Source organism: Orcinus orca, chromosome 15 (genome assembly GCF_937001465.1).
Source record: "Orcinus orca chromosome 15, mOrcOrc1.1, whole genome shotgun sequence".
NCBI classification, from domain to species: Eukaryota; Metazoa; Chordata; class Mammalia; order Artiodactyla; family Delphinidae; genus Orcinus; species Orcinus orca.
The window spans coordinates 5,355,625-5,499,803 of record NC_064573.1 but is presented as its reverse complement, the minus strand read 5'-3'; the positions used below and the strand labels follow the sequence as shown (position 1 = coordinate 5,499,803).

At 38.2% G+C, this 144,179-nt stretch overlaps 1 protein-coding gene across 3 annotated transcripts; it reads right to left on the bottom strand.

Moving 5' to 3' along the window:
• Positions 1 to 34,228: 34,228 nt before the first annotated feature.
• Positions 34,229 to 134,719, bottom strand: NETO1 (neuropilin and tolloid like 1). Of its 3 annotated transcripts, none has more exons than XM_004280005.3 (11): positions 134,165 to 134,719; positions 132,072 to 132,125; positions 131,701 to 131,835; positions 126,720 to 126,968; positions 82,087 to 82,128; positions 81,841 to 81,968; positions 72,895 to 73,123; positions 48,554 to 48,667; positions 45,943 to 46,501; positions 44,905 to 44,979; positions 34,229 to 44,033 (listed from the first exon to the last, which is right to left on the bottom strand). In XM_004280005.3, exons 1-10 carry the CDS (start codon positions 134,190 to 134,192, stop codon positions 44,919 to 44,921), a joined length of 1,599 nt encoding a protein of 532 aa, XP_004280053.1. In that variant the 5' UTR covers positions 134,193 to 134,719; the 3' UTR covers positions 34,229 to 44,033; positions 44,905 to 44,918. The 3 variants fall into 3 exon arrangements, with proteins under 3 accessions (XP_004280053.1, XP_004280054.1, XP_049553895.1); XM_004280006.3 differs by having other exon boundaries at positions 34,229 to 43,621; XM_049697938.1 differs by lacking the exons at positions 34,229 to 44,033; positions 44,905 to 44,979 and having other exon boundaries at positions 46,241 to 46,391; positions 134,165 to 134,491.
• Positions 134,720 to 144,179: the final 9,460 nt, after the last annotated feature.

Here is a 144,179-nt window from a genome sequence, read left to right as displayed (position 1 = left end):
TTGAACCCCTTTCAAGATATATTCCAAATATCATGGAGTGATCTATGGTATAAAATCATTTTTAATTCTCTACCCTATGACAATTTGATTAAATTATGTCAGGAAAAAACTTAGAAGACTTCAAAATGAAAAAAAAGATTACTTTGTGTTCTTTTCATGAAATCATGGAATGTCTAGTGGACCTCAGGGCTTATCCGATCCTTCTGTTTTTCAGTTGATCTATTTTATAATTCTTTAAGTTGTAAATAACTGATAGTAATGCTAATGATTATTTTTCATAGATATTCAAATGCATTTTATTAGGTAGAGATTCAATTAATATCCACTTTTGGGGAAAGATGGTCCCCAACAGTTTATGCCCTGTGGATGATGAGTAGTTTTGTATCAATTAGCAAATTCATTTCCGCATTCCTGATTGTTTATATGTGTGTGTCTACTTTGGGATTGTTCTTTGACATGGTTTTCCCATCTTATTGGTCTTGTCACTAATCAATGAGTTAAATAATCTTGGGGGTGTGTTTATTTTATACTTGTGTGAGAGTCACAATTTTACTTTCTTAAAAGTTAGCTTCTAATAATTCTGGAGATGCCCAGTGGATTCTCCGTCAGAGCTGGGTAGATTGCGTCACCAGAGGAGGGGTAACGGGCGTTCCTGGAGGCCACGTCACAGGCAGGTGAAGCCTGGCGCTTCTTGGCCCCAGAGTGATTTCTAAAGAGCAGTAGATCTGAATGTCTGTTTCTGTAGGTTTTGGTTTTTTTTTAAATGTAATGTGTTTGGTTTGTTTGATTGTTTCTGGTTTGCATGTGACCAATGGTTTTTTTTCTCTTGGTAGCCACAATGATGGGAGATTTGGTTTTATGCTGGACCATTTGAAGATAATCTGTAAATGGACGATAGAAATCTATTCTAAGTAAGATGACAAAGAATCCAGTTTCTTAGTTTTTCTGTCTATTTGTTATTTTGACCTCAAATCATGTAAGAGTTCAGAGCCCACTGGGAAGGAGAATATCTCTGAGATTTGAACTGTACTTTTTATTTTTGCTCTTCTGTGTTTACTTCTCACCTGTGGCCGCAGTTGTAGAACTAAAGCTATCCTCTCTTTATGCATCTACGTGGCCATACATGGGGAATTGCGGGGACGTAAGATGTTTTTCTATATACAGTGTTAAAAAATTAAATTTTTAACTCTCATAAAGGAGCTTTGTTTTGACTTATTCAAAGTGACAAATACATGCTTACATAAATTTAATATAAATTTAATTTAACTGATTTCTATTCCATGGAAGAGATGAATCTACTCATTACATAGGATACTGACAAGTTTTGCAACAATTAGCCATTAATTTCAGCATTTCTGATTGTCTATATATGTCTGTTTTTGAATTATCTTTTGAGCCAGTTTTAACTGTTTACTTTTTTAAATCTTTGACATGCATTCATTTTTCATTGTATGAGAGCTATTATCTTATCTTTAAAAATATTCTTTAGCAGTCCTCCTTCTATATTTTTAAAACATATAACTAGGACTCATTTTAGTGGTAAAATAATTTGCCCCGTAGTCATTAAGGCCACTCATTTTCTCAGGATCTACACCAATATTGTGACATGTTGATATTTAAGGCACAGATGCATTACATCCAATGCAAGCAATAATTCTAAGGCAAACCTTTCTTTTTAAAGTGGATAAAGAGCTACCGAAGGTGGTGTGGAGACAGGAGAACCAGCACGAAGTGGAAACACACACCGATGATAGGGTTGTTGTGAAGAGTAATTGAGTAAATACATGTAGAGCAATTAGGAAAGCACCCACAGAGAGCAGACACTCAACCTCAACAAATGGTCGCTTTTATTATTCACTTGTGCTCTTGGTCAAACAGAGGTCTGCCTTAAAACTGTTCAAAAATTCATCCTGCATTAGATTTATTGAAAAGTGATATGATACAGCAATTTATGGGAAATTTTATTTGATAGTAGACATTTAGTAAACATTTATTGAATAAATGGTATCTTCCAAGGGAAAAAATTACCTTTCCTTTGGACAACATTTTCAGAAAATACTTCTCTATTTTAAACTTGAATAATTCAGCCTATATATTCCATAATTTCTATTCCTATTCACATACAAAATAATCACTTATCGATGAGGCCCTGTGTTCCTAAGACTTCTGTCCTTCAGGCTAAACACCTACCATCCTTTCAAATTTTCTTTACACTGCACAGGATTTAGCTTCACCCTGATAATTAGCCTTCTGAATGGCCTCAGCTTATCTATCCACCAATATGTTCCAGATGCCATGTGGCTAGGACGGAGTATATCAACATTTTAGTTACTATTCTCTTTCCAGATTCTGTTCTTCAATTAATTTAGTCTAAGACGTAGCAGATGATCCTGGAACCACAGCATACCACTGTCACACACAGGGGTTACGTGCAACTTTTGCAACATGCACCGTTTTGGAGTTACATTTCCTCCTGTCTTCTCCTCAAACGATTAACATTTTACACCAAAATCTGAATGTTATTTTGTGGCTGTTAAATTTAATGTTTTAAAATTCACCCTATTGTTCAAAGTTGTTGAGTACATTTGCATTCGTATTCAGTTATGCTACGTATCTTCTCTCGTACTCAGCTTTGAGTTAGGTAAACAGACTCACAATATAATTTTCAAGTTATTAATAAATGAGAGGAAAAAGGCAAGGACTAGTCAGAGGTCTAGAATCATTTTTCCTCCACAGAGACATCCAACTGAAAGTGCACTACTCTGTTATCTACCTATCTATCATCTATTTATCTATCTATCCTATCTTTCCATCTATTTATTTGTAACTATCTATCCCAAGATAATTTACTGACTTGCAAGTAGGATAATATCTCAGATCTTCATGTTTTTAACATAACACTCGTATCATTTTATCGTCAAGCATTCCAGTGAAATTTTCAGAGAAGGAAATACATTTTATTTAAATTAGTTGTATTCCTTGTTGACTACTTAGTATTCCAAACACCTAAAGCCTCCTTTATCCTTCTGTTTTTAACAATCTTAACCAGTATCATGTTTTTATTGTTTTACTAAGGTTAAAATGGTTTATTAAAATGCCCCATACCTAAGGTTTATATTAATTTAATGAGTTTGGACATATGCATATCCCCATGAAACTATCATCACCACCAAGGTAATAAACACGTCTCTTGCCTACAAAAGCTTCCTTATGCTTTCCTTTGTGGTAACTTAACATGCGATCTGCTTCCTTGGCAAATGTTTAAGTGCACAATTCAGTGTTTTTAACTATAGGTACAGGCACAGTGTTGTACAGCCAAGCTCTGGAACTTATTCATTTGGTGTATCAATAACTGAAACTTTATACCCATTGAAAAACAACTCCCCAGTTTTCCCTCCCCCGAGTCCCTGACGACCACCCTTCTACTCTGTGTCTGTTTTATTTATTTCATATAAGCAGAATCATGCAGTATTTGTCCTTTGGCAAGATGAATGAATTAATGAATAAGCATTAATGAATGTTTGAAAATGGCAAATTGACTTATACATCCTCTATGATGGCTTTATTTGGTGTCAGAAATGATAGATTTATGAAACTACCTCTAATAAATTTGGGCAGATGTAATGAGTGTTTGTATACTTGTATACATACAGGTATAATTGGGAAAATCTGAATAACATTGGTTCACTAAGTAAATGTCAATATCCTGATTGTGAAATTCTATATAGTTTTGTAAAATTACATTTGGGAAGTCAGGCAAATTATTCAAGAGATTGTATCATTTCTTCTGATTTCATGTACTCTACAATTATCTTAATAAAAGTTTTAATTAAAAATGAATGAAACTACTTTAGGTGAGGCCAATGACTTTAAAGAAAGAACATGCTTTATTCCCCCAAGATTATCATCTTCCTCAGTCTTTACATAATTTCTACTTTAAAAATCCAGAAAATAGGATCTGTTAGCATAGTCCCAGAGATGTCGGTCTAAAAGGCATTTGTTCTGGCTCTAAAGATTTAAGTTCAGTATATACATGAACAAGGTTTGTCAGCATGAGTTAATGACAGCAAACAATGGGGGTAACGTCTGAATACTATGGCCCTAATGTTTGTTTCCCTGCCCACATTCACAGAGTGAAATCCTAACCCCCAAAGTGATAGTATTTGGAGGTAGAATCTTTGGGAGGTAATTATGGTTAGATCAAGTCATGAGGGTGAGGCCATCATGATGGGATTAATGTCCTTATAAGGAAGGAAGAGACACAAGGTATTTTCTCACCACCGTATGAGGATGCAGTGAGAAAGCTCTCTGCCTGAAAACCAGGAAGGGCATCCGTCCTCACCAGGGACTGAATCAGCTGGAAGCTTGATCTTCGACTTCCCAGTCTCCAAAATTGTGATCAAGCCCCCAGTCTATGGTATTCTGTTACAGTTTCCAAAGCTAACGAAATTGCAGCCAGAACTTGCTAGAATGCGGGCTCCTCGAGATTAATAGTGCCCTCAGCAAATATCCAGGTTAAGCTAAATGGGGAATTATTCCAAATTTATACTGAGTAGGACTTGCTGTGTCATTGGTGCAGCTGAGCTCCAGTAAGTTTTATGTGACTTTCAATCACTTAGAATTATTCATCCCCAGCTACTCTAGTGAATGCGGGAGCAGGACCAAAACTCACATCTTGTTCTGCTATGGACCATTCAGTCGTTAGTTGTGTATCCTTGTTGGATTTAGCTAAGTGGTTTCTGTATTCTTTTTTTTTTTTTTTTTTTGCGGTACGCGGGCCTCTCACTGTTGCGGCCTCTCCCGTTGCGGAGCACAGGCTCCGGATGCGCAGGCTCAGCGGCCATGGCTCACGGGCCCAGCTGCTCCGCGGCAAGTGGGATCTTCTCGGACCGGGGCACGAACCGGTGTCCCCTGCATCGGCAGGTGGACTCTCCACCACTGCGCCACCAGGGAAGCCCTGTATTCTGCTTTGGAATCAAACTTAGCCTTCTTCTGACAACTGCCCATATGGTGTCCACACATTTTTATAAATGAATCTTTATAACTATGGTAACATGTTGATCTCTAAAGAATATGGTATAAAATCTTAGGGCAATGGAAATTGTGTTATTTCTTTGAAACAGAGAACTCATCTGATAACAGGGTATGTCTTATTCTCTCCAGTAGAGGTCTCTCTTATACTTTCTCAAGAATCTAGAAAATACAACAGGCAATGGTCTTTTAAAGATTTTCCTGGAGATGTTCAGTGATGCTTTCCACTCTCTCAGCTTTGAGTGTTTTTGGAAAATCAATTTCAAGTCATTTCATCATTAGAGAAATATTTTCCTGCCGCTTATACATAATTTTAAGTAAAACTGGAGAGTGATTCTGACAATTAAAAAGGCTGGAGGAGCTTCCAGTTATTATTGATGCTGACCAAAAGCTTAGGAAAGAGATGCTCTACATGCCTGGATATTTATAATCTCGATACTTCACTGAAGATACAAGAGTAGATCCATCACTATTCTGGAAATGCAGAATACACTGTTTACTCCAGCAGCAAGACTCAGCCTATCAGGTCTTAGTTTAACTTCCGGAGGCTGCTTTACTTGGCCGAGGGCATGGGGCAGCGGCTGCAGGATAACAGCTATGATATTCTTTTAACTGAGTAAAATGAGTCTTGAACAGGGTAGGAATTTGTTCTCTTGAAATACTGTTCCCTTTACATTTGTTTCCATTCAATGTTGAACAAGACTATGTGGGGGGCAGGGGAGCGGAGGGGGAGAGTAGGGTTTTGAAATACTCTTCCCCAAAGGAAGGTTATTTCGCATCACTCAAATATGTAAAATTAATAATCCCCCCCCCATTTTGCAGGAGAAGCAACAAACTTGATGAAAGTTTAGTAAGAGAACTGAAATTAAACAGCTGTGACTAGAAATTCAGAATCAAGTCTGTATCACTCCCAAGTCAAACTCTTTCTGTTATGGAAAGAAACTCTGCTCTCAAACCTAAATGTAGCTCGTTGCCATATCTGAGTTTTTTACAGCTTTCGTATCAGTATTCATCATGTCTAGATGGGCTCAGAGATCAAATAATAAACTATATGACAATCACTGAAATACCTTGAGTTTAATAAACTTTTCTTTTTACTGCTAACTTTTTGAACTAATCTCAGGAAGTGAATATAAAAATAGGAATTGACAATCTACCTTATCTTAGAGAAAGAGCTTGGATCCCATAAGAGCCCCTCAGCTCTGAAAGATAAAAGGTTTTATGATTTTACTTACCAAATGTCTTTCAAGTCAGGTAAATAGGGTAACATTTCTTTGAAAGCCTTCTTCAGTTGTCAATTCTGCCCACTGAAATGCCTTTATAAACAGTGACAAAAAGAAGCAACAGGCAGCAAAGTGAACCACATGTCTCTAGATAATAGCTATTGAATGATAAGGAACAAAAGCTAAATATTCACTTACTTTGTATGGAACCAACTTTCCTCTAGTATAAAATAACATTGATGCTAGCTACTTCAATGTTGAAGATTCCAAATTATATTATACTTTCTTCAGTAAAGGAAGTGAGCTCAAATTTTTGTGGTAAACAAATTGTATATTTCTGCTTTAAAGTATGAAACAACATGTATTAAATCATTATCTCAATGAGAAAAGCACAACAGAGTGTGATTCGGAGCGACTGTGAAATTTGGATGGGTCATAGGTAGAGATACAATTTTTGTTTGGTGCTGATAGTTGAAGTTACTCGAAGCATTTTCAGAGACAAGCAGGAAATGGTCACAATGTAATAATCATGATCATGTCTTGGTCAAAAAAGAATTACCTTCTATGCACACTTTTAAATTTTACATCGGTCGTGTATGAAAGATTAGAGTGAGTATTTGCAGGGGTGATATGAGCTTATTATTCTACATGTAACAGGTCCCCAGCTCATTCCCTCTGTGACTTAATTCCTCTAAACCCTTGCTATCTCTTAGCAGCAACGAAACCCAGGCTCTGAAGGGCCTCATCACCCTTCTCCACTGCTGGCTATGGGAGGCTCCATGATGTTTCTTTGAATTGTCAATGGATAGGACACTTTATCTTTCTAATAAGTTAATGGGATGCCATACCTTGTAGACATACTTTTTAATGAATCATATAGAGCACTCCTGTTTTGGTAAAGATGGAGGAGAGGTACCTTTCCCCCCTTTTCTTCCTGCTACGCACCAATAAAACTCTGAACATTACATGTAAAGCAAACATAAGAGGATTCTTAAAGGTGGAAAGAAGAAGGCAACTAAATGAAACTCAAGAAGGGAATTGATGGCATTCCTGGGTTTTATTTTGTCTCATTCAGCCCAGACTTAGAGTTGAATAACTCTACCAGGAACCCAGAAACATGAATGAGCACAGACAAAAAAAAAACCCGGACAAAAGGCTGCTCTCTCTGGCTAAAAGACCTAGAAAGGGGCATCCTGGGAAAACAGAATATTTTAGACAATAATCTCTCTACTCCAGCAAATACCACAGGAAAACACTCAGCTCCATCCCACCACTGCCATCAAAGGGAGGAGGGAGCTTAGATTCCTGATCTTACCAGGCTCCAGGCTCCCCACTGGACAGTGTCATCCTGGTGGGGCAAGGTCGCCTGGAGAGCCTGGACTTCCAGCCCCACCACCAGTAATGAGATGTCCCCCTTCCTGCCTGTTGGGTTCTATCGTCACTGGACAACTGCCTGGCAGTAATGAGGCCAACTCTTCTACCCCATCAATGTCAGCAGAGACCAACTGGGGAGCAGTAACAAGGCACTCCTGCCCCTCCAAGCCACTGAGGGGCAAATAGGGAACCAGAGCAAGGAGCAGCCCTATGCCCCTTCCCGGTGTCAAGAGAGATTGAGTAGGGAACCTGGACCTCCAACCCCACCTGGCGGCAAGGAGGTGATGCTCCCTGCTCCTGTCTGAGGGGCGTAAGGGGAGGTCAGCCCAAAGAGAAGATTAAAATAAGCCCCAGAGTGTTTATAATACCCAGCACACCCTGGTCTAGTTGAAAGTCACCGATCATGCCAAGAACTAAGAAAAACCCAATTTAAATGAGAAAATTCAACCAACAGACTCCACACACCAAAATAATACAGACGCTAGAATTATCCGATAAGGGATTTAAAGAAGCCACAATAAAAATGCTTCAACATTACAAGCACAAATGAAAAAAAAAAAAGAAAGAAAGAAAGTTTCAGGAAAGAAAAAGAAGATACAAAGAACCAAATGGAAATTTTAGAACTATGAAATATCATAATTGAAATGAAAAACTCATTGGATGGGGTCAATAATAGAATGGAAAAAAGAGAAAGAAGAAAATCAGTGACCTTGAAGATAGAATATGTAACACCTAATGTGTAAAAGAGAGAAATGGACTGGAAAAGATGCATAGATTAACAGGGGCGTATGTGATTATAAGACAAAATCTAAAATATGTGCCCTCAGAGTCCTGGGTGGAGCTGAGAAAGAAAGCGAGACTGAAAAAGTAGTTAAAAAATAATGGTTAAGTAGTTCCCAAATTTGGCAAAAGACATGAATTCTTTTCAAGTGCTGGTGGCACGTTTACCAAGATAGACCATACGCTGGCTCAGTAAACAAACCTCTGTAAATTTAAAACAATTGAAGTCATATAGAATGTGTTCCTTGGCCGCAGTGGAATTGAACTAGAAATCAATAACAGAAAGATAGGAAAATTTCCAAGCACCTGGAGACGAAAAAATATACTTCCAAGTAATCCTTAGGTCAAAGAGGAAGTCTCAAGGGAAATAAAAGAAACGTTTTGAACTGAATGAAAATACACTGAACTGAATATATTCGTAGAATTTAGAGGATAATTCCTAGAGGATTAAACAAAAGCCAGTAAACTAAGATTTATAACAACAAACTAAGGTTGAATTAGCATCTCAGTCACAGGATATCAGTTTCTTAAAATTATGATGTGATCGCACAATGTTTTAAATAATATTTTTTTTAGTAATTAGTCATAATAATGCCATTAAGTACTAGTTTTTGTGGTGACATAAATTATTATCTGCATAAAGAGAATGTAAATGGAAAGTCAGTAAATATCGATTGTATTTAGAGAAGTAATTCAAACTAGAAAGTGCTTGTTAGACATTCTTGGTACCTAAGCTATTAAATGTGCTTACTCTCCTGTGACTTCAGAAATGGTTTGCTATTGTGAGGGGCTTTATTGTTTAGAGAAACAACAGCGATTTAATTCCACAGCCCTGATTTCAGTAAGGACAGTTTAGCTTCAAAGAGGAAAGCAAGACAGTTGATACATTTTCTCAACATCTGGCAAACCATTTTAAAGCACTGAGTTAACAGGTTGGGAGGGATTTATAGAAGGTGTCTTTTTTGCATTTTATATCAGAGGGAATTATGAGGTTGTCATTTTTTTTTTTTTGCGGTACGCGGGCCTCTCACTGTTGCGGCCTCTCCCGATGCGGAACACAGGCTCCGGACGCGCAGGCTCAGCGGCCATGGCTCACGGGCCCAGCCGCTCCGTGGCACGTGGGATCTTCCCGGACCAGGGCACGAACCCGTGTCCCCTGCATCAGCAGGCGAACTCTCAACCGCTGCGCCACCAGGGAAGCCCGAGGTTGTCATTTTAAAGACAAAGTTCTGGCAAATTGCTGTGATGGTATATGCTCCAAATAGCTGCCAATGACCCACTGTAATGTATTAGCTGGTACTTACGATGGGTACTAAAACCCGGCTAATAACTGTTAGTAAAGAAAATAGAAGTAAAATGCCATCTGCTATTTCAGATGGCAGGTGAACACCATGAGCTCTACTTAATGCTATGGATGTAAAATGCAAGGGAGATGTTATAAAACTCGCTGACAGGTATAAACACACTTCAAAATATGTCGAAGATCAATCAACGCAACGCACAGCTTTCACCAGCCAGCTGCTCCATGCAGATAAGACCACTGCAGAGGATCCCTCTGCAGGGAGGATGACAGCTGCTTCTCTTGCCTATATCCACAGTCCACCAGTGAAAGTGCACCTTAATTCAGGTGAGAAAATGGGGTATGCAGAGAACGATTTTGAGTTATGTGACCCATGAAGTCAGAAGTCAGTGCAAACAGATAGGATGATAAGTGTATACTTCATATATCATTCATCCAAAAAGAGGAAATGGGAGAGAGAAGGAAAGGAACAGACGGGGAGAGAAAGGGACTATTATTCAAATTGCCTTAGACAGTTTATTTATTGAAAAGCTGTTTATTGGAAAACTGTAAACAATGTGTTAATGCCTTCAGGCAGATATTTTCCATTTGAAATATAAACTGAGTTTTAGAGCTAGAAGGGGCCTTGGATATCATTTCGTTCTGTATTTTACACATGGGGAAATCACAGAATTCAGTGATTGACTCAAAGTCACATCAAGCCCGTAGCAGAGCTGATAATAGAACATGCTGTTACTAACCCTCAATTTATTTCTGATCAGATCGTTTATCATTCTCCCAAATTGCAAGTGTCAATCAGAGCTTCATTTTTTTTCCTCTCAATTTTTATGCACAAGGCTACACTTCCTGGGGCTGACACACAAGCCAGTTCAGGATGTGCTGAGAAGTGGATGCCGTAGGCCAGCCTGTGAGAAGGCTGGTTGCCTGACCGTAGACCCAGGAGTCCCCACATCCACAGAGAAAACACACTATTGTTTTGGAGACAGAAGGTGCACCGGGCCTTTACTTTTCCATCAGCAGGTGTGGCGAGAGACAAAAACTGCATCATGAAGTAGGCAGATACTAAAATATAAACATAAAAGTTCTGGCATCCCTTTTTTTTTCCTCTCTTTTTTGCATGTACCTTAATCTTCTGAAAACTAAGTTTTAGGCTTAGTATGGTCATGAATTAGGCAAGTCATAGTAATGGTAGATTCTTAGTTTCTTAGTCTTTAAAATGAGTTTGATAGATGTATTTATGTTTATGTATTTGATTTCTAAATTGGCAAAATCGGGACTCATTTACCTTTCTACAACTCTGGACAGGAAATGATACAGTACACAGAAAGTGTCTGACCCGATAGAACGATGGCAGAGAGTAGCAGAAAAAAACACAGCCTCCGTGGGGGGATGAGGGCCATGCGTTATTCATCCTGGTTTTTCAGAGACACGTAGTAGGGCTTCATGATTGTACGTCTAATGCCCTCGATCCAGATTAAAGTTAAAAACTTTAAAGTTGTACGTGATTATTTGACAGTTATTATTTGAGAGGCCATTCTGTGCCAGGCACTGTCTTCTCCCCTGGGAACAGAGTAGTGAGGGAGACAGAAAGCAGCCCTGCTGGGAAGGGGCGTCCTTCCTACTGGGGAGAGACAGACAAATCACAGGAACAAACCAGCCCATTCCAGGCAGGTAAAGAGCTACGAAAAGCAAAGGTCTTAGATGGAGACGGGGATGTGAAAAGTTTACTCTGAGAAGAAACTGTGATTGAGATCTGAATGTTAGGACGGAGACCAGGGGTAAGAAATTTCCAGGCAGCATGTACGTGTCAAACAAAGTTCCATTTATGGAGTTAAAATTATCTCCACAATCCATTATAAATAATTACTATACTAACATATTCATCTGTAGCGTAGGTATTTTGGGTTGAATTGTGTTCCCCAGCTTTGTGTTGAAGTCCTTCCTAACCCCCTTCCTCGGAGTGTGACCTGACCTGGAGACAGGGGTCTTTAAGAACTAATCCAATTAAAATGAGCTCACTAGGGTGGGCTCTGATGCAGTGTGCCTGGTGTGCTTATAAAAAGGTGCGATTTGGTCACAGAGACAGACACACATAGAGGGGAGACGATGAGAATGGACTTGGAAGACAGCCACCTGCAAACCCAAGAGAGGCGTGGAACAGATTCTGCCTCACAGCCCTCGGAAGGAACAACCCGGCCAAACCTTGATCTTGGGCTTCTAGCCTCCAGAACTGTGAGAAAATCAATTTCTGTTGTTAAACCACCCAGTGAGTGGTACTTTGTTACGGCAACACTTAGCAAACTGATATAATAGGTATGACATCTAGGAAAATTGAATGTCCCCCCCCAATATTTTTAAAACCAATAATAGTAAATTCCACAAGTGTCCAAATGTTTTGAACTAGAAACTGAAACGATGGAAAATGAACCTGAAAACGATTTTAGAAAAGTATGGCTCCCCATTTCCTTACATACACAGTTATTTCATTATTAAAAGTTGGCCCATTAGGATTATGGTCTTGAGGAAAGCCAAGGCAGAATACTCTACTTTATGAAACTAAAAAATGTGTAGGTTCTGTCTACAGACAGACGTGTGTGTACGTTGTATATATGCACACACACCTCAAGCTCTAACCAGCTAAGCTTAAAAGAAAGTTAGATTGCTACTTACCAGTTAAGTTCTTGTAAATGGGGTCATTCAGAACTGTCTTTAGCTATAAGCTCTCTCCAACTTCGCTTCCACATTCTGCCATCAAATCAAGTGGAAGTGCTCTGTAGGGTTTAGAGCTCTGTCACCCACTGTAGCAACAATTATCTAGCAGGAGAAACAAACTACTGAGTAGAATTTTGGGCTCTGATTCACAGGCCGGTATTCTAATACCAGAGCAGCCACTTACTAACTCTGCTGCCTCCTGTGTTTTAAACTTCTCTGGTCCTTTGTTTTCTCAGTGGTAAGATACTCTAAGGATTTAACTTTATATTATGTGAAAACGTATTCTAAATAACTAAGCATGAAAACTCAGAGTGGGTGTTATTCTCATAGCACTTTCCACTTGGTTCCCACACGCCCAGACTTTTCCAGTTCTGGACAATACAACAAATAGTTTGCAGAAACACCCTCATAGGTCCATAGCCCTGCTGCTCTGATGTCCTGTCCGCATTACTTCTCTTGCACAATCTTCCTTTATCTTCTCTTTGTCCACAAATAAAGTCTAAATCCCTTAGCAGGGCTGCCAAGACCCTCCCCCATCTGGCATATGACAGGTGTGGTGGCCGAAACACCCTTCCCACCTAATCAACTTCCTACACGTTCTTTCACTGATCAGATCCACTTCTCCATTCAGCTGCGAAAACCTCCACTTTTTAAAGTGTCAACCCAAATGTTTGTTCCCTGAAGCCTTGCTGGGCCTTATTGCAGAAGAAACATTGAACATGGACATAGAAGCATCATGGCAACATCACACCCAGGGATCACGTTTATGCAACTACTTTGTAATTAAAATACATTTAACACAGTGATTTTTCACCATTTAAAAAATAGTCTAATATAGTTTTCAATATGGTTTCATTGAATAAAATGAAACCAGTCTCCAGAATAATATCGTTAAGTGTTTTGAGTAACTGTGACAGGAAACTCAAGACTTAACAAAATCTAACTTTCACTGAAGACATAACTCAGAGAACAGGTTGGTCATATGAAAATTCATCCTTTTGTTCTTGCACAAACTATTTCCCTGAATACCTTTAAAATACTGTTTGATGTATATTGAATATTTCAGGAGCACGGCATTGCATAAAGCCGGGTACAGAGGGTTGATTTAACTTTTCGTCAGGAGAGGTTCAGTTTTTGAAGCTGTCATGACATAACTAAATTTCTTTGAAACTACAGTGATCATATTGAATGGATATTTCAGGGCAAAACTACACTTTTCCAAAACTTTGGTACAGCTTTTATCTTTGAAAGAGAAGGTCTTACTTTTGCCTTGTGGGTAGCTCAACTACGTTAACGTAAACCCAAGAATCCTCTTAAACGTTATAGTAGTATTTTACTTAACAAAATATTAAATTTAAAAGATTAGTAAATATATCTGGAATAATGAGAATTATGGCTCTAGCTCTCATGGATTATAAGGAATATATAGATATAGATAGATATATCCCAATGTCTTAAGTGTACAATATCATTCTAGTGAAAATATAAAGGACTGGAGAGCACCGGACATCATATATTATTGGTTATCAGCTGGAATTTCATGGAGTCAAGGCACAGTATCCTCATGCCCACTGGAGGCCAGTAATCAATTAATAAATCAATTGACTTGACTGTAGTCATAGTAACACACTGCATTTATAGCCTGGGTTACAGTAAATGTAGCAGTGCCGCTTTCTTAAATATTATTCAGCAGAATCTCCCAAATATTCTGTGCAATAGGTAAGAAGGACTCATATAAACAAAAGCAGGCTGAGACATGAGTAAACTAGAAAAGTACGTTAAGAATATGCCAGAGGCTAGATGGCCATACTTATATTTGAACTTGAGGGGCCACTATTATTATTGTTGTTGTTGTTGTTGTTTTGCGGTACGCGGGCCTCTCACTGTTGTGGCCTCTCCCGCTGCGGAGCACAGGCTCCGGACGCGCAGGCTCAGCGGCCATGGCTCACGGGCCCAGCCGCTCCGCGGCATGTGGGATCTTCCCGGACCGGGGCACCAACCCGTGTCCCCAGCATCGGCAGGTGGACTCTCAACCACTGCGCCACCAGGGAAGCCCCATAAAGTGTTTTTTTTCCCCCATTTTATTGAAGATGAAATGGGAATTCTTTTTTTTTTTTTTTTCTTTTTTGCGGTACGCGGGCCTCTCTCTGTTGCGGCCTCTCCCGTTGCGGAGCACAGGCTCCGGACGCGCAGGCTCAGCGGCCACGGCTCACGGGCCCAGCCGCTCCGCAGCATGTGGGATCCTCCTGGACCGGGGCACGAACCCGTGTCCCCTGCATCGGCAGGCGGACTCTCAACCACTGCGCCACCAGGGAAGCCCCTTACCTAAAGTTTTTATAGAATGTGGTTCAGGTTACACATCTTTGAAGCAAATATCACAAAAGTGATAGGCTGTTCTTTTCATTGCATCCTATCAAATTTGATTTGTCTCATCTTTGTGGATGTTAACTTTGATTCCTTGATTAAAGTAGCATCTGCCAGGCTTCTCCGGAAAGTTACACATCTGTGTAACCAATACCACACTTGAGGGTGAGGACTTTTCTGTCACCCTATTCTTTCCCTCAGTTGTTGCTACCATGTTATCTAGAAACCAGACATCTTGCCATCCAGTCATCAAAAAATACAGCAAGAAGAACAATTTCATTTGAGGGAAATGATAGTCTCCTCTTCAATATTATTAGAAGCACTGAATTGGAGCCAGCAGGGCACTGATTGAGTATAAGATCCTGAATCTTAGAGGACAGGGCTGGCTAGAGGGCCATTAGCATATAGGTCATAATAAAAAGAAGAGAATGAATAAAACCACTTGGGGGAAAGTTTATGGGATAAAGAGAGTGATGGGACAGGAACGGAATCCTTAGAAACACTAATACAGATGAGATTGTAGGAGGACAGGAAACTCAAGAGCAAATAAAGAAATTGTAAGTGAAGAGGTACAGAGGGAGGTGCAAGAGTGAGAAGGTAAGTAGAAGAAACATCCTTTCAGAGCCTGACCGACAGCAGATGTACCCGTGAAGCATCTAGAGGTGACTTAGCCAGTCTCTGAAAGGAGAAAAATTAGACACATACTCCTGGTTTCCTACATAAAGAAAAATTTATGTGTTTTGCTTTGATAAAAAAAGGAAAACTAGCACATATTGGATCCCCAACATACATCAGTCATTTTGCTAGATGTCTTCAAAGGATCTTATTTAATAAACTCGTGAGAAAAAATATAAATAGGTATTATTATCCCCCAATCTATAGTTCAAGCAACACTCAGTTGGCAAATGGCTCATTCAGATTGAAATCCAGTCTATCTGAACCTCAAATCTACACGAGACCATGTATGCCAAAGGGAGTTTAAAATAAGTTCAGAGGTATATGTATGTGATAAAACTCATACTAGATCAGAGACACATATTTCTCTTACCCTCTCTTCGGAGGTTTACACAGCAAATTAAAATTTGATTTTTGTGAGTTACAATTGTTTTGTAAGACTTTCTGAAGGACAAGACTTTTCTGTACCTTATTAATGCCAAAAATCGAATGTAGACCACATCCATGATAATTGGAAACAGACACTTAAGAAGGAAGGATGTATAATGCAGAAGTATTACATTTAGTCAGCATATGTTCAGTGAATGCCTAAATTGTTCTAAGCCCCTTTGGGTCCTGAGAATACAGCAACGAGTAAGATGTACAAACTCCCTGATCTCACAAAGCTTCCCTTTATAGAGTGGGATGATTGATAACAGACAACCAAACACCATGTGCTAACAGACAACCACACACCATGATCACTCTGGAAAAATAAAGCAGGATAAAGGGCTAAAGGGTGACAGTGTGGGCAGAAGAGGACAGAGCGCTGCTCCTTTACATGGAGAGGTGGTGGAAGTCGTCTCTGTTAGGATGACAACTGAGCGGAAACCTGAAATCTGTGAGCCAACCATGTGGACATAACAGGGAAGAGGTGACCAGGAAAAATAAAAGTGCTTTGCTCTTTGAGCAACAGCCAGAAGCCCATTCAGAGATGGATTGCTAGGAAGCTGGGGAAAGATTGAGTAGGAACTACTACAGTGATGACAACATATACGTAAATGATATTCAAGAGTGAATGGCCTCTTTTGAACCAATCAGCCCATTTTCTTTTGGTAATGTGTTTCACTCCACTTGATGTCCACTAGCAAGTTCACCTAAGTGAAGATGTTCAAACTCTGTAAAGATCATGTGCTTAGAATGGAAGAGAAGAGACTCATTAGCTCATGTCCTCTATCTCTCTGGCAGAGCAGAAGAGAGGTTAAAAGGATCCTTAGTAATTTTCTACGACTTCAGTAAGCTAAATCCATATAATTAATCATTCACAACCTCCCACTGCAGTACATCTAAGCATTATAATTTCCATTTTCTAGATGGAGAACTGGAATAATAAAGGAATAGTCAGTAATAAAGTGGAGGACTCCTGAGGAAGTTATTTTCAAGCCTAGTTTAAATTTTAGGCTCACTAACTTCACCATATGTTATTAGACTGGAAAACCCCAAATCATACCTTGGAAGAGATGCGAAACCCACATGCTTTTTATGCACCAAGGCACTTAACAGCTTTTAAGTCAGTGGAGGAGAGGTGCTACTGAGCCCCTCTCCTGAGATCTTCTAGTCAACCAGATATGCATGGATTTAAGGCAGAAAGGTCAGCCTCACCATGTCAAGAATTCTGCAGTGGCATTTCTACAAAGCATGTCATTTTGAACACAAAGTCAACGAGGTGTCTCTGTTAGGATTACATTATCCGACTCAAGGAGAAGTATTTTAAAATGTCATGCTCTTATCATATAAATTTCAGAAACCATTTGAAATATCATAAAGAAGAGTATTAGCCAGAAGCACTAAGATAAAAGTCTTGTATTACAAAAGAAATAAGGAAATAAAACATTGGCAGGATATTGCAGGAGAGCACCCATACTGTTAAGAATATGAGCTTTTCGGGGCTAAACAGATGTGAGTCTAATCCCAGCTGAGTAATCTTTGGCAAGATTCTCCATCTTTTTACGTCTCAGAACTCTTATGTTTAAAATGGGCAAAATAGTAATACTTATTTCATTGGGTTGCTGTGGGTGTTAGAGAGGATAACACCTATAACTTGTTGAGCACAATTCCTGGCATATAGTAGGCAGTTAATAAACAGTAGCTATTGGAAAAATATTTAAATGATTATATTATTTTGTACATATAAGGAATAAATTGTATTAGACTCAATTTCAACCCTATTTAAAATTCTAAGACCTATGAAAGTCTCACATCTAATTCTTTAACGAGATCAATAAAATCATTCAACCTATTTTTTATGGTAACATTCAATGTCAGTTTTATATACAATAAAAGTATTTTTAGTACAACTTCTTTTGTGAGGAATTCCTGGTTCCAAAAGTGGTCGATTATATCTGCACAATTCTGAATTATTTGCTTCCACCTAACATTTGACCATAAAGTATGCTTTTAAGAAATGTCATGAAATAAATGGTTTTCATATTTTAAGCAATTTTTTTCTGTGTGTCGTTTCACCATTTTTCACTGGGATGAGAAAAAGATATTCTGCACAGCGAGAGGACATTGATTTAACCACAGAGAGACGTGTTACACATAAAGGAATTTTAAATTCAAAATGGTTCCTAAGACATATATACCCTTCAAATAAAGGTAATTCTGTATTTCATGCCAAAATAATTGGGTAGTAAAGGAAAAAAATGAACTTACCTAATCAGAGGAATATATAAGGATTTCAGGATGAAATTGGAGTTTTCTTTCTTGCAAAAATTAAAAGGCATGAGAAACACCTATTTTTTCTATTTATGTGACTTTATTATTTCTGGAAATTAAACAGAATAAAGCAAATGCATTTCTCCCTTCTGGATTATAAACATAATCTTGATACTGATTCTAAAATATAAAAGCTCAGCTTTCCAGAGGGATCAAGTGACTGGTACTCACATCCCATGGTTGTATATGCTTTGAAATCTAAGTAGGAAACCTTCCTGGTTTTATTCTGCTCAGGTGTCTGTGGGCTGGTTGGTGCTAATTTGGGTTAATTGTTGTCAGCTCCATTCCAAACTCTATCCCTTACCACCTCTTTTCACTTGTTTTCTCTCACTTTACCTACAAATGGTTTCACTTGCCAAAAAAAAAAAAAAAAAAGGAGTATTTTCAAATGAGTCACCCTGAAGCCTCACTCTAGCAGGGGTGCTGGTGGCAGTGTATTAGATAAGGAGTTTCCCACATAAGAAAACACTGTGGAGTCTGTTTGGGAGTCCTCCTTGCCTTTTGTTTTATAGGTTAGCAGTAATCATCATATAGGAACGTGCTACTAAAGTGTGTAATTACCACTGCCTAGGGAAACAAGCACATTTCCTGAATTAATTCTCAATAGAGTACATACTGAGAGTTGAATTTAAGGCAAACCACAATTATCAAAAGTCAGATCTAGTTTGGGTTTGAAAAAAGGACGGACTCGACAAACCTAAAAACTAAGATTTATCATCATTCTCAAAAGAAAATCAACTCTAGCATTTTACGGCATTTCCTTGTTGTCTCAGGCAGCCTATGATTGAAGCCATAATGACTGGAGTGTTATTTCTGTTTAATAGATTACAAAGTCAGAGAGAGGCAGAGATGTCAAATGGTTACATAACAACGAAGAGCCTACGAGGGTGGTCCGATATCCCACTTGCTGCCTTTTCAAAATCTTCTGAGATTCTATTGACATTTTAGGAGCCATCTATAAAGACTATATCTGCCCTTTGAAGTAGAAATTTAACTACTAAGGCCCACAAAAATGGACATTTTTAGAAATGTAAAACTAGACATAAATCCATACTAATATGTGTACATAAATTGTTCCTTTACTTATAAAAAAGTGAAACAATCCTCATGTTTCAGTAACAATCCTTATGTTTTGATACCAACATTCTTCTTAGCAAAACAATAAAAAGTTTTCTAAAAAATATAAACAAAGAAACACATAATACTTTAAGACACAGTTGAGGTAGAAAGCCAGGTTTTGTGTTGGTAGGATGGCTTCAAAAAAGAAAGTCAAACTACTGATCATGAGATAAAGAGTAGGAATTGCTTTTCAAAGAGACACAAAAGTGAAAGTTGAGGGATGCAGAAAAGATCCAGAGTAGGATAGGACCCTGGTCATTATTTGGAAAAATTCTCAAAAAAATCTTCATTGTGTGGGATCCAAAAAGACAAAAACTAAAATCTCTGCTATGTGATTTTGAATGCATATTGGAGTTCAACAGTATGAAACACTTCCTGTGATCCTTAATTGACACGTCTTTGTTCAGTACATTCTGTCTTACTCACAAATGCTTTGTGTGAGTTGATCCTGGATGTGCTGATAGAAAAGTGAGAGGCTGATTTCTTCACCTGCGTTTTCACAACAATGGGCAAACTCATTATCACAGGCGAGAAAAAGTGACCAATAAAATATAAGACTTCTTTTTACTTAATTCACAAGAATATTCCAGGGAGAGCTTAGACGCCCATGGGATTCGGGGTAAAAATGAGTTAATTTGCCAAAAGGGGAATTTGGTCTTTAGACACAGTGCCAGCCCGGTGAGGGGCATGGACGCAGGAGGCCATCCTGTCTTGGACTCTGTCCATTTTTCTCCCCTGCCACTCTCTTCATAGGGATTTTTGTCCTTATGAAATCAAGATAACTACTTCAATTCATGCACCATGTCTACAATCCAAGTGGGAAGAGGATAAGGTAAAATGTATGGGTCACCTGAGTTCTATTCTTTTGGGTCAAAAAACAATCCATTTGCAGAATCCCCACTCAGAAGACTTTTACTTACATGTCACTGACTAGAACTGGTTCACATGGCCATGCCTGACTGGGGAGGCGACCACTGAAATGGGCACATCACTGCTCCAAACACTAAGGAACAGGGCAAGAAAGGGGTAACACTCCAGAGGCTGAGGAGCTCTAGATGGTATTGGGATATCAGCCCTCTCCTGAAGAACAATTCTTACAGAGCCAAAAGGTTCAGAGAACTGAGAACGTGACATTCTCGTCCCCGTTCTAACAACCCTCTAAACGCTCCCCCTATTTCTATCATAGAGTTAATTAATGCACATGGTAGTTTCCTGGAATAGACTCACTCGTTTAGGTAAATCCCAAATGGATCTCAGGCAGCCAGTTAGGAATAAAAAGAAGTGGGCTGTGTACAGCTCCTGCATTAATTAGAACCCATCTGGTTTCATGAACGGACTCCAAAATCTCCACAAGCCAAAAGGATGCATTTTATCTGTGGTGACAATAGCAACACCTAAGGCTCTGTGTCATCCGACCTGATAATTAGGAGGCCAGCCTGGCTGCAGGATCCATTTCCTGCGGGCCTCCCCAGGGTCCCCAATTCCTCCGTGTCTCAAGAAATCACTGAATTCCCTAACAAGACTACAGAGACCTAGTACATGTTTTTCCTTGTTTAAAGAGACAATGTTGGGGCTTCCCTAGTGGCGCAGTGGTTGAGAATCTGCCTGCTAATACAGGGGACACGGGTTCGAGCCCTGGTCTGGGAGGATCCCACATGCTGCGGAGCAACTTGGCCCGTGAGCCACAACTACTGACCCTGCGCATCTGGAGCCTGTGCTCCGCAACAAGAGAGGCCGCGATAGTGAGAGGCCCGCGCACCGCGATGAAGAGTGGCCCCCGCTTGCCACAACTAGAGAAAGCCCTCACACAGAAACGAAGACCCAACACAGCCAAAATAAATAAATAAAAATTAATAAACTCCTACCCCCAACATCTTCTTGAAAAAAAAAAAAAACCATCTCCTCTGTGAAGCCCTTCCTGACTCCTGACACTTACTACACCTTGTCTCGTGCTGTTTAAAAAAAAAAAAAAAGAGACAATGTTTTCCCTTTTGAGATTTTGTTAGCGTCGAATAAAAGATGGTCTTGGAAAATGGAGTCGGCTTTGCAGACGCCTCGGGATCTATCTTGTTTCTTCCTGACATAGTTTAACTCTTAGAAGGTGTGGGCGTCACGCTGGCAGCACCCACGGGCAGTGAGGACAGCGGGAATGTATTCTCTGAACTGTCGGGAGACCTCGGATAAGTCACTCGACCTCTCTGGTCCTCAGTTTATCGTCTGTGGAGCCAGCGGTTCACCCTGGATGACTCTGAGGCCTCTCGGCTCGCACCCTCTCCCCTCTCCCCTCCCCCCCTCCCCAAGGCCAGACCTCGACTATCTATTCTTCAGTGTATCTTTTAAAAACCTCACGTGTATGCTGTGTAGATCAGCTGATATAGTTTCCTTTTCTTAAAAAGGCAAAGTATCGCTTGCCCATCACTTTCTATCATTGTCATTCGCAAAGAAGACTGAGAAGGTAGAGAGACGGTCTCAGCAACGCCTGATAACAATTCCCAGCAAATGAAAACAGAACCTGGGTAAACAAAGTCTCAACTTTTTCTATTCCTTTGGGCTGAGTCTAGCTTCACGGCCTCACGCAGGGCCCTTCTACCCAGAGCTCCAGGCGTGAAATTGCTGCTGACACCCCAGCTCGCCACCCGTACACCTGTGCACGGACGCTGCGCCCTCCCCCCAGAACTCCGCCCCCTCCCCAATGACGGGATCCCTGCAAAGCAGCCCCGCCCACCGCCTGTGGGGAGGGCGTGTGCTCTAGAGCTCGAGCTCACCCCTCTCCACGCTCTGGTAGGAGCGTAAAGCTTTCCTCTGCTTTTGAAGCAAACTCGCTCTCCTTCTATTGGCTGGAGCAGCACCAGGGAGGAGGACCCTTGTTGGGAACAAACTGGGGAGGGTTGGCAACAAGATTTTGGCAAAGGCTAAAAGGCGAGAGTCATGTAAAAATGTTAGTTTATGTGTAGGCTGGATACTGAGGGCGATCTTGACGATAATTAATTAGAGTCACTCATCAGCAGTTTTATCTTTTCAGTTTTACCAATTAGTTCGTGACAATTATTTATAAATGCATATGAATAGTTAAATATTCCTCATAAGGGATGAAAATGCACTATATACAAAAATGCATTATATGCAAAATTTCTATATACAAAATATGTGTAATAGTAGATGTGGAAACCCTGATGGTGGTTCCTAGAGCACAGGAATCTTTCTTGGTGGGGGGGATAGAAATGAAAAGTATAAAAAGCAAATGATAAGCAATGATCAATATAAGTGCACTATACTTAGTAATATAAATTAACAGACTGATCACTGTCTTTCTTTTTTCTGAAAAGAAATACCCTTTATATCTATTACTGTTCCATTTGTTCCATGAACAAGTTGCTAAAAAAAAAATCAATGTTAATAATTTGAGTTGAAGAAAATAGAAATTAATATGAAAATGTGACTTAAATGTGCTAACTTCTATATTAAAATTTTACACTCTGCCCTATTTTGTCCCCTTAAATCTGAATTCTCTAAAGCCACATATTATTGCCTCCAAGACGCTAATCATCTTTATATAAGGAAATTTATAATTAAATTTATAATTATGTAACTTATAATTACGATAATTAATATTGCTTAACAATTTAGTTATTTAGGGAAGCATTTTTCATTTAAATTCACTCTGCTACTCCTCCTGAAGTGTCTGCTTCGGTCCCCAAATTCCAAAAGGGATAAAACCCTCAGGGCATCCACCTGAACCTTGGGGAACGCTGATGACAGAAAAAACAACAGTCCCCACCGCTTCCTCCCTCACAGTAATGCAGTTCAGGTGGGTTAATTGACTTTTTAAAAGTCTACTCATACAAAATGCACACTAATTATTAAAAAATGAAGAGTACTTTTTGAAGAAAAATATAGGAAATCATGACTAGAATATTTAGTAAAATTTTTTTTAAGACTGGAGTGAAGAGAGTTTTCTCCCCCGTAATATATCTCCATTCACTCGTGAATTCTATAAACGCTTGTAGGATATACTCTACATCAGAAGTTTTGCTGGGTTCTAGTGATAAAATATAAATAGGACCATCCCTCGTCTCAAATATTCAAATACAATGGCAAGAAATAATCAAGAAAATCCATCATTGCGAGGACAAGCCTATGCGAGAAGAATAGAGAGGCAACTGCACCAGGCTGAGAAAGCCAGGTGATTTCTGGAATGCAGGAAAGACACTGAATCTCTTCATGGTTGCCGAGGGTCAATCTGGAAGGAGAAGAAGGTAAGAGGACGCGGAAGCCCTCAGCTTAAAATAGAAGCTATTGTAATGCAGACGGGTTCTCCAAAATGCCAGTCTGGCACCAGAAGATACTTAGGCCAGAAAGTTCTTCATCAAAAGGAAGGTGAATTAATCTAGCATGTCCGATTGGAAAACTTAGATGTCTGAATGTCAGTAATGGTGATAGACGGGAAATAATATATGTGGTGACTGAGACAGGAAAGACCAGACTTCAAAGATACTTAAAGAGGAACTTATTCTGTTGAAAGTTGATCAACTGTAGTCTGAACTGATTGAAGCTCAAAGAAACATTAGGAAACCCTTGAAGCTTGCAGAACAAGAGATGGGAGGGTGGTGGTTAGCGTTAAGAGCAATGGGCGATTTTAAAGTGGATCCAGAAAACTCTGCCTAGCGAAAGTGACAGACATTTAGGTAATTTCCTGATTCACAGGCCAAGAGCATCGCTGATGTTCGATAGGTTCAGATTAATCAGACCTCTGCTTCCTGCTCTTACTGGATAATTTCTCTCACACCAACCTTCCAAGCAACTGATCCTGTCCTTCCCACGCCCTTGCGGTGGCTTGTGTGAATACTCGATGACTTTCTTCTCCTCAGCAAGTGACTATAAGCCTCTCAGAGTCAGAGAACCATAGTCTTTTTGTTCATCACTGTCTCTCTCGAGATCTGGCATGCTGTTCAGCAAAGGTTGAATTGCAAGAGTGAATGGTGAACTTCCCTGGCGGTCCAGTGGATAAGACTCCACGCTTCCAAGGTAGGGGGCGTGGGATCGATCCCTGGTCAGGGAACGAGGATCCCACATGCCATGCAGCATGGCCAAAAAAAAAAAAAGAGTGAATGGTGAGTGGTTCTATTCATTTACAAGAAGGTAAGCTGAGCAAGTCCACCACCGTGGAAATTAGACAACCTGGCTTCTGCTCAGGGGCTGGTCTCACCTCTCAGGCGCAGTATCTGGAACTCTGTTCTCTTTTTCAACCACCAGCAGCAGACCCTCCTTCTTGGAAAACCCTTGACAAGCCTGCTTACCTGGAAAACTAATTTTCCTTTGGCTGCCAGTTTAAGAGTCATTTAAGTGGCACAGGCCTCATGGCCAGGAAAACTGCATTTGATCCCTGCCTCTGCTGGAGAACAGGGTTGCCACTGCGAGTTCATAAGAAGGCGATGTATATAAAACAAACAGACCAATAACAGGGCATGTAGGAAATATCTTTAAAATTTTCTTACGGAATTAGCTGCTTTCGCGATACTCAATTATATTTATATTGTACAAGTATAAATACACTTTATATCTCTACATAGCTTGAATCTATGGTGCTGTAATTATCTATTTACTTGTCTTCCTCATGAGAACATGAATGTCCATATTTAAATTTCTAGGTCACAAGATAGGTGTCTGGCACAGAGTCTGCACTTTATAAATATTAATTTAATGTATGAAGCCATGATGGAAAGATTAAGTAGACATGTAAATATTTTTTTAAATATAAAACTGAGAAAATTTTTACATAAACACAATCAAATGACTTTACTGCAAAGCTTTATTATATATGTATAACATGTACATATATAATTACACATACATTATAATACTTCAGATATTTACCATATTTATTTTTTTGTTTCTAATCAAAAGTCAAACTAATAAACACTTAATTTTTACCAAGAGTCTGAGAAGCAGTACAGCAAAGTGTCAACCTGTCACAAAGCTGTGAAATCTATGGGTACAGCATTACTTCTATTTGTTAACGTTTTAGACTTTAAGTTTAGATTCATTTCAGAAGCAATATGTCAAATTATTTCAGGTTGGAACACAGTACAAACAGTCACTTTATTCTGCAATGCTTTGGAAGAATGTGGGCAGGAGAGAAGAGATTTTTCTTCAGGAACGAAATTGAAAAGTTGAGTTTCTTGCTGCCAGTGACTGTATTCTCATATGTTTCTGAATACCTTCCTTATGAAGGAGGATCCAGGAAAAGACGGAAGGAATGAGAGTGACCTAGCAGATCTCTAGAGTTAGAGGGAAAAAGCAAAACCACTGCTTGGTTTTCATCTAATAGTGTAGCTTGAGAGACTATATTGCCTGCAGGAAGATATGAAAATCAGCTGAAGCCTCGGGACCACGAGGTGGAGAACCAATCCCCACCTTTCAATGTCAAAGGTAGTTGGTGACAAGTAGCTGAGGGATTAAAGAATGTTAAGGGAAGACAGACTTCAGGAAGCCAAAAGTTACTGAACAAAGCAATGAAATTAAAACGAAGTGTTTCTCCCAGCCTAAAGATAATTTAGAGAAAGCAGGAAGGAGGAGGGAGCAAAAAAGATATTTTAGAGAAAGGAGAAGGGGCTGGAAAGAGGGAGAGAGACAGCGGAGGGTAGTATGTGCTACTCTAAGTCCGGAGCTGTCACTGGTACTTTTAAACATGTTATTATATAATTTGCACAAAAACTCTATAAGGTGGGTATTTTTGTTCATTTTTCTTTTTTTTTTACATATACTGACACTAAGATTCAGAGAGAGCAAGTAACCAGGAGACGTATAAAGTTCACAGATATTTTTATCGTAAAGCTCGAATTCAATGTGTTGGATGACAAAAACCTTTACGATTTCTATGATTTTTTTTTTTTTTTGCCATACGCGGGCCTCTCACTGCTGTGGCCTCTCCCGTTGCGGAGCACAGGCTCCGGACGCGCAGGCTCAGCGGCCATGGCTCACGGGCCCCGTCGCTCCGCGGCATGTGGGATCTTCCCGGACCAGGGCACGAACCCGTGTCCCCTGCATCAGCAGGCGGACTCCCAACCACTGCGCCACCAGGGAAGCCCCTATGATTTTAATTAACCTTTTGAATAACATATTCCGGTCCTTGAATGTCGTTCTTAAAATGGGGATAACTTTCTGAAACATTCCTCCTTTACAGGATCAATTTTATAGAGAGGAGAGGAGGATTATGTCATTATCTCCAGCTGTTTGCTCCCTCTTTCTTTGTGAGATGATTCTACATCCCTCCCCACTGATGCTGGGTCTGGCCATGTGACAGGCTCGGCTGGTGGAATGCAAGTGCATGTGGCCGAAGCCAAGACCAAGCAGAAGCGTCAGAAATAGCCTCCAGCTCTCTTGTTTTTTCCTCTCCCATGAGAATAGTGTATCTTCAAAAAGGGTTCCTCCCCCAGACTAGCTTCCAGGATGAGAGCGATGCGGAACAAAAGTGTAGGAGCCGACCCCCCGCCTCTGACATGAAAGGAGAGTGAAAAACAAGAGTTTGTTTGCATGAGCCATTGAGTTCATGGGTCATAACTTACTGCTGCTAAGCTATTGCAGAAGAAAAACGCCCCGGTGCTGGAAATCACACGGATAAAGTTAACCTTGATGTCAGTCTAGAATATTTTAAATGCTCATTGGCCCCTTGATATGAAAAGAGAGAAGAAATTAAAACTAAACATAGGGCTTCCCTGGTGGCACAGTGGTTGAGAGTCCCCCTGCCGATGCAGAGGACACGGGTTCGAGCCCCAGTCCGGCTGGGCCCGTGAGCCATGGCCGCTGAGCCTGCGCGTCTGGAGCCTGTGCTCCGCAACGGGAGAGGCCACAACAGTGAGAGGCCCGCGTACCCCAAAAAACAAACAAACAAACAAACAAAAAACTAAGCATAACTTCTTATTTAAAATATGTATCTATATCATTTGATGAATAATATAATGAATATATATTCATTCACCAAATATACGTTGTTAGCCCGCTATGTCCCTGGAGCTATGTTAGAGACTGTATGTATACAGAGAGGTAATCAAAACATACCATAAATAGTGCCTGCCTTCTACGTTGTTTTCAGTCTATAGGGATGACTGTTTTCTATACTAATTGTTGGCATATTGGAGCAATGTTTATCTCAGTAGGGAGGCGAGTCAAGGGATGTGGGCGTGAACACCACCAGATAGAAACACAAGGAACTGAGCACTGAAGACCAGTAACAGTGTTTTAGCCAAAATCAAGGTTAAACAACAGGGGTAAACAGGAAAAGTGGATCTTATAGAAGTTATAGCGTTAAGTAACCGAGATATAATTCTCCCAAGAACACAATAACAATTTCCTTTTTTTTCCTGAGATAATTGTTTTATTCTTTAGCTTTATACATTAACACTTGGCATGACCTTGTTGAACATATGTGAAGGCAAACACCACCAGGTAGGTTTCCTCTTGGGCATTCGTGCAATTCATCACAGTCATTGTGATGATTGCAAAGGATTCAGCATTTCAAGTAAAAGAGGCAGAAACTAGGTGTTTTTGGAGTCATTTTAAGTGATATTCTTAATTGCAAGCGTGCCCCTGATATGTTCTCCATGACACCGTGTGGGAAACGTTCACTACACATTTACCGTATTATAGACCCAGTTCTTTTTCATGCCATCTTTGGAAATACTGTACTCAATATGTTGTATTTTGAATTCACGAATCAGTATTCACTTACATGTAACAAAACATTGTCTATAATCTGTTTTAGTCACAAAGAGGCAGCATGGTATATAACTATTTGATTAGATTATTAAGAGTCAAATTATATATTTCTATATACATTGATAGTAACTCCATTCAATAATAACTTTGCAGCAGTATTATGGATAAAGATTCTTTTATTCCTCAGAGACACAGATAGAATGGGAATAAGTAACACCGGCAATAGAGAGAAGGCTGTTAATCTTTATTTAGTGGATACTGATAGATGGGCCTGAATCTCATAATGGTAACTGCATTGAGCATTTAATAGCAGGTTTTGATTTCAAAAAACTTCCTCTGCATTAATCTTTATGACAGCATCAGTGACAGTGCTATCATTTTATATGTTTAGGTTTGTATACTCTGCACACAAGAAGGTGTGTTTTTTTCCATCCTATATAGTTCAATATGCTTCTACTTGGTACATAGTAAGACCTTAGCTTTACAACCTATGACTTTAAAAATCCAGGCTTTTTAAATATGTGCTAACCTGAAAGTGTTATTTTCATGTTCTTGTACTGCATTACCTATCACAAAAATTATATGTAATTTCTTATAAACTCAGTGGGCTCAAATGTTGTATGTTCTCAATAAGTGGTAGCTGTGTTAATAATAAACAGTGAAATACATTCTCTAGAGTACAAACTTTAAAAATATAGTCATATGTAATATCCCAACGTTACTGTCAGCATATTTATAAATCCTTAGTCTCATTCCTAGATATTGATAAGAATATTCTTACTATTTCAGTTTTTATGACATCAAAATCCTTTTGCATATTTGTGCACAATTCCCCTCATGTCAAAGCCAAAGGCACTACTTGATCAGAAAAAGCAATTAGGGAAACTTGTTCATTTTAGATGCACAGGCTTCCTCGAACATGTTGAATATTTCTCTGATGCTTTCTATTTTTGTTTCCCTACAGTTAACTGGGTTGCATTAAGCAAACTTATTGGAATATATATAATTTTAAAAATTTCAAGTGTATTCCACCCAATGAACATTCTTTTTCTTTCAGAAAAGCATCACTGCCCCTCTACTGGCAATACCAGTACACAGGACAAATCTTCCACTTGTATTTAGTCTGGGTTGAGTCAGGAAAGTAGAATTTCTATAGCATTATGAGAATAAGGCGTTTACTATAGGAATTGGGGATTCCACAGATGTGAGAGGAGATGAGGAGTACGATCAGGAAGGCAGCAGCTGAAGGATTGAGGACATGTTCCGTGAGGACTTAGGACTGAAGCACAGGGGTCAGAGAGAAGGCAGAGCTCCGGTCACCACCGCGGAGAAGTGGGAGCTTGTAGACATGGCCCAGAAGCCGCTGCATCTGCCCACCGGGACCTCCTGAGACGAATGACGCCCACTCCATTCCTCCTTCCAAATCCTATGTGAGTTCCTCTCATTGACAAACTCTAACCCTGAGCCAAAGAGGGAAGGAGTACTGTGAAACCTAACTTCCAGTCCTAGTAGAGAGTGTTGGTGGTACTTCATGAAAAACAGACAATCCAACTTAATTCCTATAAAGAGAAACCAAATAACTAACTCACTGTTGATGGGACAGTTAGTTTTCATAGAGATGAAGATGCATGCATATTATTTTGTTTTGTTTTGTTATTCTTTTTAACCCTCCCAATGGTTTTAAATCCTTTCCTTGACATTAGTCATATAGTGTCAATGAGCATCAATTCCCCAAGGAAAAGCATGGGGGTTACTTATATCCACCTTAGAGTGAGGTTCTGAGAATTGAATTAGATAATGTATATCAAACAGTAGCACATCTCCGGGCCCGATACATGAAGTCATCATTTTGGTAGAAATGAGTTTGTCAGTGAGAAACGTCTGGGAGTCCCTGTATTTCTTGGCTCTGTGAACTGGATAAATCTGTTGACTTCTTTAAGACTCGGTTTGCTTACCTGTAAAATGGAGAATATAATAATATCTTCCTTCAGAATTACAGTCAGGATACCATTAAAGAAAACAGTGTGTGTCCAAGAATCACTTTATAGTTAACCTTATCTTATTTCATAGTAACTTGTCATTTTCAGGAAGAATGCTCACTCTGACATGAGAAAACTAGGTGTCTATTGTTGAGAAATCAGATGCACATGTGGTTTTGCCTTTGCTGTGACCAAGCTCCAGCTCCTGCCATAATCTAATCTGAGCACGGCCATCAGGTAAATTGAGAATACTCTATGGAAAGCAATGAATCCAGTCTGGCTCTAAAAGGGTTCTGTTGTCATTGCATTGTTGTTTTTTAAAAAGCACGATTTCTAAAATAACTTCTTAGATAATCTTTAGATACATCCTTTCAGAGCTTGACAAGATTGAGCCGTCTACTTGCAAAGAATTGCACCAAGAAATGTGATGGTATCTGAAAAAAAAATACAAGCATATGAATTCAATCATTCTTGGTAAACTTTGAGAAGAATGTAAATCTCTAATCTTTTTTTTTTCCAAGTCCATCATGAATAGTTGAAAGATTTCCCTGATTAAAAAAAAAAAACTAATAGAAAAAATGAAATGGTATACTCAAAATGTTTTGCAGCTCCTTTAAGCCTGACTGTGCCCTGCATGCACTTTTAAAATTCCTGCTTCTTATACATTTTTCTTTTCTTCACACTACACCCTTTTGGTCCAATACTTCCTTCACAAACTCACTCAAATTTGAATCATAATTGCATATGGATACTTTCTCTCAGTGTAGGTTGCTTTTTTCAAAATTTTTTAAATTAAGTTTTTCTCAGTGTAGATCACCCTAATATACACTCTCTACTTGTTCATCTTGATTCTCTTAGCCTACTAGCATTAGCTTGCCCTACGATTATTCCTCTTATTATGGAAAAGTTTTTCATTCCACCAAAAAGTGTTAATTATGCATCCAGCATATTCCAGGAATGATGCTATCTTCTGGGGTTACAAAAAGTGAAAAAAGTTTCTTCTTTCCCTCAAAAAGCTGGTACACCAGTAGGAAGAAGAAATATTAAAATAAGCAATTTAATTATATATGTTACGGCAGACTTCTACTTCCAGAGAGAGAGTAAGACCAAATATTTATCTTCCCTCTCTACCAATCCACTGAATAATGAATGGCATAGGAAAAGAAGTTTACACTGAAAGCAAGACTATAAACAGGTAACAATTCCTATTTAAGGAATATTAGAAAGTGTAAGTTAATGATAGGATTTGTCAGCGATGGGCACTCATGTGAGATTTGCCAAATGGGAGAGACTCCTCCAAAGACATATACAGCCGGAGGCGTGGGTGTGTAATGATATTCCACACGTGCAGGCATGTTTTTCAGAACTCCCCTCCTCAGTCTGCTTCTGTAGACGCCAATGGTTTTGCAGGGTTTTCCAGAGAGTCTTGAGAGTTGCAGAATCTTCTAGACATCAGAGCTCCTTTGGTGCTTCAGGCTGAGACCTTTGGTGAAACTTCTCTGAACTCTGCTCCTTCAGGTTTTTCCACAGCTTATTTAAGACCTTAATTCCTAGCGATGTCTTTCATGGCTTGGATATTTCAAGTGGCTTTGGTTCTCCTGACTCTCCCTGACAGGTCACCACACTCTGTCCTCTCTCACCTGCACTGTCGATGCACTAATGCCTTTGCCTCTCACTGACCTTAACACTGACGCTTGTATAAACTATTCTCAGCACGGCAACAGAGGAGACCAGGTAGAGCTTAGCCATATTCGGCTCTCTTAAAACCCTTCAGCCCCTTCCCATTTCTGTCCGAATAAACTTTAATTTCTTAAGGTTTGCTTGATCATCCCTATCTGATCTCATGCCCACCTGCTTCTCCCTTTATCTCTTACTGCTGTCACTCTCTCACTCCATTCCTACTGCACCGTCCTCTCAAACATATCAGGCAAACTTTTTCTGAACTCCAGGAAACATCCTCCCTCAGATATTCACAGCTCACTATTTTGCTTCTTTAAGACTTTGGTCAAACATTACACTACCAGAGATGCTCATGTCTTTTCCTCATAAAATACCAATTCTGTATCTCAACACTCTCTGTCCCCTCAGTATGCCTAATTCTTTGGGCAAGGCACATTCATACCATGACAAATGGTTTTTTATCATTATTGTTTGTCCTTTACTGTATGTTTCCTTTAACTAGATTGCATGACACAAAAGAGTGAATATTTTAATCTGTTTTGTGACTAAAACAGTTTCATGCACCTAGTTGCTTGCAATCCATATTTATTAAATGAGTTGCTATTGTTTACGTTATGTGTGTTGAATAAATTAACAATGCCGCTGATAACTGCCAAGACGAGCCAAAGGAGCATACAGCTTAGGCACTGAGCTTCTTGGAACTCCAAAAAGTTCCAAGAAGGAACTGCAGGAAACTCCTTGATAGAGCAAAAAGGGTCAGACTCTCAAATCAGACATACAAGAATCACGTGTTACACAGGATCAAAAGTCACTAATACTTCAAAGGATACAGGTAATTATGAGTCGAGGGTAAAGCGTGTGGAAGTACTGTGATGCAAACACAAGACTCTCGGTCCTTTATAGCTGCTGTGGGACCACCCAACAGAGTTTAAGCATAGGACCTCTCTAAGGGGGCCATGTAGGGCATTGCTTACTGAGAGAGAGATTTCAGTTAGGAAACATTGCCATTTATTACTTAGATAGTCACATGCTGACTCTGACAGTGTTTAGCAGGTTTTGTACCATAAATCCATAAACTGTAAATACATTTATCACAAGCAACCTAGACAGTCAATGCATCATGCTACAATCATTCCACAGATGAAGATGATTCCCCATTATTTTTCTGCAGTGATTCTCATCAGGAATTCCTAAAGCATGTTTTCAAGGAGAATTGGCTGTTATTTCTATCTTTTATTCCTTGTCTCTCCTCTGTCTGTGCTCACTAGGTTAGGAAGAGTGGTTTTAAGTTAGTGGCTAACATTTTATTTCCCATTTCTTAAAATTAAGAAGTGGGTAATCAATGAGAAGCAAAGTGATGCGTGGTTAAGCCTATAGTTTCTGTATCTAGACCTCCAAAGTTTAAATCCAGGCCTTACAATTTATTAGTTACATGAGATTGGGTATATTATGTAACTTCTTGGGATTGCATTTTCACATCTATAAAATAAAGCTAATAATAACTACTTTATAAGGTTGTTATGAGGATTGACTGGATAAATACCTGTAAAATATTTAGAACAGTGTTTCACACAAGGTGAACACTCAACCATGGTTTCTTATTTTTAGTACTTTAACACAGAGCTACACTTTCGCTGATCATTGCTCTTTTGAGACAAAGCTCTTTCTCTCTGTACCTTCAGAAATGGCTAAGTTGGCTAGACTCACTAAGAAAACCGGAATATGTACAGGTGGGTGTTCTGGGAAAAATCCAAATTTAAGTAGTATTGAGAATATTTTTTTGTATGAAGGGAGTTTATCATAACAAGCTCTAGTTTCATCCAATTAAGCCAGAAAAATGGATCTCTCCTTCTGTATAGTCACAAACTGCAGGGACTCAAAATTTAACAGACCCCAGACTGAGTCAAATTACTCAATGCACCTGTCAGCCACATTTATTTGTCTCTCTGTTTCCTTGAGATAAAAGTTTGATGGTGGTTGACTTTACAAAGATTAAAATTCTTATCACTAGGTGATTAGATTTGAAGTCACTCCCTGTGAAAAACTGAAGTTAGAAAATTTTAACTTTCTAAGTTCTGCGGCTGATTAGTTAGAATTTAAGTTATTAACCCTCCTAGAAAATGTTCTGAAACGTCTAACAGACCAGGGTAGGGTCTCCAGGCTCTCCTGAAGGCACTGGCCAACCATTTTAAAAAGGGCTTTACTCCCAGAGAATAAAGAAAAAATTTAAAGTCCATAGGAATTGATTTTGGTCCACATAAATAAATTAAGAAGAGTTGACTAGAGCTGTTTAGGTCAGGAATATAAATTAGAAAGAGGACCCATGATGCTTTTTCATCTCACTGTCATTTTAATATAGCTGTTGTTCTCCCTTTTAAATCCCCATGAGAACTGAGGAATACCCACCCCATGAAAGGGAACACTTGCTCATCATTAATATGTGTATCTGTTCTCATATAGAATTGAATGTCTCATGCTATAGAACTAATATTCCAGAAATAATTTAGCCAAACACTTCATTCTTGTGTGAAATTTAATTAGGCAAAGTTGTCATAAGTTAAGTAAAAAGAATCTCAGGGAAGAATTTTAAAAAGCCCTTAGCAAGGAAAAACATTCCAGTTAAAATCAATCATAATCCTCGGGTCAGGAAAACAGAAGACATGGTAGATACATCAACAGAGAGACTGTGATCCTGGGAATCTGTTACACAGGTTTGGAAGACTGGAAAAATGAAGAGGGAATAAGGAGGTGGCCGATATTAAGCCATACAGAGCCTGGCTTGCTCTAGGACTGAGGAAACAACGGAAATGAATGGAAGTTTTCAGAATCTAGAGTCCAGAAGGAGTCCTTCCATGGCAGGGCTCAGAGCTCTGAGGAGGACACGCCAAGCTGGTGCAGGTGCTTCTGAGGGGGAGCTTGGAGGCTTGGTCTCCAAGAGCTGAAGGAGGCTGGAGGCTGCCGGTGAATCCAAGTTCTGTTTCTTAGAGGATGCTGACAGGAACAGGAGGCAAACATAAAAGTGTTTCAGGTCCTCATCTGTCTTCGCATCTTCCTCTACTGCCCTCTGTTAGGAGACCTGAACAGGGATCAGCTGGCAGAGGGAATGATTCCTTTGCAGAGTCCCAGCCCTACCAATTCAGAGCAGAGTCGATTTGAAGATGAGATATAACTTCTTACCAACCAGCACAGTCCTTCAAAAAATGATGCCTGTTTACAAGTGACTAAAGGATGAGCACAGGCTCAGGAAATATCTATATGTATCGTATAAAAGTCTCAACATAGCTGGGAGAAAAACCTTAGCTATAAAAAAGGAGTACTTGGAGAGAGAGAAGGCGTTTTCTCACAAGTGCATTAATATTTTATAAAATACTTCAATATTATCAATTAACAAGAGTTCATTACTCTTTTTTTTTTAACACAAAAAGACTGTCCTTTCAGAAAGTTGGGCAAGTATATTGTATGAAACTATGTTCATAGTATCCATCTTAACCAGAATGATCTACTTGGAAAAGCTGCCACTTAAAGAGTGATTTTTAAAAAAGACAGTTTTATTCATAAAGTTAGCATATGTAAGAATATAAAAATCTAGAGAGACCCATGGTTTGTAAGTATACTGAATTGATATGTATGTCAAGCAATTCTGTTTAAATGTTATTCTAAATTTGTGTGTTCTAAAACTTACCATTCTTGTATTGTGTCTATGTTTATTTTGAAAACACAACCTGCAAATTAAACTTTTTTTAAAAAAGGAGAAAGATAATGTGCCCATAACAATGGTTATTAAACCACACTTCTTTAAGTTTACTTTTGAATCTGGCCTAATTCTGTAGTTTCTAGAAGGAACGTAATGAACGTAAGCCACGTGTCAGGTCAGGACAGCGCTTCTCTGCGAAGAATGTATTTATTTATTTAAATGTAACGTTTGTACTCATTTGCTCACCTAAGCAGAGCATGACTATGCACTTAACAGTTATTTTGAAGGATCCGCAAACTGCTCGTTCCTGATGCCTACTTTCAAATCCTTAAATTCTAGAAATTAGCAGTTCTCAATTACACATCATTAATAGCATATCTGTGTTGATGTCTTTTCCAGTGTCAACCTCATTTATGCCAGGTGATGGCACACTAAGAGCTAAGAGGCAAAGGCTAACCTCATTCTCTCCCACCTACTAACCCCTACGCTCCTTCCATCTGGTCCTGTCCTAAACTGATGTCACCTCTGAAAGGTGAGGGCTTTTCCCGAGTTGTCTAAACCCAGGGTTGATCACGGAGGTAGAGAAGTCCACTTTTGTCAGCAATGACTGGTTCACAGATGGACAAAAGTCAGGCATAGAGGAGACATTTTGCCCACTCTGGAGTACAAACTAGTAAGACACAAATGTGAAAACTAGAGCCCCTATATTGGTACCACCAATTTCATGTTGTTTGTTTATGGATGGTGTCATCTCTGATTTTCAGACCAACTTTCATTATTGGGTATAGACTCTCTATTTTAAGGATAGAGGAAGCGAAGCTCAAAGGAGTCCAACAACGTCCTTAAGAGCAAGTGAGAAGTATGAGGTGAAACTAAAATTTGAAATTGTCCTGTTGAAAAGCTATTTTCACTGCATTACACCACACTTTTATACCATAATTATGGTTATGAGACTGTAGTTATCTACCTACCTATCTATTTGCTTGCTCATCCCACTATTAGGCTATCATGCGAATGTATACCAAACTATTGTCTGGGATTGAAAAACAGAATTTTCTGTCAAGTGTTAGTATTTCTGTTTGACTAGGGCTTTTGGGATCACTTAGGAGCTCTGGAGTTCAATATTGTTCAATAAGATGTAGCAATAAAATAAGCACTGGGGAAGAATGTCATTCAAGTGAAATAAGAATCCGTGGACTCTGGAAGTCATACATTTCACTGTGGACAAGAGGAGGCTGGAAGTTATTTTTCATTACTGCTCCGTATAGGTGATACATTTGTCCCATGTCCATTATAAAATGAAGTTTACACATGACTTAGGAAAAACGATTTATTTATAATGTATCATAGGGTATAAAAAGTATCTTCCAATGCATTGTCATTTGGTCCTCAAAAGCTATAGGGTGGAGAGAAGTTGCTATAATACATATTTTTACAGATGAGAAAACACAGAAGTATGGGGTTTCTATGAATACATATCAACTTATTTCAGTGAAACATACTATATTGAATATTAAAGGGTTGTATTCATAGCAGTAGGATTGCTGGCTGATTCTGGGGTTAATCAGCTTGAGTTCAGACCTGGATGTATCATTTTTTATTGTGCAATCTTAGAAAAGCTACCAAAACTCTCTTCAGTTTCCTTATAGGTACAATGGAATAACAATAAAACAACCATAACAACAAGTATTATTATTATTCATAATAATAATAATTGCTAAGATGACTAAAGGAATACTTACATGAAAAACTCGCAGAATGGTGTTTAGCATACAACACTCAGTATTTTGGCTAGTTACCCAACCATGATCTTGAAATAATAAAAAAATGGTGGAAAATAAATAGAAAGACAGATATTTCTGGATATCTAACAATCCATCGGTTATTCTTTTTTAATATCTTGTGTCTGTATTGTTTTGATTTCCTTTATTTATTCCAGTTTCACTCAGTTTAGCAAATACACTGCTGTCAGAGGATTCTAATTATAGTTTTTCAGCCCAACTTTGCTAAGAGACATTAAAATGCTTTTTTGACTAAAACGTGAAGTCTTTTGGATGGCATTACCTGCACTCAGAGATCATGATGTAAACGCCAACCTGCTCTTCCAACTATATTGACTATTATTCCTTTTGTCTAATCCTATGCTCCAGCCATCTCAAATATTTACATGGCCTTGGGAGACTACTCTCTGCGCTAACTTCTCTAGGTGGAAATCTCTCCCTGCTCCACCACTGACAATGTTTCTCAATCTTTAAGACCTGCTTAGAAGAACAACTATTCATCAAGCATCTCTTGATCTCTCTGAGAATACATTTTACCCCCTTATCTATGCTACTGACTTCTTTATTATAAAACATTCTCAGTATTGTATTCTCTTGACAGTTGAATATATTTCATCTTCCATGCCAGATTAGCAGGAAGCAACTAATTAGCTTTTCAAGATGGAAAGCTTAGCAAATAATTTTGAGCTTCATTTTCGTTATTGAGCTCCGCTAAGAACCCTTCCTTCTATAAGGCTCCATAATTATGCTTCCCACTAGTTCGTCACCTTTTATTTTCATCCCCAAAGCACTTAGGAAGAATCCTGGTATATAGATTGTGCAGGCTCAAGAAAAACGCTGGCTCTATTGATATTAAACTTAACTCAGGAGAAAGCGAATAAAGAGCACAAATTTTACAATGTGATGTAATAAGGAAAATTTTATTTTAAATAATTTATATGCTATGTTTTTGACCACTTTTACATTTTGTGTCTAGATATGTGTCTATTAAGAAGAGGGCAAAAAAATTTTTTTTTTCCAAAGAATGAACCAATGTAAAACGACATGCTTCAGAGTTTGGAGAGGTGATAGAAGTTGGGGATAAACAGGAACATGTTGGCTGCACAATTATGGACGCAAAGAAGTGGTTTAACTTTATGATCATACTAGTGCAGGAGTAAGAACCTTCTGGAAACCAGCCCTAGTAAGTTTGAAGTCTGAGGAATTAAAGGCATACTAAGAAGGCATTTACTTCTTTAATAACACATAAGAAAGTACAGAACCAGAGGCCATAATAAAAAAAAAAAAGCTGAGATGTTACAAGTGCCTGACGTCAGTCACCTAGATTTGTTATTTCTATCACACTGTTGGGTTTATCTGAATAATAAAATTCAGTTAAGAAATCCGTAGTACAATTTAAACAAACTCATTAATAAAATTAATCAGGATAATTCTATATTAGCAAAGGGCTCTGATTTGTTGAACAAGATTATTTATAAAAACCCATCTCTGGCTATTTTAATAATATATTTTATTCTGCTACTTAATTCCACCTTTAAGAGAGCAACGGGAATTATTAATTAAATGGATAAGAAACTGATAATTCAAGTCTGATATTAAAAATTATTTTATCTATTTGACAATTTTTTGGATGGACCCTCTGGGCCATGAGTATGATCCCAAAAATGAGCCAAAGGAAGAAGAATGCACAGGTAGGCATGATACAGAAACTAACTCGCTTCAGCGAACTTGGACAAAACTGAGACTCAAATCATATGCATTTCGCATTCAAAATATTTTCATGATTTTATTTATTTAACCTCCCTCCAGAGTTGGAATCTGACAGGATTCATTTTCATCATTGAAATATACAAATTTCAAAAGAAGATAAAATGCTATTATTTATTTTACCACCAAAAGATAAATAATTTGTCATTTATGTAATTAAGGAATAGGAATCAGTATCATATTTTGTTATTTATTAAGATATGATTAGGTTGAGGAAAATCCATTTGTGGAATTTTTAAAATGCTATCAAATTTGAGAAAAAGCCAAATACCTAAATGAAAAATATAGAAAAAGTTGATTCAGTATTAAGTGAATATTTAAGAAATGTCAAAGACCTAACTTTATTAAATGCTAAGAATAATGGTTTATGGAGTCATTGAAATAATTTTGGTGAAAAAATAATGCAAAACAGAAAAGCCAGCATCTTCACAATGTGGACTGTTCTCCTTTAAAAGCTCAAAGACATTGATCTCCAATTAAGTTTACAGCCACATTTTAATTATCTAATCAAATGGAATTGAATTATGGTAAATCAAATATTACATATGTCTATCTTCCAATATGATGCATAAAAATGGCTTGTGTATATAATCGGGTACACAAAAATCATAATTCCAAATCAACATGCCAACCTCGAATTAGGCAACTAAAATGCACTTGGACGGAAGTAAAAAGCTTAATTCAGGGTTTCACAGGTGTTGCACATATCATGATATGCCTCCCAGATTTTGAAAGTGAATTCAAACATAGGGAATTAAACAAAAACAGCTATTTTCAAATTAACTAACATGGTGTGTAATTACGCTATCAGAAAGCATCTTATGAGATTAATAAAGCACTCGTGCAAGTAATATTTGAATTCACTTTATCAAAAAATATAACTATTTATTAAAATAACTTGATTTGAAACATCTTGAAAGCCTTGAAATGTCTCATGCCATATCTACATGTGTCTCTCCACTTGACTATAAACCAAAGTTTGATATGCAGGTGACAGGGTCTGATGTAGCCAGTAAACGGGAATTTTTAATGTGTTGGTAGATTTCAATACTGGCTTTTAAAGACCTTCCTTCAGGAAACCCCCAGGCAACACGGAGCCCCTACACATTCAAGATCCAGCATCTAGAGTTGAGGCAGGGGCAACAGGAGGCTTCCAGGCCTCAGAGCCATCACTATCTTGCTTTCTGATTAGGCAATGCCCAATTATACGTTGAGTTATACATTCTCAGTATTACCACTGAAGAGGCCTATTCTTCATTTCAATATTTTTGTTTTCCTATGGAGCTGCTGTGTATTAAATATGTGTAAGCAATCTATCTTTATCATTATACTTAATGTAGTTGGATTTATTTTTTAAGTCCTTGATTTCTGGTGCAAATAGCCTTTCAGCAGTGAACCAGCAGGTCAGAAGCATTCTGCTTCTTTAGGAAGAACTGGAAAGATGAAAGTCCTGTAGACAGCTGAAAGGACAGTGGATAGTAAGTGGTTCACATGTATATCATCCTTTCTGAGATTATTCATTCAAAGTGTACAGGGTCTTATGAAGATTTCTAAATAGAGACAGTAATATAAAACATGGCTAATCACTTTAAAAAGTCTCTGGATGCATCAACTTTGAAGTAAAAGGAGTGACAATAGGCATGATAATAAAAGAATTAGTCAAGTCAAACAAAAAAGGTTAAATTTCAACATAATGTATATAAAATATATAGCAAAACAACAGAAAATAATCTTTCTTTATAATGTTTGATATATTTTTTCTATTTACCAGTTTATCAGATTCTGTGGATGGACATTTTTTCAATACAGACGATTCAGAATTGCTATGATAATTAATTTTTCTATCAGAAAATTTTTTCTTTCCCATTTATTTGTTTCTGTAGCACATGTGAAGTTGGATGCCTAACAGGGATGTATGTGAATAGCTCATCTATTGGCTTTGTGGCGCTTGCTCGAGTTACCAGGTTGGCATTGTGATAGACCAGATGGCTTTGTGTTTGTAGGACAAAATTCTGTAGAATTCAGCCATTTGGGAAATGCTGGTAAGCAGATTTACAGTAATCCGAGTTTAGAAATTATTTTCTGAGAATACACATTCCGTATTTTAAAAGTACCCACTCACTAAATCAAACTTTATAGAGTATGTAATTCAACAGCAATTAATTATAATATTATTTTCCTTTATTTATATTAAACACACCATGATTAGTAAGCTTTCAGGAATCATATATGTGCCTGAGTATAAGGACAACTCAGAATTGTGTTATTTGGGTCATAAAAGGGCTTGTGATTTTAAAGCATTTAAAAAAGACTTTCCTCTTCTAAAAGGAGAGTATATTCCATAAAGTTTTTTTTTTCTGTTATACTCACAGTTATGGTTTATTACAGTCTGTACCACATTAACTGATTGCCTTTGGGGATGGAAGTAGGACAGAGAAGAGCTCCCCTGGCACGCTTAAAGGAATTTAGTTACTGGCTTCACAAGCTCACATTTTAAAGATGATCTTAGCTTTCTGGATCTGCTACTGTTTGCTTCCAATTGTGGATTTTTAGTTCTGAGGGGGAAAAAATAAAAACTCAATTTGTATGTTAGCTGGTTAATGGTCTCCTAAAGCATCCTTATAAAAAAAATAGAACATTGATTGATGATAAAATCATCTTGATTCCCTACCCCCATGCATCTGACATCTTGTGACTGTCTGTTTTACAGGAATGGCAGGTTTTGCAGCAATCGTTGCATATGGATTATATAAATTGAAGAGCAGGGGCAATACTAAAGTGTCTATTCACCCGATCCACATGCGCGTGGCAGCTCAAGGCTTTGTTGTGGGAGCAATGACTCTGGGTATGTTCCTACAGGATATCCCAAATTTGTGGTTCCCCATTAATGGATTTCTTTGTAAATAAAACAAGATAGATACTTTTAGCTGACTTTGAAGCAGTTTGCAAATATCACTTATATTCATTTTCACATAAAAACTGAATTAATAAAAATAGTTCAAGCAGTGACATAGTTTTACTGTCTATGGTAAAATCTTACTAAGGTTTTAAAGAAAGAAAGAAAAGAGAGTACTGCCTTTCACTGAGTTTATAATTTTGTTGAAGAGTCTAGATATGTAAGTAGGATTGGTAATAAGATCCAACATCTGGGAGAGACATGATTCCTGTTTTATTGAGTTTTTGAAGGTGGAAAAGATATTACATGCTTTTATGGGCTTTATAATTAATTGACTTTATCTGGTATTATACAGCAAGAGTCACTCCTTTTAAAGTTGCCAGATAAATATTGATATTTTAACAGTCTGAGCTAGTCATTCTGGCCTTGAGATACTTGGGAAATTGTGTAAAAAGAATTTTAGAAATTTGAATTGTTTAAGAAAGCAAGAGTGAGGGCCTTGGTCCCCTTGTAAGTATTGTACACCAGCAAGGGTGCTACTTTTAGCTACTTTATGAACTGTTTTTAATTTTCTAATACTGAAAAAAATATTTAAATGCTTAACTAGCATTCTTTTTCTTTAGGTGTGGGCTATTCCATGTATCGAGAATTCTGGGCAAAACCTAAACCTTAGAAGAGGAGATGCTGTCTTGGTCTCGGTGGCGCTTGCTTTAGTTAGACATCTCATATTGAGGTTATATGTTTATGTTGAAAATACATTCTGTGGGTCAGACAATAACATGGTAATTTGAATACTGGCTCCCTGCCTTGCAGGCTTGATTTGCCTGGTGACCAAGCTACTGGTGACTAGTTCACCAGCTACGTCATTCAGATTAGCACAAAAACATGGCACTTTTAAATGCGCTTGAGAGTGGTACAATGTCCACTTTCTTAAACTCTTCTGATAAAATTAGTTGTAAAGAGGACAGTATGCCAATCCTGAAAATGCTCCCAGTTGCTGTAGTATATCATATGCTTTTGATGTAATGTAGAAATCCTATTGACCCCAGGTAATTTAACTCTTTCTGACAGCCTTGTGGACGGAGTACTCCATAAAGTTTTAGAAATCAAGTTTTGAAGAAGTATGTCTTAATACTAAAGGACATCCTGTAGCCTAAAGTGTGGAAAGAGTAGATATAAAGTGTGTACTTATGTAAGTCAGTTTTTATCACTCTAATAGACGAAAGCATTTCTCTTAACTCAAGTTAGGAAATTATTATACATTTTTATATATCTTTATATAAAAAGTTACAAGTAGCAAGCGTATGACACAAGGAAATGGAAGAGTAACAGCAGTATTGGAGAATGCATGCTTTTTACAATGTGTCTAATAAAAATGATATTTTTCCAATTCAGATATCCAGTGCTGACATGCAGGGTATTTTCTCAAACTGTCAATCAATCATATTGCTAAGTGCTTAATCAAAAATCATTTCTACTGAAGGGTATGAACGGTAAAATACCTGATTTCAAAACTATCTCTGAAACTCGGTATCTTCCTTTGATTTTCTTTTAAAAAGAAAGGAAATGGGGGTATATAGGAAAGACGAAAAATGAGATTTTTCTTATTGCAATCCAGTAATTTTACTCGGTACTTTGGGCTGCATTTAATCTTAATACAACAACAGACGTTTATAGTCCATAAAACCTCTAGCTGGTGTTTCCATGGTCCACATTCTCACTTTTCACTGTAGCATGTTCAAAATCACTCAGGAACGCACTATTCTCAAGCAGTCTATATAATGAAAACAATGTACATGTAACACAAAGTTCATCCAAAGTCGTGTTTTTTCACATATCACACAATGTACAATTATCTAACAAAGACATAAAACAACATAGAAACAAAGCGAAACTGACAGTAAAAATAAAGGTGGGATAGTCTTAATCAGGAACTAATTTCTTCAAGTTTCCAGTAAATCTCAAAATGTATTTAAAAACTAAGGAGCACTTGGTGGCCAGCAACCAAATTACGAAATGAACATATCATTGTGCAGCGGGTATGTCTTGCTGAAGGGATAACAAATGTCTGTAATTCTTAAGTTTGGATAAAGGCAGTGGAATGAATTTAGAAATATGTCCACTTTTCACAATTCACTATAGAATTTTCTTTTCACAGTCCCCATGTTTGTATAAATAGTTCTTGTCTGAAAATAAAACACAGTTAAAACATTTTCTCCCGATGAAATATGCACACAACTACACCAACTTATCAAAGTAGTATAGAGCATGGAAATGCATTCACCTAATTCAAGAATAATTGATAGGTCTGAAGAGTTTTGAAGAGATTAACCATCAAGCAAATTTAATTGGAGACAAATTAGTCTAATAGAGATATAGACTCTAAGTGCTAAAAATAAAGCCATTATGGTACCCGATGACAAAATAGATGTACACATAGACAACTGCTATTTATGGAACATTTTACATTATCAAGCATTCAAATTTTATATTATAAAATTTGACATAACATGCTGTATTTAATTTTGATGAAATAAGCTGCATGTTCATGCAAAAATAAGAGGGCACAAACTGTACAAGTACCACAGAATGCTTAGTGTGTGAGTTTTGAGTAGAATGTTGCCAAATTCAATCAATACCATTGTTACCAGTTTTATATACTGACTTCAGTTATATTGAGACAGTATTCAATTTTTTTAAATTATGAAAACCTTGGGTTTCTTCTGGTATTTCTTTTAAGACTTCACCAATTTTGTATCTTTACCTTAAAATAGATAAAATTTAACTTATTAACTTAACCTCCTTTTCAATAGCATTGTGGTGCAATGCTTGATGGTAAGAATATTCACATTTATTTTAAAGGTACGTATACTAAGAATCATCCTTCCATCAGCATTGAATCCCGTATATTTCTAATTGTGAAATGCTATGAAACACATATCTCAAGAAAGAATGAATAAATAGCACATTCCCTAAAAAACTACAAGACAAGTTCAACAGAACAAAACAAAACAGAGTACAACAAAGTCGGAGAAGGAACCAAGGGCATTTGCTTACCTTGAATTTTCTTTTTAGACCCTAGTTGTGTTGTATTCAGATTCATGTTTGCTTAGAGACCCAATGAGGCAGAACCTGGAATGTTATGGCTATTTCATTCAACAAAGTAATATTTTCACAAAAAATAAATAAGCACACAAATATTTACTTAAAAGCATTCCTAAAAATTCATAAAACTGTGGAAATAAAATTTTTTCCATCAGCATGCAAAAATATTAAATCAACTAAAAGTAGTTTAGGTTTTGAGAATATATACTGAATTGAGGAATTACGTACATTTACAAAATAAACTAAATGCTAGTAAGCATGCAAAACAAAACATAGGAAGATTGGATTTGGGAATTGGAAATAATATTTTTCTCAATTTAAATCTTCTTTCCTCAAGACTTTTACTAATTTTAGGCCTAATAATACAATATAGATAATATTGTCTCCATATTAAAAGAAAACTGTTTCTACTAATCCTAGCTACATTTAAATATCAATGTTTACTTGTTTTAGCATACCATGCTATCATATGCAATTTGTAATGTATTATGTGATATGTGGAAAAAAGTGTTTTAACTTTCATACCAAAAATATAATACATTATATTGCAAAATATGTTATTTTTACATTAAAATTATTCAACAAGATGGGTTAACCATCTTGGTAAGGCAATTATTTCCAAATATCATCTCGTATCTTAAAATCTATAAATATTGATTGGAGCAACATTTATGACCATATGGAAGCAAATTAGCCATAAAAATTAGAGCCATAATTTTTATAGAAATAAATATTATATCTGTATAGAAATAAATGAAATCTCTTTGGTCTGTGTGTGCTCACACACATACACGTATGTACACAGACGGGATTTAGGAAAAGTACGCAGAGCACGGAAAAAGGAAAAGAAGAGGCAAAAGTTGAAATACTATGCTTTAAGTCATTAATAAAAAGAGAAACTGAAAAATGAAGACAAAATAGAACACAACATTCTGGAAGCATTTCAGTCTTCAGGTTATAGTTTTCATCAAAAAATCTAGAGATACTGACCGCTGGACGGCTTTATCGTGTCGAGACAGCCTGTGACTCGTGGTCGGCACCTCGTCAATCTCGTCGATGTCACAGGCATCTGCAGCATCTTGGGAGTAGTTGTGTTTCATGACGAGGATACTTCTTCTGTTCACAGGTGGGATGAGGGGTTTGACGGGCTGTGGGGACATCTCTGTCAAGACAGAAGCATCTCTTGTGCTGAGGTTGCTGCGGCTGCCTTTCGTACTGGACAGTTGTGATCCACAGTGATGGTCATGAATGCATTTGGAAGAGGACCTCCTCAGTTTATGGTAGTTTTCAAAGTCATCGGCCACATCTGCAAAGTCAGCTGTAGCTCCTGTCCCTCTGAGGGTGCATACCTCGTAATGAGGAGGTTCCAACACCTCCTGGAAAACTGTCTGGTCAAAGTCCGATTTCCTTTGGACATATTTTTTACGAGGCTGTTTGATCTGCACAATGACAGAAATGATAATAAGGATGATCACAATGCAGGAAGTCACGCCAATGACAGTCCCACTGGTGTTGGTCAGCTGGTCCAGCAGACTGGCTTTCCTCTTTTCTACACGTTGAGGAGAGTGAAAACAACAAACAAAACAAGAAACAACCCACCACGCGTTAATATGGTAGTCAGACGTACGTGGAGAACTTTAAATGAAACAGGCTGAGCATAAAACTTTCACTGTCTTAAACATAAACAAGTCTTTAAAAAGAAACAAAATGTTTCACTTTTCACAAGAACCCTATCTTCCAGCCTTAGAAACGCTCTCCCGTTGCACAGCATCCCTACTTTAAATGTAAATATGTTTTGAAGAACGTCTTATAAAACCTTTAGGATGTCATTTGCGAATCAATTGGTAATGGTAAAAACATTTCTCTTGGTATAAGAAACCTCACAAACTCTGCTAATGGGAACATGAATATACCTAAATTGTTTTGAACTTATTCTTGATGTGGATAACTGAAGTCTAAGTAACAGTATTCTGATACCAGAAGGTGATTACACTTTAAGACAGACACTTCCGGGATGTTGGCATGAGGGCTTCTGTGGGTCTTTCCCCATCATCGTAAAAGTTAAAAAAATAACATTTAAGGTTTCTGGAAATTGTCTTAAGGGAGGTACATTTATTCAAGAAACTCTACTGAATTTCTTTATGAACAGGGATGGTCTGTGGCCTTTGAGCTCCTCCACCCAATAGAAGCTTCTATCCCAGTAGAAGGTCTACTCAGGGTGGTTTCAGGCAACACAAGCCTCCTCTCCCTACAGGCCCCCAGTCTGGGGCTACAGTACCTCCCCAGGAAGGGCGAGCCACCTGCATTTCTCAATGCCCTTTCCACCCCCAGATCCATACTGCAGATGCTCGATTCCAGGCAGGAGTGGCTGGAATGTGGGGTCTCCCCTCCTCCTCCCAGGCCCCACTGGTAGGAAAGAAGGTCTACACCAGGCACAGCAGGTTGAGAATACAGGGCCCCGGTCACACTGGCTGCAGCTCACTCACAGTGTCGAGCTCCCTGAAGAGACAAGCAGAAGACCAGATGGCCCCTTTCTCCATCCTCACCGAGTGCCTTCTTCATAAAGCAGGGGTGTTCCTCTCAAAGAAGTGAGCCACTGTCCCTGCCCCACCCTACCATCCAGAGCAGTGGCGCAGAGGTTTTGTCCATGGAGAAAGGTGGGCCACCAAGAACCATGGGAACAGACCCACTTTAGGCAGGTAGAACGAATCCCTAACAGTGCTGTATAAGGTTCTTCACAAAATGCTTAATTTCCCATCCCTTCCAAAGTGGTCCCTTGGACACAACATGGATCATTGCCCATCTCCTCAAAATAGTTGATACTGGATCGGCTTCTCTTATTGACTCTGCACACCATGGGTACTGTGGCAATGTCTCTCTGCTTCTATCCACAGAGGACGTTTTAATAGAAGATATTGGACATCAAGCATGGAGCGTTATTTGCCCGTTTCTTTTCCTTTGCAAACTGGTTAATATTGGATCTGAACAAAAGAGGATATGTGGCACTTTGAGCTTAACCAAAACTTGCAACATTCATAACCAAGCCGAGGGATGCTCTCTATGTAAACAAACCTTTGCGTACAGGCTAGAGAAGGAAGCCGGAACATTGGAAGCGATTCTCATTGGAGAGGAAGAAGAGCGTTTTGGTAGGAAAATTGAAGTCGAGGTAAGTGGCTTTAGGTACCTGAAAGACCTAATGTTCCTTCAATACACTTTTATCTCTAGAGTATGTGCACTATGTCTGGTAAAGACGGACTGGATAAGTGAGAGGTGCAGCCACAGATGAAGGAGCTTCTGATAGGAAACGCTGCTTTGCATGAAAAGCTCCAATGCCCTGCTGCAGGCTCCAAAAAGGAGATTTGCCAATGAACATCAAGTGCTAAGGACAGTCCACTGCGCATTAGGGAATGTGAAAACTTCTGGTTACAGCACTAGTAAAAGCAAAGGAAAAGGCTAACAAATCAATTATAAAACCTACAGGAGTTCATAAAGCCAATGTACAATATATTTTTAAGGCTGTCTGATACATATAAACATTGGATAAACTTCTTCCCACGGTACAGGTAGAGGGATTTTGCAGATTCCAGGGACGAATGATTACCTTTACAATGATTTTCGTCCCAGGGGTACACACAGTTCTGGAGTCCATTGCAAACCAACGTATTGTTAATACACATGTTACTGTGGCAGAAGAATGTATTGCCTTCGCAGGGAGCTAAAAAGGAGAAGAAAAAGGCAAGAAAAAAGTTTTAACTGATGCTCAGTTGTAAATCACTCACGTTGCAAATCTAAAAACAAAAAGATTCGTGTGATAACATGCGGTCAAATTGAGAAAAATGGTAGAACTGACATTCCATTCTCAGAAGTGTTGCCATAGCGGTAATTATTCCTTGCGTTACTAACAGAGCTAGAGTTCTTCTAGATGTGCTCAGCTTATAAAACTGGCACGAGAAGTTTTCCATCATAAAAATGAAGTACATTATCCATATGGGTTCTTCTTTTTTTTATTTAACTTGGTGCATTCCTTTAGCAAAACTTAAGTGCCGACCACATGCATAACATTATGCTTTACACTGAAATTCTGTATGTATAAATTTGGTTGTCCTGTGCAAAAAAGATTTAGTTTAATGGAAATATTGAAATATTTTGGAAAGTATAGGCTTACAAAATACTAATTAAGAAAGTATAATATTATTTAAGCATATGAAAGAAGCAAAGAATATCACGGAGATTCAGAACAAGGGAAAATTTATTCTGAACAACATAAGAAAAATGTACATTATTCTCATCAACGTTTAAAATATATACGGTGATGCAATTAGCCTACTTTGCATATATATCACACGTTCTACTGACTTTAGGTACAATGGTCCATGCTCTCCAGATTACAATGCACATTGAGGGCATTGGGAGGTAAAATAAGAATTCCAAGAAGTATACAATTTGGCTATAAAAATAAGAGAATTAGTGACAAGTCTAATATAGCAAAGTCTAATGTTAGCTATGACTTCAATATTACAAAAAAATACACTTCTTTCATTGTCAGAGTAATTGGTCATTTATAATAATGCATCTCTAGAGTAATGCTACACTATGAATTATAGCTTAGATGCCATTATAGCTTGATGTAGACAGTCCTTTAAAGTAGTGTTTGTTTTTATCTTTGTAATCATCCCACATATCTCATAAAATGTAATTTTAGCCCTGATTTTTTTCGGTTATAGTTTTGTGGCCCTTTTAAGGATAGGTATTCTAGAAAAATATATTAGACACAAAACACATAATTTTCAGAGGTTCATCAGTCAGTAAAGTTTTATCAATGATCAATATTATCTAAACAGTGCAGCCATGTTATAATTAATTTTCACCTTCAAAACCGCTTATTGCAGGGTTGTTTTTTTTAAGGAAGTTGTCTCCCTTAAATGTATTTTCCATATTAATGAAAATTGTTAAGAAAATGCCTTGCGTAAGGTAATTTAATATATTTTAACATTCCTAGAGGAATCATTAAAAAAGAAATGATCAAGGGCTTCCCTGGTGGCGCAGTGGTTAAGAATCTGCCTGCCAATGCAGGGGACACGGGTTCGAGCCCTGGTCTGGGAAGATCCCACATGCCGCGGAGCAACTAAGCCCGTGAGCCACAACTATTGAGCCTGCGCGTCTAGAGCCTGGTGCTCCACAACAAGAGAAGCCACAACAATAAGCCCCAGCACCGCGATGAAGAATAGCCCCCACTCGCCGCAACTAGAGAAAGCCTGCGCGCAGAAACGAAGACCCAACACAGCCAAAAATAAATACATTTATTAAAATAAAAAAATGATCAAGTCTTGAAAATCAAAAGTGTGGCAAAGACAAAGGTAACTTGAGCCAAGCATTCCCCCGACTCTCCAAGCCCTTACCCCTACCCGCCCCCCCAGTTCCAATTCCCAGGAGAGCTTCTTCTTCCTTCTGCCTTGTTTGCCTTCAAGTCCCTGGTTAAAGAATAAAAAAGATGTAATAGTCGTTTTGAAAAACAAAGTATTAAAGAGTAGAAAAGATGCAGATGCAGTAGTCATTTTGAAAAGTATCATGCTGAACGTTTTATTGCGCTCCTGCTTTCAACATGGTATAAAGCTTTTATAGTGTGAAATGTAATGATCCAATCTATTACTGCAAAAATCCGATTTTCAGTCAGGAACTAAATTTGAATTTCTGTAGTCAACCATTTTGCAGAACTGATATGGTCTGTTTAGCAGGTAATGAATGTTGTCAAAACGTGTACACAGAACAAAAAAGTAGTTTTCCGCAAATAGATTAGAGCAGCTGCAAATTGCTTTAGTAGAAAATGTAAAAAAATCCACTTACTACCTGATAAATTGCAGTGGTTTTGAAAGTACAGTTAATCCATCAAGTAAAGAATACCTCGAAAAGAGCATATTTATTGACCTTCCAGAATGAGCTGGAAAATTTATTACAATTACTATTAAATAGGATGGGTTTGTTTTTATTTTTTTGTGTGTATGTGTGGTACCCGGGCCTCTCACTGTTGTGGCCTCTCCCGTTGCGGAGCACAGGTTCTGGACGCGCAGGCTCAGCGGCCACGGCTCACGGGCCCAGCCGTTCTGCGGCATGTGGGATCTTCCCGGACCGGGGCACGAACCCGCGTCCCCTGCATCAGCAGGCAGACTCTCAACCACTGCGCCACCAGGGAAGCCCTAAATTTTTAAATATATAGATAAAAATGGCATTGCATTCTGCAACAGTGAAGTATGTTAGTACTAACAGTATGTTAGTAAATACACTAGAGATTTGGCTTCCAAATTCTCCAAATGTAATTTTGGTTCTGTTTCTGCTGCTATTGCAAAAGTCTTACAAAACACCAATCAATGTGCCAGTATCAGTTATCATTAAATATTGGTGGTTTGACTGGGAATGGAACAGATCATCCAGTACCGTCAATGAATCCCATTCCTGACACACTACTTTACATCAAATAATTATACAAATGTGCCAGTTAACTGAAATCATCCTCCCTTAAAAAAATCACTATTATTCCAAGTACTACTCCATCTTTTCTTCCTTACTTTTGCTACATCTATAGAACTGCTGTGCAAACAATAAACAAACAAAAACAAACAAGGAAGTCTTAGCAGTGGCTAAGAAACCAATGTATCACAACATACCCCTTGAACAAAAATTAATTTTGTCTCATAGGCACCAAAAATAAAATCGATTGGATTCTGAATTTTCTTTATATTGCATATCTGAATATCTCTCTCATATAAAGGCAGACACACAATAGTTCAATAAAGATTCTTAGCTCTACCTCCTGCTGAAAGCATAAAACGGCAGCTTCCTGCCTCCCAAATCAAGCCATGTCCTCACTGCTCCTTCAAGGGTGTCTGAGTACATACACTCTGCACATAAGCATTTCCCACTGCTCCCCACACGTTCCTGAGATCTTTGGTTCATTGGCCATATAGTTCCCTCCCTCTCTCTGTCCTGGAATACCTATTCTCCACTCTACTATGCAAATCATATCAGAACTGTATGATCTTTACAGTTTGAAAATATCATTCCAATCTATCAGAAAATTATCTTTTCCTTAAATCCTATTCTACTTACAATTTTTAAAAGAGTTTAGCACTTAGTATATGCTTATCATCCTTCCCCATGAGTTCTTTGAGGCTAGGGACATGCTTTTAAAAAAATTACTTGTAATCTCTTATGTGGCTTAATATCTCTAGGCTTAGAGTAAATAGTCAACAGATATTTTTAATTGATTAATATCACTGAGCAAAAGTTTAGCTCTGGCCAGGCTGCCGACCTGAGTATCCCAGAGAACAGAAGATTCTCACAGGTGTGTTTACTGTGGAGAATTAGCCCTCAAATACAATACAAATTGTGATATTCTCAGAAACTAAATCCCATTCATTTATTTGGCTCTCTTACTATTGCTGGAAAAGCACATATTCTACCAATTTTTAGAGAACTTAGTCTACTTAGAAATTCAATATAATTGTCAAAAGCTATTGGCTCTTAAAAACCAGCCCCCTTATTCCCTAAAAGTATCTGGAAGAAACTCAAAATTAAGGTTTACCAATAATAAAGGGCAGCCAATAACGTAATCCTCAAAATTCAGAGTAACTCACACAGGCAGTTACCATGATCAGATGAATCTACTCATTTCTGGGACTAGGTCTTCTGTTGCTTTCAGAATAGCAAACACAGCCTCATATTGATGTTAAAAACTAAGTACACAGAAGAAAGTATTCGCATTGCTTTTTGCCTCTGAATTATTTAAAAGCACATTTAGACATAATGACTGCAGCTACTGCAAACTCACTTCTCTGGAAGGGTTTATTGAACATCACCATTTTATCATCCGCATCTAATGCTAAGTGTTTCTTTTTGAGAAAAGCCAGAAATGGAATGTAGTGAAATACGCTAGTCAGCCAAAAGAATGTCATATGTGTAAGCACAGCATTGTTATTGATTTAAATCATTCGGGTAACATAGAAAATGGATATTTTAACACTGCAAAGGAGTCTTTCCCAACTTTCCCCTCTTCTCTCATACGCCAGGACTTTCCTAAAACTATGACTTCCTGACTGAGATATTTTAACATCTTGGGGGTATATTTCTTTGCTACACTCATACCCAGTGTAAAATATCATTAAAGTTCAATTCTAAAGAAGAATTCCCCTCTTCTCTCATACACACATACACTTTGCACGATACGCAATTGTGCAAAGCGTCCCTGTTGGACCAGGTTAACTGTCCATGAACTTGAAGCTTAGAGAATGCTTCTCCAGGCACTTCATCCTGGGGTAGAGTCCTGACAACACTACAGCGGGTAGGGCTGCGTCTCAGGCTGTAGGGAGTGATAATTCCTAAGGAGAGATCTCGTCTTCCATGAGCACTTACTCAGTTACCACATCTATAAAATAGGGAGACAGATAATGCTTCCCTAAATGATTTAACTATGCAAAGAATGTAGGACAGTGCTGGCCATATGGACGCAAGCACTGTAGTTGTCATAGTAAGCTGTTCTAGAAGGCAAGTATTGTACAGAGGCTGTGAATTCAAAATGTCTGAGATTGAATCCTGGGTTCACCACTTCTAAGTTGTGTGATCTTGAGCAAATATTCCTTAAATTTTTCCACTTTTCAGTTTACATCTATATAATGGGATAAGTTTAAGGAGATACAGGATATAAAAGTTAAGTGATTTATATTCAATTTCCTAATTTGTAAAGTGACGATAGTTGTTCACAGACCTCTTGTTAAGACTAAATGAGAATATGCAAATTTGAAAGAACAGAGCACAGCCCTTTATGCAGAAGAGCACGCAATAAACGCTGTTTAAAAAGATGAGTTATACATAGAACTGTTGGTTTTCTCATGTGACAAAACAGCAGATAGTTATTCTTTAGGTAGTAAAATATTGTAATAAAATTAATATAATTAAATGGATTATGCTAGATCAATAAGATGTTATATTGGGAGTAATATTTAAAATATTTAACAATCATTACTTCATGGAAACTGACCAATCAGAGTTAAAGGGATGCTGCTGGACATACCACACCAGTGCCTTCCACCCTACCTGTGTGTACACGTTCTACAACACCCCAGTTTACAGTCACTTGTAAGAAACTGAAAAATAAACTAATGCATAATGAAGCATCTTTTTCTCAAAAACGACAGGGGAATGCTTATTTTAATAAGTTTCCTACTATATCTACTTCCAAGTCCTTATTCTAGCAAACTATGTATTTCACAAAAATTCAATCCCAAGGACTAAGTGGACAACTCCCTTCTATGATTCAAAAAGTGGTTTTAAATTAATTCTGATAGTACATGAAGTAGCACAATGACAGGTAATACAAACAATTAACTTTACAATTTGCAGAAGGTTCTTACCCTCTGGCTCTCCTAAAAGTCATTATATGAGCTTAGTAATATATTTGAATGTGAAAACAAAGTGAACAATACACCAGAGCCCTTCAGCTTCAAGGTCTTTGATTCTGTGTTACTGTACTATTTACATGTAAAAAGAAAAAAATAGTCTATAACCAGTCTCCATTTTTTATATCCAAGTACACAATAAACACACCTTTCTAAGACATGCCCAGGACTTTCCTAAAACTGTGACTTCCTGACTGAGATATTTTAACATCTTGGGGGTATATTTCTTTGCTACACTCATACCCAGTGTAAAATATCATTAAAGTTCAATTCTAAAAAAGAAGCAAAACAGAATCTACGCATGTGAAATATCGATACAATAGCAAATGGAGATTTTAAACGTTTGTACTACTTTATAGGAGGAAGGTTTCGCTATATAAGGTATTTGTGATATTCCATCATTCCCAGAATAACAAGACCATCAAGATAACATGCATTTTCTAACACCAAATTGTAAAGAGAGATATTCAGGTCCCATCCTGGGAAACCAAGGCAAGCAGTGTGTAAAAGAGACTAGATCTTGGTCTTTTGGGTCCAATATAAATCCAGGAGTGTTCTGAAATTTTTAGTGATCCTGTGAAACGGAGGCTTGGATAAAAGTGACATTTGTCCTACAATTGTATTAACAGAATTTTCAGTACAGAGAAACACAATACACAGATGCAGATTTTGAAATCATCTAAAGGTCCTTTAAGCCCAATTTTAAAATTCCAATTTAAAATACCTTAAGTGAACAGTTATGTAAATATTGCAAAACAAATTCTTTGGAAACATGAAATGTAACTCAACAGTTTGCTCTGGCAAGGAAGATGTGTACTGCAGAGTAGGAAGACTGAGAAATCCAGTGTGTTCCTGTGCGTCACCCTTCTGGTAATTCTCAGCACCTTGTTTAGAGAAGGCATACGCCCAAAAGCATATGTTTAATCTTGTTTAATCCAAATATCTCTATTTTACTTGTATACCACTTAACAGACAACACAAAAACAAAAGCTTGGCAAGTGTTGCCCCAGTGTTCAAAAATCATTATAGTGGTAGGATTCTTAATTCTTAAGGGGTCATAGAATAGTATGGAAATTACTGAGGTATAAAGTTGGGTGAAAAATAAGGATACAAATTGTTTCAAATTATAAAGCCTCACATGCAAACAAACATACGAAAAATTTTACTGGAAATACTAAGCTGAAATGTTAGCAATGACTATGTCTAGGATATTTACAAGTTATATTTAATTTTCGTTGGGAAATTTTTTCATATATGCACATACATATGTGTGTATATACACAAACATATACACATATAGTTACTTCTTATGATTGGGAAAAATCTGATAACTTTTCATGAAAAAAAAAGCCAAATATTAATCCAAACAAGTCTATTTTATCTTTCAAATTTTAACCAGTAAAAGAATAGATTTCAAATAATAGTTATACTTTATTATTTTTAAAGATACTTAATGAACTCAATATTTCACTGAATTCATTGTTTTCTTTTGGACGTTTTGTCTAGTTTTAAATCCTCATATGTTCCCATTCGTCCCACTAGGTGGGGAGCATTTACCATTCTTCAGTGAAATAGCATTTCAGTCCTTCAAGATGCTTAAATCATGACGGCATCTGAGACAAACAACCTTTATACCTACATATTGCTGATTCTTAAGGAGTAAAAACGTTATCAGGAGACAAACAAACGAATTTTGGGCATATTTTAATTAGGTTAAGGAGGACAAGAGGAAGAAGGGCAGCCACACACTCAAAATAAAGGAAATTTTATTTTAAAATATAATAAAGAATCACCAAACATATATTTTATAATGTTAAAGGTCTAATCATGGATATATCATCATTTTTCAGGATCATGTCACATGCTTATAAATACTGCTCCAATTCTGTAATTAAAAGCCACGTAATTCATAATTGCTATTTAATGCTACCAGCACTAATGCTCATTCTATTAGAGTCATTTCTTTCCTCACCCACTACCTTGCTTTTCAAGTCCAGAAATTCCACTCAGGGAAAATTAAAACAAAATGAAAATAAAAACTGTCAGATTTCTCTCTGAAACCTTGATATTTCAAATACCTCTGCTTTCTTATTAATGAAACTATCATTTGGTAGATCTGCTCAAAGTCAAGTTACATCATATTTCATCAAGAAAATTTGGAAATAGAAGAGATGCTCGATCCTATTTTTCTTTAAAAATCATTATATCATTTAAAAATTGCTTGGGGCTTCAGATCAGACGCTCCTGCCGCCCCCACCCCCACCCCGTCTCCCAGCCCCCAACCCATATCTTGTTTCATTCCACAGGTATTCTCCTTGCTTCTTGCTTCTCTCAAATTCTTATCTTTTAACCGCTTTAATTTGAGGTTTGTCAAAAGCTCACGCCTCTATGTGCTGGCCTGTGTGAGAATAGACCCCCCCCCCACACACACACACGCACACACACACACCCATGTCTTTGAGCTTTCTACTTCTGCTCTTTTTTATTCTTATTTTCCCAATCATAACTTGGAGTGGAAATGGTCACAAAAATGCATGGAGAAGCATCAGAACGAGGAAAGAGCTGGGAGTACGTTTACATGTCCTTGCTTCATTTCCTGAATTCAGCTTGTATCACCCTTGAAGATACTGATTTATTAAAATTTTCTGACAGTCTAGAGGCTCTACAGTCTATCACTTTCTTTGCCTGAGAGATGGGAACAAAGCTTAAAATTATTATAATTATGTAAATGTGATAGGTACCTGCATTATATATTCAGGTAATTAATTTTTACTAAATAGCAAAATCTGGCACACTGAAAAACTCAGTTACTTTTATTCAATAATCATTTTGATCTTTCAGGTGCAAAGGTGATTTTCCCTGCCCTCTGAGGCCTTTCGGCTGACCCCTGCAGTCAGGCTCCCGGTGATACCGAGCAGGACCCTCTGGGGCTCCTGGGCACAAAAGCCTTTCTGTGTCCCCCATTTCTGGATTACAGGAAATAGGCTTCATTCAGCCTCCATAACCTTCCCTGAGTTCCAAGGAGCAGGTTTAAATAGATGTTAATTAGGGAAGTGAGGACCAGTCAAAAGAAACAATAGAGCAGCCTAGAGGCAGGGTCTGGGTCCCCCCTCAAGGGATATACTTAATATTTCTGAGCTGTTTTACATATACTGAAACCGCCAGCAGGTGGGAGAAATTAAAGGTATGCTGCCCACGAGCATGTAGCCCCCCCGACTGGATGGAACCAGAAGGTTGATGATGCTGACTCCCCATTACCTCACCACCAACCAATCGGAAGAAAGTCCACGAGCCGATCACGCCCTCTTTGAACCATGACTATGAAACTTCTCACTACCCCCTCCAGGTCCACACACATTTTGAGGGCATTAGCCCACTGTGGTCCTCTTTGCCTGGCAAAGCAATAAAGTGATTCTTTTCTACTTCACCCAAGACTGTCTCTGAGATTTAATTTGGTGTCAGAGTACAGAGGCTGCATTTGGCTTCATTCTCATGGGCTCACACTTCCGGCTCTGACTCCTATCTGAGACCCAGATTCGTTCGGTCCATCCGAATCCCTAAGTAACATCCCCACTTGGCATTCTAATTACCATCTCAAATGGAATATGGCTGGATGGGTTTAGATAGCGGTGATCATCCTATAGTCCTCTTCCCTGCCTCAATTCCCCCCTCACACACTCTCCCGACATTATTATTATTATTATTATTATTTTTTGTGGTACGCGGGCCTCTCACTGTTGTGGCCTCTCCCGTTGCGGAGCACAGGCTCCAGACGCGCAGGCTCAGCGGCCATGGCTCACGGGCCCAGCCGCTCCGCGGCATGTGGGATCCTCCTGGACCGGGGCACGAACCCGTGTCCCCTGCATCGGCAGGCAGACTCTCAACCACTGCGCCACCTGGGAAGCCCCCTCCCGACATTATTAAGGTGCATCGCCTCGCTCCAGGCTAAAGGCTCAGGGTCATAATTGAGTCCTCTCTGCCCTGGCACCCACATCAAACTGTCCTGTAGGTCTGTCCGCTCTCTCTCAACTCCAGGCTCTTGGTAACGTCTCCACTGGTACTTCTGAGTGGTCTTTCACCAAATGGTCTCTTACACGGATCCACAGACACAGTGGCCAGAGAAGCCTTGGATATTTAAGTGTAAATCCGATGGAGTTTCATCCCCTTTTAAAACACTCCAAAAGCTTCCCAATAAAGTGAAATCAAATCTCAAACTCCTTGGTACCCCTTTGCTTACCCCAAATCTTTGCCCAACTTACTTCTGAGCACAAGGATCACCCAACACAACCCAGGGCACTCATGCCCACATCCTTCTCCAGCACATTACCCCGTGTTGTGTTTTTCCACAACACTTATTAGGATTTGAGTTCATCTTTTTAAAGTTACTCTCTTGTACATCATTAGCTTCCTTTAATAAGAATGAGGGGCAAAGGCATTGTTCTGTTCACTAATTTATCACTGCGCTCAGAACATCAGGTGCCGTATCGTAGGTCCTTAATAAATACTTGTCCACGAGACACTGGAACAAAACTTCTTTAAGCAGTAAAATGGATATGCCATATTCTCATTAAATTCTAACAATGCTTCTAATGTCTAAGGAATAGCTAAACTTTTCTTCATGAACTTGATGGAAGAAAATATCTAAAACATCAGAGATCCCAATTATGAGTGAGCCCCTGCGTCAGCTTTCAAAGACGTCAAAAACTGGATTAAAACAATGTAGAGCTTGCTGCTAAACACCATTTTTAACGGTGAGATTCTAATCACAGAAAAAGAAAATGTAAAAAAAATTTTAAATATATTTGGCCATTAGAATTGCCTCCCAAAACAATTGTTTTGTTTTGTTTTTCCCAAAATGAATGGAATAATTTCCCTGCCACCATACTTTAAACATGCAATGGCCCTTGGGCTATGCAATTAGAGGAGATGTCATTTTACTTGAAAAATGCTGACCAGATTTGAGGCCAGAAATAGGTTTGTGCATCTTCTCGTCATCTCTTTCATCAGCTTCATATTTTTTTTTTGAAAAATCAATATCTGCTTCCAAAACTCTATGTTCCAATGTGACTTAGTTATCAGTCAAGATATCCAGTGTTATTGTTAAGCTATAGCTTAATCTTTTTTCTAATACAAGAAATTCTATTCACAATCTAATCCCACTCACATTTATTAGATCCCCCCAATCTCTCTGCTAAAATTGCATATTCCTACTGTTCCAAAAGACACGCTATTATGAAAAGAGAAGCACCTTCAGGAGAAAATTATATTCCATAGATAGAGGCCATTTCATTCCTCACAGAGGGCAAGGACCACGTCACGATCTATCCATTCCATTTGATGCCAATTAATTATTATACATTTTTATACTATGATTATGTCTGCATTGGGTCAGCTACCCCATGATTTATTCATCGTGTGCAATTAGATGTGACTCTAGTTACAGTAACTAGGATATTATATTTCTTTGGGGTCTGCACTCTATTATTAGGACCTGGACATGGGGTCCAGGGTTTGTTTCCATAGCTGATGCACACATATATGCAACAGTTGTTAGGGTAGACTCATCATTTTGTTAAAGGTATTAATGTATATTTGGTCTCATTATGGAACATGCCAACTCCCTGAAGGAGGACTTGCAGTAAATAAGGATGAAAGCCAAGCATCGACAAAGCACCATAGCCTCAGCCTTGTGATTCTGTTAGTTCAAAGACTAACGATTTGGAGTAATAATTTCCTTTCTCCATAGCAAACATACATTGTTTATTGTCATTGACAGACGTAAACTATGTAGCTGTGAAGCCAGAATCAAAGAGATCAATAGATATTATCCCCAAGGATCCTACCAAAAATTACAAGGAATTTGCTGCCTTTATTCTTGTCCCAGGATCCCTGGCAGACACTTAACTAAAGACAATGTTGATCTAAAAAGTTCAATGAAAATTCTACAAAATTTTCTAAGTAATTCAACATATAAATACGGTAGCCAGAATTAGTTAATATTTTTAGTCTAAAAATTAGTTGAGGAAATTGATTTTAAATTTTAATTATATCACTAAACTATATATCTATATGTATAACTTTTCTTCAGTGATTTGAGTTAAATGACCAAATAATTTAATATCCAGTAATAAATGTCCATAGAGAATTAACTTCAAATAATAAGATATGCCTGACAGTTGTTGTTGTTGTTGTTGTTTTTTAATGGTACAATAGGACTCAACTAAACACTTAAAAAGAAAGAGAGAAGGGTGAGTCTCTGGCAGTTTATACAATTTTATGTCATTTTCCTTTGCTCAAAAGTCTCATTATATTTGAAAGTAAGAAACTACTGACCCTAAAAAGTTTCAGTATACTGTTATCCCATTAACAGACAGAATAGTAGAACCATCTATTGACTCTTTGCTCCGTTCTAGACACATATATTTAAAACTTACAGCTGTCCTGTAATGATTCCTCATTTTCTGGAGAATTCACATTTAATGTCAAGGTGTTACAGGTAGGAAAATAGAAAAATTAGTTGACCAGCACCAAATTCATCCTTTTATACATTTTCTCATCCTATTTCATATTTTTTAAACAACAAAAATTATTTTTTCAAATGACAGATTTGTGATTTTCTTTCTAAAATGTTAACATTAATCTTAAAATCTCCAAACACATGTATACTGGCCAAAAAGTACATATTGATATCTTCATGATACATTCCTTTTTTGTATTTTGCTGTAGTGAAAAGATATTTAATTTTTAAATAACTTCTTTATATAGAAGAAGATTTATTCAGTGGTTGGGAATGAAGGGAACACGTGTTTAGATATACAATTACCATTTGGCATTATGAACCGTTGTTCTTCAAGTCAACTAAGTTATGTTTTCATAGTCTCAGACTAGAGTTTGTCAGTTTAATAATAATAAAAAAAATCTAACCTATTGTGTTTAGTTGAATAATGGCTCCCAAGTTTGTCCATGCCCTAATTCCTAGAACTTGTGAATGTCACTTTTTATGGCAAAGGGATTTTGCAGATGTGATAAAGTTAAGGATTTCAAAATGGGGAGATTAGCCTGGATTATCCAGGAGGGGCCTGTGCAACCAAAGGCGTCCTCACGAGAGGAATTTAGAAGCTCCAAGGGACAGAACATGATTTAACAACGTAGCAAAAAGAGCCTTGCTGGCTTTGAAGAAGGAATAGAAGGAATCCAGAGACTGGGACAGGTGAGGGAATGTATTCTTCCCTAGAGCTCCCCTAGAAGGTGGCCTTGTTGACACCATGGTTTCAGCCCAGGGAAACCTATTTCAAATAATACGTTTGTGTGGTTTTAGGCACTAAGTTAGTGGTAATCTGTTACAGCAGCAATAGGAAAACTCGAAGCTGATTTCTCAGGGTAATCAGAGACCTGCCCCACTAGGTTCCACAGATGTAGCTATGGCTGCACAATATCAAAATGGGGAAGGAAAGGTCAGAAGTGGGAAAAGGGAGGAAAGAGATCTCTGAGGTGGAAGAGCAACAGTTTGGAACCAGGACACCCTGACAATTTGTGAGTCACAATTAGCTGGGAACTGTGTTAAGAGCAACATTTTCTAATTCTTTACATAGTTTAAAATATCAGAGCAAACATTTATTCATATCACCTGCGAGAGAAAGGGCTGATGCTACTCTACCTCTACTGTTCTAAGGACGCTGCAGAAATGTGGGCTTGGCCACCAGTATTTGCCATGCAGTAAATCAGCCCTCAGTTAAGTGTGTCTTTAAGGTAAATGGTGGAGAAATTCTGCCATAGGCTGTAGTGACGCTTAAGTCTAAAACAGTATGTTATGAGACAGAAATGTGGTATCCTCAGCTGTTGCATAATTATCACCCCTCCAACAAAACCTCCAATGATCAATTATTATTTTCTGAAATCATAAATGAATCTTAATTTTCCCAATAAAGAAAATAATGTATAACTTGATATCTTGTAATAACCTACAATGGAAAATAATCTGATAAAAAAATGTATATATATAACTGAATCACTTTGCTGTACACCTGAAACAAACACAATATTATAAATCAAATATATTTAAATTTAAAAAAAGAAAAAATTATATATCTTGTTTTCCTAGATTTAATAAATCCCTTCAGAAAGTCGTATCAAATTATATTTATTGCTTTTAAAATGTTTACTAAAACAACAACTTTTTGTTGGAGAAAAATCATAAAATACTGATAGTAAGCCTCATCCTAAAAATAATGTTAATTGCACTGCCTTCTACACATATGTATTACATATATAATACATACTGCATATTAAATATTTATCACACATGTTTACAAGAATATATTTGTAATGTACATGTGTTTTGCTTGTCACTTGTTTTTAGAATTTTATTTTTTAATATAGTTTATTGGCAGTATCCATCCAACACATCATCGTAGCAGTTACAAGAACATAGGCATGTTTCAAGAACCATGTAACCAAGCCATTTAGGAAGTTTTCATTTTTTAAATGATTCTAAACATTCTCATCACTAGTATCTATTCTTAGATTCATTTTTTAGATCAACAGGTAAGACCCTATTTTTGGTTTTTACCTGTTTTAGAATTTTGATATATAGTGCTAAATTAAGAAAACTTTTATTTTCCTGCCAGCATACATAAATTTTCATTTCACCACACCATCTCCAAAACTGGGTATTTCATCATTGCCAATTTTTTAAAACAATTTGATACCTGAAAATGATGTCTCATTCTTATTGAAATTTATGTCTTTTTGTTTACTAATATGAATAGGTGTTTATTTCCTATACCAGTAGGCCATTTACGCTTCTCTATGAATTAACTGTTTACTTTATTTGCCCCATTTTCTGTTGCTATATAACATTTTCTTATTGTCTTATATAATCTGTATTCTTTTTTTATTGTTGCTTATTTATTATTTATTTTTTTGAAGTATAGTTGACTTACAATATTGTATTAGTTATAGGTGTACAACATAGTGATTCAGTGGTTTTATAGATTACACACCATACAATCTGTACTCCTTTTTTTTTTTTGCGGTACGCGGGCCTCTCACTGTTGTGGCCTCTCCCGTTGCGGAGCACAGGCTCCGGATGCGCGGGCTCAGCAGCCATGGCTCACGGGCCCAGCCTCTCTGTGGCATGTGGGATCTTCCCGGACCGGGGCACGAACCCGTGTCCCCTGCATCGGCAGGCGGACTCTCAACCAGTGTGCCACCAGGGAAGCCCACAATCTGTACTCTTTACAGGATAATAATATTTGCCCACTGCCTATCCTTTATGTTGCTAATTGTCCTCCAGCTCAGCTTTTCCCTTTTATTTAAATTTAATTTAAATTACATGTAAAAATTTAAATAATAATACATCTTGAATTTTGTATATTTGTATATAGTGATATGTTCCCTTACCCATGGTGTGTTTTATGTCTACTTTATTGAGATATGCCCAAACCTGACTCATAGTCAGCAATTTCCCCATCATATTTTGTGTATTGTTGATATTTAAATCTATGCCATCTGGTATTTACACTGCTATAAGACATATATAAGTAAATCATTCCTGTATTAATAAAGTGGTCTTAATCTTTTAAAAATACAGCAATTCATAATGATGAGGCTTGGAGATCTATACCCATAAAATGTTAATTTACATTTAAATCTATGTTGTAATTGGTCACCTTGCTCCCTCTAGCACTTAACAATTTTCTTTCCTTGCTGAAAGACATACAGAATATAATGCCTTTTGATGTTAGCATTTACCCCAAACTTGTAAGTGTGTTTTGCCTAGATTTTTCTAGAGGGAAAATTAAATATTATTGTTGAGAGTTGATTATTATCCACGTTTTTTTTTGGTGTATTTTCTCAGAGTGTTACCGACCTCTGTGCACTTTTACAGTAATAATCAAATTAAAATTTATATATATTTTTTTCCCTCTAGGAGCCATTAAATTTAGTTTATTGAGGTGATATGGTAATTTTACTGGTGCATTACAAAATGGGGAATTTGCACTACCTAGGACAGAATGCAAATTGGCTATACAAGAGGCAGATGGCAGGCCAAACCGTGTTCCAGACAAGAAAGGATAAGATAATAAAACTGAAGAGTGAAATAATAAACAATTATGGTGACAGAAGAGTAAGGATCCTACTAGTATAAACAAATGATGGAGAAAAACAACTATACAGGGGGCTTCCCTGGTGGCGCAGTGGTTGAGAATCTGCCTGCCAATGCAGGGAACACGGGTTCGAGCCCTGGTCTGGGAAGATCCCACATGCCACGGAGCAACTAGGCCCGTGAGCCACAACTACTGAGTCTGTGCATCCGGAGCCTGTGCTCTGCAACAAGAGAGGCCGTGACAGTGAGAGGCCTGCGCACCGTGATGAAGAGTGGCCCCCGCTCGCCGCAACTAGAGAAAGCCCTCGCACAGAAACGAAGACCCAACACACCCAAAAATAAATAAATACATTTATAAAAAAAAACTATACAAGAAGAGAATTTGGCTTCTTAGAATACAGTGTTTTAGTGGGTAATTTACTGAAGTAAATGAGAAAGTGTGTGGCGGGAGGGACAGAGTACCAGATACAAGGGAACGTTTGCTGAAGTGAGTTACACACTTGAATTCAATTTGAATGAGTGCGGCTGCACCTCAAGAGGAGCAACCTTCTTATTCATCTTCATGCCATCAGTGCCCGGGCACTTCCTTGTTTACTGAAGGAATGACAGAATGAATGGAGGAACACAAAGAAGTATAAAAATGAAAACTTATCAATGACTAGGTAACACAGTAGTAGTTGCTCAACTTTAGGGTCAAGCTGATGTTGGAGTGATTATTTTTCTTATACTGCCTACAGTTCTATCTTGTCACATGTCTTGAACTACCAAATTTAGGAACAGTAATACATTACTAAATAATAATATATTTATTAATATATTTAATCAATATATTAAGTAACGTATAGAGATTGCATTTGGGTTATCCATTCTATTAAAAATTACCCATCATTACAACAAATATGCTTCAGCCTTCTATTGCTGAGTAATAAATTATTACAAACGTTTGGGCTTAAAACAATACCCACTTAATATCTCCAGCTATGCAGGTCAGAAGTCTGGGTTGGGTAAGGTCTCTCTTTATGATCTCACAAGGCTAAATCAAGGAGGCAGCTGTACTGGGTTCTCTGGAGCATGGAGGCCTCTTTCAAGCTCATTCAGGCTGTTGGAAGAATTCAGTCTCTTGTGGCTGCAGAACTGAGGTTCCTGCTTTCTTGCTGGCTGCCAACGGGGGGACATTTTTAGCCCCTAAAGGCCACCATCATTCTCTTGTCACATGGCCCTTTCTGTAACATGGCAGTGTGTTCCTTTAAGGCCAGGAGGAGTACTGGCTGCAGCTTATAATGTCTCTGACTTCTTCCATCCCTGACCTTTAGAATTTCTTTTAAAAGGGCATAAAGATTATTATCAAGATTTGTTGAGTATTGTCAGACCAACCAGGATATCTGGTACACTTCTATAGAGCAATAACAACCTATCCGAAAGAGAAATTAAGAAAACAATCCCATTTATAATTACATCAAAATGAATAAAGTACCTAGGAATGAATTTAACCAAGGAGGTGAAAGACCTGTACTTGGAAAACTAGAAGACAGTGGTGAAGGAAATTGAAGATGACACAAATGGAAAGCTACACCGTGCTCAAGGATTGAAAGAATTAGTATTGTTAAAATGTCCATCCTACCCAAAGCAATATACAGGTTCAATGCAATTCCTGTCAAAATACCCATGGCATTTTTCACAGAACTAGAACAAATGATTCTAAAATTTGTATGGAACCACAAAAGACCCCAAATAGTCGAAGCATTCTTGAAAAGAAGAATATACCTGGGGGTATCACATTCCCTGACTTCAGACTATACTACAAACTACAGTAATAGAAACAGTATGGCACAAAAACAGACACATAGATCAATGAAACAGAACAGAGAGCCCAGAAATGAACCCATACTTTCATACTTTCCCAAGCCTCCCAAGAGTATTGTTTTATTACAGCATCAACTCAAAGTCCTAAATCTCATCTAAATCTCACCAGCTCAAAGTCTGAAATCTCACCATCTAAGTCACCTAAATATTGTGCAGACAAGGCTCCTGGGGGCAGTCCTTGAAGGAGTCTGGACTTCAGTTCCTGAGGTACAGTTCCTCTCCATGTGGACCCATGAAACCAAAGAGACAAACCACCTTCCCCAAACTCCCAACACAATGGTTAGACAGGCATCAGAAAATAGTTACAGAGATTCTGGTTCAAAGGAGAATGAAGAGTAAATAGGAGTCACTGGTCCACAACAGTCTTGAAATCCAGCAGGGTAAATGCTGGATTTTTCTTGATTATATTTCCAGTTCTAGGACTATGCCTCTGTAGCTGTGGACTTTGCTCTCCAGGCTCTCAGTTCTGCTCCCTGAGTCATCCTTCTTTTCTCATGAAAAGTAACATGTATATGCAGCTGAGTGGTAGTATCAGATTGCTTCAGGCCACTAGAGCCTTAGGGTTCTGATAACTGTTTTCATTTGGTTCTCTCCTTTCCTTTCAGTCCAAGCCGACAGTGTTTCTGCTGAAATAATTTTCTCAAGAGGCTTGTGGGTCTTCCTTGAAATTCACTGGGCTTTGTTCTCTTAGACAAATATCCCCACCCATAAATCTATTTGAGAGAATCCTTTCGCTCCCTTGGTTACCACTGTAATGGCTGAGGGTCATTGCCCTTCCCCTCCTGGAGACCCTCTAGCTTGACTTAGAGGATCTATAAGGTCCGAATTTAACCTCTTCTTTGAAGGGCCTTTTAGTTACTAAACACTGAGATTTTTTGATGTTTCTGATGGTTGAGCAAAGGTTATACACTCATATTCAGCCTTTTCTCTCTGCCGTATTTTCAGCGTCATTTCTAACTTTTAACACCTTTGCCACCTGAAGAAGCTGGGGCTTTAAAAACCATCCAGTCCTAATTCCTTTTAGTTTAATAATTCTTTAGATTTATTTCTCCCCTTCCTCATGTTACTATAAGCAGCAAGAGAAACCAGGCTATACCTCCACCACTTTTCTCAGTAGTCTACTTAGTTATAGAGCCAATGTTTGTCACTTACAAGTCTGCCTTCTGACATCGCTGCAGGACACAATTTCGCTACACTTTCTGCCACTACAAAACAAGGATCGCCCTTCCTCCAGTTTCTAATAAATACTCCTCACTTCTATCTGAGCCCCACTGGCAGCCCTCCAAGTCCAGGTATATTTTAACCACCTGTCTGAGGCAATTTAGGCTTTTTCTATCATTATTCTCAAAATTCAACCAACCTATGATCACTGCTTGATTCCAAACCTGTCTCCACCTATTAGGTATTTGTTATAGCAGCATCTCACATACAGTACCAAAATCTGCAATAGTTTTCTATTGCTGTGTAATAATCACCCCAATTTTAATATCTTAAAACGACACCCAATTTTTATCACACAATTTCAGAAGCCCAAGTACTGGATCTTTTGCTAGAATATTACAAGGTGAAATCAAGGCATCGGTTGGGGCTGTGGTTTTCATCTGATTCTCAGGGTTGTCTTCCTAGCTTATTCGGGTTGTTGGTAGAATTCAGTTCCTTGCAGTTATACAACTGGGGTCCCCATTTACTTGCTAGTCAATGGCTAGGGATGTTCTCAGCTCCTAGAGTTCACCCCTGTAACAGGCAGGCAGTTCACAACATACCTGTTTGCTTTCTTCTTCCAGGCCAGCAGTCTTTCCGACTCATGCTTCACCTTATTTTGGGGAGCTCACCTGATGAGATAATCTCCCTTTTGATGAACTCAAAATCAATTGACTAAGACCTTATTTACATCTGCAAAATAACTTTTGCCATAGAATGTAATTTAATTACAATATGATATTGTAGGATTCTGTGCCTTCCACAGAATCCTTCAATTCAACTCCTCTTTAAAATTAAATATTACTGTATGTATATTTCTTTACTGTAAATAAATCTGTAGTTTAGGCTCTATGGCCTTTTGCCATAAATTGATATGAAATGAAATACAAAGTCTCATTTTAGCAAATTATTGTAAACATTATTCCCACATCTTTAAAATGAACAATTTTCTTTTCATCTCTTTTTACTTACATGTCTGTTTTTAACAGAAATAGGCTGCCCATTAATCAAGCATTAAGCGATTGAGATTTTATCATGGTGTAAGTAAGAGCCGAAGAGCAGCTGAAGGTAGAACCTCAGAAGTCACAATGAGATATCACTATTGTATTCATTCATTCTAGTTACTGCAGATTCACGGTGTGTTCAGGAAAAGGCAGGATCAGAAAATCTGGCTTGTGACTCAATGTGAAGAGGTACATTTCACGAATGTCTCCATTATACATATACAATACTTAAATATACAGTTCTATCATAGTTGATCATGCGTTTTCATGTATAAGTATGCTCAACATTGAAATTACACTAACCATAATCAATTCAAAAAATTTTAGATGATTTTTTAGAGCAAGACCAACGTCTTTATAAAAAGTGATGCAAATGTGTAAAACTCTATTCTTATAGGCAATCTTAAATTGAGTCACTAAAATAAAATATAGCATACTTTCAAGATCAATGTGAGAATTATTCAAACTATTCCGTCTTTATCTCAAGTTGGATTCATTCTTCTTTATCCTCAGCTGTGTTTCTAACCTGATTCTCATAATTGTTGATTTTTGACCCAAGAAAGCAAATTAGTCACAGTGGTTAATATGTTTTCCTCTTCATTTCAGAATATATTTAAAGTTTACATAAGTCATCTTTCGTAGAGAATACTATCCGAAATTAATACCTAAAAATTTGAGGTCTTTTCGGGTGCCCATATATGTGTTCATCTCCACTGTATAGGTTATTTAAGAGTGGACTGAACATTCTGAGTAATCTGAGTACAAGATGCCATTTGAAGTATTAAAAAGACTATAATCTAATGAAGTAAGACAGTGCCTATTTGGTGATATCACTGATTGTTTGTTCTCTAGTTGATAGGTTTCAAAGTTGTTCTAAACATTTTTTTAACAGCAGCCAACAGCACTGTGATACCATTAATCAGGGCAGCAATCTCAGGCAGAGCTGAGAAAAGGCTGAGGTGAAGAGTTAGCAAGACAGTAGGGGCAGGAGTATGATATTTATAGGACCTATCTAGGGAAGATGTTATTTCTCATGACACAGTTGAAGGTAAATACTTCTCAATTCAGTGATCTTATATTCCTCCCATTATATTAGAGGATAGTTTTCATTGTTGCAAATGTTGGCATTTAATCCAGACTTTTAAAATTCTTCTAAGGTGCCTGTGAAACCTCAAAGTGGGATGACTCACAGTAAGAATTTCTACGCCTCTCTCTTATACACTCATCCTTTCCCTTTACTGTAATTTATTCAGATACAAATGTAAAAATAAAATGAGTTGAAAATATATTCCCACTTGCATCCATTAGTCAGGTCTTACATTCTTGCCTCCGTGCTGTTTTCAAATCATTAAGCATGGTGTTGAGGGTATTCAGGGAAAGTCAGTTAACTTCCCTGGGTCTTTTCTTTTTCTGTTTGAATTCATAAAATGTTTGAGATAGAAATAGATGGCTTCTAAGCTCTTATCTAACTCCTAAAAATAGCCTATGGTCCTAATATAAGACGTTTTGACAGATATTAGAATAGTGTTGATTATGCCCTAAGCACTTTTCAACACTGCACTTGGGGATACCACCTAATAAACAGAGGAACCAAGAAAAATATCAAGGTGGTTTCTCATTATTTGAGTAAGAAAAAGCTGGTCATGGATTCACATCTCTAATCTCTATTCCATATGTGTGTGTACGTGGAATAAAGATTAGAATCACTCATTTCTGAATAAAAGAATTGATTGAAGTCTACTTCCTGTTGTTTTGAAACTTTTCATCTTTTATCGGGAATACCTTGATTTCAAAGCAAAAATACTTAGTCTATACCCATATACTCCATCCCATGCGGACTCGGATCGTAGGCATGTAATAGTAGAATTTTGCACAGGTTTAGTCAAGGCAGAAAAAACAAAATATCATAACAAAACGGCATAGGCAACATGACACAGAGGATAAATTTGTTTCAATCAAAGCTTCCTGTAAATTTATGAGATAATCATGGAAACTGCTGCGTAATACTCACTCAGATGAGCGTGATATCCATCCACTGTGTAGGAACATTAAGTGGCTTTCTTAGGGAGAATACCCTGTTTCTTCTGGATTAGTCACTGAAAGTTCACCCACTTGAATGACTTCCAGAGATCATTTAATTACAGAATGAAAACTCTGTCTTTTAGCTCAAAAATATCTCTAATGATATAATTCACCATTTCTTATATAAGCAGAATTTTACCAGTATGATAGAATTCACCATTTCTTATATAAGCAGAATTTCAAAGTCTCACAGGTCTTAATCTTCGAGATGAAAGGGACCTTAGACGTTAGCTAGTCTTCCTTTTCCCCTATCCAACCTAGACACTTCCCCTACACCATTCACGCCCGATGAGAACCCATTTGTCATATAGCCTTCTGTGGAATAGCCTCTGTGGGAACCCATTCAATTTTGGAATATTGCAGCTCCTATGATCTAGACGTTTCTTCTTCCTAAATTACACTCAAATAGTTTCCTATAATTAATTTAACAAACATTAATCTTACCTCTCAAACATTAATCTATATCACCCACCTAAGTCTAAGGTAGTTATCACATTTTGAAAAAAAGAAATCTGTAAGATAAACATTCCTTCTCCTTTGCCCTTTTCCCATGATTCTAGATGTTTCTGCATCATGGCCAGCCTCTTCTAACTGATGACTCTGCTCCTCAGTAATAACACCCAGAAGAGAACAGGTTATGCAATTTGCATTTTGACCAGTGCAGCTTCCTACAGGAGTATCTTCTTTGAGCTGTTTATTGCATTTTCCTTAATATAAGCCAATACTGCATTAGATATTTTTTGTCAATTATTTAAAAAATTATTGGCTTATGTTGAGTTTGAATGCAATAAAACCTTAGGAAGTCCTAGGAGCCAGAGTTTCTTTACTTGATATATGAAACGTAAGAATACATATTTTAATTTATCCTTACTACATTTTATGGCATAGCTTTGATAAAAATTGCATATTTTTGTGATAGTTTTAAAAACTTGATTATATCAACTAACATATTAACTAGAACTTCCATATGTGTTAAATTAGAAAGTTCTCAATCTGTGATTATCCAAGACAGACAAAAATATTGAATAAGGTACACTCTGAGCCTCACCAAAGGCACAATCGACCGGATATGGTAAAGCAATCATCGGTGAAAACACCAAATGTGCTATCTTACAGCCTGAATTTCTTCAAATTCCAAACAAGAAAATGATGAGGGTTTTTTTGGCCAGATACCTTGCTGAAATAAAGACGCACTCATTCTAACATTTTGATCAACTCCTGAAATGAAGACATAGATAGCAACGTGCTGTTGAAATCTGCAATAATCTTGGGTGGGAGATTTAACATACTCTGTGATGGTATCAAGATTTAGAAAGACTGAGTGACATTCAGTACTTCTGGGGCCCTAGAATTCTCCAACTGGGTAATTAAAGAGCAACTGAAAGCCCAAACTATTCGTTTATGATACAAAGTAATCGTCTAATACATTTAACATTTATGAATTGAAAAAACAGTGACTGCTCTATCACTGAGAAATCCTTGACATTTCAAAAACATTCTGTCTTTTCTGTTTTTAAAAAATGTATAGTTTCAAATGGTAAAGGACTGATTCCTTAAAGCTGAATTTCTTAGGTTTATTTTTCATTTGTATAAATTTATTAAACATGAATTATTCAAAGCTTCTAAAGAACAGTTCAAACATATATCTATTCATATAATTCATTATTTGTTAGAACAGGATTTTCTAAAATTTCTGTGCTTTGCCCATAACTCTGGGTGTCATCCATTGAGCCGTTTAAACTATTTTCTGGAACTTTTTCTATTTACTCTCTTCCCAAGCAATTCTCCCTCTTTGCCTACTTTAATAGGAGCCCTGTAGTCACAGACCTATTTGAAATCAATGGGACGGCAAGAGAAGCTTACTAAAGAGAACCTACCAAATATTTCTATGCAGGTTTTTAAGACTTAAACTTCATTGGAAGCTGCTGCCTCAGTTCCATAGCTTGGTAAGAGCTAAACAAAAGACAAACAAAGTTCATCATTTCCCAATTGAATAGTGTGAAGTGTCTTAAGCAAGGCTATGATGCATATGCCGATATAGGTAATCAAAAGGTAATATGTAACTCTCCTGTCCCTGGACCAAAGTGAAGAAAAGGGAATCTCAGCGATGTGAACAACTTACTAAGGCGCAGTCTGCTGTGCTCAAACTGCATGAAGAAAACACCATCAACCGTTTATGAGATTTGCATCATCTGACACATTCGAAGGATAAACAGTGAAGTGCAGAGATTCTTACGTTCTTGAAAGGATGTGAAGAGCATCTGAAACCGGCTGTTGCGACTGCCCTCGTCCGCCCACATGCGGACGACCCCGAGACCTGTACGGAGCATGACGTCATTGGCCACGGTGCTGCAGAACTTGGCTTTCAGATCCTCCACAGAGCTGCTTCCATCATACACCGCCACAAAATTCCTTTTGCATTCATTTGAATTCTGCATCTCATAGTCCAAGAATCGTAAGTAGATCTGTAAAACAACAAAGATAGGATAATTTCCCAGAATGAATATAGGAAAGTAGTTCACCAAGCACCAGAACTTCCTTTCTCTTTCTGTCTCACAAGACAGTCTTGATTGCAATCAATCTTATTATTTTTCCCCTGTGGAAAGTAAAGATGTATGACTCAGATCAACTTGTGTTTAAAATTGTTTTCAAATGTTATTGTCCTTTCTTTAGGTAAATGTACCATGTCCCATAGCTGAGTATTTTTACACAAATGATCCTTATTTCTTCTCGTAACTTATCTGGAATCAGTTATTAGTTTTCATACTTACACACTGTTTTATTTTAACCAGCACAAATGTGTTTTAAATATTCCTGATACATTTTCGTTACAGATCCGTGGCTTCAATCCACTTCCAAAAATTCAGGGAAATAAATAATTTGTACGAATATCAAACAAAACCAGAAATGGTTTCAAAAGACCGTCTCTGATTTTACTTTGTTTAGATTATTTCACATAACTATGCTGCTTCATTTTTGAGGTTCAGAATATTTTAAAAAGCACAGCTAATCTATGATCATTCTCACCGTAACAGGGTCAAGGCATTTTAAGTCCAAGTAAATAAAAATTAAATTAACACTTAATGAGTAAAAAGTACCGTATGTATAACCTAGTTTATAGATTACTGTTAAATACTCCCAACAACTCTATAAAGTGGCACATTTTATTGTCATGTTCAGGAAATGCAGACTCGGATGGTATAAACTGCAAATTAGACACAAGTTCCTTCCAACTCTCTAGTCCATAATCCTTCCACAATATTATACTGCTTCAGACATACTGTTTTAAGAGCATCAGATATTATTTGACTCTGCACAAATATGCATTAAAAACCACAAACAATTAATTCAACCAGTGATAAATATTTATGTATAATGGACTACTACTCAGCCATAAAAAAGAACAAAATCCTGCCAGTTGTGACAACATGGATGGACCTTGACGGTATTATGCCTACACGAAGTTAGTCAGGTGGAGAAAGACAAACGCTATGATTTCACACATATGTGGAATCTATAAAACACACAAACAAAATCAAACTCTTAGAAAAAACAGATTAGCTGTTACCAGAGGGGAAGTGAGTTGAGGGTGGGCAAAACAGGTGAAAGGGGTCAACTCTATGGGAATGGATGGTAACTAGACCTGTGGTGGTGACCACTCTGCAGAGTACACAGGTGGTAAATTATAAGGCTGTACACCTGTAACTTATAGAATAATAATATTAAAAAAAGAATGTTCAGCCCTCCCCCTCCCCAACCACGGCGGCATGATTCTCCCTTTGTGCTGAAGTATTTTGAACATATTTTAAGCTTCAGTTACAGGTTATATGTACTTTTTGCTAAACTGTGTGCTCCTGAAAAGCTGGGGTGGTGGTGTACTTATTTGATTCGCAGTGTTACACCATGTGCTGTGTATGTTAAGCACTCACTCCATAAAGTTTGCACAGATGTACGTTTAATGACCTACTGGTTGGAAATTCTGTTTTCTTTATTAACTTCATTTTTTCAGCATCTGTCTCACATTCATTGGGCACCTATACCCCAGACTTTGTTTTGAGTGCCATAAATCATGATAATTACATAGAATAATTGACATTTTATTATTTGCAGTAGAAAATGACATGCAATAATTTTCAAAACAAGGTATTTATAACTCTAAACTATGACATAAAAGCATATACGTCATATGTTGCAGACTTATAAGGAATTGAGTGTAAATAAAATGTGAGTCCCATGGCAGGGAATCGTCACATAACTCTCAGGAGGAAGAACAAAAAGAGAAAAATAGGGGGAAATGGACAAAACTAAGAAACAATGGAAAGCACTGTAGTTTCATTATGCTTTGCATGGTGAGCAGGTTTTCATGTATATGCAATCTGTAACATCTCAGTTGGAAGCTATCCCAAAATTCCCAAATACTTTGATACTGACTTTAAATTAACTGCCATTACTGCGATCTTATAAAACATACAGCCTAGGAAAGCCTGCCTGTTCTTCATTCCTCCGTCATTGCTTTGTTTTATTCTATGAAAAGTTCAAATATTACTCATGTAGCCCATCTTGGATGCACTCTTCTCAACCAAATGTTACATTCCTGAAAATTATCCAGAAAATTCCAAATTGTCCACCCTAGGAAGGCATATCTGAAAATGTTAAACCTTCCAAGTTTCTACTAACTGGTTTGTTTTTCAAATTTTCACAAGGATTTGTAAAAAGGAACTGGGTCTGTAGTTAGATGACCTTTACCAGGAAGCTGGAGCACAGGAGACAAAATAGCTTTTGCTCAAGGAAAATAAGTAAATCAACGTGAAAGCCTTAAGTAGTATTAAAATCCTAAACTTTTGTTTTAAAGAGCTCTTCACTAGCCCCATCCTGAATAAAAGTAAACAAATTGAAAACACTATAAAAATATAAAAAATGTAAATACCTATAAAATCTAGGTATTCTTAGAAAGTAAAAAAGTTGTTAAATGCAACAAAAATCAAATATATGTCTATATTCTCAAATACTATACAATGACTCCAACATAGTTTATTAGACCTCAAAAGAATATGCAATTACAATTGTAAACGTACATAGTTACTAACAGGAGAAAACACTGAGTAGGGTAACTGAAAACCCCTCCCTCCAATGCTCTTACAAAGCTATAAAAAGCAAACACCATCCCCACAGAAAGAAAAATAAAGTAATCATTTGACTAATTCAAGAAAGAAAGATATTTGATCCTGTGACATTTTCAGGTTGAGTGATTCAGTGGGCGAACATGTCTGAACAATTATTTCAGAAACACAACTTAACATACTAACTTAGTATTTGCGTCGTGTACTGGCAATAACTTAAGACATTGAGCTAACACATTATTTCACTCAAATCTCTCAACAGTAATACACACTATTATAATAACTATTTTAAAATGAAAAAACACACCAAGGTTTAGAAAAGCTAAGTAACTTTCTCAAAGTGACACAGGCCCTTTAGTAATAGATTGGTATTGAACTCAGATATGCCTGACACTTTTCTCCTTAGTATCAAACTTTGCAGCTGCATATAAATTTTTTGAAAATTTTCAAAGACTGATATTCCAGAAAGAATGTTATAGTCTTGAATAAAAACCAACTCCAACAAAATCGACAAACAAGCAAGCAAAGCAAAACCATTTCTAGTTTTCTAAAGGGGCTAAGAAACATATTGACGATTGAGATATGAATAACATTCACAGAAAATAAATGTGTCTCTCTGAAGTAAATGGCTGTCTTAACTTTTCTTTAAAAATAAGATTATCTTATAGAAGAATACTGCTGTAGTTAGAAAGACAATCTGCATATTCGGCCCATGTGTTCTCATTTGACAGTTCTAGAGAGTGTGAACTTCCACGGGAGGTGAATGGTTTGCATTCTTACATGAAGGGCAATGGCTGAAGTCGAAGAACCTTCTGTATCGAAAGACTATTCTTATTAGACAGAATACTATTCATAGAGGAAGTGAACGATTACAGTCACTAGATTTTATATATTCACTTCTGAAGCATTCAATCGTTGAAAATTTTTTTTAATAGTTTAAAAAAAATAAAATATTCCAGTGGGTATTAGCTTTACTGGGCACAGAGCTGTTGCTGCAAAAGCCAAATGCCATTAGCCAGAAAAGTGCTCAAGTTTTCCCACACTAGCTATAGTATATATCATATAAAAACCCTCCCTACATTAGGATTTAGATGACATCTCATCAGCTTAAACCTTGTGCCGTAATATCACTAAGGGGAAGAATGCCATATGACAATGTTTTCACTTAAGGTAGAAAACCACAGAAAGCGCGTTAGTCTCTCTGCTGAAGAAAAGAGAAAGTGATAAACAGAATCATATATAACTCCAGTAAAATAGTCAGATTACAATCTCCTCTCCGTGAATCATTTTGAGGCATTCTTCTTTCTAATCAATCACAAAGAGTTGGAGCTGACAAAATGATTTATTGAATAGGACGTGGGAGGCTTCAGAACACATAAACAATTTCTAGTGATATCTGTCTTCCAAATCACACTAATGTAGACAGCAGAATCCCTTTCGTATACTTAAAGCAAGTAAATCTAGCTAACAATTTACTAAGTTAATATACTTACAAACGTGTAATACCAACCATTCAACCGGCTCTCTCCTCTCATGTCACAATGATATGCAAAATACAAACAATGTTTGGCGCAATTATTTAAGATTTGCCAGAAACGTTTTCTCCATGATAAATACAAATTAAATACACCACAGTCTGAAAAACGTTAACCATGGTTTCCATATTGCTTTACACTTTGATAACTAAAGCTACATTCTAAAAAGCGTGTAACCCAGGATTTCTGTGGTTGCTTTTTATTTGTGGCTGGACTTGCCAGGCCTTATAATTTTAGATAGAATATCCCATGAATTTAGAGGGTAGCACTTTATTTGGAGGAAAAAACCAGAACATCATACTGTTGAAAAAACACACACCCCACACAACACACCCAGATACAGCCATATTAAAATGGTTTTCTGGCATGCACAGACAAGTATCAAAATATTTCAGGTCCATCTGAGTAACCCTCCAAAATCTGATGCTACAAAACTGAGATTTCATTTAAAAACAAAGTTGAACCATAACATTAGTAGTTATCTAATCAGTTAAGATTTTCAATCTGTTTACCCAATTTTTATTTTCATTTTGGAGATAATAAGAGCAGACTCAATCTTTAGAATCCCTAAACTTATCATTGTCAACAATTATTGTTGCTACCCTTTGCCTGTTGCATTAATTTTCTCCTTGATCCCATAACAAATTACCACAAACTGAGCAGCTTCAAACAATGCCCATATATTATCTATAGGTTAGAAATATTGGTGAGCTGGACTGTGTTTTTTTGCTAAGGTCATATGAGGCTGAAAACTCAACTTCACTATAAAAGATTGATTTATTGTATTTGTCAAGTTTTTCTGTTTTCTATCCTAATTTTAATCAAAGTATTTTGAATTAAGTAACATTTAAAAATTAATTTGAAGTTTTAAATGATGGGTAATTAATAAAAGCTAGTTTTATTCTCCCAAGACCTTAATCATTAAATTAATTATCTTCATGTATACACTTTTAAAAGTCTTTTGATTTATTTATTTTCTTGTCTGAACAAATTTGACAATTTCCCCAAATAGTGTGGTTTTGTGACATCACACTGGACTTCGAGTCAGGACACGGAGAACTGGCTTCAGCCCTTTTACTAACTAATCAAATATTTAAGCAGCTACTTATCATAGATTCATCAAGTTTGGGTCTTAAAAGGAGTTTAATATTATCTATGCCAAAAAATTACTTGACTTTTTAATTATTATATAAAATCCCTGCCAAATTTTACTTGGATTCCTCCCATGGAATCTCATTTGATCTTTGGGCATCTCCATTATTAAAATAAAAAACAAAAACCTTCTTTATATTGAATATTTCTCTAGATTCAAGCATACAAATAAATTGCAGTACTTGAAAACATGCAGATTAAGCCTTATCCTCTTATTTCTGTCTCCTAACAGTTCTTCATATGCTTGAAGATTGTCACCATGTCCATTTTTCTAGATATGTATACATCAGTTTATTTTTTCCACGAGTTTTAACTGAATGACAGATTTTTCTTGGTACTGGGTATCTAGAGAGAAATAAGTCGCAGCCTTCATGAAATTGACATTGTTACCACGATGGGCTCATCCAACATTCTTCTCTAATGATTCTTTCCTGGACCAGATCCAGAACTAGACACCATAATACTCTCCTACCACCCTTGCTCTAGAATCTGTATGAAAACCAAAGCGTTGCTTACAGAGGCATATTTCGACATCCCATCGTTAACCAACTTCACTATCCTGACTCAACGTATTCATCTGTTAAAGGACACATCAGTAACGTATTTCCAACTTTCTTTCTGGCTCTGGTATTCCAGTTTCTAAGAAATCTGGGTTAATCACATTCTAATTAAAGGCGATCATCCGTATTACAATTCTCAAACAAAGGAAATATCAGATATTGTATTTTCTGTTTGTGAAGAGGCTGAGAAGGAATACACACTTGATGTAAATTTTAATAGAACCCCAGTAAGCTATTTTGCACTTTCATTGTGTAATATGTTTCCGTCACTAGTTATCATTCAAATATTCACATGAGCCATTTCAGGTTTAACTTGCGCTTTGATAGTCTGTTCTCCGAGGCTGCTAGGAACTCCATATAAATAGAAAGCCCACATAGGCTGTCATCTCCAGTTCTTGCTTTTCTCGACAGTTATTCAAAGCCACTTCCTATCCCCTAACCTTTAATTTAACAGAGAAAGTCTGTCACAATAGAGCCAGCTCTGCAGGCGGCTTTGTCCAGCTCTGCAGGCGGTTTCCCCTTTGGGTCACAGAATGCCAAATTCTGTAACAGGCAGGTACACTGGGTATTGTTGTTCTGCAATTGTACAGAAGACAGTCTATTCACCAGCTGGAAGGAAATGGTTGTGTGTTTGCAATGCCATAGAAACTGTCTCTTTGACACTGAGGTGACAAAGGTGCTAGTTATGACCATGAGGTGGGACTCAAATATTCCCTGTTGGAAAAAAATCTATAAAATCTTTCACTCATAGAGTTTAAGGAAAATAAATAGCACATGTGAACCCACAGATTATGTAAGGGAGCATAATCAACTGCAATCTAGCTCTCACATTATCTTTGTAGTGGGTTGGGTTTTATGTCACCAGTAGCCTTGGATTTTTTTTGAAGGAGGAATCACTGTGTCTTTCTTCATAATGCAATTAACTTTTTAAAGACTTGTTCAGATGCAAAGAGACCTGCAGTGGCAAAGCTGGAACCTGGACCATGGTCTGAATCTCCATAACCAGAAGTTTGGGGAAAGTGTTCCACACTTCCAAATTATATGCGAACCCCAAAGACATATTCACGGGCAATCAAGTGAAGAAGGACAAAAATACTTCCTGAAATACCAACTCCCTCAGACATGAGTTTTATTTTTCCCTCATCCTAAATATCCAGCCACCAAATTCTTTTGTATCTATAGCTTGAGGTGTTAACATCTCTGTCTTTTCTAGACAGGGAAAATCTATCTGTTCTTCAAAACTGCAGATCTGATCACATCACTTTCCTGTTTCACACTCTTCCATGTATCACTAATGCACTCAGGATAAATCTGGGCTGTTTAGGGGAATGGACAGAGCCCTTCGGCGTAACCACTCACCTCCGTAGTTCTGCTTTCATTTGGTCACATGCAGTTCCTTTAATTCCTGAAAAAGCATGCTCTCTTATGATCCTATGACCTTCCAGATGCTATTCGCTCTACATGGAGAGTCTTTCCCACCTCGTCTACCTGACAGCACCATTTCTCATTAAGATTCAGAGGACGCCCTGCAATGCAATTTGATTCCACCCTTGATTCTCCTCACCAGCTATATGTGGTCCTTTCCCTCACTCTACTACACCTTATAAATGCCATAATGATCTTGTCATATTCCATGGATTATTTTGACACATAGTTGTCTACGGATTAAACTGGAAACAGGAAGACAGCGTCATTTTTCATTTCCTCAGCACAGTGCTTCAGAGTTTATAGCATCACTAAGTCAATTAATTAAATAACAAACTGTTTCAACCTCAATAAATGGGCAACTCCAAATCTAATAAATCAGTAAAGCTTGGTTGTAACTATATTCTATAAATGAAGGATGACAATAAAGGGAGAATAAGCAAATAATAGACACTCTAAACCTGTGACGGCTACTGGCACAAAATTACTCATCCCAATATTTCTTAAGATACATCCATAATAGAATGAATGGGGTTGTTCTAAACAAGTGTTTCCAAAACAGTGATCTGAGTCTGAATCTGGCCCACAATATATTTAGTTTAATGCGTCTAATGTTTCCCACTTTTAAAATTTATCGTCAACATTTAAAAATCAAGGTAATCAGGGACTTCCCTGGCAGTCCAGTGGTTAAGACGCCACGCTTCCACTGCAGGGGATGCGCGTTTGATCACTGGTCGGGGATCTAAGATCCCACACGTTGTGCAGCATGGCCAAAAAATAAAATTAAAAAAAATCAAGGTAATCAACATAAAATCTAGATTTTGGGCATATTATGAAGAAAATGGAGGACTTGGTGATGCTGGACCAACATTTTCTCATGAGGATCATCAAGGAGTTTAACAGGCAGTTAAGGACCTGCTGTCTCTTTTTCATGGTCCTGATCACCACTGTCTGTCCCTCAGCCCTATTGTAGGTTTATTTTATATTCCAGAGACACATGACTTTGTGAGCCCTGGACAATTTCTTCCATAGATATGATTTTAGGTTAAAAAGCAAGTAAACTACAGATACTGACAATAAGGACATAAGTTATGCTCAGAACCATAGCTTATATGTGACATTTCAATGCACTTTTCAGAGAGGTAGATTTACCGCAGAGTCTCTTATCCAGGTTATCCGATGAGCTCTCCAACATCCTCTCCATATTATTTATGACCTTGAAAGTTACATTAAAGAGAGGAAGGCGATTTGCAATTCAAAACTAAAAGAAAATGATAGCTTATGATTGCACTCTGAAATGAACGAAGCATGTCCAGTTGGTTCAAAGCAGTGCACGCTGGAGACACTTGGCAGGCCAACTGTCAAACCTGCATTTCATCTTGAGACTGACCTTGGATCGTGGAGGTGCTCGGATGTACCACTTGCAATCAACGGCCTCGCTAGCAGAAGCTTTGCCTTCCTTCATAATTTGTATAGACTCCACAATGCCTTCAGGGCCGCCCATCTCAAACTCACACACTAAATAACGAAATGCCAAACAAACATACAAAAATGGAGCTTGAGTAATAAACCGAAAGTATATATCATAGCAGAAAACAAAGGCCTCTGAACGGTATTAAATATCTCTTTTACCAACCTGGTAATGGTTTCAAAACTCCAAGGTCCTTAAAGTCAGGATCTTAAAAATTGAGAAAAAGACAATTAGTCTTATTCTGCATTTATGACTTAAAATGAGGTTGAGTAAGATACCATTAAATTATTCAGGAATGTGCCTTATAAAACATACGAGGGGAAATTAAATGATTAAATAGAAAGTGCATGATAATGTTAAGACTGAAATGTTAATTTACATAATGTAATATTATTACTACAGGCTTTTTATCAAGAAGCCATTTTAAAAAACCTCCCCATGTCATTACTTCATCTAATAACCAAGTAAAAATCTTACTCATTTTCTTTATAATCAGACAACAGATGTTTTTGTAAAATGTATCCATAGATAATTCAAGGTTTGGGTAAACTTCCATCTCTTCTAGATACAATTATTTTGTCTGATTACAGCCAGCGTAACATAAAAGTGAGCCTACTTGAGGGCTTCTGAGAACGTTTTCCTTGATAATAAATAGACATAAGGCATACAGTTTTCCCAGCTCAAGTTGTGGTCATGTTTGTGTTGGCGCCTTTGGGACCATGTGTGGTGGGCAACTTGTGATGTTGACAGATGCTAAGGTAAGAAAATGCTGACTCTTATGATGAGCAGAATAGAACCATGGAGAACCGTGAGTCCTTAAGAATATCACTGGGGCACTGTACTCACCTCGCCTGGAGTTGCACTTCTCTGGGCTTCTTGCTCTTTTGAAACAATACACATCCCTATAATCTCAGTTACTTTGAACTGATTTTCTCTTATTTATGGGTGAGAGCATCAGAGGCTATGATTTATCTTGGAGACACATGGTATTCAATATAAAAGATGATTGTGAATTTTAATTACTTTTTGCTACTAGGGTATTAGTGATAAATCAAAAATCTTACAAAGTTAGAAATGTTTCATAAGACACCACTCAATAATGGTCTAGGGCTGAAATATGAAAGGGTAGCACTCTTCCTGGATAGAATTAGTCCTGGATATTAAGACCATGGGTGCGTGTATGTCCGTGTGTACCTAAGTGTGCTTCCTAGTGCATCTGTGCGTGTGAACGCACCAAATCCATAACCGCAGGCTGATTTTACCAGGGTACTTATCGTCACTACAGGTTTTTTGTTTTTTCTACTAAAGAAAATATTTAATTTTTTGTGTGTTTGTTTTTAAACAGCAATGTGCGCTGATCTGTTGAATCTGAAAGTCCTGGATTGGCCCCCCTACAATTTAGTTACATCACCTACTTAGACTCACTTTATTGCAGGACACTAGTAGAATACCAGTGGTAATAAATTTTGAATCAAGATACAAATTCCTTTGTATAACTGTTTTGAAAACAGTTCTTTTGCTTTTTTGGAAAAGAAAGACAGAAAGAAATACCTGTATGCAACATCCATGAAAGAAACAGAAATGAGGACAACATAGTCTACTTGGGTCAGGCCTCCTCCTGGCAGAGATTTTTTTCCTTCATCTAAATCAATGGATATTTGGTTATTCTTTCAAGAAATGTATATGTAATACCTACTATGTACAAGAAAAGAACAGTTTTGTATAGAATTACTCAGATTGGCTGTCACGGTTAAGCACTTTTATTGGTATTGAAGAGACCCACCCACCAAGCTTGCCTACCTCAGTTATCTGGATTCTTTATTATATCCTTTTTACTGCTTTTCATAATGGTCAGCATTGCTACTCACTATCTCCTTTTTGATGAGAACGCTTCAGCCTTGCATGGCTGTTGCTATGATTCTTGTGGGAATGTAGTTAGTATTTTCTTCTCTAGCTTGAAGGCGAAGATTTGTCATTTTTATAACTCATGCTAGACAACGTTGAGAGAAATTCCAGTTCTGAGAATTGAAAATGTATTTTTGCCATTGTATTAATGGTGAGAGCACTGATTGTTTAAAAAAAAATCTTTAGGAAAAAATCATTTCTGCAATTCCATTTGAATTAGGCACCAGTAATGTCACAATCACGATAACACATGGCCCCTACGAGCTGTAAAATAAATGACAGAAAATAAACGACATAATTTTTAAAAACAGCCTACACTGAATTTAAGAATATTGAGATTGACTTATTGCTTCAGGGTGTCCAGGGCAATGACATACATTATTATGCAGAAGCACAATGACCTTGGACTTAATAGTCATCTACTACTCTACAGCTCCCCAAATCTATTCTCCACTAAGCAACCTGAATAAACTTTTAGAAATACAAATCAAATCATGAAATGCACCTGGCTTTCCATTGCCCTTAAGTTAAAGCCACAACTCTCTGTAATGGACTATAAAGTCCTGTGTGTTCTTGCCCCAGACCACCTGGGCCAACATACCCTAGGCTGCTAACCTCTGCTCTTTCCTCTCAAAACACATGGACCCTTTCTATTTCTACAACGTTCTAGGCTGTTCTCATCCTCCGCAATTTGACCTTGCTCTTTTCTCTGTCCTCAGTATCTCTCCCCAGGGCTCTGCACCTGTGAATCCTTCTCATCCTTCAGTTCTTGGCTCAAATATCTCTGAGGAAAGGTCTTCTGGATGACCCTCTCCAAGGGTCATTGACTCCCATTTTCTTTGACTCCCACTTTCTTTTCTCCCTTCATGGTTTCTTTTATCACAATTATTTTGCCAGTTGTTAGCTTTTTATTGACCACCTACTCCCATATAAGGAAGTACGCTCTACAAGGGCCTTTACGTCTATTCTTCCTCCCTTTATCCAGGACCAAGGGCACTGCTTGGACATAATGCATGCACAATAAATGTTATTGAATGTTATTGAAATTACATTACACCGACGTGATTTTCTTATATTGTTGACATATGTACAATGCTTTATACCTACACTTTTCCAATTCAGAGGCTCTCACAGGAAATCTATCAAATTAGGTGCTATATTCAAGACTGACCTCCTATTTACTAAACCTGCATCTTTTTCTTCCTGGCACACAGCTGACTATGTTTCCAGCCTCCCTTGCAACTGAGGATACCATGTCTAATGAAATGTGGACAAAGCGTTGAAGTTTACTTGAAGGCTGGGCTCATAAAAACTTCTTGAAAAAATTATCCACTCCCACTTTCTCCCCTGGTCAACCTCAGAAGGCAGACATTGACAACGTAGAACCCCATCTGCTCCAATTCCTAAATGAATGTGTGGAGTACAGCCTTTTCCTGATTAGGCTAAATGAGCAAGCAGTAGTAAACTTTAATAATGTGAAATTACTGAGGTTTTAGATTGTTTGTTGTTGTTATTACAGCTATTATTCCCCTAACCCAGCGTTGTTCAAGGCTGAAGTTATGGTCAAGGGCCCCTAGGGTCCATGAGACCCTTTCATGAGACCCAAAGGCTAAAGTATTTCATAATCCTACTAAAATGACATGTTATCTTTAATTTTCCCTGCTATAATCCCTGTAACCCCATTTTTGTCCAATACGTTCTAGTTTTGAAATCTTGAATTTTGTCTTGAGCCTACATGGAAGCACAGCTAGAATTAGTACATTTCTCTGTCCTATTTTATAAATACACACACATAGATAAAAGTGTAAGTATTATGAAATTTAACAGTATTTCCCACGAAATAAAATATATTTATAATATAGGTTTCTTACTGTGAAGGATGGACATTTGTCAGAGATGGAGGAGACTAAGCCTCACTTTCTCCATCACCATTACACTGTCTATATCCAAAGTTGGAGAAAAGAATGAAACTGATATTTCAAAGCGGTCTCTTATTTATGGAAAGGAGAAATCTACTCTGAATCAAATGAAAAAGCTTCGCATAAGAAATGAGAAGAAGACAAAAGCTATCTTTCCTTCAGTCTCATTGATGTCAATAATTTGCCCTATTGTGATTTAGGAAGAAAAATACTTTCTGGTAGTTTTATTGTGACAGTTTGATCGCAACATTATTTTGAGACAAATAATTGTTTGGGAAGTATTGAATATTTTAAATGTAGACATTAATATGCTCTTTAAAAGCTAAAATTCTCTCAGTATTGTGTGTCCTCTCCAGTCACTGTGACAATTTACCTTGTAAGATGCTTTGGTGGCTTTTGCATATCTAGTTTGAAAGCTATAACAGCTAATTTTCGGATTTTAAAGAGTTCATCACATTTATGGTTGAAAAATTCAGTTCTTTTTCCTTAATGATCGACCTCAAAATTATGCCACAACTGAACAGATGCAATAATACCATTCAAAAATGTCCTATTGCATAACAGTCAGTTAAATGTTAACATCTCTGAAGCCTGGGAAAGAACAGATTTCATTATACTTTTGTTTCTTATTTAGAGTTTAGTTCATTTTCTCTGGAGTAGATCCTTCACTTCCATGAGTCAGAGAACTCTGTTATTCCAATTTCATTTTCAGCATCATTAGATGTTAAACTGTGCAGTTGGGTTGAGAAAGCAAGTCTTCTAATTTTCCTAATAAAGGTCTACAATGAGTCTTTAAATATTAAAAAAATAATAATATTTTTTTATTTTATGGTGAAATAACACATGTTAATATAATAGTTGTAAAAGTATATGAGATAATGTTATATAATTAGATAGTTATTACATATAACTTTTTATCTGCGAAAATTTTGAATAAACAAAAAATAATATTGCAAAACAAAACAAAATCAAAAGGTAAAAGTCATTTGTTACACTTTTCAAATTAAAAATGACAGTCACTGAAACATGTTACAAAGTAGGTTATTGTATTGTATTGGCTGGAGAAGCACACATAAGACCTGAGAAACTAATAAAGCAATGCCTTTAGTCAGCTGCCATTGCTGAATGTCTACTGGTTGAAAAGTAGTTAAAAAAAAAAAAAGACAAACCCAGGACACCGTTGCTTTCCAACCATATAGTAACTTGCTGATAGAAAGTTTTAGCTTTAAACAAGGAAACAGAGTTAATATCTTTCTACAGAACCTCACTTTTGTCTAACAGATAGACAGATGTACAGACATGGCTAAGCTTGCTTATTTTCCTTGAATTCGTTCAGTGTCAGCATGGACCAATCATCACAGATCTTCTTTCATGCGAATGCTTGGCAACAAATGCAAGAAGTACTGAAATATCCAAATGTTGGATGACTTTTAAATCTTATGACATACTGAAACATCTGTGTTGACAGTTGCATTGATAGTGCAAAGGCAGTGGTGAATAAAACTGCTGATGCTTTATCCCGAATCAAGACAATGGCACCAAACCTCAGCTGTTAGTAGTCATTGTATAATTCATCTCCATGCATTCTCGGGGGTAAAAAAAACAATTTTCCTTTAAAGTCTCCTTGATGAGGCACTCAAAACTGCTAATTTTTAAAAATGTAACATTTTGAATACATATCTTTTCCGCAGGAAGAACGCAGTGAATCTGCTGACTTTTCTGCAGGAAGAACATAGTGAATCTTTTGACTTTAAGGGAAACAAATTGAAAATATTTGCTGCCAAAGATAAAATTCCACCTCCGATCAAACAAAAATGTATCCATCACTGTGTATCTGACAGTTCCTCATACTTAAATAATTTTTCAATGTGATTGTTGTTTATGTGAACAAGTGTGCTTTTTGACATCGAATAATGAAATATGTTCGTATTTGGAAGAGCAGCATATACCTGTGATCCAATAACTGTCATCTAGTGATGTTTGGTGTTAAATAACTATGCATGGGTAAAAGAGGCATTTGAAGAGCAAAATACATTAATAGATGTTAATGTTAACAGAATACAAAAACTCCATCGATATAGTTTCACATTCCCCATTGCAACTAACCTTTAAGAAACTATCACTTTTTGAGGTTTGCGCTAGTATCCATCTGAAAAGGCTATGAAAACACTCCTCCCTTTTCCAACTACATTTCTCTGTGAGGCTGAATTTTCTTCCTATACTTCAACCATAAGAACACACTGCAAAGATGTAATGCAGAGGCACATGTGAGAATCTAGCTGTCCCCTAATAAACTAGACATTAGATTTACAAAAATGTGAAACAATGTAATTCCCCTAATTATTATTTTAATGTTTATTAATAGATATGTTCACTTTAATCAGTTTTTTTAAGTATGCTTTATGTTAACACATAATTGGTTTTCAGGGTAATTTTTCTATGAATTAATAAATAGCTATTTAAAATTTTATCACTTTAAATGTCTAATATGATAAATATTGAATGATATAGCTAAATAAGCTGAAGCATTTTGAGGTCTTCAGTATTTTTTTAAAAGAAGATAGGGCTGGGCTTCCCTGGTGGCGCAGTGGTTGCGAGCCCGCCTGCCGACGCAGGGGACACGGGTTCGTGCCCCGGTCCGGGAAGATCCCACGTGCCGCGGAGCGGCTGGGCCTGTGAGCCATGGCTGCTGAACCTGCGCGTCCGGAGCCTGTGCTCTGCAATGGGAGAGGCCACAACAGTGAGAGGCCCGCGTACCGAAAAAAAAAAAAAAAAAAAAAAGAAGATAGGGCTTTTGAGACCAAAATATTTCAGAACTTCTGCCTGAATGAACGCCATCTTTGAATTATGGGTAAATGCCTTCTCCCAACAAAAATCTAACTTACAATTTATTAACTCAGGACTGTGCAATTCATTTATTTTCTATTCCAAGGAAATTTCCACAATGCTAGCCACATTGTAGTTGGACTTTCAGTAAATTATTGTTTATCTGATTAGATTATGACTAAATCAAAATCAGAGGCATCTTCATTTTACAAATGAACAAAACGGGGGTTCAACAACTTTAGGAAAATAAACTTGCTCTGATCCAAAACCTAAAACTTTGAGCAAATCACTAAGTAGTTCTGAAACATATTTTTCTTAGCTAAAATCAAGATGCTGGTTTTAGGCTTTTTTTTTTTTTTTTTTTGGTACGCGGGCCTCTCACTGTTGTGGCCTCTCCCGTTGCGGAGCACAGGCTCCGGACGCGCAGGCTCAGCGGCCATGGCTCACGGGCCCAGCCGCTCCGCGGCATGAACCCGTGACTCCTGCATCGGCAGGCGGACTCTCAACCACTGCGCCACCAGGGAAGCCCCCTGGTTTAGGCTTTTATAGCACAAGTGTGTCGTTATACCACAGAGCACAGTAGCGTTGCTAGAACAGTTATGGGAAAATGTAATTGCCTGATGTGGCCATGTAACTATACCTGCAAAACCCTCTGATTATAGAAATCAACTTTGATACTTTAATATGTTTGCAATGCACAGCTCAACCACCTGACGGGCTAGTCTTAGAGAAAGATAATCAATATTTTCATCAAATTTCCACCATCTCACACATCCTGAATTATGTCATGAGCTCCTAACGTCTCCACTTCTCATCTCTGCTTACTTTTGAAAGCCTGTAATGTCTGTACGCGTATCTTTATTAAATCAGCTTTTGCATCAAAACTAACTGTCCACTTCAATGGGTACTTTCCTGTCCTATTTTACCTGCCTTCAGTCCATCACTGTCGACACCTTGCTTCCTAGTCAAGATTGAAAAGCACTGTTTGTGGTTTTGGAAATCGGTTAACTGAATTTAAGATGCTGTTTGAAAAATCGATTGCAAAAAAACAAAAACAAAGACTTGACAGCGCAGTACTAAGATAGCTTGCATCATCATAGTATGTTACTAATCCAATTTATTTCACTCTTCTCTAGAAGAAACATCTTTCTAGTACAAAATTCATAGCACAATTATTTTAAGCCTCTTTTAAAGGATTACTGATATCTATGACAATTACAGCTTCATACTGAGTTTGCCTCCCTAAGGGTCTTAATGCTGGCATAGAGTTTACATACCATGACTTCTTTTTTCTAGTTTAACATAAAATTTATTCATATATGAGTTTTAGAAATCAAAACTTATGAGAATTTTAGGAGGGAAGCTTGCAAGCCCCATAAAATATTATTGACATTTGCATGGCCTGTAGAGATGTATTGCTTCCTTATTTTATTTACTTAGCTGAAATATATTATGTTTCCTCAAGATACTTGTATTCATAATTCTAAATATATTGAGAAAATATATTCTTTCTTATGAAATGAATGCACAGATGCTGGTGCTGGACTTTGCTTGTGTTCGTATTAAATAGGCTTTTACAATGTCTGTTCTTGATAGTCACAAGGCAATACTATTATTCTATGCAGAAAATACGTATCTACTATACAGAATAGAGAAAAACCTTGAGGGAAGGAGGGAAGAAGAAATCGTCAGAAGACCAAAAGAATAATAAAGACAATTTTTAAAAAACTAGATCATCCAAAACTGGTGTTTGTATATTTGAATTAGCTATCAGAGAATATATTAAATTTTCTGTTCAAAGGAAACCAGGGAAGTTCTTGACTGATTATTAGAAAACCGCTCCCCTGCCACCAAATTCTCTCAGAATGCCCTTATTCATTCATCCAGTAAGTGATACTGAGCGGGATCTCCTGGGCACAAAAGCCTTTCTGTGTCCCCCATTTCTGGATTACAGGAAATGGGCTTCATTCAGCCTCCCTGATCTTCCCTGAGTTCCAAGGAGCAGGTCCAAACAGTTGCTAATTAAGGAAGGGAGGGGATGCAGAGACCAGGGAGGAACAGTCAAAGAAAAAATAGTGCAGCCTTGGGGCAGGGTCCTGGTTCGCCCTAAAAAGGGATACACAGACCAATATCTTTGAGCTGTTTTGCAGATACAGAAACCCCTGCCACGTGGGAGGAGTTAACGGTATGCTGCCCGCAAGCCTGTAGACCCCAGAGAGTTGGAAGCACAAGGCTGATGATGCTGACTCCCCATTACCTCACCACCAACCAATCAGAACAATGTCCACAAGCTGACCACGCCCTCTTTGAACCATTCCTCTAAAGCTTCTCACTACCCCCTCCAGGTCGGGACACGCAGTTTGGAGGGCGTGAGCCTGCTGTGGCCCCCTGTGCCTTTCAAAGCAATAAAGCTATTCTTTTCTATTTCACCCAAAACTCTGTCTCCAAGATTTAATTCGGTGTCATGGTACAGAGGCCAGATCCAGCTTCATAAGGACTTCCTAAATCACGTGAAACCACAAATAAATGCGTCCATCTTCTGAACCACCTTCTTCACTAGAACTGACTTAATGGACATTTTTTGCCGGCACAGCTGCGGTGCCAGCACTGTTAGTGACTAAAACGCCTCCAATGTCCTCCTCTCTCTATCCATTACTTCCCATTTACTCCCTTCTCAATTACCTGTTCACGTTTTTTGACATGCACAGCAAGTATTGTCTGGCAATCAGGAGGAAGGGTGGAACATTGACCACAGAAGGGCTTAGGGTAAATATTTTGGCAGGTAGTATGATACTGGACCTGAGGTTTTATGCCTAGAAGAGTCAGAACAGGAAATTACTTCATGAGAGCAATTTGAGAGTCTGGGAATAACTAATTGTTTTGGAACCTGAGCCAGCACGTGTAGCACATGGCTGCAGAGGAACAGAATCCTCCTGGCTCTGATATGCCAAGAATTGAAAGCACGGGGGGCACCGCAAGTTGTATGTGTGCGTGGTGAGGAATGGCATTATCCTACATCAGTATCTTTCATCCCACTTAAGTCACTGTATGCTAAATAATTACATCACTGAAAATGAAAAAATTAAAATATTTTATTAAAATATTACATTCTCTCAATTTTATTTAAAAATATAAATGCAAATATCCTGAGAAAGCCTTATAAGTTACAGCTAAGTAAATATACGACGGACACATAACGTGGTACAAGCCAAGCAAATTTAGCTTCAAGGCAGGATTCTTTTGTGCTTCCAGTCAATTTGATGAGCCTCAGCCCCTTCTGCATAGAACTGGAAGAGCCTCTAACTGGAAACTTTGGGAGTGTCCTCTGTGGGTGCCCCTGGCAAGGACACTAGAGTGTTTACACCAGGCACTAGCAGTGCCCATGGGCAGGTAGAGCCATAACGGGACTAGAATAGAAGAGCAAATGCGAAAAGCCAAGAGCTGGCGTTGGCAATCGATTGGTGTGGGAGCACGCAGGAGGCGCCTCCTGATTAATCCCGGAGAAGCCCATGGAAAGACCTGAACAGGCTGAATTTCTGCCAGTCTGGACAAGGCGCTGAAGTTACCTCATTGTGTCTTTAAACGTAAGTGTGTTCTTATCTTTAAGTCACAACCTTCATCTCCTTTCACCAAGGTCAGTATCTTTGAGTTCTAGCTATCCTTCTGCTCTTCAAATCCCCAAACCCGGCCACACACTTTTATATAAAAGCCATGGGCAATGCGTGGTGATGTGGAAAGATTGAGATTAGAAGGGCACAAAATGATATGCCAGTCAAATAAAAAAATGGAAAACTATACTGATATCCTATTAAAATGGACTTAAAAGAAAACCCAAAATATAAAATCAAAAGGTAGGGTAAATATTAATTTCATCAAGAAGAATTCACCAGAAAGTTTGATGATGTTGAACTTGTATTATGTAACAACAATAAGGCTTCTTTCTAAGAGATTAGGATAAAAATATCAACTGGGCTTGGTCCAAAGCAGAGGACTCACAAATATCAACTAGATAATGTACAGGATACAGATTTCCTAAGTATAAGGTGATGTGTAAATATAAGCTATCTTGTCCATGTACAGTTCAGAATTTTAGCTCCTGGGTGAAAAATGGATGAGAAATACCTGAAATATTATTTTTCTATACCTAAAATATTATTGTGGTTCTAAAACCATTATTTACAAATTAAATACCATTGCTGTAGCTTCATTGTATATTCTTCACACTGCAATTATTTCTATTAGAAAGTATTTAACTTTGGGAAGCTCATCTCACTGTCTCAAATGCCTGAGATCAGCTGGAAAATTTCTGCAGAAAAGTCATAACATAATTCTTACTGAATTTTTATAAACATCCAAATAATGCTGGATACCTGGTAAATTTCCAGATATCCATTTTCCCCTTAATATATAACAACATAGACTAGGTACAAAAAGCCCTTGTATGTCAATTTAGCTCAAAAATTATATCCAAATTTTAGATAACAGTAAAATTGAGCTGATCTAAATATGTATGAAGCCATGTAAGAAAGCAGTGTGTCTAATATCGCAAGTGGCAGTTTCAGAGGTCTACTCCTAGGTGTATGCAGCTATCTGGAAACTGAAAAGATCATCACTTTTTGGCATTCTCCACTAGCAAGTAACATGGTCCATTTTAAGTCTGGGGGAATTAAACAGTTACAAAAAATTCATAATCTTTCCATCTCCATTTCTCACATCTCTTTTCATCCCCCTGGTACACATGTCCCCCATATCACAGTGATTCTGCAGGTTTCAATGAGTGTCCGAAACCAGTGTTTTTAATGAGTATTTCACTTGAGAATACAGGTGATCAGAGCTGGGTACTTAGTTTTGAACCACTTGTTAAGAAAGTTAGACTAGCGCTCCCTAAACCCCTCCCTCTCTGAGAAAGAGTTATTTCTCAAAAATGTAACCTCCATCTTGGGGAGAATTATAGATGCCAGAGCCCCAGACAGAGCTGGACTCTCAGGGTCCATTCGGCCCCCAAATCTATCATTTCCTAAAGATTGTAAGAATTAAGTTCATTTTCAGCCTATATCAAGCACAATTTGAAGTGTTCATTGAAATATGTCTTAGAATTTTTAATAATGCTATACGGATATTTCTTTCCACTGGTATTTTAAAAACGTTTGTGTCATTGTGAAAATAGTGTTGCATTATAAAAACTGAAATAGTTTGTTTGCCTTTAGACTACAGTTGAAGACCCAGCTCTTTATTGAGACAGTTGCTAACTCTGCATTCCCTTTGCTCCTGTTTCTTTCAAGCATAAGGGCACCTAAAGTTATTTCATGAGGAGGTGTGAAAATAATCCATGGTTTTCCCAAAGTAATGGTCTATAGCAATATAAATCAATATCATACATTTTAGGTTGGAAGGAGAGAATTAGGTCTCTCCTGTTTAGTCAGAGTACGACTGATGAGATCCCGTTAGCTTTATTCCCTTAGACTTTTCATTTTATCAGTCATTAGCCTTCTCATGATTCTCTGAGCTGAAAACTTCAAAAACAAAATTAACTTGTCTCTCTTTCACACTGTTCTTTCATCAGCAAGATACCAAGAGCTTTCAAGTATTTTTGTAAAATCTCTCACTACCAACCGCCTTTTCTAGCCTGCTATGATCTCAGTCCCAACCCTTATCACCTTAGCCCTAAGGCTTAGGGCATCAGAATCTCAGCCAGCCTCTGCCTTGGTCCCTCCTTTATGCAGTGCTTTGCATATAATTTTTGAGCTGAACTGATGTAAAATGCAGAAGTCAGTCCTCCCGTATGTGGTCAGATGATTTTTGACAAGAGTGCCAAGGCATTTGAAGGCGAAAGGACCATCTTTTCAACAAACAGTGCTGGGAAAACTGTATCTCCACATGCAAAATAATACAGTCTGACCCTTAACCTAACAACATATACAAAAATCAACTCAAAATGGATCAAAGACCTAATGTAAGACCTGAAATTAGCAGTGTATAGTACTCTTCAGGACAAACTGCCCACAATGAGTTAATCTGAAGAAAATCACTCCTGCTATAATTAATTCCCATTATTTGTTACAAACTTTATGGCCCAGGAGAACTTGAATTTAGAGGTGAACCAGCAGGTGAGGAGAATAAAATGAGAGTGGGCTAAGGGTCCACTTAACACGTGGCCCTCACCAGGAGGTCCTACACCAGGGGGTATGAAGTAAATGTAGGTTTACCACTCTGAGAAGACCCACTTCTCCCACAGAGCCCTAGAATTCCCATTCTACAATACCAGGAATCACCAGGAATGCCACCAATCGAGACTTATGAAGACTTCCTCCTCTGGGGGACCCATGCATAGCTAAGTCACTGCTGGCCACTTGGTTACCACAGCACAGGGACAAATGAAAGGCACTAGGAAAAAATTCAAAGAAAGTACAAAAAAGAGAAACAAATGAGCACGGGAAGATTTCTTTATGAAGATATACCCAAAAAAGGTTCGAGAAAAGTTTGAGAAAAATGATGAAGATGAAAGGATATCTTGCCAAAGTCTGTGGCAAAAGGAACAGCATACAGGTAGTAAGTATATTCTTCTTTAACAATTATCAGGATATAAGAACTAGAGCATGTCCCTGGAAAATAAGAGGCAGGAATATAGCTGGAGAATTTACCAATGTTCAATAAGAAGAAATTCAGGAAGTGTGTAGATAAAACCATGAAAATATATTGTAAAGAAATTATTAACAAGATTGAAAATACCTGCAGGGACTAGTTATCAAAAAGAGCCCAACATTTTTGAAAAACAACCAAATCAATTTAGAAAAGAAAATCACAATAACTGAAATTAAAAACCCCATAAACAAACTTACTAAGAACTACCCAATGGAGAAACGCACAGAGAAACCCACACGGCCAGTGAGGAGTGAGCGTTGTTAAGAGCTGTGTGGATGAGCTAGTGCATCCTCATCCAGGTGAGCCTTGAGATAACTGCGGTTATCTTGCACACAGACCTGTCGATTTTTTTTTTTTGTCTGAAATAATATTAGTCTTCGGTTGCCATAGAGTGGAAAACGTGTAGAAGCTTCTCGTGTAGTTCTTCCTCAAAGTAAGAATATATGGTTTTGCTTTCAGAACAAAATATTCCCTTTACCATTTTAAGACTATGCTTTAGAAAAGAAGACTGTAAGTAGCCTAGTATTCTCAGATTTTAGAATTAAACACGAGGCATTAAAATAAGTAAATACACACACACACACACACGCGCGCGCGCGCGCGCGCGCGCGCGTGCATGAGGCATTTTTTTATCCTAGAGGATCCATTGCTTATTGAGATATGACTGACTTGATAAAAATATATATTACAGTGTTACTATCTATATTACAATATTTCTTTGGGAAAATTTTATACCATAAAATATTATGCTAATTAGAACTTTATGAAAAGAGTTTCTCATGTATCTAATAGTCAAATAAAACCAACAAGTAATACATTCTCTTGAAACTCCCATGATAGTCATTGCAATTTTATTATGTGTATAAATTTCCAATATTAACAGCACAGGAAAGTTAAAATAAGCTAAAAATATAAGAATGGAAGGGCAGTTATGTATGTATACATAGTCTATTCCTAAAACACACACACATACACCTCTGGAATGAGTTCTGTTTTTCCACTGATTTGGATGGAATTTCTTTTGCATAAATTCCATAGAGTTCTCTTTTCTTTTTTTATCTGCCATTGACTTGTAAAGCCATGCAAATCTAAATCATGGCTCCCTTTACTCCCTTCTTCCTTCTCACTTTCTTCCTCCCTTTATTTTTGTCTCTCGACTTTCTTTTCAAATTATGTTGAGAATTGTTCTGGAGTGCTTAGATGTAAGGCCACAGCAATCATGTGGTAATCATGTCCAGTGCAACAAGGATAAGAGATGTCTGCCATATAAAATTGTGACATGGGAAGATTGTGACACATTTCATTCCAATGATGTATACGCATTTCTAACAAACCTTAGTTTATTTATATATTTGATACTGTTTGCTTTACAGAAAATGATAAGCTTCTAAAACATTGTATAATTGCTGAAATTTTGAGAATTGATTAACACTTCACGATTAAGTAGTGCTATGATTACAAAAATATTTGACCTCAATACAGGGTTTATTTCAAAATAAGATATTTTCATAACATTTCTAAGTTTTGTTCTAGCAATAAAGCCTTTAATCAATCTTAAGACTACCAACACTAAAATATATAAATCTGGATTTAAAAAACTAACTTGAAATATTAAAACATTCAAACTTTTGATATAATTATAATTTCACTTCTTAATTTGCATGTTTAAAATTTCTATCCTCATACATTGAAATTTCTGATAGTTGTCAACTATCATGAAACTTTCCTCATAGTGAAACAAACAACAGTAATAAAATAATATTAAGCATAAAAAGCAATGTTAAATGTAGGGAAATTTCTAAATAAAATATACTAAAAATAAAAAAGGTTATTTTTTAATTGAAGTATAGCTGACTTACAATATTATATTAATTTCAGTTGTACAACATAATGACTCAATATTTTTTATAGATTATACCCCATAATGGCTGTATTTCCCTATTCTGTACAATATATCCTTGTTGCTAATTTATTTTATACATAGTAGATTGCATCTCTTAATCCTATACCCCTATCTTGCCCCTCCCCCCTAATTTTTCTTTAAATACATAAAATTAATCTTGAATTATACTTGATATAAAAAAGACTGTAAGTTCAAGATACTGAATTTATATATCAGGGGTACTAATGCTCTCAGCTCATTCTATTTAATGAAACCATTCCCAGTCTCTATTTCAAAATTTATTTTGCTGATGTGAAATGCATGCAATAAAAACTCAAACATATAGATGCTACTCTTCTGGCACCAGAAAAATTAACAGGGTTCTGATTCTGCTTTTGTACCAGAAGGAAGTAAAGAATATGTTTCACGTTAAAGCTACATAAGTGAGAACATTCAAATTTATAAGCTACTCTAAACAATTCAGAAAGGCCTTTTGACATATGGACAGTCCACTGATGCTCATCTAATTTATACAGAGACAATGAGAGAAGGATAAGTGATTTTTACTTTTCATGTTTCAGGAAAGATCAACAATAAACGTGTGAGGATTAAATTTTATAAGCTCCTGTTTCTAAAATTTCAACTCGTTACAATGTACCTCCAGGTAGAGCAATTAAACGAACAGATTAACATGTTGGAAACCACCCAGATTGGAAAGCAAAATCAATGAAAGAATATGCAGGCTGCACTATCCCTTCCCATCTCTACCTAAGTAGGCAACAGAACTCTGTCCCTCTTCGTCCCAGCCCACTTGCTCTTACTAGTGGTCCCATTTGTTCAGTAGACTTCTGTCCTCCTTTGGAAACACATAGGATGTGGCAACGATTACTTGTCAACTTGACTGGGCCATGGGGTGTCCAGACATGGGGCCAAGCGTTATTCTGGGTGTGTCTGTGAGCATGTTTCTGGATGAGGTTAATCTTTGAATTGGTAAAGAGAGTAAAGAAGACTGCCCTCTCTGATGTGGATGGACCTTATCCATGGAATAGCTGAAGACCGGAACAGAACAAAAACGGAACTAGAGTGAGAGGAAAGACCTCCTGCCTGCCTGCTTGAACTAAAACATTAGTCTTTTCCTGCCTTTGGACTCAAACTGAAGAACTGGCTCTTGGCTCTGGAGCCTGTCCACGTATACTGTAACTACACCATTGGCTGTCCTGGTTCTCAGACTTTTGGATACAGACTGGAAATAACCCATCAGCTTTCCTGGGTCTCCAGCTGTAGAACTTTGGATTTCTAATCCTCCATAATCATATGAGACAATTCCTTATAATAAATCTCATATATATGCCTGTATCTTTGATTCCATTTTTCTGAAGAACCCTGACCAATACAGATGACACACAGGTCCCCATAACGTGCCCTGCATGTCTCTCCTGCCTGTCTCTTGCCTAGGAAACAGCCCTAAATCTAGCTGACACATTACATATTGTCTATTCCTTAGCACCTATGTTTTGTCTCCTGGAGCCGAGCTTTCTTTGCACTTTCTGTCTTTCTATTTATATAAATAAATAAAAGTATAGGAATCATCTCAGAAGAATCATGCTGTGGTTAGTGGGCCCTCACAATATGCCGGGCCCTGTGCATTGATGATCTCATTAATCTTCAAAGTAATCCTTATCTCACAGAGAGGTTATCATCCCAATTTTTAAAGTTGAAGAAAGTAAGACTTCAGGTGACTGAGAAAATTGGTGAAGGTTATGCCTCAAAAAAGTGGCAAAACTGGAATTTGAATGCAGGTAATCTTACCCTAGAGTCCACACTCTTCCCTGCTACAGGGTTAAAGTGCCCTTCTAAGATTTAATATAATGGAACTGCAAGGAGAAAGGTGTAGGGCTGGAATGGGACATGGGGCTCATGGCTCACCTAGGTTACATACTGGACCTTCACCTGCTGGCTTCCTGTGAGTTTTCTAAATTGTCCCAATGTCCTATAAATTGAAGAGCAGAGAAGCTGATTAATTTACTCCCCTGCTGGGGTCTGATGAGTGAGGGACGTTCCCTAGACACCTGGCTGATCACAGATACCTAATACCAGATCCAGCAGGGGAAGATTCTATGAGGAGAGCAGCAGAGGTCTTGTACCATCTCTGACTTCTCACAGGTAGACGGGAATGTGTGTGTAGCTCACAGATACAGAGGGGATGTCAGAAGTTCTGTGGGAGTTTGACTGGGGCTCAAGTCTCACGAGGCCCGAGGGGGCTGGGAGAGATGGGCCCCAGAGGGAGAGCTGATCATGAGGCAGGCAGGGGGACCGGGTAAGAGAGTCAGTCCACGTGGGCTCATGATGCCAGGTAGCTGCAGACTGACGAGTGGGCCACGTAGGAGTGTAAGCAGTGGCACAACCCAAGCCACAGATCAGACTGCAAGGATGGCAGCTACAGTGCCCTGACACCAGCAACAAAATGCCAACAGTGTCAGGAACACTGCCCCTCTTGTGTCTCTTTGCAGGCCTTGGGAAGTGGAGCAGAGAGCAAGAGCCAGTTGCAGAGGAGGCATCAGAAGAATTGAGGTGAATCTTGACTATGACTTTTAAAAAAAGAGAAAATTTATTGGATAAGATTAAGTTGTTTACTGCCAAGCAAAACTATGAGCTCAGAGTCAAGAACAGAATTTTAGTTATGAAATAGAGTGACACTTTTCTATCCCCGAGTTTTGTGCATCTTTTAAGTGTAAAATAGATAATAATTGTGCTACTATTATCAAAACAACATGGGTTGTCATAGGAATAAAAGCTGAAGACTTAACTCCTGGCAGACACTGTTCTCTAAGCTTTTTAAAAAGAAATTATTAAAACTGCATCTACAACCAAACTTCTGGAAAAACAAGAAAAACAAAAGCAGCAGTAGCAATAAATTCTTCAACCGCCCTCCTTCCTGCTCCCCCTCAAAAAAAGATATTCAAAGAAATCTTATTTTCCACAATAAGATTTATTGGAATACATGCACGCCCACTCTTTTATGCATTGTCTGGGGCTGCTTTCCCCCCACAATGGCAGAGCTGAGTAAATGCCACAGAAGCTGTGTAGACCCCAAATATTTACTTTCTAGCCCTTCACTAAAGGGCATCTTGGCAATGGAAGGACTCTGATGGAAAAGAAAAACTGTGGGTGTTTGCGTGGAGGAATGACTTTGACTATATTTTTAAGAGATCACGTTGGCTGCCATGTGGAAAATATTCTGTTGGGAATAAGGCTTGACTTTATTATACAATTTTATGTCTGTATTACAGCATTTTATTCTATGGCAATAATGTATACTCATCCAAAACTCCTAATGGAGTAGATACGTATTTTAAGAGTAGGTAGAGGTTTTTTTGCTTTGTTTTAATCTCAGTAAACATAGTTCTCAAAATTCCTAACATTTAGTGGGTACTCATGAAATAACTGTTAAAGAAGTAATGCACTCAAATCACATGCTGGGTCTTGTCTGAAGGTAACTTTATTTCTAATTATATTTCCACGGTGTTCTACTCTTAGTATGTTTCTCTTCTCATAAAATTTTTGTGAGACTCAATCTTAGAATTATGATCTCAAATTGAACTTACCATATCTGGCTCTGTACACTTGGTACAGATGAATTAGTGTCCCCTTTGAACAATGGGACATGTTGTCATGAGGACATCATTGCATGAGAATAGTTCCCAAATATTCATTTCATTTCTTGAGACTAGAAAAGTGACTTAAAGTCACTTTAAGTCTTTTTAAAGTCACTTTAAAGCCTTAAGAGAGATTTGGATTAAATACAAAATTACATCTTGCTTTTAGAATAATAGAACAAGAAAAGTTGTCACATATTCTTGTGAAAGTTCCAATAAATTAAGAAATCTCTAGCCATGAACTCTTAAGCTAATCATGGTAGATGTGGAAAGAGATCAGAAACCAGTGGCTTTCTTTTCATTAATGCCTCTCTATCTATCTTCTTTATATATTCCTTAATTTTCTATCTTCCTGTATGTGTGTATGTATATTTTAATTAATTTCAGGTGTGTTTCTTATAAGTATTATATAGCTGACATTTTCCTTAATCTAATCCACTTCTCAGTTTTTTTTTAATTGGTGAATTTACTCTGTTTACATTTGTATTGATTAGTAACATATGTGGCTTTATCTTTGCCACCAAATTTTGTGTTTTCTTAAACCTCCTTTTTCTTCACAGTTCCTTTTTCCAATCTTCCTGCCTTCCATTTGCTTTCTGTATTCCCTTCTAATTCTTTGCTGGCTTGGAAACCATAGACAGTATTTCTAAACACCTAGCGGCTGTTCTCAAATTTTCAAGCTACCTGCTTAATGGTAAACTTCCAACATTCGTAAAGGCTCAGAAGTGGGTTTGCAGAATTTTATATTTAGTCTATTTTTTCTTGATGTTCAATATATTCATAGTAAAATAACTGTTTGAAAATGACTCTGAGGACTTCTGTTTCTTGTTATATTAATTGAGTAGAAGTTCTGAGAAGCACCACACTCATACACCCACACTCTTCCCCAAAGATAGTCCCATGACAATCACGCTCATGGAGGTCTCACTGGTCCACTAGCCACAGGATGATTCTCGGGCTCAAACAATCCTACAAGCCTGAGCTGAGCCCTTGCTGCACTGATGGAGCCTGGGCTGAAGTGACCTGCAGTAGCTGACAGACAAACACCTGGAATCCAGGGCAAGTAGACAGGCCCATAGGAGAAGGGAATTTGGGGAGTAGAAGTTCAAACATAAATTGGTCTGAATGTTTGAGCATGCTGTAAAGGAGGGTTTTGCTGATGCGTGATTCCTCTATAGACACTTCTATGGGAGGTCTGAACTTTGGAAACCAACACTTTCGAGGGTGCTGAAGTGGTACTGGTCAGGTGTTACCATTTGCTACTGGCAGAAAAAAATCAGAAGCAGAACAAGCCATCTTAAGAGGAAAGTTTCCGTAAATTGGTCCACACATGGCAATAGATTAAAAGAGAATATAAAAAGCTCACAAAAGGAGAAGGGTCATCATTCTACATGGCAGCCAGCAGAAACAACATACAATAGATCTTAGAGTCTGGAATCATCAAATACAGAATATACTTTCTGTAGATATATATGTGATGATTTGAAAAGAGACAGTTGCAAAAAGAAGTATACAATAAGACATTATTTAAAAAGAAAACAAAGAGATTGAAAATGGAATTTCCATATATAAATTTGTTAAAGAACACAACTGAAAATTGTCAATATCTTAAAAAATAATAGCTGAACATTTTTCAGAGCTGATGAAAATATGAAGCCGCTGATCTAGAAGGTATAATATCTTCCAGGAAAATAAATAAATAAAAGGAAATCCATGTAGACACGTGTCAGTAGAATCACTAAACGGAAGATGAAGATAAAACCTTGAAGGAGCAGAAAGAAAGGCCATGTCAATTAAAGGCAATGACAGTTAGAGTGATGGCAGACATCTCAATAGCAGAAACACAAGCCAAGGGACCGTCAAATAATATCTAGCAAGAGCTGGCAGAAAATACCTGTCAACGTAGAATTGTCAGTCAGCCAAAGGATCCTTCAAGGATGAAGGGGCAATAAAGACATTTAGACAGCAAGTAAACATGGGAAGATTTTTACCTCCAAGAGACTGGTTCTAAAGGAAATTTTGAGGTTGTAATTCCCAAAGAAAAATGATCCGAGAACAGGAAAGGTCAGAAAACAAAGGAAATGGTAACGAGGAACACTCCACAATTTCTGATCACAACACAACTTAAATTAGAAGTTAATAACAAAAATAAATTAACTTCATTTAGAAATTGAAAACCACCATCATTGCAAAAAAAGAATGGACCAAGGAAGAAATTTTAAAAGACTTAGATCTGAATGGCAGTGAAAGAGATTAGATAAGACCTATATAGGAGGAGAGTTACACCAGGCACCATGGTCATGAAATACAAGACTCAACATATTAAAAATGCTGGCTTTCCTCGAGCTGATCTGCAGACCAACCAAAATCCCAACAGTGATCTTTTTCGGTGGAACGTGACAAGCTGATTCTCAGTTTCTCTGATGGAAGAATAAAGATGCAGAAATATCCAAGACACTCCGACTAGTTATTAAATCTTATTATAATACAATTTATTATTATTATCATTCTTGTATTCTCACAGTCCTAGCACTTTCCTGACACACCTGACATTATTCAAACCTGTGAAATTGAAATGCGTATTTTAACATCCAGCTTCTACTTTAGCTGTTAAAGTAAATTTATGTTTGTTTTACTCTAACATATGTTTACTTTTAGGAATTCAAGCAAATGATTTCCTCCTTTGCCAAAAGGAAGACTGAAAAATAAATGGAATAATAAGGGCAGAAAAACCCTAGGGAACAAAACAATGTTTGGCCAGCTTCTCTGAAACTGAGGGAGCACACGTACTGTTATTTAGTCAGGAGCATAAGATAGCCCTGCTCTTGGTGTACCATTCTGTCACATTTGTGTAGCTCTAAAGACAACATGCCCATGCGTAGGGATGAGCACTTCCTTATAGTTTGAGGCTAAAATGCATTACCCCAGGATTGAGCCAGGCAGGTTAAGATACATCTGAATATATTTGGAGTGTATCCACAGACGGGAAAGTTAACCTCAGCCCAAGAAAAGAGAGACTCCTGGTTGTACAAATAAAGAAGAAGGGGCAATTTGGAAGAGTTCATAGTGTACGTCTCTGAGGTGGTCTCAGTCCAGTCCCCAGAGCTACGTATGTGGCTGAAATCAAAGAGGAAGTACTAAAATATCTATTGCTTTATCATCCTATCGTATGGAGTATATAAGTCATCCACAGATTTGGGGAAGCAGCAGCATGGGTGAGGAAGCAGCCTCCACGTGAGAGAGGAACAGCAGGGCTGTATTGGCTCGGGCTTGAGAGAGTGGGAACGGTGCTGCTGAAATTGGCAAAAGCTGTGGCATCTGCGTCCACATGTTCAGCACCATGGACAGTATCCAAACACCGGAAACTGAGGCTGGCATCTAGGTGTGAACTTCAGCAAAGTCGGTAACACCACATATGTCTTCAGAAAACCATTGTCATATCACTTATATTGGGCACTGAAAGGGAATGGGATCTCTAAACAAGGATCCCAAGGAAGAAGTAGAAAAAGGACCCAAAAAACAAAGGCCATAGGGCTGTTGCTTGGCTTGAGATTCCCCAATGAGCAGATATAATAAAGAAGACTGCCAGAATTCTGGGGGAGCAGACTTCGTTTGGGGGGTAGGATGGGCAGAGAGGAGGTGGATTTCACCAGGTAGAAGAAAGGCATAAGAAAAACCTGTCTTAAAGCTAATTCTTAGTGATGCCAAGTTTTGCATAAAGAAGAAACAAAAGATGAACTTTCACCGCCCCCTTCCCTACCGCTGCATTGTGCCTCAGATTCAAACACCTACTCTTTCTTCACCCTCCCATCACATTATTCCTTTCACAGACTAGGTTCCTGAAGATTATTCTACACTTATAAACTCTGCTTGCCCAGATTTATTCACTGCTTAATCCTCTGCAGTCTGAATTCTACCTTAACCACTCAGGAAAACTGTATTTGATAGAAATATCAATTACTTCTTCTAAATGCAAAAAATTGGATTGATAATTGTATTCCATCTTATACATCACAAACCAGCTTACTTGAAAAGGTCTCTTTCCCTTGGTTTCTGGTAGCCCCACTCCACCACTTGAAGCTCTGACACTAGTTAGCCACCCATCAGAGTACTTATTTTAGGTGTCTCAAACAGCAACATGTCTGTTTTCTTGCCAACACGCCTACTCAAATGTTTTCTTTATCTTTCTTGATATATTTTTTGCCAAGCAATATGATCTACACCCATGATTTCCACTACCACCCCCATGTCAATGACTAACACAATTGACTCCACTGATCAGACCTCTCCTATAACTTAAAATTCCATTCAACAAGTGGAGCTATGACAACGAATTAAAAATGGTTCATTTCTGCATAGAATTACAGTCTGGTGCATCAGATAATTAAAAAAAACACTGGGTTACTTCACTTCTGTATTTCAAAGATACCTCAAACCAAAGATGTTCCCATGTAACTCACTGTCTTTTCTCCTAACATATAATCAGAGAACATACGCTATAAATTTTAACATCTCCATAACTCTTGAAGCTATATCTTCCTATCCATCTCTGGTGCTGCCACTAGAACTCATGTTAATTCACCTGGACATCTTTTACAGCTTCCCGATTCATAAACAAGTCCGCCTTCTCCCAATTTACTTTCTATCTATCTCGTGATCCAACAATATTTCTGTGTTTCAACTATGATCATCTCCATACATAAAATCTTTTGGTGGTTTCTACTGTTTCAAGACTAAACTCAAATACGCTAGCACAGCAAATACTGACTTTCAGCTTGGATAACTTTTCCAAACACATCATTCATTATACTTTTGTGCACAGCCTTTTTGTCAACCAAGCCAAATCGTTTGCAGTTTTTCTTTTTCTTTTTGCTTGTTTGTTTGTTTTGATGGAAAAGCAATAGCAATATTTCTGTCTTTGGGCATTGTGGCCTAAGAGTCTGGAAGGCCTGTTCTACCTTCCTCCTAGGGCTTCCTCTTCTAAGTGCTTCGAGATAGGATTTGGATTTACCCCTTGAGAAGGTTTCTCTGTTTCCTAGCCTTGTCTGAGTTCAGGCAGCTCTCTTCCTTAAACCATATGTTATCTTTATTATGACATATATCACATTGTACCTTCTATCTCCTAAGGTAGGATATAAGCACTATGAGTTTCATTTATTTGTTACCTCCAGTGCCTAGCACATGAATAAATAACTGATAGAAGAACTAGTTGATGTCTTTATGATTCCTGCTAGCTCTACCATGTGCTTACTCTTAAATTTTGGTGCAACATAAAATGTTTTATAATTGCTAGAAAATAAAATACAAATGTAGTCCCTGAACTTTACTTACAAAAGTATTTCATAACACCCTACACATTTCAGTAGGAATCAACATATTTTTAGAAAAACCATTATTGCTTGCAATAGTTAATGTCTCAGGTTTGAAATTAGAGTAGTTTGCATCACTCTCATAAAGATCAAATTTCTTTCAGGGAAATATAAACACTTTGGATTTTATTTACTTACATTTATTCTTTAGGAAGAGCCACTTCTAAATTATATTGCATACGAATTAAGAAAGCTCCAAGTCACCTTCTTTAGGCTTTGATTAACCCATATACTGCAAGGCTTATAATTCTGTCTCTTGAGCTCCTAGGTAACATCTGACAGTTGATGTTTATAATCTCTGTTACACAACATCTTCTGGTTTATTAGCATGATCCAAGGGACTGATATGTGACTAGACTAGCCTAATACACTCCACTGGCTGCCCTCATGTTTATATAGGCTGCTAGTACTGAACAGACTGAATATCATTTATTGTAATTTAGCTTTCTGTTTAAAATTTTATAGCTTTGGTGTTTATATGTATATTTCACTTATATAGGAGTGTAATAAAAAGCTGTTTTTAATAATGGTATATTTTTACTAGCAAGTGATACTATTCTATTCAACTTTTTAATGTGTGGTTTATTATGCCGATAACTTGAAACAAGTACAATGAGCAAAAGTTAGAAATACTTTTGGACAGTTTGAACATTGTTCATTTGAAACGTGTTGTTAATTTAAAGATTTTAAAAGTAGTTATTGTACTTTCTTTTCGCTGGTCATCAATCTATAATCATTATGTATACATTGATTTCAAAAGAACTACGGTAGGCCCTGAATAAGATACAGAATCAGATCAAGGGAAGTAAAACCTACCTAGGAATATTTAAATGTCAACACGAAACTTACAGAATAACACACAACAATAAAAAGTAACTACCCCAGATTACCGCCAAATCTGGGGATATAGTCTAGGAAGGATATGCTATAGGAATTGAAAGAAAAGTCAACAAGGTAGGAAGATTCAAGGGAGAAACATTTTATGAAAGAAGAACATTATCTCTCAACAGGGTAAAATGCAGGAAGAGCTGTACTTTTAATAATTAATGGTGGGTAATCTAAAAAGAACATGGCAAAGGGTGATAAAGAGCTTTTCAGAGAAAACAAAAAGTTACTATCTTATCACTTCCCTTCCCTAGTTTTTTCTCTTTGATGGCCCTGACAACCAGCAAGTAGATTTTGATACGTAAAAATAAAAGAGGGAAAAATAAGACAAAACAATCATTTAATTAAAGAGTCCATTCAGTCAAAACAGGGAATTTGCAGGTTGCATTTAGCATATGATTAAAAGTGTCCACTGGAAAATTTTTTTCCTGCCCTGGAGACAGATCTAACCATGTTTCTTGCTCAAATGTTCACCGAAGATTCAAGTGTTTATGTGTAATCTAGAGAAAAATAATAAATGCAATAAATGCTTATTATGCAATCTATTCAATATAGTGTACCCAATACTCGGCATGCCTTATATTTTAGATAGTCTCAGTAACCCGGTAAGTTCGGTGTTGTTGTTCCCACTTTATAGGTGAGAGATCTGAAGGGCACCAAAGGCCAAATGACTACAGAGTGATGCAGCGGGATTTTAATCAACCTCTCCAAAGTGAGTTACTTCCCTTTGAACCACAGGTTATATTTTGCTGTAGCAAAATCTTTAGAATGGCAGTTAAAAGGATCTGTAACTTTATGCCAGATCTCTAGTATTTAATGCAAACCATTCCCACAGAAATGCAGTCTATACTAGACAATATAACACAGAAAAAAACATTTGGGCCCCAGCTCCAATCCACTTTTAAGTTATATGACATTTTGAAAAGTTAATCAACTACTCTAAACAATATTAATTTCTTTATGAGAAACACAGAAGTAATGAAAATAATTTAGTGGTCAATTTCATAACATTTTTATTCAGATCATAATGAGGTTGGAGCTAGAGAAAATTCATGTTTTGTAATTCATTCATTTATTTCTGTATTTATTTTGGGCCTTGAAATCATCTCCAAATCTCTCATTGCTCGGAGAAATAAAATACTATCTTGAGTTTTTATTGGCACATTGTTTGGGCAAAAATAAGTTAAATATATGATAATTCCCCGGCACTGGTGATTTTTTAAATCCTAGGGCACAGTTTCTGGGCTGAAGAACTCACAGTATGCTAGTCAGGGAGGATGGAGTGACTACTAGGATTGTAATAGAAAGACCGTGAACGCCAGAGTAGGGATACGCACAAGAGGTACCTCACAGAGGAGGGTGGTCTTCATCTGACATTGGCTGAGAGGAGGAGCCATCTAGATGGACAGCGTTTGCAGTGGCACAGTGGTGCATTGGGTGCTCTGAGTGCGGTTCAAGATGCTTTAGATCAGAGTCCTGAGCACTGGAGCATCTAGACATCAGACTAGAGAAGCAAGATCACAAAATACCCTGTGTGTTCTGCTAAAGAGTTTAGAGTTTTTTCTGGAGGCAAAGAGCCACCACTAGAGGGGATTAATTAGGCCAGTATCATGAGCAGCTGTGAATTTTAGAAAGCCTGCTCTAGTAGATGTTTGGGTATTATGGGAGGGACAATTCTGAAGTAGGAACACAAGTTAAAACTCTGTTGTAGCAACTCAGATAAGAAACTAGGAGGGCCTGAAGTCAGTGCTGAGGCAGGAAGGTACGGCAAAGATTCAAGAAATAATTAGAAAGCATTTCTGAAGTATGTGGAGGTTAAATAAGGGGGAAGCATGGTGAATAACTGCACAGCTTGTTGTTTGGAGGACAAGGCACTGGGGACACCATTACCCCAAACATGAAATACGAAAGGAAAACATAATTTTCTGGGAAGGAAATATTGATATTCTTGAATTTGAAGAGGACACTGGGACATGCACGTAAAAATAGGAGTGGGTTGAGAAATAAATGGGTGAGAAGAAGGAAACACTCGAAGATATTCTTCCATATGTTGATACTATGGCTAATGTTTGGAACACAAGTATGACTCACAGTTACTTCCTTAGGAATCTCACAGTTCAGTGAGAGAAAAATTACTTAAATAGTTCATTACAATGCAATGCAAAAGAGCAATAAGAGAAGGATATACATAGAGTCATCCCTAGGTATCCATGGAGGACTGGTTCCAGGACTTGTTGTAACTAATCACTTAAAATACGTTATTTAAAATCTATAACCAGATATTTAGTATCTTTAAGACGAAGAAGTGTACTTGTCTGGATCATCAGTGGATCTCAGTGCCCAGTACGGTGGAAACTGACTCAGAACGAGTACACAATACATACTTGATTACTAAGTGCCACACATAAATGAATGAGTTGAGAAAGACATTCTAGGCAGGAGAAACGTGCAAAAGCACAGAAGACCGTAACTGCAAACAGTTTTTTGTGAATGGAGGACTTGAGTCACAAAGAATGGTGGAGGAAACCTGGACAGATTGTTAAGGCCCATGAATGTCATGATAAGAAATGGTATACTAAGCTGCTGAATGGTTTTCATCAGGAGATGGCTACAATTAGAATTCTCTCATATAACTCTGGCAAGAGTGGGTTAGAGAGACGGGGGAAATGTGTCTGAATAAAAGGACACAGGATATTACACTTGGCCAGATGAGGCATACTGAGGGCCAGAACAAACATAATGTGAGTGGGAATGGAGAAGATAAAAAGCATAGGAGAACCTTTAGGATATAGATTCATAAGAACTTGGTGAGTAATGAGAACTTAGGGAGTAGGAAAAAGAAAATTAAACATGGTTCATATAATTTGGATTTGAATTTCTGGGTGAACCACGGTACTCTTGAATAACAACCAATAGAACAAAGGAAAAGACATAAGCTTGGGAGAATTTTCAGTGTGTGGTGTTCATTTGGAGTGTGGAATTAATAAGTTCAAGTTTGAACATCATAAATCTAAGAGCTGGCGTACATCTGGGGGATCCCTAGTAAGTAGTTCTCTATGGAATTGGATTTCCAGAGAAAGTGCAGTAAGGTAAATGAAGGAATATCCATGGCTTGAGTTTAAGATTAAACAATCTTTGCATTAGTCAGCAAAGTAAAAATTGTCAAAATATTGTTCTTCCTTACTGTGAAGATATCTATGACTGCATTTAGTTTATCAATTTAGTTTTCTTAGGAAGTACAGCATTGGACTTGCAACCTCCAGAACTGTGAGAAATAAAGGTCTGTTGCTTATAAGCCACTCAGTCTATGATATTTTGTTACAGCAGCCCAAACTGACTAAGACATGCTCCAAAGTTCAAATTGCTCATCTATAAAACAGGGGAACATGGAAAACAACACAAGTTTGTTTTGAAAAATCAGGTGATCATTGTTCCTAAAACCACTTTTAACGAGATAGTGAATGATTCTACAATTTTAGCATGCTAGAGCTCCAACAGTACTGGATGACAGCAAGTTCTACACACCCCTTTTATGAATGAGCAGATGGAAACCTAAAGGGGTGAAGGACTTGCCCAAGGTCACATGGCCCCGTTCTAAATCCAGGGTCATGGAACACGGTGCTGTGTTTAAGTGCCTTGAAGGTGAAATAACTTTCTCTCAGTTTGGTAGAACACCCCAAATGCCTTTAAACTGCCTAGTTCTTTTAATTCTTGTCACAAAAAAGTATAGACTCTCCCTAAGATATAGAGACAGTGTACCTAGAGAGATCCTATCCACACTGAAAGAATACAAAAGAGGGAAGAGGCTAATTTTTGTCTGAGGCTCTAATAGTCAAGCAAGAAAAGTTATTATTAAGTTGCTCCTGCTTTTAATTCAGCCTTAGCCCTTTATATGTACCACAATTACATTTGTCTGTTAGTCTCCTGTCCCCGGAGGACGGGAACAGTCTCTGTGTCTGTATTTCCAGTGCCTACACACAGCAGGTGCTCGGTAAACACGTGGTTAATGAACGCGAGGAGTCCAGGGGTAAGGATTCTGCAATGCTCTCACAGTCAGAAGCTGTTTCTATCTCTCCATACTCTGTCCCATTGCCTAGAAGTATAATCTCCATGTTTCATTCCTTCGAGACCAACATATTTTTTCAGTCCTTGTAAGTCACCATTTAAAATGCAGATTGCTCTGACTGGAGTGAATAAAATTCCTCATCAGATACTATTCCTCATAAGTAGAGATTGGTTTATAGGGCCATTCTCCAGCCAGGACACTAACTCAGAATAAATATCTGCATGAAAGAGACAGCAAATAAGATTCTAAGGTGAACACTGAAAACAGATGAGGGGAAGGAAGCACTGTAAGAAGAAGTAGGAAAGTACAAAAAGGGAAGATATGAATGAGCGGCACACAATTCCCCGTCTCCACTTTAGCCTAGACCAATGCGACTTTCATTCCCACAGGAAGCTAGAATAACTCTGAAGTATGAATCTTTGGTTTAGTAACGTCCAATTACTACATGTAGCAGTTACTGGCCCTACATCTAGAAGCCATCATACATCTTATGAGAGTGCTAACTAAAAGAAAACAAACATCCCAACAAACAAACGTTGCATGCCAAACATTTCATATTTCAAGGATTATTCTTTCAGTGATACAAGCAATAGGCACACGATTATTGAAGATGATGTATAAAGACCTCAGAAAGTCTGTTAGTGGCCTAGAGAACATGTCCACAAGTATACATTATATAACTCCATAAAATAATTGAGTTTTCTCCAGCAGCATGTTCAGGGGTAAAGGAAAAAAAAAAGAGTTTTTTTGGAAATCATGCTCTGGGATTTAACAAATAATCTAGGTATAAGATTATGGCTCATGTAAATTTAAGGGAAGGTAAAATTTCTAGCGAGATCAGTGTTTGTTCTAGGGATTCAGGGTAGAATGATTGACAGTAGAAATGACCACAGCAAGAGACTAATGAAAAACTTGGTAGTCACTAAGTAGAGCAGATGAATGGTGACTAGCATAATAGTTGAATATAAAGCCATTAGCTACCTTTTGTGGAGTGCCCACGAACCCCTATAGTCCCGGGCACCGTACTAAATATCTTCCAAAGGAGGGAGCCCCTTCCTCACCACTACCAGCATCATAAATTTGGGGAAGAGTTCTTGGCAGGCTTCTCTTTTGGTGACAGCTCTTCTTCTAGCTGGTGCTTGGTCAAGGAGCTGGAGAAAAGGGATTTGGGAGCCCAAGGTTGAAGCCAGGCTTATGGAAAGACTGAGAAGCATCTGAGGTTAGGGGAGGAAGAGAATATTTGGAGGGAAAGCAAATACTTAAAATAAATACTTTAAAAATGTGCTTTTTTGATATTTGAAATAATTACCTAACCCAGCTCCACAAGAAACCTTCAGTAAAATCTGCACTATGGATCCATGACTTTGTTATTGTATTTGTGGTTCTAGTAGGTGGGACAAAATATTTTCTAACCGTCCATAAACAGGCCCAAGGTGGGAGAAGATGGTGCAAAGGATCCTACCAAACAGGTTACACACATTATGATCTTACTTAATCCTTGCAAAACTGGATCAAACAGTCAATGTCACAATCACTTGGCAGATGGCAAATGAGATCAGAAAGGCTGATTGTTATGTTTTAGTTAATAGCTGGACAGTATCCTAAGTGCAGCTTGACTAAGGTTCACCTTACTTCACAAATCTGTGTCTTTTTGGCCACTATGTTGCCAGAGTTCCCAGATGCAAAGTCTTGGCTTCAGCCTGGCTGACTCCAAAGCTGTGTTCTTTTTACTGTGTTGCATGACACTCTCACCTGTCACCACCAACTAAAACAAGGGGTTGTATCATGTTGACATTCATGGTCAAGAAAGTGTGGTGGAAATATATTAAGTTATTTCTGAAATTTAGTGAACAGGTAAGCTAATTGATACTATTTTTTAACTAAAACAAAATGCATTCTGAAAAGGTTTGTAAGAGGGTGGGAAGATATGTTCACTGTACTTGCAACTTTTCTTTAAGTTTGAAATTGTTTAAAAATTAGTTTTAAAAAAAAGGACACAGAACTATAAAGTAGTACACCTACGGGGGGAAATATTCAAAATGAAGTCGTCCATTATTATTTCAGCATCTGAAATTGTTATTCACCTTTTTAAAACTAGTTGACAACATATATTGAATGGACTAATTATTTTCTATGACAAGTGCATATTATAATGTACTTCACAAATGTAAATATCAGTTGTATGGGTTTAAAGTTGATTCATAAGATATAAATGATGTCATATTATTTTTATTATTGGTTACTAATACTGGTGATTTATATGATGGTGAAGCCAATGATAAAAGTAATATATTGTAATTATGGTTTTAAAAATCCAAGGAAATTTTTTTTTTTTTTTGCTTAATTATTACAGGGACAAATGTTGCTGTTGTCTGAAAGATGGTAAAATATACAGAAAGGATAAATTCTAGGATCACTGAAAACACCTCAATGCCCCACAGTAAAATCACAAAGGGTGAAAAATGGTCAATGTTTTGAGAAGTTTAGCCCTGAAGCAAATAGACATTTGTTGACAGCAGGGCATAATACCTAAATATATACATTTCTTGTGTTCAAATCTCAGCTTTGCTAGGGAGATGACGTTGAGCACAATATTTAAACATTTTAAATATTTCTTTTCAAAAATTCAAAACAAGAATTGCAATGATACAATACCTCATAGGTGGGCTATAAAAATCAAATGAATCCAGGGTCATGTAACAACCCCTGGCTTATAATAAGAACTCAACAATTGATTAGTTTTATTTCGATGAATATCTTATAATCAGACTGTAGAAAGCAAGAATCACTGCCTAATCATACTATTATTTCATTTAAATTAATTTTGAATGACTGCATTTATCACGTATTTTTCTGCTGGACAATTTCATTAAGAAAATTGGGAGATGTTTTATCTAATAAACAATCCAAATACTTTTGATAAGCAATTATTTTTTATAAATATGTAGGATATATTTAATTTTTATTTTCCAAAATTATTTCCCCTTTCGTATCCCTGCCATCTTAATTGTAGTCAAGAGTGAAGACCATTGCTGTTTTACAATATCATAGCTTGCAATTGCAATTAGCATAAATCCAAGCAACAGAGAAAGTAGTAAATACGGTCTGACTGACAAGGAAATAGTGAATAGAGAAAAGTAACTCTTTTCTTTTCTCCCTCCCACCCCTGGCCTATTCATTAAATTAAACCAAATGTATTTCTTCAAATCTTGCGGGACACTTGAAATCATCCTGATAATTGAGATATTATGTATTCAAAAGTAAGTATAAATAAATGACATCATTCCTAAAAGGGAGTATGGCAAAGTCCTACAGAAAGGAAATGAAAATACTATTAAGTGATCTGTCATTTAATATGCAGTACAGCTCACATCTACCCTTGCACCTTTCAAAATAGCCCAGGAAAGTTCATCCTTTGTAACCAGTCTCAGGGAAGTAGGTCTCTCCATAATTCAGGAAAAGGTCCCTAACCATTGGAAGACTCCAAGCATGAGACAGAAGAAATACTCTTCCCTTATTTCAAAGAACAAAATGCATTGCTTAAGTTCACCTGTACTCAAAGAAAAACTGAAGCCAATTGATTACTGGCTAAAATTGTCCAAAAAGAAGCAGTTAAGACCAAATAAAATGTAAAATTCCAAAATATATAATTTTGTATTCTAACTTACTTAGACAAGAGTATTAGCTCAAACTCATATAATTTCTATTTTAATTTTTGGATGTCATAATTAGTTGGGGTTTTGTGCTTCGTCCTCTAATTAGCTCACTTCTTAACCTTCCCGGGCTGCTCTTCTGTGCATCAGCTCTAAATTGCTAACAGCCTTTGCAATGTGCCCACAAAGATACCACACTGGTATTTCTCTTTCGACATCTTTAAAAACAAACATAGCATTTTCTATCCTTTTATTCTCCAACAGAAGTTATGACATAATCACCAAATCATTAAGGATGGAAACTTCAGTCATTTCTACTTTTCTTTCTCAACATGCACATCTAATGGGTCACTAAATCTCACTGATTCCAAATTTTTTCTCTCACTACATTGCTGCACACGCTACTCTCATCTTGGTTCTTACAGTTTCTTACCTGCATTGTTTTAACTGTTTATCTTTGTTTCCCGTGCTTCTATTCTCTCTTGACTCAATCCATCCTCCACATTCTGATAAATCACAGGCCTGCAATAAAGGTCTCAAAAATTGCAATTCAATTTAAAATATTAGTATATTTCCCACTTCACCTACAATTATGTATGTATCATCACCATGGCTTACAAAACCATTCATTATCTGAACCAGTCTCACCTCAACTTCTCTCCTTTCAAAGCCACACATGTACTTTCCAAATGGTCTCGACTACCTGCTATACATTTTACCAACTGCTCCATACCTGGTATCTCACTCGTTCTACCTTCTTTGGTTACTTAACTCCAGTCATTCATTCATTAACTCATTTAGATATTCATTCATATAAATTTCAGTAAATATCAGCTAATGCTAGACACTGAAGAAGCTCTAGAAATTTTAAAGGTATAAACCAAAGCTCCTTCCCCTTGAGAAGTTTGGTATGACGTGTTATAATGCATGTCACAAGGGCATGATGGAGCTATGGCTGGGTGAGCACAGGAGGACACATGATCCATCCAGAGGATGCGGTGAGGGGTGTGCAGGCAAATGCCACTGAGGTAAACATCTCGCGCCACATCTGGTGACGCCTCCACTTATCCTTTAGGTGCCAGCACTCTGTGTACTTGCCATGGCACTCACTATATCGGGTATAAGTATTCATGTCCTCAAATACATGATAAGTTCCTCAAGAGTAGATTCTGCGTCTCAATCATTTTCATATCTCAGCATTTAGTGTACAGTCTGGACCAATTATGGGTCAATAATCTTTTACTTGTTGTTGAATAAATCTATGAAATAATGAATCAGAGGCTTAGATGTGATCTCAGGGAATATCATGTCACATGGTAAGTAATGTTAACATTTTGACTTTATCGTTAGGTAGCAAAATCCGTAACGATAATGTGTCAAATGCTGGTCTCACGAGGAAACTGAAACTCTAAGACATTAAGGAAACTGCGGTTGCCACAAGTCACATAATGAGAAGGTTTCCAAGCCAAAACTTAGACAATTTAGCACTATGGACCATATTTGACCATGTTTAATAAAAGTATTTATATATATATGTATACATATATATGTACACGTACATATAATATGGAACTATTAGACAACCATGAAACTGAGAAAAATAGGTTTATGCAGAAATGAAAAACTGAAGACCCATACAGGTAGACTATAACAAAGATTTAGCGTACTGCCAATATTCTGTGAAAGGAAATGATCATTCTCCTATACATTTCAAAGGAAATACCAAAACTAAACTCTTTTCAGTTAATTATGTATGGTAAATTATGGCCTCAAATTATTAATTTTCTCCCTGATGGGGAAAGATAGGTTACATTGAAAATAACTTGAAAACATGAGGAACTTTTCTAGAACATGGGTACCTCACAGGCATAAAAGAACATTCCATCCATAGATAATGAGAAAACATACCAAATCACAACCTTAGAGCCAATTTGCCTTAAGTTAACAAAAAGTTGGGCTTTATTGTGGATTACTTTATGATCTAAAACGGAGCATGTAAGTATTGTTAGAAGAAAAACCGATATCCAATTCAAGCTAGACGTGAAAAGTGTAGCCCAAAGACCATAAATACCAACACTGACATTTTGAACAGGAAACGGAACACCCTATTTATTCATATAATCCCTACATTTCTCCTATATCAAGGGCTCAAAAATAGTTAAGATGGGAAATGATATCTGAATTTTTTTCTAGAAAATGTGGGAGCAGACCAAAAAAGTGGGGCTGGCAGAGTCAGGAGGCATAATGTAGGACCTAGGGACTCAGCAGCCTGTGAATAGAAGGTGGTAAGCAGTAGGTAGAAGCTAGTGGGAGACACATTGCCTATGAGCTGTCAAGGAAAGGGGTATGCAGCCACTGCTCAGGGTACCGAGAGGAGCTGAGAAGGGATGGGTGGCCACAGAAACACAAGAAGAGCCAAGAGGATAACAAGTGAAATGGACAGAATGGAAATGATACAAATGGTACAACAGCTGTCAACAAAAAATAAGCATGGTTGTATTATTTTTAAATGATCATCTTCTTGTAATTTAAAATTGAGATGTAAATATTATTTGGAAATGCTTATTAAAGGAAAGTAATTTACACATGAAAAATAGCTAAGAATAATTTTTTCACCAGTTAAACAATTATCTACGACAGCAGATCTCTGCAAGCCTGGTTCATTTTCATGCCCAGGGAAACCCTCTATTTCAGACTTTACCTACCATTCCCATACAACCCCCATCTCTGCTTTCCTAGTTCATCAGCACAGCCACTGACCATTCTACAAATTCTACTTTGTTTGCCTGCCAAATCTGCTACAGGAAATACACTTTCCTTTCAGACTGCACCAGCAAGCATAACAGAGTCTGGGAATGTTTTAAGGTAGTACTGATCTCTGTATCTCATTTCTCTTTGAATCACTTAGAGAAATTCCTTGGGGCTTTGAAGTGCAAATTTCAGAACAAAAGTTCCAAGGGGATAGAACCGTCTTCTGATTTGGGTTATGATCAATAGACAACAGAATATAAGTGACATATGTATGACTAGTAGGTCCTTCCACTTAAAAGAGTCAAGTTTAGTTCTTTTGTGGCACTCGCCTTGCTGATTGTGAATAGTCCTACTATATTATAATCACTCTGAAATTCTTGTGGTAGTCTGGTTGAAGTGAGGTGTCTGCAATTAGTTGGAAAGGGAAAATGCCATAAGGATGTACTGAGGCAGAATTTCAAGCAAGTCAGCATAGCTGTGGAACGGTGGGAAGCTAGCCAAGTGAGCAAGCAGGAACAGACAGCATAGCTCTTTTGAAGCAAAGGCATCAGGCAGATATGCCATGAAGAGGCAGAGGTTTGAAGAGTGCCAGGTTCTACAAATAGCTATTATTGCCACAAACAAAAATACCAGCATCCCATGCACATCTTTGGAAAGAATCGCAAGTTGCTATTTTGTTGGGGTTTCTGCCATATTTATGCATAAAGATGGCATTTACATAAAATCAAAAGATATATATATAGAGAGAGAGATACATACATACATATAGAAATAGAGTATCAATTTATGTATAGGAAAGTCCAGCTGAGAGCATTGGATATTTTATATCTGGAACAAAACTACTTTAAAATTTTGAATTGATAGACTCAAATTGTTATACTCTCTGTCTCAATGGTGAATTCTTACATCATTTGTTTACTTTTTACATCACTTCTCATATCTTAACACATATTTTAAACATGACTTACTTGCTATATTAATTTCCTTTTGCTCCTATAACAAATCATCACAAGTTGATGATCAAATCAATCATCAAAACAACACAAATATATTATCTTACAGTTCTGGATGTCAAATCTGAAATGGGTCTCGCTGAGTTAAAATCAAGGTGTCCGTAAGTGTTGTTCCTTTTCTGGAGGCCCCGGGAGAGCATCCGCTCCTCACCTTTCCAGCTTCTAGAGGCTCTGCCCACATCCCTTGGCTCGTGGGCCCTTCCATCTTCAAAGCTAACAATGGCCATATGAGTACTGGTCACATTGCATCACTCCAACACTGACTTTTTGGCCTCCCTCTTCCACACAGAAGGACTTTCGTGATTACCTTGGGCCCTCCCAGATAATCCAACGTTGTTGTCTTAAAGTAAGTTGATTAGCATCCTTAATCCAACGTACTATCTTCAATTCCCATTGCCGTGTAGCCAAATATATTCACAGATGCCAGGGATTAGATCATAGACATTGTTTTTTGAAGGAGGAAGGGCATTAGTCTGTCTACTACACGTGATTTTTCTCTTCTTACAGAAATTGAACTCATTGTAGGGAGGATAATGTCTTGTACATACTGTATTTTTACAGTATTAGCATAGTAAGTCAATAAATATTTGTTGAACACATGTAAGTGGCATATACAGCCTAGTGAAAATTAAGTTATCCTGTGAATTCACTTTAAGAATAGTTACATGAGCTATACTTAAATACCTATAATGGCATACAAGTTATAAAATATAAAAAAACATTTTTGGTCAAGAAACTAACATTGTGGGTTGTTTTCCTGATAATTGTTTGATTTATTTTGCACAGAAATAAAATAATAAGGCTCAAACTATCAGCAAATTATTGTGAAAAAATGTTAAAAAAGGAAAACCTAGATTATAATATTTTCTTAGGCAAAATACGTAGGATGTTATCATTTGAAAAACATACTTCTTGAATATGCAATAATAAGTTAAATGTTAAGAGTTTTCTAGGAGAAGATTTTACCAAAAAGGCTGATAACTACGGACACCTAGAAAAAACATGAGAATGCAAAATGGAGATAGAACATATGCATTATTTCTTCATTTTGTTTCTTGAATGTTTCTCTGGTTCAAATGATACCATTTCTCTTTAGGACAATTTTAGTGAAGGGCGGACGCTGGTCCTTGGATGTTGGCGCAACTGTGTGATTGGGTCCAGAGGTGATGTTATGATTGATCAGTGCGTGATCAGGGCTAGTCCGTAAGACCCCCTTGTGGCAATTAGTAAATGGTACCCATTTCTGGATATGGGTCTGCTCCTGGGCATCTGAATGTGAAAGGAATCAGCCCTTCTCTCTCCCTCAACCTAGTGTCCTTAACATGACAGCTGTACGCAACAGCCCTGGGGAGAGGGATGGTGTTGGTGACTGGAAGCAAGTGGCCGCAGAAGAAGTCAAAGAGACACGTGTGTTAGGAAGCAGGAATAATTGTGGGAGATCGAGGAGAAAGAAATTAGCTTTTCCCTTGAGTACTCAGCAAGTAAGTCACAGGTTCCAAGTCATGAGAGCATTCTACATACAACTGAGCAGGTCAGTAACAGCAGATATTTGAGAACAGGAAATGAATCATACACTTCCAGCTCAGGAGGACTGAAAAGGCAGATTTTTATAATAGAGGTAGAGGGAGGGAAGACAAATCATTGTCTTTTTCAGCACTGTGAATTAACAGGCATTTCAGGCAACATGGGAAAGGTGAATTTTAAAATTCATACACTAGTAATGGTGAAATATGGGTGATACAGTATTATCCCTTAATTAAATTTCTTAATATGACTAAACTGAAAGTACTTACAATATGTGATGTAATTAAAGTCATGATCTCTACCCTTTGTAGAAGGTGTATCAGCACAGTGGTTATGTAACTGATAAACAAGCAGTAACTTAACTTCTACACAGAGCTCATGAACCTGGGCAACACATTTCCTCTAGATCATTGGCTCCTTTATCTTTAAATAAAAAGGCTGAATGAGATGGACTTCAAGGTCTCTTTCAGATCAAAAGAAAATACACACCTACAATGGAAATATATTTGAGATTCCACGTGGTCCAGTCTCAAATGTACCATATTCAAAAACATGCAGTCCAACAATTAACCACTAAATAAATATAAACACACCTAAACACTTTGCTCCACCTTTCCAGGAAACAACAAGATAAGGAAGGCATTCTTTCCATACAGGAAACTTCTTTAAAAATCTTCCTTCTCCTTTGCCACTGCTTTCAATATTCTCTGTACAGATGGGAGCTAATCCTGGAAATTTTCTCTCCCACTCTCAACTTCTCTCCTGAACACCCACCTAGACCAAACAGCATTCTCTCCCTCCCTCCCTCCCTCCCTCCCTCCCTCTCTCTCTCTCTCTCTCTCTCTCTCTCTCTCTCTCTCTCTCTCTCTCTGTTCCTCAGCCCTCCCCTTGAGCCCTCTTTTCTACACATCAGATCAACCGAGTCACAGGCTGGGCAGAAGAGAGTAAGGATAGATAGATGAAATTGCTCTCACACGAATATCTTTGGTAACCATTACACGTTGATAATTTTGTCCCTACCGTGACTCTCAAGTTTTTAATTTCATTTCTTGAAAAATAAGCCTCAACGAGAAATGTGAATTTGTTTCATACATTTTCCATTTGACAGCCGTTAGAATATTTGGGGTCTACAGTGTAAATACAATAGAAAGACAATATGATACTATCTGACCTAAATGTATATTCAACCTTTTATTTCTATGTTAAAAATAAAGTAATCAGACAAAGTCCTTAATTTAACATTAACCTCTTTGACTTCTTTCATCTTTTAGTGCAAAATTCAAATTAAAGTTTAGTTGTTGAAGAACTGGTATCAACAGACAGGCGAAATATTTCTTTTCTTTCTCACCGAAGCATATATCTGAACTCTGATTTTCTAGACAAGAAAATTTAGGAATTTTCAACATGGTTAATACTCACACATGCATTCACGTTTCAGACAGAAAGAAAAGCACTGCATTAGATAATTAAAGTAACATCGAGTCCACGACAATATTTTACCTACATAATACATTTCATTTAATATGCATGGAAATCTTTTTAAAACACTCCATTTAAATCCCTGTACTGCAGTGTATCCTTTCCATTGCCTTTGAAGTCAATCAGCGTGGAGTTTCTCAGGAGGCTAGGAGTTGGGCAGAACGTCCCTAAAACACCTCGGGCTGCTCAGATGAAAGGTGCTAAGTACAAAGATCCTAATAATTTCAACAGAGTTAACAACTCCACTCACTCCCAAGCCAATACCTAACTCGACCTCCCCTATTTGGTACTTTGAGGCATAATCCTTAAATTAAATTTCTCCAGTAGGGTGTGTGTAACCTTGTTTCACAAAACTAGTTCAGAAAAAATAACATCAAAAGAGGAAGATTCCAAAAACATCACATTCTAGGTCTGTGAAGAGGAGAAAATCTCTTCATTAGGAAGGAAAGCACAAGACTAACAAGAGATATTTGTTCCTACAGAGATTGAAAGGGTTACTTTCCCCCAGAGTAGAACATCCTGGACGTTCTTCTTTCTTCATATCTAATAAAGTCCTTGATAATATGCCTCTGGACTGGGGATACAGCAAATACAGTTACATGTTTTCTCCTTAGTTCATATTTTCAATCAACAAAGAAAATTGAGGCATGGGGGCAGCTGGGTACGGGGAAGAGTTAATCTCTACTGAAAAGGCATTCGCAGTGTAAGTAAAAAAAAAAAAAAAAAGTAGATTGTGGAGAAATGGTATTCCCTCTTCTAAACTTCCATTCAAATTAAAAAATTCATTTAAAAATACATTTTAAATTCTAATAGCAATTCACTTAAAAATTACCAACTATGGTATGTTCTCTTTTTTTGATTTTATCTTAAATACTTTTATTTACATTAGTAGTAACAAAAACAATGTTGTATCCTTTTCAAAAATTTAAGCATTACTGATAACGCTGATAGAAGTTCACTGTATCTCTCTCTTGGTCCCTTCAGTTCCTTCTCATCCACCCACACCATCTAAAGTAATCATCGTTATGAGTGTGGTGGATGCTATGCCAGTATTATTAAGGTAATTTCATTATAAAGTATTTTCTCATGATTCATTTTTCTATAACACATTTGGTTTAAATGTTTTTAAGAAAAACATTATTAAGATGAGAAAACAGTATCAGTCTATTGCAATGAACACTTCTACATGTTTTCTCGTTAAATTATCTGTGGGTTATCAAATTTTGCATCATGTAACTTTTAACATTTTCAGTGATTCTGACATTTCTCTTCATGGAAGTAGGAGAGTGTATGTTGAGGAGACCTCACAACACAACTGTGCTTGCACAGGAAGAAGAGAGGTTTTCCCAACTGGCATCACCTGCAGGCTCCCACCAGGGCTCTGGGTTCCTTGGCCCTTTTTCGAACCTCACACTGTCCTTCATTTCTGCAGGCCCTGGGGGTTTGACAGGCTGACTTCTCTCTGACTGTTCCTCAGTCTCACGATCCTTCTTGTGCATGCTAGACTATACTCCTAGGTGATTCATCGTTGCACTGTGGACCCAGGTAATGGCACAGTATCTACAGACAACCACATCCATAACATAAAAACTGCGGAGTCATCAAAATGTGCCTGAAGATGGAAAACCCCTTTAAGTGTGTATCTGTGGCATCTTCTCTGGCTCTGCCTTCCTGCCCTCCAAGTCCACACATGATCTCCAGCTGGCTAGTTCTCAGCGACCACCAGTTCAGAAGTAGCTCCTAGGAACGCAGGAGCAAGGGATTAAAAGGCTATGTTTTAAAGTTGACTCAGAAAGGAAGTCAAAGATAGTCAGCTATTAAGAGATAGAAACAAGTTTTGAGATAAGAGTTGACACAAATTAGTGTCCCAGTCAGGCATGGCCGAAGCTGAAGGCTGGACAGGGGTACTGACCCATGGCAATTTGGGACCTAGAGCATCATTGGGAAAAATGGTCCATGTTATCAAGATGAATCATCATGTACCTTCGCTGGATGCTATTAAACATGCTTCAATATTTGGATTTCACACTCACTGTACAATGTTCTGATTCTAATCTGATGCCCATGTATGGTCGCTTACAAGAAATACTGAGCTGTGTGATTCTAAGAATTCTTACTAAAAATGTATGTAGGGGCTTCCCTGGTGGCGCAGTGGTTGAGAGTCCACCTGCCAATGCAGGGGACACGGGTTCGTGCCCCGGTCCGGGAGGATCCCACATGCCGCGGAGTGGCTGGGCCCGTGAACCATGGCTGCTGAGCCTGCGCGTCCGGGAACCTGTGCTCCGCAGCGGGAGAGGCCACAACAGTGAGAGGCCCGCGTACCGCAAAAAAAAAAAAAAAGTATGTATGTTTATATGCGTGTACATATATGTACATGTATATATGTATATGTATATTTGTGTACATTCACATGTATGTATATTGGTATATTGGTTAATGTGATTCATTCCTAAGAGTGGGTACACTCTCACTGTGCTGACATCAAGTTTCTGGGACTGTAAATTAAGATCCAGATCCCAGATTATGGTAAATTCTCAAAAATAATAAAGACCACCTAGCCTTCCTACTGCTATTTCTGCGCTAACATATTTTATGACTGCTATCAGAAATAACTATAAGCCTCATGTGGAGACTTAGGCCCACTTAAACCTAATAAGGAAAAGTGACATCGTGTGGTATTAGTTTTTCATATCCATCCCAAAAAATCAGGGAAAGAGAAGTTGTAATTTAAAAAGTCTGGGACACTTGCTCTCCCAATAAACTATGCCAAGCCTCCTTTACTTTTAAAGAACACGTGATCAAATTAATACAATAATAGCTATCAACCGTTGAGATCTTATAGGAAGTGAAGAAATCCATAAATACGCATTGGTCGATAATCAAACAATCTTCAAACAATCTTGTGAGTAATCCATATTATCCCTACTTTACAAATAAAAATATTGAAGCATAGAACATGAAGGATCATGTCCAGAGTTTACAGCAAGCAAGAAATAAGAAATCTAGAATTGGAAGCCCAATCTGCTTCCAAAACCAGTGTTCCTCACAGCTGTGCTGGAGTCCAGTTCTCGGGGTGACTGGGTGGGAAGATCTCTCCTCCAATGTGCATCCCACCCTGGGGCCCTCGAGATTTCAGCAATGCTTTATCATGTAAATGATTAAGTTGACTTGAGGCGCTCTCTCAGTTCCCACAGGTCACCGCTTGAAGCAAGTAAAAATGAAGCCCAAATTAAACTAAAGCCCGCCTGACTCCTTATTCCCTAAACGCTGTCTAAATGATCACTAATCCCTACCCAGTTCCTCCTACATTAACTAAGTGGCTTCCTCAATATTGCCTCTTTATGGAATGAGCTGTAGATTACTGCGCCACTCAGGCAACGTCCTTGGGCCATAGCGTGTCAACTTGTGCAGTCATGGAAGTTTTACACAACTCCTTTTTATGGTCCTACTTTCCCCTCAGATGCCAAGTGTAGGTTTCCCGGCACACTTCACTCAAGCTTCTCTGAGTGACAGCAGAAGCCTCAGTCTATCCTTAACTCATTCTTAATTACATGGAATCATCTCCTCACATTCCCCTCTGATTCAGATGTTCCTGGTAATAAAATCTTCTTCTACAGATGAAGCAAGGTGGATCTAAAGAAACAAGGAGCAAAGAACAATGCTCGGGAACAAAGAAGCTTTGGAAAACCTAGGATATCAGATTGAACGCCACCATTTATGTATCTCAAGGAGAGCTAGAAACGTGGATAGAATTGCTTAAGTCGATAAAGTATGTTAGTTGACCCTACATTTCTAATGAAACTACAGTTTTAGATCCTCTCACGTTGTTCCCATGATCACCAGTCTCAAGGTGAAAATATAACTTACAAAAGCCTAGATCATATATGTGCCATTATTTTTAGATCCTAGTTATACTCAAAATTAGCAGTTAAGAAAATATATATATATATTTCCATTGAAAACTCTAGCATTAATAAAGTAATCTCAGTGTTTACACCTTCCTGGAACACATCGAATCGGTTTGACTGCCACATGTGAAATACCCATGACTTTTGTGACCAATCCAATATTATTAGCAAAGCATAATAAAAACCACAATCTCTTAGAGATATTATAAAAATATTCCTAATGTTTAAGGCTAAGGCATATGGTAGGGTTAATATCTTACTTATTTTAATTATTATATTATTAAACCATAATATCACAATAAAAGTCATCATTAATCTTATATTAATTATTTCAAAAATGTTAGTGCTTGAACTGAGCATCATAGCCCTGCTCTGATGTTACCTCTGTAACATGGAATGGAAACTTGAACAAAGTTTACATATATTCCAATTTAATGTATTGTCTTTTATAACCTGAGTAAAACAATATGTACAAACTTAAAAAAATGTAATTATAAATAAATAATGTCCTTTATGTAAGTTGAGTCATTTTTCCATTAAAAAAAAGTGACTTCATCAAATCTCAAATTGCTTCAGCCTGATGTTCTTGCAGTTTAAAAATATAACCAATTTTTATTATATTAAATGATAACTCATCATAAAGTGAGCCAGTCAACATCACAGACCCTTTTTAATATCAACAGGTTAAAAGGAAAACTGACATAGAATAGATAATTATATATAACAGCTAATGCATGCCAGACCTTGCAAATGGGTGTTTGGCTGCAACGGGGCTCACTTTTCCTTTTACCACAACTCTTCGGAATTTGCATTTCTGAAAAGAGATTAGACTGACTGCTTTATACTAAGACCCATTTGCTTTAAAAATTATAATTTTCAAAAAAAATTATAATTTTCAGAACAAATGAATTTTTTATTTGAGTTCTCCAAAGATCATTTTGATGGATACATTTTACAATATTGCAATTGCCTTTTCAAGTTTACTGGGATTCAATGCATAATTAGTTTCTCTATTACAGACGGCCTCTCAAATCACACGTTTCAGCATAACGGAAGTCCAACGAATGAACTGTGCTGCTGATGACCATGTAGACCCCTGAGTCACTATGCTGTACCTCTAGTGTAGGCTAAATTTTAAAGAAAAATTATTTTCCTTTCGGAATTAATGAAATGCAAAGAGAAAGTATTGTAGGTTTGGTTTTAAATAGAACTGGGAAACTCTTTGGAAATTATAAAGTTGTCTTACAAAAGATCTTATAGTATGAAGACAGAAAATCAAGGAAGGAAAAGATACAGGGAAAAAAACAAGCCCCCACTTACCAGGTGTGAAATTGTATCGAGCTGAAAATCCCATAGATTCCAGCTCTCCATCAGCAAAAAATTTAATCCATAGAAATCTTCCACTGGATTTTATTACAGGCGGATTTTGTTGTCCACAAAAACGTCCAATTATTGGAGAAAATCCAAAAGGTCCATCTCGAACTTCAATATGATCAAATTTGCACTCCCAAGAAGGTTCGATAGAGTACTTCTCATCAAAATAAAGTTCAATGCACTGTCTTGGGGCAGCTGAAAAAAAAAAAAAAAAAGAAAGATTATGTCTAGAAGGTCCTTCTTGTTTTGTTTTTTTGCGGTACGCGGGCCTCTCACTGTCGTGGCCTCTCCCGTTGCAGAGCACAGGCTCCTGACGCGCAGGCTCTGAACGCGCAGGCTCCGGACGCGCAGGCTCAGAGGCCATGGCTCACGGGCCCAGCCCCTCGGCGGCATGTGGGATCTTCCCGGACCGGGGCACGAACCCGTGTCCACTGCATCGGCAGGCGGACTCTCAACCACTGCACCACTACGGAAGCCCTAGAAGGTTCTTTTTAAATCCGTAGTTTGGTTTCTCTGATTCTACTTCAGATTTTATCTGTATAACTCCTATCAAATTTTGACTGTGATATGCATAGAAACGCTAAGCAACTTTGTTATTCTTAGCATCCTAAGAGATAATACTTCCATAATAATGTCTAAGAGATGCTTCTTAAAACTGATGATGTTGCACAAAATATGATCTGATATAAAATGACCACTTCAATATCTAACACAGAATGAACAAATCACAGTAGTTTTGTGAAAACCTGCTGAGTCAGGTTTAAAAAGTAGAGAGGCATCTCTCTGTCACTTTTCCCACATCTTCAGGAGAATCCAGTTTTAAGGTCAGAAACTTGACAACTGTTCAGCATGGAGTTAACCCATTCAAATAGCCCCAATTAGATGTGTTGATTAGATTGAAGTGTGTGTGGAGGGATACTAAGAGTAATTTTCCTAGAACGCAAATATTATCATGTCATTCTCAGGTTTAAACTTATTCAGCAACTCTCTATCAGCTATAGGAAAATGATCAATTCACTTGACGTATAGGTTTCTTAGAAGTATCCAACAACTCACCCTGCCAGGGTCTTTTCACCTCACATACAGCCTAAGTTCAGGCCACTCCAGGCATATCATGTTTTCTAAGACAGCATGCTCTTTTAGGCTTTCGTGTGTTTTCCCACTTTCTTGAGTACATATATACCTCCAATCCAACTCCTGTTTATGTGGGAAAATCTTGCTTTAAAAAAAAAATCTCCTCTCTACATCTACTTACTAAAAACAAAACCCATATCTATTCACCTTCTTTTTTCAGCATTCATGCACAATACTTGTCATTGAGAATTTCTCAAAAAAAAAATCTTTGTTGGGTGAATTATAAATGAATTTATTTTCATAAACGTGTTTACAGCTCTTTAAATAACCACGGAAGAGCCTGATAGGGTGAGCAGCTCCATAAACCTCCACATGGATGCGTTCGCTAGTGCCCTTCCATTCTTCCCTTGTCATGGTCAAAACTGTTCAAGATTCTGGCATTCCAGGCTGATACTCAGCCAAGTACCCCCAGAACAGCCATTACAGCTGTTGACATAGCCACACGTTGATCCTAGTTAGTAAACTGCTGTCTTGAGTCCTTCAGTTGCTTTCTAGCCACTTGATGCTCTTTAAAGACCAGTCCCCTCCAGAAACTTGAAAGTTAAGTCCTGCCATGGGAGGGCCTGCTTCCCATGTGGTCAGCAATCATTCGGGATGACTACTGTCCCCCCACACCAGTTCTTAAATATATATTGAATATCACCCTTGAATGGCTTTGAAACTAAAGCCTTGCATGCGTGGGTATCAAAATGTATATAGAGTTGAGATACACGATTACTTGAAAATTAGAGACGTACAAAAACAATAGGATCCTGATATTCTCTGGCTTTTCCTTCACAGTCCGTGTTGACTTTCTCCTTACTCTGCCCTCCCTTACATGTCATTTTCCAGAAATCTATTCTATGTCTTCTTTCCTCTCTCTCTAGACCAGGGTTCTGGATGCCACTAGCATCCCAATGGAAAGAGATAATATAATAATGTCTGCAGCTCCGTCTAAGCCCAATTGAATCAGAATTCCTGGAGGCAGACCCAAGCATCTGGATTTTCCAAAAGAGTTATAGTGCTCCAAATACACTTTGGGTAATTTTATTCATACTCGCAGCCTCAACAGCAAGCACTATATTTATCACCTATAAATATATATTTTTATCCCAGAGCTATCCACTGAACTGAAGACCACACATCCAATCTCTTCATGAGACACCTCCATAAACACCAAATGGAACACATTATTTTTCCTTTAACCCCCTCTTTCTCCACCTCTATTCCTTATCTGACATGGCAATTCCATGTAAGACATCACCAAGCCAAAACTTTAGAATAGTCCTGAGATTGCCTCTTCTCTCATCCCTACATCCGGTCACGCAAGACTCGGTTTCCCAAATACCTCTCATTTGTTCCCTTGACTCCACCATCAATGTCACTTCTGTAGTTCAGGCTTCTCCTACGGTTTACTCCACCTTTCACAATAGTTTCAGCTTATGTTCTCTTCCTCTAGTTTCTTCATCGAAATCTCACCTTATTATTTTTCTCGAGTTATTTCAATGGCCCTCGCTTGTCTATAACATAAAGTCCAAACTTGCCTGGGTGGAAGATGGATGCCAAGTTCTCCTTTATCTGAGGTCACCTGCCCTTCAGACTCCTCACTTGCTGCTCTCCTCACCCTCTGCAGACACCCTATGATACTACACGTGTGTAACCAACCTCACTGCGGCTCTGAACCTCTGCACACGCTATTCTACACAGAGGATGATTATCTCCTGAATGTTCTTTAGAACTGAGTGTAAGCATCTCTTCCTCCTTATAGACTTCTTGTCTTTCTCTCTATTCCAAAACTGCTCATCTTGGGGTCACTTGAGATTGTTTACTGAAAAAAGCATAGTCCCCAGGCCACATCGTAAGTTCCATAAGACAAGTACCATGTCTATTTTGTCCAATACTCTCTAAACAAGAGTGGTTCAGCAAATATTTGTTAAATGAATGTATGAATGGAAAAAAAGACAAGTATGAAGTATTTCAAGATGGGTACAGAAGTATGATTAACAGTGACAGGAGGTTCTATTTATTTCCCAACTTTTAAGTTTTGTCCTTGACATGACTACGAATGAATGCAAATATGTGCATGATATTAGAATCAAATGGTAGCAATGCATTTAAATTATCAATAAGAATAAACATGAAAGCACAATTAACATGCAAAGATTTTCTTGTGAATTACAAGAGAATTAGTTGATGTTATTCTTTTTAATAATTTGTAGTTTTGAAATACTGTTGCTTCAAAACACAGATTATGTTATATGAAGTTAAGCAAGACATTTAACCCTTCTGTGCCTCAGTTTCCTTATATGTACAGCAGGGACAACAAAAATACCAAATTTCTATGATTAAATATCTATGTATATGTGTATATATATATATATATATATATGTATATGTACACAAGTCGTCCCTAGGTCCCTGCAGGCAGCAGGGGAGAGGGGAGGTGGATGGTTCCAGGACCCTCCTTGGACACCAAAATCCAGGGATGTTCAAGTCTCAAGTCCCTACCTTGGCCCTCTGTATTTGTATCTGTGGGTTTTCACATCCTCAAATTCAATCAGTCGAGGATCTTAAACTAGTACTACACGATACAATTACACAGTATATGTATTACTACATATAACAGATATGTAATATTAACTTGATAGAAAGAACAGCTAATTTTAACCCAGAATTTCCAAATTTCAGTCTCCTTTTCTATCTATCATAAGAGGAAGAAAAACTGCCGGAGCTCAGTTTCTCAACTTTATGCTTTTATTATCAGAGCTTATTTCTCTCTCTTCTTCTTGTAATATGGTGTATCTTTGCTAAAAGTTCAACTTGAAGCATGACAAGAAGAGAGGAAAGATCTCGGTCCAGAAATTACAAAAAAAATCATTTCTAAATGAAACTCTTGATATCAGTTAACCAGAACATCTTTTAATTTGAAAGATCTATCAAATTAACATGTTCCTTGCTTACAAGTAAACAGTGAGCATAAATACCATCTTTGTTAAGGTAACTCTGTGTGTGTGTGTGTGTGTGTGTGTGTGTGTGTGTGTGTGTTGGGGGAACACAGGGGTTGGGGAGGTTGAAAGTTTGGGGCTATTAAGTACTAACACATAATATTGAAAACTTCTATCACTAGATGAAATGTTCATGTATCAGTATCATCCTTAATAGAGAGATGTCTACAAGGGTAATGGAAATGGAAAATGTTCAAAGAGAACTGAATCCCTTTTTCAGCACTTTTTATCCTTCAAGCTGGGGAAAAAATGATGAAAAGAAGCATCATCATTTGGAATCCTGACTTTGGCATGAAAGTACGAAAATATCACTTGTGAGCACAAACTAAGACAACTGCTATTCAGATTGACATTTGGAAAATATGATCATAGATGTACTTCCGACGAGAGTATGTTTTTTGTGCTTCATATTATTTAAGAGAAAAATAACAAATGTATAGGTTATTCTACTAATTATTAAGCCAAAAAGATACCAGTTGCCAAAACGGTTACACATTAGGTACTATTATGCCAACCATGCATCCATTCCATTAATGTAGAATTCCAAATCAATTACATGAGCTGCGAAATAAACTGTTGTTGATTTCTTTTTAGTTCCCAGAATTTACCTGTTTATAAACCATTACTAATAATTTCAATAATTAACTGGACCCCAGATTTTACAGCTATTTGATTCACTCAGAGATATTTATGTGTATGGTCTCCAAAACCAATTTTTGTAATGTCTGTATGCATATTGTCCATCCAAAGCTTAGAGGTGGCCAGATTTAGCTGAATGTTTTCTCCAGCTCTGGCACTGGCTTCCTCACCTTCTATGATGTAGATGCACTCCCGGTCAGGGGGGTACTTGCTGGGATAGTTCGGAGAGGTGAAGACACCTCCGTCTGCGTGTTTTGTCCAACTTCCGCACTGCACAGACTTCGTTTCTGAGGTGCTTTGCTTTTCTGGAAAAAAAAAATTTTTTTAAGCCACTATCCAATTTTTTATAAAACTAAAAATAGAGAGGACATTCTTACAATATCCATTAGTAAATTAACTTCTAAATGGTGTCGTAGTCAAAACCAATCAATTATACACACTATAAAATGCTCAGATAGTCTGGAATATTAAGAATGTGGGGAAAATAGGAAAATGCAAGTGATTGGAGGTCTTCCACTTGCATTTTTCCAAAGAAACACACCTGTTCCTTGCTTGGTTGCCCCAGACAAATGGAGGATGATTAAACTTGCTACAACTGAAACAAAAAAAGAAAAATTAGAAAGCTTAATGTACACCGAAATGATCAAATTCTATAACAACATAACAATTTAAAGATAAAATGATATCAAAGAAGGTTACTTTATCACTTTTAACTATTCCGAGTAGACTCAGAACTTGCAAAAACTGATAAAATGTACAAATTTGTACTGATAAATTGTACAAATCAGGACAACTTAGGAATCTCCTCAGGAAGTAATGCCAGTTAGGAATGGCTGAGACCCAAACTCCTAAGGCAAATGCAGACTTCAAGACTAAAGAGTTAATAGTGTCACCTACTAATGTCCCATTACAGCAGGATTTCAGGAGTATGTCTGAGCTGCTCTTTGTGAATGACCTTGCTAGCATCTCTAAAGGAAGAAAGAGGGACAGCAGGTAAAAGGGTGAAAAGGAAAAGTTGTATTTTCATCAACCATGTTATTGTGTTTTAGAAAATAAATACTTAGGCAAAATCCTACGGCAGGTCGGGGGAGGGGAAAAGAAGAAAAACAGACTAATGTGGATTGACGGTGTTAAGCAGCATAATTAAAAATATTTCTTATAAAATGATGAACTACCAAGTAACCCCAGTCCTGAGCATTTTCTAAGCTCTGAAATTAATCTCTTCTAGCCTTAACTTTGATTTAATATTTAGTATTATCCAGAAATATTTTATAATTTTGAGAAAGGTTATTTCTATAAGCATTTTATTGAGTCAGTTTTTCCAGTATCAGAAAGAGCCTCTGATCTGTAACTTAACAGTAAATCTACGAAGACCACTGAAACTTGCCCTTCTGTTTTACTTCCATATCCTTGATTTACTTAATATTTTTGCAAAGCCTAAAACTGAGACAAGCATGAAAGTCATCTAGTCTTCATAATTTCTGATTTTTCATTCTCTATTTCTGTTTTTATTATTGACTTTGTTGCTCGATTCCCTAAAAGCCCTAAGTTCCATTAGGTGTATAATCATACGTCCACTTAAAAACGCATTTGGAAAAGGGAAGGTATAATTCATAATGCTTTCCTTAACTAAAGCTCACTACAGGATCTTACAAATTTATGCTTAAAGATTATTCCAGGAAAAGTCTGTGGGCCTTGCTATTAGTATTTGAGAAATGATGTCAATTATTGTACTTTGTACTCTAGCCTGGCTCTCTGCTTTTAGATGAAAATATCAGTCGTTGCTATTGTCTGTGCTCAGGTAGGAAAACAAAAGTCTTACTTTAACTTGCCGTGTTTCTACACCTACACACACGCACGCGCACACACCCGGGTGTACAGCCATCAGTATCAAGCTGGAGTTTGGGTGTTTTCACTCAGCTTTTCCTGTTCTGCTGGCATCACGTTGTGGAGCGTGTGCTGTGATTAACACAGCGGCAAAGCCGGTCCTTTGCGTGGCATAGCCACCCTAATCCTTGCTTTATAAAACTGTGAGATTTCCACCATATATTTTCTTACACTGCCGTTTACTCGATGACTTCTGACACTATTTTCCTCCAATCCTCCCCCCCCCCGCCCCAATTGCACGCGCACCACACACTCGTGAAGCAACACTAGAGGGCTATCTACTCTCCGGAAGAGTTGAGCTTGGCCCTCGCCCTCCCCTCGGGGGCTGCGTTCAGGTGAACCACAAACTACCCACGGGGGTGGGCAGGCGGGCCGGCCGAGCTCAGAAGCCCCCGAAAGGAACTATCAGGCCAGCTCTCTCCCTCTTTCCACAGGCCACCTCGCTCTTGCGCACGTGCCCACCCCCGAACTACTCGCCATGCTCTGCCCCGGGATGTTCCTGCCCACGGAAAGGCTGTTTTCCGCGGCAGATTCTGCGATCCAGTGACCACCGCCTTGCGCAGCCCGCACGCCGGTTCTATGATGCTGCGATACAGAAAGTTTACATCTGCCCCAGACTCGCGGGGCCTGCGCGGTCCGGCGGGAGCGCGGCGGTGGCCAGGCTTTCCCTGCGCGTTCGGCCACGAGGGAGGGCAGGCGGGGAGGACGGCACCCGGAGAGCCCCGGCGCGGCGGGAAAGGTACTCACTGTGAAACAAACTGCGTCCATAGATCATGTCTGTTCGTTACACCCGAGGCTCCGATCTCCACTAATTCCATTTAGAGACAGGGAGACTTCCAGTGGTCGGGGAGAGGTCGGAGTCGAGAGGTGTTTTGGATATGCAAACCAAGAGCAAATGAAGGGGGGTTGGGGTGGGGGGAAGTGAGAGAGGAAAGAAGGAGATCGGAGCCCACACGGCAGCAAGATCTGGACCCGTGCGTCCTCCGCCCCGGGCTCGCGCTCGCCCTCTCAGCGCCGCGAGGCCAGCAGCATCCTCGCCGTGACGCGCGCCTCACACCCGGGCGCCGGGCGCCACCATCAGCGCCGCCGGCGGCAGCACCCTCCTCCTTTGCATCACCGCCGCCGCCGCCGCCGCAGCCGTCAGGAGGGCGCGCGGGCAGTCGGCGCGCGGGCGAGCCCTGGGGTGTCCCGAGCCGGGGCCGGGCGGCGGGCGCGGCGAGAGGAGCGGGGCCCAGTCCGGACCGACGGCAGCCACGGAGCGGACGGCTGCGGCTGGGGCTCGCTCAGTCCCCAGTTTCATACACCACGAGCAGCAGGTCGGAGCAGCCTCCGAGGGAGGATGTCCAGCAGCCCTCCTCTCTCCAGCCCTTGGGGATCTTCCGCTGAGGCATTGAAGACCGGAGGAAGGGGTCGGTCATCGGCTCGCCGGGCTGCGCGCCACCTCTGCGATCTCGCGGAAAGAGGAGCGGGGGGTGGGCGTCTGGGAGGAGGGCCGGAGGGTGGTGGAGGGGAACCGAGGTGGCAAAGGGGGGCGGGGACGGGAGGGCGGTGGGGGTGGGGGGAGCGGGAAAATGACAGTTACCAGGTGGGCGCCTGAGTCATCGCCTGGGGCTGCGCGGCCCTCCAGGAAGCCCGGGGCCGGCGTGAAATCGGGCAGCTCCGCGCGGCCGGCGCCCCCGGGGCTGGTGCGCAGCGGAATGGGGCGGCGACGGCGGCAGCAGCAAGGACAGCACACCAGCTCCGATCCCGGCGCGGGGGAGGGGAGGGGGACGGGGAGAGGACCAGGCTGGGATCCGTCACTCGGTCAGCCTGGGCCGAGGGGGCCAGAAGCGCGCCGGCAAATCCCGAGCTGCATCCTCGTGCGGGATAAAAGGCGTGCAAGGGGGAGGGGCCGCCATGTGAAAATCCCTTTCGGGGTTCAAATTTTCACTTTTTAACGATTAGAATTTCCGGTAGATCTGTCCCCCACCCCTCATATTCCATCTGTCTAGAAGAAACGGGTTCTGTCTCCCTTCGGGGGTGAAGGCTTTGCCATTTACTCCGGTCTCGGGCTGGGAGACGAGGCAGGGGCGCGCCGGAGGCAAAGGCAGCATTAAAAGTTTCGCGTTTTATCACCTGGCCTGATGGGGAGGTCGCCCGCAACAAACTGCTCCTGCGAAGACACGGGCTTCTAGCAATTTTCCTTCACCCTCCCCAAAATATTTAAAACCCCCAAGGCAAACACAGATCACCTCCTACCCCACCCCTTCATGGACAGACGCGCGCGCGCGCGCAGCGCGTTCAACTCGGAGAGAAAGAGGAAATTAAAAAAAAAAAAGAAAGAAAGAAGAAAGAAAGGAAGAAAGAAAGAAGAGTTGCTAGGTAAACAGTTCAGAAAAAAAACCTAGTTTGTAAAATGCAAATAAATGAATATGAAGCACAGTAAACCCAGGGCGGCCCGAGGAGGGCTGGAGCGCGCGGAGCGGGGAGTCCCTCCTGGGCGCTGCAGCGCCACCTCCTAACCTCCCGGCTGCGTCCCGCCCTCCAGCCGCTACAGACTCCGCCCGCGCCCACCGGCCGCTAGCCGCACCTCCGGGTCAAGCAGAGGCCGGCGATGCCCAGCCCCCGCCTCGGCGGCGCGGGACCCCAGGGGCGCTCAGCCGCAGCCCCCGCGCCTCCCACTCCGCAGACCGGACTGGGACTCCTGTTGGGGATGATGGCGGTGAGGAGGTGGGCGTAGGGAGAATTAAAGGAGGTAGAAAGCGGACAGGCGCTTTGCTGCGAAGACTAGGGTCACCTCAAAAGGCAGGAGAGAGAGGCAAGGGCCGGGAGAGTGGCCCGGAGACTGGTGGCTGCCGGGCTGCTGCCGCCGCCGGGCTCCCGGCCTGACCTCCACCTTCTGGCACCTGCTGCTGCGGCTCGGGGCAGCCCGCGTGGGCGCGTGCGCGCGCGCGGGTGCGGGTGAACGCTCGTTGCTGTCCTGCCCTCGTTTTCCCAGCAGAGCCGCTGGGAGAGGGTAGAGGTCTACAGACCAATAACTTGCAAAGAGGTCACCCCCAAGGCCGGGGGGAATCCCCGAGCCCTGGAAGCAACCTCGAAGACTCCTTCCGTCAAGCTTTTGGCCCTTTGATTCCCGGAAGCTGCAGGCCCTCGACGGTGGGGTAAAGTGATCAAATAGAGAAGGGCGCGCGCGTGCTTGCGTGCGGGCGTGCGTGTGTGCGTGTGTGTGTGTGTGTGTGTGTGTTTCCGTCCATTTAATGAAAAGTGGGTAGATGGGGCAGGATGGAATGGAGAGCTAGAGCGAGAGAAGGAGAACGCCAGACCGCCGGACCAAGAGAAAAGGGGAGGGGAGAGAGGGAGAGAGAGAGAGAGAGACGCAGAGACAGAGAGAGAACACAGAGAGGGAGAGAGACTGCGCGCCCGCGGAACGCCAACTCCATCTGAACTTGGTGCCTGCAAGGGGAGCTACAGGCTCGAGAAAGGAGCAAGGGGTGAGCTGACGGATGGAGAGCCCGGAGGAGCGTCTCAGAAAATCCGGGTGTACCTGCCCACGTATGTACTTGTAGAAGGATCAAAGGGGAAAAAATAGCAGAAGGTCCCTAGGGAGTTGTGTGACCCACGTGCGATTCTTGTGCCAGCGTGGGGGTTGTGTGTGTGTGTGTGTGTGTGTGTGTGTTAGGGCGGGGGGATGAGTGGATGAGAGTGGAGTTGAGAAAGAGTGGCTAGTGCATGGTTAGAGCAGTTAGTAGATGGTGAATAGATGACAAAGGAAACAGGTCACCGATGGGGGAGGGAGGGTCATTGAAAACTGGTCAGCGACACAAGTTGGCAGTAGAATGTTGACATGTTTAAGAATGGATAGTAATTATTTTTTGCATCCAAAAATCTTATTTACAAAAATAATTTTTTGGAAAAAAAAATCCTTCAATGAAACAGTGGCGACGTTAAAATTTTTCTTAAGGGAAACCACTGTATTTCTCAATAGCAATTTGAAGGTAGAAGAAGGGAAAGTTGGTCTTTGCTAAATCCGTCCACTCAAGTATGTCTAACATGTTTTCCCTTCTCTTTGCTTTCCCAGGACACAGGTCGTTGTAATGTAGCCAAGGAAGTGGCCACTGAAATATTCCTAGACCAATGGGTGGTCCTTGCATCTGAAGGGGGATCCAGGAAATTCAGGAAGGAAATCCCAGGGGAAAAAAAAGAGGGGCACCCAAACCTTTTGTCCATGTCTTTATTCCTCCCATATCCCATTGGCCAGCATGTCTGTATTTGAGATCAAATTCTCATAAATAGGGGCCTGCCTCCTGGGCTGTGCCTGGGGCTGAAGGGTTGCACTTCTGCTCAAACCTCAGTGCTGATGGAATGAGAGTGCACATCCCCGACCTGGTCTGTGATAGAGGCTCTCAGGTCCTCTATTCATTTCTTCACTCACCAAGAGACAGAGTCAGGCAGATGCTAAGGCTTTTGCTCTGCTCCCCTAATCCTTCCAGGTTATGGCTGCAGCTTTTTCCTTGAAGAGTCCATTAATTTTCCTACACACACACATGCACAAGGACTTTTAACCATCCACCACATCCTGCTTGCTTGGCAAACTCTCTTCTCACTTTTGAGTTCTGAACTACCGCTTGCTGAGTAATGCTGCCTCCCTGACGGAGACCCACGAGTTTTTACTTTCTGAGAAAAGCCGACATATGGGAAAAGTTCAGCTTCTCCAAGGGAAGGTTTTGCTCACATATGGCCAAATTTCAAGATGTGATTTTGTTGAAAGAGAGAGCTTATAAACTGCTAGCTTTTATAAGTTCAACGTGCTGTCCTAGAAGAGGGTGCTTTGACACAGTTCTCCGAAGTTAGCATTGCGGTAGAGACTACTTATAGGATATAAGGCAGAATGAATGCCTCTTGAACCCAATTTACACTGTCACTGGTTTCCTTTGAGCCTGCACCCTATAACAATGAGTGATAAGGAGGATTTCCAAAACCCTGTAAAGAATCGGTGTAGGACACTTGCTCTTCTGATTCAAAAGTAAGTAGTATTTAGCTACGTACACGTAGTTCTCTATAGAAAATAATAAAGCTCTAGGCCCACTAGGGATCTTTCATTAATTCATCCGCAGTATTGACATCTTCAAGGGATTTTTTTTAATAGCTAAAATAAGTGACGTTACCAAAAACAAAAAAAAAGACCAAAATCAATAGTGTTTCTGATACATTCTGTATTATATGAGTTTCTTGAAAATTTCCTACCATATTTTAATTGACATAGTTCTGAGCTGTAAAGTTCTGTTTCTTCCATTTTGTTAACTCACTATACAAGTCATAATATTCGTTTATCAAAGACACCTGATAAATAATTGCCGCCAAAGATGGAATTTTTTTGGAAAATCACCTGCAATATTCTAGTAGGAAACTGGGTTTAAGCAGCACTGATGAAGCCATTTCCTTTCAGTCTGTAAATGTATCCTGACAGAGCAGAAAATCTTCATAAAATAGGAGACAGATAGGACCTTTGAAATCTCACATTTAAACTAGACAGGATATGTTATGAAAATGACTAGGGAATATAACATATGATTCTCTTCCTAGTACGAATATATTGTATTATATCACAAGAATATTAGCCTCTTGTGGGCAAGAACTTTCATAGCACATTACTTAACCGATTTTCACCTATACTTGCAGATATGTAGCTGTTGTCTATGTTGTTACATATTTACTGTTAATTGTCCTCCAAGAAAAATGTATTATCATGTCTGGAAAAATATGAGGGGAATAAAAATAACTCCATTATCTACCAATCTATGCCAACATTTTTTTTTAAACCTTCATTTTTCTTCTGGTTCATTTTTAATTGACAGTAGCTTATAAAAATAAGATTGAGATTTTTTAGTAACCGCTGGCCTAATTAAATCGCTAGTAATCTGTAAATCAGCATAAACTAAAAGAACATTTCTAAAGATATGTATTGAGATTGAAAAGTGTTCAATCTCACTGTTATTTTGGGGAGAAGATGAGCTTCCATCAAGAGTTTAAAAAGGGATTTAATCCTATTTAGAAAATACATTAAGCTGAAGGATAAATATACATGTTCCGTGTCAAAACATCCATTAAAGAAAACAAAACTACTTAAAATTGCTAAATTAGATGTGTGAATGGTACTTATGGGTTAGGCATAATTTTTTTATCCTTAAGTATATAAATTAATAGCATCACCTACATTTACTTGCTTTGGCTAGTTTAGGACATATAGTATTATTATTATAACAATTTATTGGATATTATATGGATGATTTAGAAAATAATAAAAGACAAGATTTACCTGTTGAACACAACAATGTAAATCAACTATACTCCAATAAAATTTTTTTTAAAAAAAGGCAAAAAATGGGTTCCCTGGTGGTGCAGTGGTTAAGAATCCACCTGCCAATGCAGGGGACACAGGTTCAAGCCCTGGTCCAGGAAGATCCCACATGCCTCAGAGCAACTAAGCCCGTGCACCACAGCTACTGAGCCTGTGCTCTAGAGCCCGCAGGCCACAACTACAGAAGCCTGCGTGCCTAGAGCCCATGCTCCGCAACAAGAGAAGCCACTGCAATGAGAAGCCCACTCGCCGCAACTAGAGAAAGCCCGCTCGCAGCAATGGAGACGCAACAGAGCCAAAAATAAAATAAATTTATTTTTTAAGAAAAAAAAAAAAGGACTTAACTCTAACCCTGAGTGTTAAAGTAGGACAGGACTTACATGTGACTCATGAAATAAATCTGAGGAGAGAAACAATCTTTGGCAATGGAAATAAATTAACTTTAAAAATATATTTTATATACTTATAATAACAAAGTCATTTATCTATTCTTTTTTTTTTTTTAGGTCCTTACTCCAAATTTCCCAGTATCCAGTAAGTCTTCTTTTAACTCACCTCATATACATAGGTATAACAAGATAATTACACGCAGATCAGAATGTTGCCAAAAAGTATATGTAATAAACCCCATTTATCTATTCTCATAACTTTCCAAACTATTCTCCACACTGTAGCCAGAACACCCACAACATCTCTTGTTTAAAGTACTTTAGTGATTTTGAAATTTTCTTAGAATAAACATGAAGCTCATTCAGCGAGCTCTATAAGGAGCTGAATGGTGTGACCTTTTCCTACCTTTCTAGGCTCATTTGGTCCTCTACTCTCCTTTGTTTTTCTTATTTAAGTTTTACTACCTTCTTTCAATTTCTGGAACACACTGACACTCTCCACCACCACCTGCCCTGTCACAGGGCCTTTGCCTATGTTGTTTTCTCCTACTGAAAAGCTCCTTGACCACCCTCCAACTCTTTGCCTAGTTAACTCTTCGTCTTCCTGTTAACTTGTTACTTTGTCAGGCATAACTTCCCTACACTTGAGCCTCCCAAACTTGGTTAAATCTCCCCCCCAAATGTCTGTCCTGTTTATAATTCTTATTTAGTTGTACATTACATTCGTATGTGTCATTACTTGATTAAGGTGAAAGGGAACTCTGCTTTTTCTTGGTATGGTATCCATATCCTTAGTTCTTTTTTTTTTTATTTTTAAGCAACAAAGATTTACTGCATAATACAAAGAATTATATTCAATATCTTGTAGTAACCTATAATTGACTATAATCTGAAAAAAATATATTACTGAATCACTTTGCTGTACACCTAAAACTAACACAATATTGTAAGTCAACTATATTTCAAAAAAAAAAATGTACCTACCAGATACAAAGCATTGATCCGGCACAACAGGGTCAAGGAGAAATAGAGATGGTATCTAGATTGATCCTATGCTCTTAAGAAGAATTTGTTCTCATGTTTTGTGTCTTTTCAGTCCAGTAATAATTATTTTTTTAACATCTTTATTGGAGTATAATTGCTTTACAATGGTGTGTTAGTTTCTGCTTTATAACAAAGTGAATCAGTTATACATATACATATGTCCCCATATCTCTTCCCTCTTGCATCTCCCTCCCTCACACCCTCCCTATCCCACCCCTCCAGGTGGTCACAAAGCACCGAGCTGATCTCCCTGTGCTATGCGGCTGCTTCCCACTAGCTATCTACCTTACATTTGGTAGTGTATATATGTCCATGCCACTCTCTCACATTGTCAAAGCTTACCCTTCCCCCTTGCCATATCCTCAAGTCCATTCTCTAGTAGGTCTGTGTCTTTATTCCCGTCTTACCCCTAGGTTCTTCATGACCTTTTTTTTTTTTCTTTTCGTAGATTCCATATATATGTGTTAGCATACGTTATTTGTTTTTCTCTTTCTGAATGACTTCACTCTGTGTGACAGACTCTAGGTCCATCCACCTCACTACAAATAACTCAATTTCGTTTCTTTTTATGGCTGAGTAATATTCCATTGTATATATGTGCCACATCTTCTTTATCCATTCATCTGTTGATGGACACTTAGGTTGCTTCCATGTCCTGGCTATTGTAAATAGAGCTGCAATGAAAACTTTGGTACAAGACTCTTTTTGAATTATGGTTTTCTCAGGGTATATGCCCAGTAGTGGGATTGCTGGGTCGTATGGTAATTCTATTTTTAGTTTTTTAAGGAACCTCCATACTGTTCTCCATAGTGGCTGTATCAATTTGCATTCCCACCAACAGTGCAAGAGTGTTCCGTTTTCTCCACACCCTTTCCAGCATTTATTGCTTCTAGGTTTTTTGATGATGGCCATTCTGACTGGTGTGAGATGATACCTCATTGTAGTTTTGATTTGCATTTCTCTAATGATTAATGATGTTGACCATCCTTTCATGTGTTTATTGGCAATCCATACGTCTTCTTTGGAGAAATGTCTATTTAGGTCTTCTGCCCATTTTTGGATTGGGTTGTTTGTTTTTTTGTTGTTGAGCTGCATGAGCTGCTTGTAAATTTTGGAGATTAATCCTTTGTCAGTTGCTTCATTTGCAAATATTTTCTCCCATTCTGAGGGTTGTCTTTTCGTCTTGTTTATGGTTTCCTTTGCTGTGCAAAAGCTTTCAAGTTTCATTAGGTCCCACTTGTTTATTTTTGTTTTTATTTCCATTTCTCTAGGAGGTGGGTCAAAAAGGATCTTGCTGTGATTTATGTCATAGAGTGTTCTGCCTATGTTTTCCTCTAAGAGTTTGATAGTGTCTGGCCTTCTATTTAGGTCTTTAATCCATTTTGAGTTTATTTTTGTGTATGGTGTTAGGGAGTGTTCTAGTTTCACACTTTTACATGTACCTGTCCAGTTTTCCCAGCACCACTTATTGAAGAGTCTGTCTTTTCTCCACTGTATATTCTTGACTCCTTTATCAAAGATAAGGTGTCCATATGTGTGTGGGTTTATCTCTGGGCTTTCTATCCTGATCCATTGATCTATATTTCTGTTTTTGTGCCAGTACCATACTGTCTTGATTACTATAGCTTTGTAGTATAATCAGATGTCAGGGAGCTTGATTCCTCCAGCTCCATTTTTCATTCTCAAGATTGCTTTGGCTATTCGGGGTCTTTTGTGTTTCCATACAAATTGTGAAATTTTTTGTTCTAGTTCTGTGGAAAATGCCATTGGTAGTTTGATAGGGATTGCACTGAATCTGTAGATTGCTTTGGGTAGTAGAGGCATTTTCACAATGTTGATTCTTCCAGTCCAAAAACATGGTATATCTCTCCATCTATTTGTATCATCTTTAATTTCTTTTATCAGTGTCTTATAATTTTCTGCATACAGGTCTTTTGTCTCCTTAGATAGGTTTATTCCTAGATATTTCATTCTTTTTGTTGCAGTGGTAAATGGGAGTGTTTTCTTAATTTCACTTTCAGATTTTTCATCATTAGTGTATAGGAATGCCAGAGATTTCTGTGCATTAATTTTGTATCCTGCTACTTTACCAAATTCACTGATTAGCTCTAGTAGTTTTCTGGTAGCATCTTTAGGATTATCTATGTATAGTATCATGTCATCTGCAAACAGTGACAGCTTTACTTCTTTGCCAATTTGGATTCCTTTTATTTCTTTTTCTTCTCTGATTGCTGTGGCTAAAACTTCCAAAACTATATTGAACAGTAGTGGTGAGAGTGGGCACACGTGTCTTGTTCCTGATCTTAGTGGAAATGGTTTCAGTCTTTCACCATTGAGGACGATGTTGGCTGTGGGTTCGTCATATATGGCCTTTATTATGTTGAGGAAAGTTCCCTCTATGCCTACTTTCTGCAGGGTTTTTATCATAAATGGGTGTTGAATTTTGTCGAAAGCTTTCTCTGCATCTATTGAGATGATCATATGGTTTTTCTCCTTCAATTTGTTAATATGGTGTATCACGTTGATTGATTTGCATATATTGAAGAATACTTGCATTCCTGGAATAAATCCCACTTGATCATGATCTATGATCCTTTTAATGTGCTGTTGGATTCTGTTTGCTAGTATTTTGTTGAGGATTTTTGCATCTATGTTCATCAGTGATACTGGCCAGTAGTTTTCTTTCTTTGTGACATCTTTGTCTGGTTTTGGAATCAGGGTGATGGTGGCCTCGTAGAATGAGTTTGGGAGTGTTCCTCCATCTGATATATTTTGGAAGAGTTTGAGAAGGATAGGTATTAGCTCTTCTCTAAATATTTGCTAGAATTCGTCTGTGAAGCCATCTGGTCCTGGGCTTTTGTTTGTTGGAAGAATTTTAATCACAGTCTCAATTTCAGTGCTTGTGATTGGTTTGTTCATATTTTCTATTTCTTCCTGGTTCAGTCTCGGCAGGTTGTACATTTCTAAGAATTTGTCCATTTCTTCCAGGTTG

Coding starts and splice junctions, on each gene's coding strand:
- NETO1 (XM_004280005.3), bottom strand. CDS start 134,192: ATGATCTATGGACGCAGTTTGTTTCACA. Junction 48,668..72,894: donor CTTCACATCCTTTCAAGAAC/GTAAGAATCTCT, acceptor TCTCCTTTTTAG/CTCCCTGCGAAGGCAATACA. Junction 44,980..45,942: donor CACGATAAAGCCGTCCAGCG/GTCAGTATCTCT, acceptor ATAACATTCCAG/GTTCTGCCTCATTGGGTCTC.